This window comes from Xyrauchen texanus, chromosome 10 (assembly GCF_025860055.1).
Source record: "Xyrauchen texanus isolate HMW12.3.18 chromosome 10, RBS_HiC_50CHRs, whole genome shotgun sequence".
Lineage (NCBI taxonomy): Eukaryota > Metazoa > Chordata > Actinopteri > Cypriniformes > Catostomidae > Xyrauchen > Xyrauchen texanus.
In genome coordinates, this window is record NC_068285.1 from 45,803,465 (window position 1) to 45,930,613 (window position 127,149).

General features: G+C 38.2%; 1 protein-coding gene across 2 annotated transcripts; it reads right to left on the bottom strand.

Annotated features, from left to right (window-relative positions):
• Positions 1-3,953: 3,953 nt before the first annotated feature.
• LOC127650221 (tenascin) lies at positions 3,954-52,239 on the bottom strand. Of its 2 annotated transcripts, XM_052135520.1 has the most exons (18): positions 52,165-52,239; positions 48,830-49,360; positions 46,271-47,269; positions 44,157-44,272; positions 28,647-28,800; positions 27,960-28,238; positions 24,622-26,904; positions 20,945-21,067; positions 20,709-20,852; positions 19,699-19,818; positions 18,033-18,188; positions 17,643-17,785; positions 17,109-17,241; positions 14,858-15,009; positions 13,963-14,059; positions 13,511-13,672; positions 12,827-12,990; positions 3,954-5,268 (listed from the first exon to the last, which is right to left on the bottom strand). In XM_052135520.1, exons 2-18 carry the CDS (start codon positions 49,233-49,235, stop codon positions 5,182-5,184), a joined length of 5,718 nt encoding a protein of 1,905 aa, XP_051991480.1. In that variant the 5' UTR covers positions 49,236-49,360; positions 52,165-52,239; the 3' UTR covers positions 3,954-5,181. The 2 variants fall into 2 exon arrangements, with proteins under 2 accessions (XP_051991480.1, XP_051991482.1); XM_052135522.1 differs by lacking the exon at positions 24,622-26,904.
• Between the last annotated feature and the right edge of the window lie 74,910 nt (positions 52,240-127,149).

The window sequence follows — 127,149 nt, forward strand, 5'->3', positions numbered from 1 at the left end:
CTAGATAGCCTAAAATGTGCTATGTTTACTGTATCGTGTCTTAATAAAGAGTTTTCTAAATGTCCTGGCTCATGACTTTAAAGTCAGCAAATTCCTCAAATACATCTGTATATATTACTCCTTGTTTTCAGGGTGATTCCTCTAAATATTTGGTACTTAATGCATCTGGATGGACCAACTCAACACAGTTTCCAAGACACAGCCGCAATTGCGTGCCTCAGCTCTCTTCCTGCATGCGCACACAAAGGCTACATAAGAGCTGGAAAGCAGCTGCCGACAAGACAGCTTGTGGGTACTGTATTGTGTCTATATTTGGTGTTGTCAATACAATAGAAAGACAGGAATCATTCATTTATATACAGTATATACTTATGACGTCACAACAAAAAGATGATCAAAACATTTGTTGCTTAAGCCGTGTTAGCCCAGCCCTGGAGCCGCCCATGCTCTTCCGATGTTTGTCCTGTTACGTATTTTCTCTATTGGTTGCCAGTATTTGGCAGTGGTTCCCTTCTTATTGGTTTCTTTGCTCACCTCGACTCTTCACCTGAGGATTCCTCATCGGTTATCCCTCTACACTACCACAACGCACTCACGCCAACGAACACACTTTTCTCCAGAGGATTTCTTGCAAATTTGCACTCCACACTACCACGACAAACACAAGGCTATGAACACACTTGCCTCCAGAGGATCTGTGCTCTACATTACCACAATGCACTAAAGCCTACGGACACTCTCCATCTCCACGTTGCAGTCTGTCCGGAGTTCCCTCTGCTTCGCCAGCTCAGCTGAGTTATATTGTTGTTAATAAATTCTGCTAACTTTGCCTCCGCACTTGGATCTCTGGTCTAATCTTTGACAGAACAATCTAGCCAAGATGGATCCAGTAGAGGACATTAAGCTTTGGTCTGCACTTGCTCAGCAGGGAGTTTTGTTGGGTTGCCAGCAGGACCAGATCTCTGGTCCTCTGTAGGTGTGGCTTGGGAGGCACTTAAAGCACGAGGACTCGTGGAGTTGGAAGGGAATATTAAAAGTGCAGAGGCAGAGCTGAAGCATTTCATCTGATGACCTCAGAGAATTAACCCGATTGAAATACAGATATAATACTATTTTGTTGCGGAAGGTAGAGTTTTGACTATTTGGGGCAAGACAGTCATACTTTGAGTCAGGGGAAAAAGCAGGGAATCTTTTGGCTAGATACACAATACTGTACAAACGTTTTAGGCCAATGTTGCATAGTGAGGATGTCTTAAAAAATAATGAAATAAATAGTTTTCATTTATCACTTAATGTCATACGAAGTCCAGTAAACCTAAAAAAGCTAAATCAATATTTGGTGCGACCACTTTTGCCTTTGAAACAGCACCAATTGTCATAGGTACACCAGGACACAGTTTTTCTTGGTTGTTGGCAGATAGGATGTTCCAAGCTTTTGGAGAATTTGCCAAAGTTCTTCTATCTATTTAGGCTGTCTCAATTGCTTCTGTCTCTATATGTAATCTCTGACAGACACAATTTTCAGTGGGGGGCTTTGTGGGGGCCATGACATCTGTTGCAGGGTTCCCTGTTCTTCTGTTCTAATCTTTTCTATTTGAAAATAATATTTGGGAGTCTAACATTTATATTTCCTATTGACACAATAAAGTAAATGGTCTGCACGTATATAGTGCTTTTTTAACCTTAATGGTTTTCAAAGTGCTTTACACTGTGACTCATTCACCCATTCACACACAAGCTCACACAACAATGGCAGTAGAGCTGCAATGCAAGGCGCTAGTCTGTCAATGGGAGCAACTTGGGGTTCAGTGTCTTTCCCAAGGACACTTCGGCATGTGGTGTCGTGTGCCAGGAATCAAAAGTAAATTAAGTAAAGTTATGACATCTCTTATGCATATAGATCAGATGTGGTTAATTCTGGGCTGCAACTCTTCTGATAACATTAGGCGTTTCATTAATTTCACGTGGTCAGTAGCGAATGATCAGTCTCTGGTCGCTGCCATCTCACTTGATTTCGAAAAGGCATTTGATATGGTAGAATGGGATAATTTTTTTAAGATTTTGGAAATATACGGGTTCGGGAATAAATTTTTTGGATGGATTAACTTTATAGACACCCTGTAGCAGCGGTACAAACAAATGGATTACTTTCAGATTATTTTACTCTGGATAGGGGCACCCGGCAGGGTTGCCCTTTTTCCCTATTATTTGGTCTTAAAGACACACCTGCCTGCTGGCAATGGCAATCAGAAGACAGGGACACAACCCATGTTTTTTGGTGGTGTGTTAAGATCCAAGAATTTTGGTTGAGGTTTCAGAGCTTTATGTGTGATGTTTTGGACACTCAATTTTAATTTGGCCACAGACTCTGTATCTTGGGGCAGTCATTAATGGGGATAGACATATAAAAAGTTGGGTTCTCGCTGGAGTTATGATCGGCAGATGGATCATTCTCAGCGGATAGAAGTCGACTGGAGCACCCTCAATTCAAGAGTGTTGCAAAGAGATGAGTGGGGTGGCATCATTCGAGGAGGTAATATATAGAAGCCCGGGAAAATGGGATTTGTTTAACAGGAAGTGGGGCAGATATTTGGACTTTTGGAGGGTTCTCCGGGGAGAACCTTCCCTGAACCTTCCAAAAAGCCCAAATATCTGTCCCACTTCCTGTTAAACAAATCACATTTTTGAATGGGATTTGTAGTTTTAAATGTCTAGTGTCTGGTAAGACTTCTGGCCAGGCTCCTCTATCCGCTGTCAGTCCCTTCAAGACTCTGGTCCAACATTGCCATGGATTTTGTCACTGGTCCCATGGCAACATGGTTGTCATGAACATGGAGGACCGGTTCTCGAAGGCGGCTCATTTAATTCCCCTCCCCAAATTACCTTAAGTGAGGGAGACAGCAGTTGAAGTCATTAATCACATCTTCCGCATTCATGGCCTCCCAGTCGATGTGGTTTCTGACAGAGAACCCAGTTCGTGTCAAGGTTTTGGCAAAAATTCTACTGACACCTGGGGGCTACTGTGAATTTGTCTTCTGGGTTTCATCCCCAGACAAATGGGCAGGTGGAGCGAGCCAATCAAAAGCTTGAAAAGACCCTGTGATGTGTCGCCTCCCATAAGCCATCTTCTTAGAGCTCTCATTTAGTCTGAAAGAGTATGCCCACAATTCCTTATTCCTTCAATGGGGCTATCACCCTTCCAGTGTTACCTTGGTTACCAACCCCCTCTGTTCCCTGCCCAAGAATTTGATTTGGATTGGGCTTAAACGTACTGATCCAGATGAAAATGTCAGTATGCCCTAGGCACTTTAATAGGGCTCTAGAGCATGTCCTTAGGTGCTTTACTAGTGATAGGCTTCCAGCATTTTCCTTGATGCTTCACTAGGGCTAGCTTCCTAGTATTTCCCTAGGCATTTTTCAAAGGCTAGCATCCAAGTGTTTCCTTAGCAGTTCAGAGCATTTACCTAGGAGTTTGTAAGATAGTTGCAAAATGTAGATAGTTTCGCTAGGCACTTACTAGTTGATAATTATAAATGAAATATTCAATTATATATCAATTAAATAAATTACTGTAGTAAAATCGGCAGTTTTAATCTGTTCAGATCTGATTCAGAGCATTCACTAGTTTCAGGGCTAGCTTCTAAGCATTTTCCTAAATATTTGTGTGTTAATGTACCTTTGTTTGTGTGATAACATTTAATTAATCACAAATTATGATACATTTCATTCTAGACTAATGTATCACTATACTGTATAAACCATATAGATCCTTTAAAAAGGGATTACTTGTGATCATTTAAAGCAACTTAACATTAACACATTACTGTATGAAAACTGAGAATTATCGCAGATTAAAAAAAAACGGAAGAATTTTTAGATGATCAACATTAATATATTACACTGACAGTATTTTACAGCCTTGGCAAGTGAGAAACATAAAAAACATCTTGGCCAAAATTAACATGTTTACATTTTTATTATATCAAAATCCAATAAAAAGCATTGATTTCATTGAGCCATAAGAGGCCAACAGTAATATATATCCACTTTATTTTAAGAAATCATTCTAAACATCACTGAAATACAGTGCATACAACATAAAATCACAATATGAATACAAAAATCATAATCTTGATAGTTCAAGCTGATATATGTGACACCTGATCCATATAGCTTTATCCATAGTGAAGAAGGCAGTGCATAATATTTCACCTATGTACACCTGTGTGCCATTCAGAACCGAATTGAGAATGCCTTTTAAATTAACATTTAATTTCTGAATTTGAATTGAGGTAGCAACCAGGATGCAGAATTGCAAGTGCAGATTTTAATAATACATTTGTTTTTCTTTTCAGTATTAATTAAATGAATTCGGTATGAAAGATTTTTTAATAAACTAAGTTTGACTTTATGGATCATGGTGGAGAAACAGCTTACTTCCCAGAATGCTCTAATTTTCCCCAATTTCTTCAAAACAACACGAGGCACTTTAAACAGAACACCTAAGGAGAGATCTGTTCTTGCCCATTTTATTGTTGTGTTGGACCTTTTAAATTCCTCTGTCGTGTGTTCAGTTTCTTTGAACTGCAATTCTTCTTCCTGTCATTTCAGTTCCACATCCTGTGGGGTCTGGCCAATTAAATTCAAATTTCAACTCAACTTCAACGAATTGAAAGGGAGCCAATTCCATAATTTAGAATTTTGCTCAATCCTGGTGTCATAACGCACAGATAAAAGAGAATCTATAGAAACTGTAAACTATATTATATAAGCTACAGATGAATGGCCTTCGTGGCCTTTAGATATTTTAGATATGAGCAGGCCCACACTGAATCTGCGCATACAGAACTCTGCAGAAAGCTCCACAGATTTCCATAGAATTTGAATTTTCTTCAATTACAAATGTGTGGTACTCCCAGGTTAGTTTAACACATTTCAAATCCATTCCACAGGTTTCCCCCCAAAATCAAAAAGTCTGCAGATTGCGTCTGGGCCTGGATATTATATATGTAGATGTTACTATTTCACAAGGTTTCCATCGTATGGTTATATGTGCATTAATGATATTAGAGTGTGTGTGGCTTGTGTGTGTTTTTCTTATTGTATTGTGTGTGCTTGTGTCTATAAACAGATTGTGCTTCTTCTTCTGAGCTCTCCTTCACTCCGGCCATCTGTTGCAGTTCAGAGTTTGAATGAGGTTGGGCGGAATTTCATCTCAGTGAAGGGAATGGAGAAATCTTTGCCTTTCCACTCTGTCCAGATCACTCCCTGAGAGAGATCATATGCACATGATAGAGACGTTATAATCAGCATATGCTTACATTCATATCCATTTAAATACACTGTTCTTCTTGTTTAAAAGGTCATACTGTGTAATATAATATTGGACAAACCTGAATAGATAATGGCAACATTTCACTTCATTTTCATTCAAATATTTCATATGGTATATGGGTGTTTCTTAATCTTTGGGCACTTTCAGCACTGTGAACCTGCATTTCTTTTTATTATTATTAATTTGTCTACTGAAAACATCCACCAGTGTAAGTATGAATGACAGAAGATTTATGTCATTTTTTCTTAAAGTTATGAATTCCCACCACAGTGTCATTTCCAGCACATCTTGTATTCTGTATTGCTGTATAGAATTCAGCAGCACAAATGACGCCGATAAAAATTACATTAAAAGCGTTTTTTTAAATAAAATGTCTGACTCCTTTCATAGCTAACATCTTAATTACACACAATTAAATCATGTTTTCACAATTTTTACATTTTCTTCTGGCTGCTCCTGTTAGGGGTAGCCACAGCGGACCACCCGTGATCCACATATTTGACTTGGCACAGGTTTTATGCCACATGCCCTTCCTGATGCAACCTCCAGTGGCTGGGGGACTCTCACTCATTAACCTGCATGTTTTTGGACTTGTGGGGGAAACCAGAGCACCCAGAGGAAACCCACACAAACATAGGGAGAACATACAAACTCCACACAGAAAGGCCCAGTTGAGCTGGGAATTGAACCTAGGAATTTCTTGCTGTGAGGCAACAGTGCTAACCACAAAGCCACCGTGCCACCATTTCACATTTTCCCCCAAAATTACAGCTTGATTGGAAATGATGCCCAATAAAAAATATTCTGCTCACAAGTTCAATTTACCTTCAATTATTCAGTACAATTATTATGCTGAAACTTTTGTTGACTTGGTAAACAAGTACACAAACTTTTGAAAACTTTATTAGGGGCAAAATTGTTTGGTGTGTTAGAAATGACTGTGGGACAGTCGTCATTTTTGAAAGATTAATATAAATAATTTTCACACCATACATATTGAAATGGTTTATGTTTATTTCACTCTTTGTTTAGATTACCATATTTTTCAACATGTAGTCATTTGTATTTTTATAACGTATTTTTAATTTATTAAAAAGTATCAAAAAATAATGATGAAGGCCTGATAAAAAGTATCCATGTGAGCTTCATCTAATAAAAAGATAATTTAGTGCGATTAAATATATGCCCCCTATCCATACCTAAATTCAGTAATAAGGAAGGTTCCTACCATTAGAGCAATTCAAGCTTGATATACCACCTTGATATGGCAGTAGGGGCAGTAAGTGCTCGAGTTGTACAGGTACATGCCTCGTTAAATCAACAACCAGCCTTCTTCAGACACACTCACACGCTCAAAAACAGCTCAACGAGGCACAACAAAATGCAGGTATGTGGGAAGCATTTTTCTACATTTCAAGCTACATTAAACATGCCACATCATTCTAAAAGCACAGAGTTTACGAACAGAGTTGTTGAAAACTAGATAATGTGACACAATCAATGTGAAACACTCTAAATTACATTAACCAACATTTAAACATAGCTCAGACGAAAGTAGGCCAAACAATAGTTTGACTTTTAAGCCACGTTTTGTGTTGTATAAATGCTTAACTTGTCTGCTGCCACAACTAATGTAGATTATGGGACCAACTTTATATTAGGTGGCCTTAACTATTATGTATATAACCATTTGATACAATGTACTTATTATGTACATACATGTAGTTGCATTGTAATTACATTTAATGTACTTGCATTTAATTACATTTGTAGTTACACAGTTAACTTTACCCCCAACCCATCTATTACTCCAAAACCGAACTCTAACCCCTAATCCTAACCCTAACCCTAAACCAACCCGTACCTAAACCTCAGTAGCAGCAAATGTGGGATTTTGCAGAACAACATGTAGTTACACATGGCCATGTATGTATTTAATGCTAGTACATTGTAGTTAAGGCCACCTAATATAAAGTGTGACCGCATTATGTAATGCTGTGGATCTCAATGTGTGGGACACCCCCGAACACACTGTCTACACCGGATGCGAGCTTCACATCAAAAGGATGAATTTTCTAATATTATCTGTGACACTGTCTACACTGGAAGCATCCTTGCGCAGCGCGCCTACAGTTTAAGCTCAAAGTATAATTCGAGAGCACAGTTAGAAGGGGAAGAGTGTGCTAGCTAGTTAAGCAAGGGAAAGTGCAGAGAGTGTACCATGTGAGTAGAAAGAAGTGACTCTGATGAAGAAGATATCTTCACAAATCCCAGCTTGGAAAAAAATGTGATCCCTAAAGTAGCTCCATTGATGGTTAATGAGACAGACAGACAGACAGTTTGGAGTGGACACAGTTTGTGGTGTTACAGTAATGAATAGGATTAATTACTTCAAGTTATGGGAAAGGGAAAAAGTTCTTCAATTTAAGACACTTTCTTTGAAATTTAAAACCTTTCTTTCAAGTCAGTCACTTAACATTACGTCTGTTAACTGATGCTAGGGGTCACTCCCGATAGCTCAGATCTCTCTGAATGGTTTTTCATCACTCCAATTTCATTGGCAAATTTATTTCGAAGTCCCACCTTCCATACTCAACGAGCATATATAAGGCGGGTCGGAAGACAGCCTCCTCAGAACTTCTCCTTCAGAAGTGAGAATGGATATCTCTCTGTGGATCAAGCCCTTCGTTGAGCATTGTACATAGAGTTCAGGGGACAGAGACATCTTACCTCCTGCCTATTAGTGCAAGTTTTCTTTTTTGCCCTACAAGGTTCAGCAGAAGACCTTCTGTACCTGGGGTGCACAGCATAGCGTATATTAGTGTAGGCATTATATTTAAAAAGAAGATTGGAAACCCTCTTGATAAAATACTCTTTTGTGCGTTCTTTTCTTTAACATACAAAACAAACAAATGCAAATACTTGTGCCATATAAGTCCTTTTCAGGACAGAATAATCACATTATTTCCACAATGTATTTCCTAAAACAACCGCTGTCTTCCATGCGTGGGCAGTAGCCCGCGATGCAGTAATGTTCGATGATGCACAATGTATTCTCTGCAAATACATTAAGACACTACGCTCATGGTAGGCATTATTTTCGAAGAACACTGCTACATCTACAGTTTCCCGCAACACCTCCTCTGTGTAACACAGAGGGGTGTTGCGCGGGGCTTAGACATGGAGCACAGAGAATTCAAGGAGGCTCCCACCAGTGCAAGCTTTGCAGGCCTCTTGCTCTCCATTTATAGCATTTTTGCCTGTGGAATATGCTAACAAAATTTGAAATTGACGATCCAATTTCATTACGCATATCCCCAGCCAACTGTTCAGCGTCGAAAAGTGAGGCATCGAGGTCGAGTGGTCTTCTCCATCCGAGTCTGAACACTCTCGATTGTGCATATTATATGAACATGCGTCATCTAGCCACTCTTCAGCGTAAAAGTGCCATTCTTCCAAACCATCGGAGGATCACTGGTCAGTTTGTTGGTGCTCGACCGGCATCTCTGGGTCAGAGATGCATGAGGCAAACACTATGATGTCGCAGCTGAGATTGTTCAGAGATGCAAATATGTTTTCTCTGAAAAACTCTAAGCTGCAAATAAGCACTCGTAGGCTATGAACATTTTCTTGCCTCTTCTTACTGCTGTTGCTAAAATGGTGCTTCACTTATGATTTTTGTCAGGGCTACACCCTGTAGGTGTGCACAATAAACATTGAAAATATGTATTTGGAAGAGAGAACAAAAGCGTGGAGTTTCTTTGATAGCAGAAAGTAAGAAAATGACTCGTTTATGTTTATGTCCAAGCATTTTCTTGGTGAATTTAAATTACTGAGGTCTCTGATAGTCCTAAACGATAAGGTAATATTTAATTATTGTCTAATCATTAAATGATTAGACATTTAATGTCTTCAGAAATTGGGACAGATTTTAAATATTTCTTGTTGCTTAGTACTCTGAAAGACATTATTGGTGAAGCAAAAATGTGTGTGAAAATCACTTGTGTGACGTCACTTCATAGACTTCAATGTATTCTGCAGCGCTGACACGAGTCATGTGATGACCCTTTACGCCTATAAATACTACTCACTTCTGCACATTAATCACTGCTCTTCACAATCACAAAAGTGACTGATTATGCTTTCGATGACGAATTTCTCTGAAAGGTGAGGAGTTTGGATCCCTGAAATTATTATACATTTTTTTTTCATGCATTTATTTATTTTGTGGAATTTGATCATTTTCCACGACACACCTGACAATCTTTCACGCCACACTGGGAAACACTGCCTCAGAATCTACACATGGTATCACAGTATTTTTGAACTTGTTTTAAACAAGAGAATTTGCTTTTAGTAATCGTATGTAACAGTTTCTCATATTCTTTTAATGTTTCATGAGAGAAATGCGACAAGTAAGCCACATCTGTTTATAACATCTGTAACTCTATGCTGTGCACAAATAAACATAAACATCTTTGAGTAAAACAATACACCTGTTGTATTCTATTCATTCATTCGGTTCACTGACTGAATGTTTTTACTACAAGTGTGATGATGAAGCATCATTTTGTGTGTTTGTGAGGTGTGCGTTTGACTGCAGACTAGAGTTTGTTAGAACTATAATGTTATGATGGACAAAATATTTAAACTGGTTGCATAAAATACTTTGTAATGGAAAATATACTAAATTGGCAACTTTAAACTCTTCTACCCTCTATTCTTTTCTGGCAGGCAGGGCGATTTTTGCTTTCGTCATTGTATTTGCCATTCCAGCCTATTATCTGCGTCCCTGGGCTATAAAAGCCGCAACGTCTGTGCTGCTTGTTATGCGTCACTTTTTGAACTGCTGCGTCGTTAACACGCTTCCGTCACCACTTCCGGGAAACCGGATGAGAGCACCCGAGCCGGTAAGGAAAATACACTGCTAGTTTGGAGGCCATGAAGCGTATTTAGTTATGGAATGCGCGTCTTGACTAATGTGCATTTTTAGAGATGCTGATTTGTGTTGGAGAGCATGCTGCAGTCTCTCCCGCTGTACGAGCTTGTTGCTATGTGGTCGCTGTTTGCGTGAACTGGAGGAGGACACTGAAGACGGTAGGGAGAATTGGTTGTTAATCTCTCACTAATCGTTCGTAGTGGTATGAGGTGCGTGTTCCTGAAGCGCTGGTCTGTACTTAAAAATGTTGCCTAATCTATTCCCTTTCTCAGCTGTGAGAATTTGATGTCGTAAATGCTGTTTCTCTACTCTGTCTTATTTTGAGGAATTTGATCATTTTCCATGGCACACCTGACAATCTAGCATGGCACACTAGTGGTTGGGAAACACTGGTTTAGTTGGCCAAATTGTATTACAGAACATTTGGCTGAAATCTCTCAGACAGCCACAGTTTCTTCTCCTGTCTCCCTCATTCACTTTCTTGGTGTGTGTGTGAAGGGGGACGGGGAGGGGTGACAGCTATTAACAGTAACTCAAATTTCAAACTAGAAATGAGAAAAGTTATTGCTTGCATTTGAATCAGGAACTTTTACATCCAATCACAGTAATGATGTTAACAAATAAATCAGACAATGCACATGCAATGTAGTGATATCCCCACAGTTGTGGTTTTGACTAGTCTTGAAATAAAATTCCATGTCCTCTTTGTCTGAGACCAAGACAAGAGAGAGTAAAAATGTGGTTGATTCCAAGAAGAGACAGAGACCTTGAGTACTACAACACTGCCTCTTGGTGAACATCTCTTGTTAGAAGTTGATCCAAATTCAAGCTGGCTGTGGGGTTTGACTATATCCACTTGGTGAGTCCTTTCAGACTGGTGTTCACTGCAGAATGAAAACCCAGGATATTGCTCTGTAAAAGTGATGCTTAATTTCCTGCAACAGTGCTTGGATGCGGGTTTTCCCCCCATCAACGCTAAAAGTATATGTTACAGCCTGTTGGCGGCATTTCGATGAGCAAGCATGAGCTTGTGATGACATTTTTACATGGTGCAAGACATCTCAGACCCTCTCGCCTTGACACTATTCCAGTGCGGGACCTGTGTTTGGTGCTGAAAGCTTTAATTTCAGTCACTGTAAACAGAAGAATTGCACACTCTCTCGATAAAGATTGCATTACTACTAACGCTGAAACAAGTGCCTTGTGACCCAAAATTTGTATAGTCACCTTTTCAGGCTAGTAACAACATGAATGTCTCTGTTAGTCTTTGCTCTTAAACCACATAGAAGGTTTTTTTCCATTCTGGGTTGTTAAGCACAATAGCAGTTTAATACCACTCTAGTGGCATCAGTCTTTTTTACATAATTACACTAAGAACTCACTTCGGAAGGTAAACCCCTTCCGTACCTGCACAAAAGAAGTGTTCCCTTTTGGCAAACACCTCTTGTATGCATTGTGGCCAACTTTGAATTGGTGTGAGGTTTTGGCTATCTCTATTTGATGTAAGAAATCAACCCTATCTCAAGTTATACAGCACCATTATGTCTGCGGGACAGTGTGTCTTTATGGTAAGCCAGTTATCATGTTCTTTTATTGCTAAAAATTAGGAAATATTATCCATCAGTTAACAGCTTCCCCAAGAGGGAGACTTTTCAGTTATTGTTAGCATTCTAGCTTAGCATTATATTCCTGGACAACACGTAAGAAGTCTATCTATTATGAGAAAGCAGCTCCCCACGAGTGAGTCCTTTTTTACTATTACCTTAGCAATTTTGTTTATGGAAAAACTGTTATTTAATCATTCTATTCTAGTGATTTTTTCCTAGATTACACACAGGATACTTTCCCTTCCTGTCTCCAATTTTTAAAGATGCTCCCCTGCTGGCGGCCCCTTTTATAAACATGTTCAAAGGACTGAACATGTTCAGTCCTCCCTCCAAACAGCTCATCACCTCACCTGATGTGAGTTCTGTGGAGAAAATTGTCTACACTTGGACTATTATCTTTTCAGGTAAGATTTATTCAGTGTGACCATGTGTCATTCTATGTCCCAGGCTCTTCCCCACTTTGGTGTGGAAGTGGGTTTCCTGTAAACTTTATACCACATTTTTGGTAGCAAGTGCAACCAAATCATTATTGTGGCGTTGTGCTATAGGGTCCTCTACCGTAAGTTCACTGACTTATCGTTGAGTGACTGACTTGAAAGGGAACATCTAGGTTACTATGATTACCCCAGTTACCTGAAAGGAGGGAACAAGACGTTATGTAACCTTATCACAACACTGACTGCCTCCTTATATACAGTATGATAACTGAGCATGGAAGGCGGGACTTCGAAAGACATCTGCCAATGAAATTGGCATAATGGAAAACCATTCAGAAAGATTGATGCTCTCAGAAGTGACCCCTAGCATGAGTTCACTGACATAACATCTCATTCCTTCCTTTCAGGGACGTAAACATAGTAACCTAGATGGCTTCCGCTATGAATCGTGAAACAATTCCCTGTTCAAGAAAAAGTTGGGTACATTAAGTGATCTTTGCAGTTGTACCTGGTGGTTGGTGTTTGTGTTGTAAAGACCATTTAGGTTGGCTTCATGACAGTTCTTGTACCACCAGCCCCCTCTATAAGACATGGCACAGCGGGTGATGAACGGCTGAGAGTCTCTGTCCCGGGTGGAAAACGGCCGTCCATTATGATATGTCATAGAGTCACCTGTACATGAGGAAATGCTTTTTAGGTACATTTAAATTTGTACAGGTATTATAACTAGTATAATCAGCTCATTCATTATCTGTCCTGTGCCAGATGCATTTGGCTTAACTTGGCTTATTTATATTTTTAGCTTTAGTGTGTCAATAGGAAATATATATTTTAGACTCCCAAACATTTCTTTTGGAAATAGAATAGAGAAGGACAGGGAGCCCTGCAACAGATGTCATGACCCCCACAGAGCCCCCAACCCCACTGTCAGTCTGAGATTACATATAGAGACAGAAGCAATTTAGACCTAGAAAAACTTTGTCCAAGTGTACCTTGGAGAAATTGGGCTGTTTTGAAAGGTGGTCACACCAAATATTGATTAAGCTTGTTTTATGTTTACTGGACTTTGTATGACATTAATTGATACATTTATGGTATTATTTTTGAAGACATCCTCACTATGCAACACTTTTCAAGTGCCTAAAACGTTTGCACAGTACTGTACATTTACAAGAGTTTATGACACACTTACCGGCTGTGCCCGAGTATCCAGACACTCTGATGGTGTAATGTTTTTTCTGGCTATCCACAGAAAAGGAGGAATAACGAGCGTAGACAGACTGGTCTTCTGCTTTCAGGTCCACTCTCAGAGTCATTGGGCTCATCTGAGTGAAGTTATGAAGCTGCTCATTCCCTGCAGAGAAAGAAGACACATACTTTTGTCAATACAGTAGATGACATGACTTTGTCTACTAGAGGGCAGCAGAGATCAGAGCTGGCTGTGTTTTACACTGCCAAGCACCAATTAAACAAACATATTTTTTTTAACAAGGAAACAGCTAAATTCAACAATATCTGGCCAACTTGTTCTTTGCCTATTTGTGATCTGTGGTGTTTCAAGAGAAATGATGCATATGTCAGCACAACTGTGGACCTGTATGACTATAATTTGGCTTGGTAAATAGTAATGGCTGCTATCCTCACCGAGCCAGAATTCTCCATCCAGATCTCCAAACCCACGGCTGTATTCATGCCAGCCCCTGAAGAAATTAGTTTTCCCATCCTTTCTTCTCTGAAACACCTAGACACACACAAACAAACACACTGAAAAAAAGATCCTGTGCCACTTAATGGCATGCCGTGGAATCTTAGAAATCTTAGTGTTTGCAAAGGCAAGTTTCAAGCTTCAAGCTTATTACTGTTGCTTATACTAATGGTTGGAGTTTTGAACAAACTCTTAAACCTAATTACTAAATTGGCAAAATATTACATAGACTAACATTAAAGGAGGGGCCTGAGCCATATTCAGAGACCAGAAAATCATAGAGACTTGGGGGTCCTCCCCTCCTGAAAAGACCAGATTAACCTGCATGCAGTTCCCATGCTATGAACTCAAATATTTCACAAATACTTTCAGAAATTCTACCAATACCAAATGATCAGAGTTCATTTTATATGTATGCTAACCTCTGTCTGATTTGTGTCTTTTTATTTCTTATAAGGAATTTTAAAAGAAAAACCTAGGAGAAAGATATAAAAAATGGTTCAGATTTTTAAATTTTTTGGATTATAGTGATTTTTGTGTAATAACAGATCTTTTTAGTACAAACAAATAAATAAATAATGAATACTCTCATTGGACTATCTTTTGCATGATGTGGGCAGTTTATGCTGCAGTTATGGTGAATATGTGAGGCAACTCAAGTCATCTGCATTTCCTAAATTGCATGAAATGACGTCTTCCCTCTTTACTCAACTTTTTGCAACTAATCAGCAACTCTTGCTCATGAGTACTAAGCCTGTGACATCTGTGTTTCCAAGTCTCTATGAATGGAAAGCTAGTGCAGATGTGACTCATTCCTAACAACACCCCACATACCGTCCACCCTCCTCCATCAGTCTCCATGTCACAGTACACAAGCACTGGCTTTCCCTGCTTCCCCTGTGGAAACACCTCAACAATTCCAGAGTCCAGCTCTCCATTCTGTTTCTCCTGTGAACAATCAGTGGGAAACGGAAATCGAAGATTCCCTAAGGACAACAGAAAGAGAGAGAGAGAGAGAGAGTTGAGCAGTGAAAACAGTCCCCTCTCTACTAACACCATCACACTAAAGCTCTGTACCAGAACAATACTGACAAACCTATTACACCTGTTTCACATCACAAGTGCAAGCAAGGCATATGCATAGCTACTGCACAGCTGCATCGTAAATACCACTGCAAACTTGCTAGGGCTTTGTTTTTTTTTGTGTTTTTTTTTTACAGGTTTACAGCTGTGGATCTATACTGAAAATAAAATTATTTCTTTGTAACTATGTTGAGTATTTCCTTTATTGATGGCTAAAAGTGGTTATCAGTAGTGGGCAAATGATACTATAAGTATTACAAACTTGATCGTCACCATTGGTGTCACCTAATATGGTCTTGTAGAAGTCTTTCATGTAGTGACAGCCAACACAATAAGTTCCGCTCATTTCAAACATCATCAAACAGTGTTATTTTGTTTGTTTAAGCCTATAACTTGTAGTACACTGTAGTTTTAAATGATAAATTCATACTTCTGCGTTTTCATTTTGTTTTGTGTCATTTTACATCTGACAGTAGTTTTCTTTTTTCCACTTGCTCTAATTCATATAAATACAAACTAGACTACAAATATATGCTTATTGTGTGCAATTTCTACACTTTCGTGTGAAATAATACAAATCATGTACATCAACAAGTCAGTGTCACTTAAATTGAGCGTGAGCAGCGCTGCAAATATAGACTCAGACATGAAACCCCCGCAGTACTTCCGCTCACACGACGCTCAAGCTACACTCTAACGTGCTGCTGAAGCTTCTGATGTGAATGCTCTAAATTAACATGGGCACAGAAAAAAATACTTTCTGCTCACTTGCTGATCACATTTGCCAATTGAATCAGGCCTATTAAACAGGAAACTATAAGATTCAACCAAACACACCCTCACTTCAGAAACAAAACCCCAGTATAAAAACAACTTCAATACAGAAACAAATTCTTACTATAGAAACACAACTTCAATAAAGTGCTAAATCTGACTACAGAAACACACACTTGCTATAAAAACACAACTTTACTATAGATACACAATTTCACTATAAAAACCCACCCTCACTACAGAAACAAAACCTCACTATAGAAACACACCCTTGTTATAGAAACACAACTTCACTACAGAAACTAAACCTCACTATAGAAACACACCCTCACTACAGAAACAAAACCACACTACAGAAACACAACATCGCAATATAAACAAAACATCACTATAGAAACAACATCTCTACATATACAGAACCTCACTATAGAAACACAACCTCAATACAGAAACTAAACTTCACTACAGAAACTAAACCTCACTATAGAAACACAACCTCAATACAGAAACTAAACATCACTACAGAAACTAGAACCTCACTATAGAAACACAACCTCAATACAGAAACTAAACTTCACTACAGAAACTAAACCTCACTATAGAAACACAACCTCAATACAGAAACTAAACTTCACTACAGAAACTAAACCTCACTATAGAAACACAACCTCACTACAGGAACACACCCTCACTACAGAAACAAAACGACACTATAGAAACACAAATTCACTATAAAAACACAACCTCAATACAAAAGCAAAATATTACTACAGAAACACAACCTCACTACAGAAACACAACCTCAATACAAAAGCTAAATCTTGCTACAGATACACACCCTCGCTATAGAAACACAAATTCACTACAGAAACAAAACCTAACAATAGATACACACCCTTGCTTTAGAAACACAACTTCAAAATAGAAGCATAACATCTCTACAAACACAGAACCTCACTATAGAAATATAACTTCAATACAGAACCAAAACCTTAATACAGATACACACTCTTACTATAGAAAAACAACTTCAGTATAGAAACACAACATCACTACATAAACAGAACCTTACTATAGAAACATAACATTGAAAGGTAAACACAGCCTCACTACAGAAACACAATTTTACAATAGAAACACAACCTCACTACATACACACAACTTTACTGTAGAAATACAGCCTCGGTATCTAAATTAGGATATTAAGATATAAAACTCTGATCAGTACCAGTGGTGAACTCAGTAGATATGGCAACCATGTGTAGACCATCTCTCTCGGCCTGTAGATTAGCTGTGTATGTTGACATTGGATATAGTTGCTTTAACTTGAACTCCTTGATTGAGGGATCAAGAACTACTTCCTGTGTAGAAAAAACAGATTTATTTATATAAATTGCAACAATTAATAAGCAGATAATGTTTTCAAAATAAAGTATTAAAAAGGAACATATTAATACAATAGTTAATCCTGTTTTATCCAGGACCAGACAGAATCTTCAAACTTTCAGTGCATTTTCTGTACTGGATTTCATGGATAGGTTTTAAATATGGTTAAAAAACGAGTGAGAGTAATACACTGTTATTGATTGACTCACTGTAATTGATAGTCACACAAGGGGCGGGGATGTGTAGAATTTTGTGAATGACAGTTATTCAAATTGTGCAGAAGAGCATCCTGTGTGGGCCCAGTCATCAATCTAATTGTACTTCTGATACTATAGATATGCTGTCATCTTTTCTCTGCTGATGTGTGATGTTTCACCTTAATGTCCTGGCCGTCTGTGTAATATCTCAGCTTGTAACTACTGATGGCTGATGCAGGTGGTTCCCATGACAACACAGCAGTACGAGGAGTCACCTGACTGGCTTTGAGATCACGGGGACTGTCCCCTCGTTTATCAGAGCCTGCCACATTCAGAGTATTCATGAGAAATTTACAATCATATATATGTACTTTTAAAATGCTTAAAGGTCAACTGCTATTCAGGAGAAGTAGAAGATCATAGAATAAACTTTGACATCATATATTCAAGACACCATCAAGAAAAAGTACTGAATTTTTACACTTAAGTGACAATTAAATGGAATTTAAGAAATATTGAATTCATTAAACTTCAAAATGACTAAACAAGCAGAATGCATTCATGCTAACCACTGGAGGTTGTGAAAACTGTGCTGGCTGCTGCACTGCTCAGATCTCGCAGTTGGCTTTGAATGGTCACGCTATACTCGGTGGAAGCTTGCAAGGCCTGCAGCTGCTGTTCAGCTGCATTGCCAGATACTTTTATAGTTTTTCCAGATCCAGGTACTTAAAGAGAGAACAGAGAAAAACACATGAGTGTCATTTTTCAGGAAAATTGTAATGACTGTGAATTGTCACTAGTATACTTTTTAGACAAATGACTTTCAAACCCATCCTTTTTATGATTATGTATATATATATCTATATATATATATATATATATCTATATATATATATATATATATATATATATATATATATATATATAGATATATATATAGATATATATATTAATATAAACTACATTTGGGCATTTAAAGCCACCTATAGCTGCACTCCCAGCATCTAAGTACATTTGAGAGTGCTTTGTATTTAAGAGCAATTTAAAGGTAGTACAGGCTGTGAAAGTTGTCTTATCCATTTGAACCAGCGGTGTCATGCCCTGATTTTGATTGGATTATATGAACTCCAAAAATGTATTTGTACCTTCAATAATTAAATTAATAGATTGTCGCATGTAAAAAAATCTAAATAAATGTCTGAGGCAGAAATCTTTATTCACATGTCTAAATTTTAACAGTCCAATCAAGTCACATGTCTCACTATAGCCGTAGCCGGAAGGTTGAGCACCTAAGGAAAGCGGCGTTATGATTATAAAAACTGAATTGCAAATACTTCCGTGTAGTTAACATTTGTCAACTATGTCTATCTCTGTGGATCAGTCCATCCTTTTTATTATAGTCAAATATAGATTATCTTTCTATATTAGAAAGAAAGAAAAGAAAAAGAAAGAAAGAGAACCCTATATTTATCACCATTATGAATCTCATTTCCATTACAACTAAAAAATAGCATTCTCATTACTGTGGAAAAAAATAATAAATAATGTCTATGTTTTTGTTTGATCAGTCGCCGTTCATTTCCTTTGATGCCGAAATGCACTTCACAGGATCTGTTCTTCATATTTAAAGAAAGTAACTGATTACAGCACACACTGTGATAGATAAAACTATTTGATCTATTCGTGGCTGCTCTGTGTCATTGACAATCTCACAGATAACTTTAATCAACCAGCATTTAGCTTTTAATGATTTAGTTTCCTTGAGCATAGTCTAATCATCACATTTAGGCTAGTTATATATGTAGTTGAAATATTTTGTACAATAATAACACAATCATGGAAAAATAAAAACTATTTTATTTAATTTTCTTAGTTTTATTATCACTTACACTAAATACAGAATATATATTTACAATAATTGCCACATTGCTGCATCTACTGAGCTAAAGCAGTTTTGGGCTGATACTTTCTGCACCGCATCTTGGGTCATGTATGAAAAATGGCCGTGTGTGGTGGTTGCTGTGGCTAAACCTGGTGCCCCTCCAAAAAATTTAAATAAATAAAAAAATAAGTGCATGACGCTCCTGATGTGAACTTTCTGATAGATAAAGAGCCTGTTTTTCATGTGTGAAGATGTCTATTAAAGTGAGGAGTACTGTATAGGCAATTGCACTTTGATATATTGAAAATATCTTAAGCAAAGCAATAGTCGCACAATAACAGGTTATTGCTTACCTGTGTCAGAACTGTACTTAATGATGTAATGATCAATGGTTGCTAGGGCGGGTCTCCACAGCAACAGTGCTTTACTGTCTGTGATATTTATGGCCCTCAGGTCTGTTGGTGGGTCGGGCACTGAGGACATATGTTTGATAAAAATGAGCAACATAGATGAAGGTAATAATGCAAAAAAACAAAAAGGAGGCAAAAATAATCTTTTCTAGGTACTGCACTCATTCAAGTTATCCAAACAAAAGAGGTTTTATAAAATATGGCTATAATAGCAAATCCTAAAAATACAAGAGTAAAAGAGCAGTTCAACTATTGCTGTGTTCAGTCCTTCTGTAATAAATCAAGATTCAGTGTCAAGGGCACAATGATGGTTTATGAATCAACCCTCGAGCGTTCATTCAACCGTATACCATTTCAATTACCAGCCCAGATCTTAAACCACTATTGACTATATTGGGTGAGTCACACAAACCCATCAGGATCATCCAGTGTCATTTTTCACCCCAAAGTCAAAAGAAAGAAGGAAAGACAAAATTCAAGACCAAAAAAAGAAAGGGAACCCTATTTTTTTTCACGATTACAAATCTAATTTCCATTACTGTGAAAAAGTTGCATTCTCATTACTATGGAAAAAATTATGATAAATTATTTAAAATGTAAAAAAAGAAAGAAAAAGATTTATACATCATGGTAGTATTTGTTTATCGTATTTAGTATATAGCCTTTAATTCACGCTGATATAAATAGAAACAGTATTGTATACAGTGTTTTAACTGCTATTTTGAAATATTACAGTAAAAATTCAAGAGTAAAACATTTGAATGCATTTTGGAAATTTGAATTTGGAGGGATTGAAATGAAAAAAACCAAAAAAAAACCCTCAATGGTCCTAAAAATGTGCTTTATTTTCTTAAACATAATTTCTTGTTCTTAACAGATTGCACGAGGTATTATCACCCAAATTATTTTGCAGATAGTAATAATTGTATATTTACTAATAATAGTAAACGTACAAGTGGTGACGGTATCCTTGATGGAATCGCTCTCATCTTGTCCGAGCAGTGACATCACGCTGACCTCATAGGAGGATCCAGGTGGCATACTTGAGAGAGCCAGACGGGCAGTGTCTGAATCCACAGTAACAGAGATCGGCTCACCTGCCATTACAGCACACATTTCATGTTTTTTTGAGCTAACGTAATGAAAGTTTATTTATGTATTTATTTTTCTGAAATAGAGGTTACTGTACCTTCTTGTACGTGAGTGTAGGTGATCTTAAAGTCAGACACTTTGCTCTTGGGTTTGGTCCAGGACAGAGTGAAAGAGTTGTCGGTCACTTCACTGAACACAAGATTAGATGGCGGCTCGGGACCTGAATGTGTAAGTACAGATCATTAAATACAGCAGGAAAAGAAAAGAGAAAGACAGAGAGATAGACTTAGAAGAGAAGATGATGAGCACTGATTCTTGAGGACGGGACAAAACAGACAACAGAACTAAAGAATTGAAGTTTAGTGATCATGGAATCATTTTGGATTAATCTATCAAAGGTGTTGAGAAGTATACAATCTGCTTCTCTCATTTTCTCACAAAATAGGTTTTTCCTATCACTCAGTATGTGTCTCAAAAACAATATGGCAAAAATTCATAAAGATGTTGACATACCAAGCTTTCCACTACAATTATTGATTTCAGAATACGGGGTGGATCTATTGAATTGTCATCACTGTCAGTCACAAAATCTTACAGTAACGACAGCTTATGATGCCAAGTGAAATGTAGAAAGAAGCCCCTTTAGAATGAAGGAAGACTCTGATGTTGCCTGATTTGATCACTTTCAGAAATATCTGATTGTGTTATCTGAGAAACACATGAAATGAAGTATTTTTTTAAATGAATCCTTCTGTCAGGATATAGTAATGCTTCTTTAAAAGATGAAAATGTATAGGTCTGATGTGGTTTAGGCAGGACACTCATCAATGTATTATCCATTTCCATTTTGATAATATATAAAGAAAAAATACAAGTATAGAAATTTGATTGGTTGTTGGCAACCATTTTTGCTGTTGGCAACCATTTTGAATGAATTGTTATGGATATGTTAGCACTTGAACCAAAGATGCTTGAAGATGCATTGGTGGGAAAAAAAAAAAATAGACAGAAATTAAAAAATGGATTGTATAAACTATATGTAGAGTATTATCTTCTGTTTTTTACATCTGTTAGAAAAGGTGTATTGCAGATGAGCAAAAAACCTACAAAAATAATAAGTCTTTCAGATGTAAACACACACATCAAATCAATGTTTAGGTGATGTATGTGTGCTATCAGGGACTATTTTAGGGCATAAAAAGAATAAAATCAGTACAATACAACTGGTTCCAGCACCAACTTCAAACAAAATGGTACTGATTCATTTTAAAATTGATAAGTTACAGTATGTTTAAAGACATGTATTGTCCCCTGTCTCAACAATCAGAGAGAGGTGAAAGTACCTCTTTAAACTTACAAAAAGAAAGAAAGAAAGAAAGAACAGGATTAAAGAAAGAACAGGAATAAAACCATAAAGAAAACGACAAGGTGACAGAGGTAAACATCAAACAAACCTCAGAAAAAGACAGCATATTAATAGGAAGACATAGTGATAAAGATAAATACAAAGACTGAATAAAACATTAAGCAGTACATTTTTACTTGCACTCTCAATTCTCTCGACTGTGTGAAGAACCATTTTACATTCATGTCTCAAAAATAAAAGGCTGGCTATTGGCTGTAGCAGTGAAAACATCAGTATACAGTATAAGTGTATATATGTGCAGTCCAAACATATATACAATATATAGGCAACTGCCTATACAGACACCAACAGAAACATCACTGTTAATAACATGAAACCTGCACAGGAGCAAGAAAACAGAAGCATGATATTAAGATGCCGATGCTGCTCTTTGATCCCGGAGAAAGGACGAGGAATGCAAAGAGGAAATGAATGAGTACGTGAAGACACTGAGGAGGAAATGGTGTGAGGTAAGTGATTTAATTTTAAAACAAATGTACAAGAGCACACTTTGTGTTTTGTTGGCCAAAGGGGTAGAGGTGTATTCAGATTTAATAACTTATTCTACATGAGATTCAACCACTGGGAAATCAAATCAGCAAAAAGCTGTTTGTTTGAAATCAAATAGCTGGCGGTGCAAGGATTTGGGGGCCGACCATAGTCTTACCCTGGATTGGGGTGAGTGATGAGGGTAGACATGAAGGTGGCTGACTGTAATCTTACCCTGGATGAGAGAAGATCAAAGCAGCTATCAATGGTGAGAGCAGGACTGTCTACTGAAAATTTTAATATTTCTTCCAGCAATGTAAAATTTGTGTTGACCAGTAGTATCCTCTGTATAGCAATTAAATCAAGATTCTGTGTTAAATACAATTTAAGTTGTATCAACAACATTGGTTAGTTGTGAAAAGTTAGTTATTACCATATGAATGGAGACAGCATTAAGGTAAAACTATTAAATAAACTTTTTCTGTTGATCTTCATGAATGAAACACATTTGCATGGTGCAACAGTGAGTGGACTAAAATACTGGCGTTAAATGTTATAAATAGTTTACCAAAAGAAAAACTAAAATTGGCTAATGTTACACCATTGACAGGTGTATTAAGCATGTTAACATATAGATGGGGACTTACACTGCCAACACATGCTATCGTTATTATCTTATCTCCCACTCTTCACCTCTAAGGTCGTCATTTTTAGTAGGTCACGTTCAAGTGCTGTGTTGACAAAAACATGGGTATGTGGCAGTGGTACCTGCAGGTGTACGGCTATACATACATGAATGCTCAGACTGACCAGAGAAACATTTTCTTTCAGAATATTCCAGCTATAATGAGGTGAGTCCCATATTTGTGTGGGCTGTTTAAAATTCAGAACTAGAATTGCCCAATTCATGAATGAATCATTGTTCCTTTTCAATGAATTGGCTAAACGGGCTTGCAAAACAGATGAAATCCTGCAGGCACCCATGCTTTCCTGCATACTGTATTTTTTGGGAAACTTTTATTTTGACACTGTAAAACATGTTATTCAGGTGAAACCTTTTTTTTACAATATGCATCAAATGGTTACTGATATGCGTAAATGTATATGACAGTAAAGTGAAGCAACAACAAGGTAGCTGCATTTATAAAATTGAATAAAAGTCATTATTATCAATCTCTCTGCCCCTCAATATAATCATTCTCTACAGAAACGCAACATTGAAAGTTAATGTCTCCTCCCAACATGGAAATTCTCGGATCCAAATCATCAAAATTGCAAATGAAGTACAAAAGAAACAATGTATTGAGTACATAAATTTACATAAACACTATAACAAGGTCATGTATTGCCCCTGTTGCAATTACAACTTGTGGGGACCCATATGCATGATAATTCAGATATCTGATTTATGAAGGCAGCTTAAGTCAATAATGAAAACACATTTATTTCCATTAACGTTCTTTACTAATTGCCCATTTACTATTTCTTGATTATTAAGCATGCTAGTTTATTTGTGCTGTAATTTGGTGCTGCTCAGTATGTAGTCCACACATTGTCCACAAAAGACCAAATGCAGAAGGTTAACACTTAGAAGAAAAAGCGTTGTTATCACATTTTATTAACAATTACACATTGCACATTGCATGAATTTTAATCAAAGCTTCAAAGAAGTTGCCTTTGCTTTGATTAAAAACCCTTCCTAGTCAAGGGTATACAATGAACAGCATTGGAAAGTAACAGTTTTGACAAGCTGAGCACTAACACTGAAATTTCCAACAATACTTCCACAAAATGTCATTGTTAAGCTATCAATTAGGTAATGTACAGTATTATATAAGTAGATTAAATGATTATCAGTGATTACTTTTAATTTTGGGTACCTGTATGTATGATGAGGCTGTGAGTTTTGGAGCGAAATGCAGGTCCCATTCCAAAAATGGACACAGAGTACTTAGTCTGTGGGCTGAGATTCGCCATATGGTGTGAGCGGGCTGATCCAGGGAGAACTGAAGTAAATTTCTTAATGTTTTCTCCACTCTTATTTGTCGATGTACTCATTTCATCCTCAACTTCTTCCTTGTTCTGTTCCTCCTTGTCCATCTCATTCTTCTCTTCTTTGTTTTCTTTTCCAAGCTCAGCGTGGTTGATTATAAAATGTTTGAACTTTCCTATCGGTGCGCCCCATATTAAAACAAACCCTCTTGATGTTACATTATTGACCCCTAAATGCTCAATGGAGATATCCTCTTTATTCAACACATATTTCTCTTGGCTCTTATTATTATTTTTCGCTATATGGTCTGTGGAGAAAGAAATATCCTTTCCGTTTCCTTTTCCATACTGACTGATGTTCGTGACCACTTGAGTGGTGCCACTGTGATTTATTTGGGACTGTCTGTTGGCTGCAAGTCTATTGGCCAATCCATAGCCCCTGCTGAGTGTTACATTGGGTCTACTCTTGATACTAGTGCTATTTAGTCTTGAAGTGGTGATAAAAGGTTTTACTGGATGGATAGAACTGACTTGGCTGAGGGTGTTGTTGTCTCTGATTATGGGTTTTGAAGGAAAAGGTCGCCTTATGAGACCCCGGGAGGGATGATGAGGTGGTTCTAGAAATTGCCTTGTGCGGTTCCGAAAGGGACTGTTATTTGATCGAAGAGGAAGGGAACCTCTAAACATCATATGGCGGAAAGGCATCAGACTGGATGCTTCATTGCTTCCGTTTGTCTTTGTAGTGTCTTTTTTCAAGGGGTATTTAACGAATGATGGAGCTGTTGAGTTAAAAGCAGGTTCAGGAGTTGAATCTTGGGGTTCTGGTGTGATTTGAATTCTTGAATGTTCCTTCTTTAATAGAGCATCTTTTGCTAAATGAGAAGCAATGGAACTAGGCCAAGATGGATGCTTGTCTTTCTGTGTCTCTAAAGATGATGAAGAGGAAGCTGACTTAGAAAGTCTACTTTCAAATGCTGCAGAAGGTGAACCTGGGAATTTTGCTCTATTTGGCTGTCTAGGTATGAATGATGAATGGATAGTAGTTTTCATGGGGGGTCTTTCTGCGTTTGGCCGATTTCTTCTTGTAAGCTGGTTCACTCTCTCAGGTTGTGCCAAATAGAGTGGTGTAGGAAGGTGTGGATTGGGTTGATGGGGAAGAGAAGATGAGGTGGTAAAGGAGGGGGAAAGTGTTGTCTCAGGTTGTGCAGTCAAAGAGTGGGTGACATTCAAGACACTTGAATTCTGTTCCACTTCCTCTTCATCACTTTCTTCTTTCTCCTCGCCTTCTCCCTGTTTCACACTCCCAGAAGTTTCAACATTGGGTTGAGACTCATTTAGCCCTGTAACCTCCTTATCATTAACTATATACCTGGTAAGAAGTTTCTGTATAACATCATTTCCATTTATATGGCCAACTATGACTGTCAAGTTTTTAGACTTGTTTGTGTTTCCATGTATATTCCTGTACCCAACCAAAACCTTTCTGACACATTTTGTCCCATTTATGTGGACTGTAAGGTTTTGCACTGTTGTAATTGTTGGCTCTTCAGTTGATTCAGTGACATTTGTGAAAGGCAATGGGGTGGTGAATGGTGTAACTATGAGTTTCTTAGGGCTAGAGCTTGGGGTAGCATTTCTCAGGGGCTTGACAGGTTCCTTGCTGAAATGCTTTCCACCTTGACCTTCCTCAGATTTAGTCTCTTTCATTATCAGTGCCATTGGTCCACCAGAAACAGGATAAGCTGAGTCTACATTTGAAGTCTTTGGTCTCATTGGATACCATATTGCTGACTTATTTGAAGAAGGCACCCCAATTTGTTTACCTCCACCCCCTACCCTGGTAGAATTAAAATGTTTTTGTTCTGGACTATAAGGTCTTCGTATGATTCCTGGGCGTGTCCCAGGTTTAAGGAATGTCCTATCTTTTCCTAAGGGTTGTGGTCTTCTTTGCCCAGGTTTAACAAGAATACTTCTGTTGAGTTTGCTGATATTTCCTATCCTTTCTAAATCTTCAACCCTTCCTTTTGTTTCCTGATCCTCTTTGTTCAGTTTTTGCTTTCGCAGAAAGAGTGTTGTGTGTGTCAACTTTGGTGGATTTCCTTTATTGTTGCCAGCCTCCTGCATGGTCGAAGTTCCCATAGACATCCTGGTTGCAGGGTTTGAAGCAGTCCCTGAAGGCATGAATGAATTTTAAAATTTGGATTCAAAATGAACACCCACTTCTCTTTAAGTGGCTAATCTGGAGAAGGAAAATCCTGATAATGAAAGGGTTGTGTTACTCAAGAGGTTAAGTCATTTATTAATATAATTCCAGGTCTGGAATGGCCCCGATTCCTGTGCCCTTTATTTGCAAATTAAAAGTAATGTCAGTAAGTTTTGGTCCATTTTTAGTCCTGTAGAAAAAATTGTAAGTTTATATTATCTGCAATAAAGAAGAAAAGTCAGCTTCCTGAAGAAAATCATACATTGCTGGTGAGTTACAGCAATCGTGTTGTGCGAAGGAAAGACATGAATAATCACAAAACACAACAAGAAACCCCCCCCAAATAACAGAAAATGAATTTATAATTATTTCCAATGAGGCCCTTCTCTTTTCAATAAATCTCTCTGCTGTAGCACATATTGCAAGCTTAAGTTGATCATAGAGACCATTGGCACCAGTGGCTTCTACAATGTACTTAGGCTTACAATGCTTTTGGGAAATGCAACCCAGGACTGGCCTCACCTGGATTCACATTGTTTGGCAGCTGTAAAACGTATGTGTAATACTCTGATGACTTTACCTGCTGCTCTCATTACCCTAGCAGTTCATCAAAACTATCTCCTTAAGGAATTGAATGTTTCTTTTAACTTTAAATTATAAAGCCAGAATAAATAGTATCACATTGTCCATAGTGACTACTGTTATCTTTGTGACAATACTAATGGCTGCTGAAGTAAACAGTGTATACTGCCATTTTTTTTTACTTTTAAACTGTTTATTAGTTCTCATTTAATGGCAGTTTGGTTTCAGCTCTGTAACAAGTTTGAAGGTATGCTTACAGTAGTTTTATTCAGGTTCACAGATGATTTTGTTTATTGCACCCTGTCAAATAAACCATATTGATTAGTTTATTGATTAGATTGTTTAAAAGGAAGAGAAGCTTTTACAATGCTGTTGAAGAGCAGTAAATTAAGAACTTAAGTCATCAGTTGCCTACTATAATTTATCTTCCAAATAACTTACCAGGAGTTGCCTGTACAGTTGCTGGCAGGCTCTGTAAGCTATCTTTCTGCACCACTAAAGTGATGTCATACAAGCGGCCTGGCTCCAGGCCATCAATCTGGGCTGAATCCCTCTGCGAGGGGAGGTTCATCTCTGGAAGTCTGATCAATGATCCATCTGTCTGATTGGGTGCAACGGAGAGGATGTACCCGTCAATCTCTCCCAGTGCTTTCTCCCACTGGACAATGACTGATGTAGTGGTTGTCTTAACAACTTGCAAGTTTTTGGGGCCAGAGATCACTGTAAGAGAACAATGCAGAGTGTATGTTTCTAGAAGTGATGAATGCAATAAAACAAGATCCAATGACAAGTAGATGTGTGAGTTTGAACATAGATATAGGTATCCTGAGAAATCACACCTGTCTATGTGACAGACTCTATAAACCGCAGAAAGTGTAGAGTAGTGGCCTGTGTGTGTTTTTTTTGTTGTTTTTGTTTTGGCCAATTTCTTTGCAAATCAGAAGCACTCTCTGCCCCTCAATAATTTTGTGTTTGGGTTTACTGACATCAAGCTTGATGTCATATATTTGGAGGGCTGTTTTTTTTAAGAGAGGGCATGTGGTAGAAGTAAAAAGGTGTAAAGTGGCAAAATGGTGAACTTTTGCAAAACAGCTTAAATAATATAATGCACACAATATCTAGACTCACAGGTGGTAAATTCAGCTGTGCTCTCTGCTCCCATCACACCATCTTTTTCTCCAGTGAGGCTGACTGTGTATTCCTGTCCAGCAGCCAGTCTAATCTGAGTGTAAGTGCTCAGTCTGCCACTGACTTTGTAGGTTATTTTCTGATCACGTTCTTTCTGTAGAGAAAGTAATGTGAAAATCAGTAGACAACAGTGAAGAAGATTGCATTTAAACATTGAACAATCACAGTGAGTGTTTGTTATAAAAACTAAGCAAATGGCTACACACTTACAGTCAGGTCCATAAATATTGGGACATCAACACAATTCTAATCTTTTTGGCTCTGTACACCACCACAATGGATTTGAAATTAAACGAACAAGACGTGCTTTAACTGCAGACTTTCAGCTTTAATTTGAGGGTATTTACATCCAAATCAGGTGAACGGTGTAGAAACAACAGTTTGTATATGTGCCTCCCACTTTTTAAGGGACCAAATGTAATGGGACAATTGGCTGCTCAGCTGTTCCGTGGCCAGGTGTGTGTTATTCCCTCATTATCCCATTTACAAGGAGCAGATAAAAGGTCCAGAGTTCATTTCAAGTGTGCTATTTGCATTTGGAGTCTGTTGCTGTCAACTCTCAATATGAGATCCAAAGAGCAGTCACTATCAGTGAAGCAAGCCATCATTAGGCTGAAAAATCAAAACAAACCCATCAGAGCGATAGTAAAAACATTAGGTGTGGCCAAATCAACTGTTTGGAACATTCTTAAAAAGAAAGAACGCACCGGTGATCTCAGCAACACCAAAAGACCCGGAAGACCACGGAAAACAACTGTGGTGGATGACCAAAGAATTCTTTCCCTGGTGAAGAAAACACCCTTTACAACAGTTGGCCAGATCAAGAACACTCTCCAGGAGGTAGGTGTATGTGTGTCAAAGTCAACAATCAAGAGAAGACTTCACCAGAGTGAATACAGAGGGTTCACCACAAGATGCAAACCATTGGTGAGCCTCAAAAACAGGAAGGCCAGATTAGAGTTTGCCAAGCAACATCTAAAAAAGCCTTCACAGTTCTGGAACAACATCCTATGGACAGATGAGACAAAGATCAACTTGTACCAGAGTGATGGGAAGAGAAGAGTATGGAGAAGGTAAGGAACTGCTCATGATCCAAAGCATACCACCTCATCAGTGAAGCATGGTGGTGGTAGTGTCATGGCGTGGGCATGTATGGATGCCAATGGAACTGGTTCTCTTGTGTTTATTGATGATGTGACTGCTGACAAAAGCAGCAGGATGAATTCTGCAGTGTTTCGGGCAATATTATCTGCTCTTATTCAGCCAAATGCTTCAGAACTCATTGGACGGCGCTTCACAGTACAGATGGACAATGACCCGAAGCATACTGCGAAAGCAACCAAAGAGTTTTTTAAGGGAAAGAAGTGGAATGTTATGCAATGGCCAAGTCAATCACCTGACCTGAATCCGATTGAGCATTCATTTCACTTGCTGAAGACAATACTGAAGGGAAAATGCCCCAAGAACAAGCAGGAACTGAAGACAGTTGCAGTAGAGGCCTGGCAGAGCATCACCAGGGATGAAACCCAGCGTCTGGTGATGTCTATGCGTTCCAGACTTCAGGCTGTAATTGACTGCAAAGGATTTGCAACCAAGTATTAAAAAGTGAAAGTTTGATTTATGATTGTTAATCTGTCCCATTACTTTTGGTCCCTTAAAAAGTGGGAGGCACATATACAAACTGTTGTAATTCCTACACCGTTCACCTGATTTGGATGTAAATAACCTCAAATTAAAGCTGAAAGTCTGCAGTTAAAGCACATCTTGTTCGTTTCATTTCAAATCCATTGTGGTGGTGTACAGAGCCAAAAAGATTAGAATTGTGTTGATGTCCCAATATTTATGGACCTGACTGTATATTCAGTCTGTTGTTTATTTGCATGTTGTAACACCAAGGCAGTCTCATAAGTGAGGTGACAGCATAGGGACATTTTTCCTGCACTGTAAAAACATTCTCTTCTCAGGTCGGACGATTCCATCACAAGCTCAGCAATTTTCGGATTTATTTGCGTATTTAAACACAAAATGTTTGATTATACTTAGAAATGCATTATTTTAGTTACAGTACAATTATACTATGATATTGATATTTCAGATCCCTTAACCCAACTCCATTCTTAGAACTCAACCATTATAAACAATATGAAATTCATAACAAGCAACAATTGCAGACAAATTAACTGTTTTTAGTGGTAGACCAATGTATTGATTTGACCAATTAATCATTGCCAAATGTTTGTATTTTGGAACTATCGATTATCTGCAAATATCTATTTTTAACATATATTATTTACATTTTTCAATATTATTATTATATAGGGGGACAAAAAGGAAATAATAATATAAATCCAAAGATATAGTTTTAAGTTTATGATCATGATCATAGACAAATGTTCTTGAATAAAATATGTAAATAAAAGTAGACCCAGTTTCTATGTAATTCAGTATTGTACAATAATGATCCAAATCAGTTATCCAGACCAATTGGATTATTTTTCTGCTTTACAAAATTGAAGGTTGGCCGTAACATGGATGCCAAAGGGTCCTTTGATTTTGGGGTCCTTAGAAATCTAAGGCTATATTGCACAGAAATTGCAAAACACACCATGGCTGACAGAGCCACGGAGACAATCTTTAGACCAATGATGATTTAACTCAGACATTAGCAGCGGCATGTGATACACAGGAGAGATGTGGCCCATCGCATGGCATGTCCATTACCACAAGCTCGACTTTCCACCAAACTACTGAGGTGCAGTCACTATTCCACCGGGGCACCCCAACACGTCCTCTGGAACCTATAATCTCCATCACTTTATCACTGAACGCGATTAAGGAAGTTGTGTAATTCTACAAAATAATTAGAGAAGTCTGCCATTTTTAACTGTGCCTGTGATGAAGGACCCCTTGGGCTTCCAAGCCCTGGTCAACAAGAAATTGTTGAAGGAGAATACCCCACATCATATGTGGAAGGCTGATTATGACAATCATGGTGTAAAACAAATATTTATATTAAGCATGTAAACTGTTTTATTCAGATATGACAAATTAGAGGGTGTTATCAATAAGCCTGATCACAAAGAGATTTCATAAAAATATATTTACACTTACAAGTGTATGTTCAGGTTTATATTTATATATTCAGATGTTCAGATATACATTCAGAGTTTACAAATTTATAGTTATAAATTTAGACTAACTATAACTATATATTCAGGATTTTAAACAACAGTGCATTCATAAATTATTCAGACCCCTTCATTGTTTTCACATTTTGTTATGTTGCAGCCTTATGCTAAAATGCTTTAAATGTTTTATTTTTCACATCAATATTTACTCCATACCCCATAATGACAAAGCAAAAACCAGATTTTTGATAACTTTGCAAATTTTTTTTAAAAGAAAAAACTAAAATCACATTGACATAATTATTCAGAGGTTTTACTATAACACTTGAAATTTAGCTCAGGTGCATCCCATTTCTCTGGATCATCTTTGAGATGTATCTACACTTTGATTGGAGTCCACCTGTGGCAAAGTCAATTGATTGGACATGATTTGGAAAGGCACACACCTGTCAATATATTATCTCACAGCTGAAAATGCATAACAGAGCAAAAACCAAGCCATGAGGTCAAAGGAACTGCCTGCAGAGCTCAGAGACAGGATTGTGTCGAGAAGTTTGGAACAACCAAACGTAGAGCTGGCTAAACTGAGCAATTGGGGGAGAAGGGCCTTGGTGGGAGAGATGACCAAGAACCTGATGGTCACACTGGTTGAGCTCCAGAGATCATGTGTGGAGATGGAAGAAACTTGCAGAAGGACAACCATCACTGCAACACTACACCAATCTGGGCTTTATGGCAGAGTGGCCAGATGGAAGCCTATCCTCAGTGCAAGAAAGCAAAAAAGCACCAAAAGAACTCTCAGACTGTGAGAAACAAAATTCTCTGGTCCGATGAAATGAAGGTAGAACAATTTTTCCTCAATTCTAAGCATCATGTCTGAAGGAAACCAGGCACCACTCATCACCTGAGCAATATCATCCCAATGATGAAGCATGGTGTAGGTAGCATCATACTGTAGGGGTGTTTTTCAGTGACAGGGATTGGGGACTGGTCAGGGTTGAAGGAAAGCTGAATGCAGCAAAATACTGAGATATCCTTAATGAAAACCTGGTCCAGAGTGCTCAGGACCTCAGACTGGGCCAAAGGTTCACCTTCCAACAGGATAATGACCCTAAGCACATTGCCAAGACAATGCAAGGGTGGCTTTGGGACAACTCTGGGAGTGCCCTTGAGTGGCCCTGCCAGAGCCCAGACTTGAACCCAATCAAACATCTCTGGAGAGACCTGAAAATGACTGTCCGTTGATGGTCCCCATCAAACCTAACCGAGCTTAAGAGTATCTGCAGAGGTGAATGGCAGAAAAACCCAAATCCAGGTGTGCAAACTTGTTGCATCATACCCAAAAAGATTTGAGGCTGTAATCGCTGCCAAAGGTGCTTCAACTAAGTACTGAGGGTCTGAATACTTTTTAATAAATAAATAAATAATTTAAAGCATTTTAGCATAAGACTGCAGCATAACAAAATATGAAATAAATTAAGGGTTCTGAATACTTTATGAATGCATTTGGATGTATATTTATATATTCGGAATTAAAACTATATATTCAGTATATTCCTGTGTCATAGTAAGGAAAGAATAATCTTTTTTTTTTTATTCTATAAATCTAGTGACCTAAAAAAACTATTGGCCGATTAATCGGTTATCTGCCATTTCCACCACCTTATTTACTGGTATCTGCAAAATTCAATATCCGTCAGCCTCTAATTGATTCCAAAAAATATGACAAAAAGCACAATACAAAAGGTTGAAATTTATCAGTAGTTCCTCATGACACAACAACATCAGAATGTTGAAATCGGTCAGTAGACATGGGAGAGCCCTGAAATCCAGGGTTGGGAAGGTTACTTGAAATGTATTCCACTATAGATTATAGAATACATGCTGTAAAATGTAATTTGTAATGTATACCGTTGATTACTCAAGGTCAGTAATGTATTCTAAATACTTTGGAATAATTCTTCAGCACTGGTAGATTTTTTCACTTGTTATGACTATACAGTAGAACAAAATACACATGTTAAAAATAAATTCTCTGAAAAACCTAAATATATTATGCTGTGTTGTTTCTAAAACAAGATCAATCAAACTGATCTTGTTTTAAGGATTTTTAGAAATTTTTACAGGAAAACAATAAAAAAATTATTAATTAAATTATTATTAAGAATATGTTCCCCTTCTGTCACTCACTCGACGTTGTGTCAAATGTAGTGTCACAAGGGGTCTTTCTTGAGAGTCTCGTGTACCTCTAGATTTGAGAAAAGGCCAATGAGAAATTGGCAGACAGAATTTGCATGTCCCGCCCCAGGACATACGGGTATAAAGGGAAGCGGACGTGTGTTTGTCAGTCAGATTTTTTCTTCGGAACTGAGCGGTTGTGCAGCAGCAAGCTGAGTCTCACTACTGTTCCACTCACCTCTACAAGCAGAGCATTGCTGTTGGATCTACGGCGCATTACCAGCAGTTTTCTCCCTCTCTGCACAGCGCTTCTGTTAAAAGAGTGTATACCTCTAAAAGAGAAGTATTTTCCCCACTTAAAGAGTATATTTTCACTCACAAAATAGCAATACACAGCAGGCACTGAACGTCCTTTTCAGGACGCGAAAGATTCCCTTCCGCCCCTGAGTAATTCCTGGATGCGGTCGAAATCGCACCAAGTCTGATGGTCATAGACGCTGCCTTGTGTGCCTGGGTAGCGATCACACTGAGACAGCGTTTGTGGATGGTACATGTATTCACTGTGAGAATATGACCATGTCAACATTGTGATCGCGGCTTTCATTTCTCAAAGTGAAGATCCGGTTACATCCCCACGAACCACCCACCCCACGGCACACTCGCTTGCTTCCGTCCAGGCTCAATGTGTAGTGCGGCTCGCTTCACGGCCAGTCCACGTTCTCCCTCGAGCCCACTGAGTTGGATGATGACGTGGCTGCTGCATCGGAGAGCGTTCAGGCATATGACACAGAAGAATCGACTGGGCTGCCCATCCCCGGCAAGCCAGCACTGACGAGTTCTGAAGACGTTTCTACAGGACCTCCTCCTCAGTCTCTAACCCGCCCCCTGCCAGGTACGTGGAGCAAGGTAAGTGCTTTGAGTCTTTTCTCAGCATCCAAGCCTCGGGACGCGCTCTTGCCTCCCGACGCGTTATTACCTGCTCCACCCGCTGCAAAGCCCCACCCGGTATGTAAAAAACGATCGTCTATAAAGTGCCCCTCACACAGAGCTTGGATGCATGGCTTTCACTATCAAACCCGTCGCATCCTCGTGGGCACTGGCCAACGGCACATCCCTAGACATCTGCAGAGCAGCGGGCTGGGGAACACCCAATACCTTTGCGAGATTCTACAGGGTCTATTTCGTCCCGTGTTTTGTCAGGTCCGAGCCGGTAGAACTCGGCAATATGGAACAGCCAACCGGGTGTTCCACTTGCACCTAGCGCCCTTCACTAAAGTGATCCAGTGCACTCTCTCTCCCAGGTTAGCCACTAATCTCTCACTTCTTTGATGTTTTTCCTCCCTAGCCTTCTGGCCAGCGAATTCAGCAGAGGATTCTATGATTCTACTAGGAGCCTCAAGTGCTCTGTACTGGGGTAGGCCTAATTCCCTCTTCAGGCAACTCCCTGTGATTTATTTTCCGTGGTACAGTCCCCTTGTCGGCTGACTCGTGTCTCCTTTGGACCTACCACCGACAACCCATGACAACCCATGTGACGCATTGGCCACATGTTACCTCCCCCCAGTCTGGTCTCCGCAGGGTCTTTTGCCCCTGAAAGAATCCATTTACATTTATGCATTTGGCAGACGCTTTTATCCAAAGCGACTTACAGTGCACTTATTACAGGGACAAATCCCCCCGGAGCAACCTGGAGTTAAGTGCCTTGCTCAAGACACAATCGTGGTGGGGGATCGAACCAGCGACATTCTGATTAACAGTTATGTGCTTTAGCCCACTACGCCACCACCACTCTATAATAGGAACAGAAAAGATTTCCTTCCCTGATGCATTTCATAGCATTAAGATAGAGCTTTATGCTCTATGACGAGAAACATAGAGAGAGAAAAGGCCGTGGCTGGCCGGCTTGCTCCCATGATAGTCATATCGCCTGTTCCCCACTTAGGGGTTCTGGGAACCTAAGGTCTGTATATGAGACCTTTTTCTGGGGCATTGGGGAGGGTTATGTGCGGCCGATACAGCTGCCTCTAGCACGCAGTAGCTTGCTTGCACTTGTGTCAGCAGTTCACATAACACGGTCGGTCTAGTGCATGGCATTTTTAAATGGGACGCCTTGTGTCACTACATTCGACACAACATTGAGTGAGTGACAGAAGGGGAGCGTCATGGTTACTGTTGTAACCTCCGTTTCCTGATGGAGGAAATGTTACATGTATTCCGTTACTCCGAATGTTTTGAATGTTTAAAAGAGAGTCGGTCGGGATCTGACTGTTACGGCAAATATTCTGAAAGCTCCCTTTGTGTCCCCCCACAATCAAAATAAAAATTAATTTATAAAGCTATGAGTAAATGATGACTGAATTTTTTTCAAATTTTTAATTTGAGCCAATATTTACACTATTCATCTCATAAACTGGAACACTCACTCTCCAACATTTTAAGTCATACATTCAGTTTTAATTCAGTGTGCCAATGTGTTGGTGTTCTCCAGTCTTTTTTTGTGAACTTTTGAAATGGTTTTTATAATAAATGTAATTGGGTCCAGCTGAGAGTCAGGCGGACTACAGCCCCTCATCTGAAGAATGTAGCAGAACTGCATGTTTTACTGATGTCTTTCTGCCTGTATTTGTTATTTATCAGTAATTTAGAGAACTGATTGTACATCTCTCTGTTACTGCTGCTATTTTTATTAGTATTGTCTTTTTGCTTTCTCGTGTGCGTGTCACAGCAGCTGCTCTGTGATGTCATTGCTCTGGCCAGCGTGATGTTTTTGACCATGTTTACACCATCCCTAGCAACAAGCATCCCACATCTCTCTCCCTCTCTCTCTCTCTCGCTCTCTCTCGCTGCCTCTCCCTTTCCCTGTTTCTCTTTGTGTTCCCTCATTACTGTGTCCATTAATCTCTCTTAACGCTCTCGTTTATATTGTCATTTTTATCATCTTTTATTATTTGATAAACCTAGTTTATTTTATTTTATTTTGTTTGACTAGTTCCAACACACTACCTCGCTTTCATTATTGTTCTCTCCATTTTTATTGCACCCACCCATTCATGCTTTGTGTGGGAAAATGTGCCTTTTCTGCCCTTTTAATTTTTTCTGTGGCTCTCTGTGTCTTTTTCAATGTATCTGTTGTTGTTTGCATGTGAAACACCGATACTTGAAGCCTCTTTTCTGTCTGCAGCCTAAATAAATTGTAAATAGTCTGTATTTATATAGTGCCTTTATTAACCTTAGGGGTTACCAAAGCACTTTTCACAGTCACACACACCCTCACACACACAATTTGTAACCTAACAAATTGTCCTGGATAACCACATACACACACACACACACACACACCAGCAGAGTTGCCATGCAAGGCACTAGCCTGCCATTGGGAGCAACTTGGGGTTCAGTGTCTTGAACAAAGAACAGGAGTCATGTGGGCCGGGAATCGAACCACCAACTCTATGACTAGTGGCTGACCTGCTCTAGCACCTGAGCCAAATAAAGACAAACTGGACAAAATGGACAAACAGACAAATCTACTAAATCTACTTTTCCAGACTGTCTGTAAAAAACAATAAAAAAAAAGCAAGAAAAACAACACACTTTTCAGTCATATCAAAGAAAATACATAATTATTTAGATATACAGTATATATAGAATAGTCTGAAAAATCTCAGTGCTGAGTGACACCAGTCCGATTCTTAAGCAACCAATTGGTCCAGATGCTGGGGTAGAGTCACATTGGGTTAACCTCCTCGTGGTCCTTATAATGTGGTTCTCGCTCTCGGTGGGGCGCATGGTGAGTTGTGCGTGGATGCCGCAGAGAATAGCGTGAATTCTCCACATGCGCTAAGTCTCCACGGTAACACATTCAAGCCACGTGATTAGATACGCTGATTAACGGTCTCAGACGCGGAGGCAATAGAGATTCATCTGGTACCACCTGGATTTAGGCGAGTCACTTCGCCAAAGAATAGTCTGAAAAATACCAAGATGTAGCTACATTTTTGTAGGCGTATTGCCATATTACTGTTGTGACTTTAAGAAGTCACTGTTGTTGTATATTCTGATTCAAACTTCAACTGTATATATATATATATATATATATATTTCACAATATAGATGTGGGAGTGCAATCCACAGTTGACAAGACATAATCACCTTTATCTTGTTAGAAAAATAATCAAAATAATATTATTTAATATAATAATAAGAAGAGATTATAATTTTATGAATTATACAAGGCATATTTGATATATGGAAACTATAAATGAAAATTTAGTTTGGACTCATTTCTGGTGCAAACCCCGTCCATATCCGGGAATATCCTAATATAGAGACAGACACATCATATTGCCATTGCATCAAATCCAGACACAGATATACATAATAGCTTTGCTGCATACCACTAATAAGTATTATAAATGGATTAAAATGAAGATGCGTTTTATAAAGTGTTGTCTCCATTTCAGGTCTTAAATACATCAGAAGATGATGATGATATGAAGGAGTAATGTTCCATTGCATGCTATTAACTCTTGTTGAATTTCTGACGGTCAGATGAAGTCAGACTGAGCAATGAGAAAGACACAACGAATATTATTCAATAAACTATGCTCATTTTTTTACCATCACTTCATCTCCCACCTTCTGCTATTGCCCTGCCTCATTGGGCTGCTAGAAGAGTTACCATGACAAGGTGTTGATATTGACTGGTTTGGAAATAAGACAAGATCCTAAAATGTTGATATCTTCTGACGGAGAGAGAGATCTAGTAAGAGACTGGAAATAGCAAACCCTTGATTCATTCAATTTCTAAGCCTGGTTTCTTTCATCGATAAGTTATTAAGAAAGCGATTTAGTGAAAATATAATAAGCAGACAGTATTACGATTGGCTCAGAGACATTTATGCAGCGTTTATGCTTAAATTACCATATTGTATAATGTAAAATCACAAACACATGCTCAGAACTGGGTCTCTGTGATAATTACACATTTATTTTTTCTCTCTGTGATGGTCTTTTAATCTTTGTAAGAACAAGGCCTGAGAGCTGAGGATTAGACTGAAGCGCTTCAGATCATGTTGCATGTAAAAATAAGAGCTTCAGGATGTTTGGATATTTCGGAGATTACAGCAACATCACAGTTCATTCCCAAAGCATCTGCGGCAATCTCTCATGGATAGCTTTACGTCACCCACCCCACAGCAGATTAACAGCATATGTTTCTTAATGGGCAATTACTGCTAGAAACAGGCCATCAAATTGAGCTGAAATCACCCTTCAACCTTGAGACCAAAATAGATTAAGTGACCACGAAAGAACAGAAGAACTGAACCATCTAGGTTATGAATGTAACCTCCGTTCCCTGATGGAGGGAACGAGACGTTGTGTCGGAGGAGCGACACTAGGGTCTTGAGCCCTAGTGTCGCTTCTCCGACACAACGTCGAAGAGAGCGACAGACGGGGAACTGGGGTGGGGGGGTTGTCTTTCACGCTTTTGACAGAGTTTTCTGTCAAATTATCACCCTGACACAACACAACACAACTTTGTCCATTTGTCCAAGTTTGTATCCAAATAAGACGTTTTTCTGTTGGAAAGATTTCTAAGCACATTTGCAGGCAGAAACACTAATTTATGAAAATCCGCCTATGAAGCAGTCCAAAAGTATTGTTGTTGTTGTTTATGCTTGTGGACAAGCTCTTGAATAGCTGTTGTATTCGCAATATTAATGAGGTAGGTCTTTGCAAGATATAAAGGAATATTTGTTCCTTTGAGTTACACATGATCCTGCTAAGGACAATCTCTCCTACTGATTATACGTGCAACACTTACAGTACATTGTCATTACTGAAAAAAATGATGTTGTCTTAATTAAACATTAATTGCAATCAAGTTCTCACATCTTACCTTCTGTTGTCTCCTTATTAAAGAAAATAAATACATTTCCCTGAACTGATGATTTTTGTCATTTCTTTCATCAAGGAGAATGGGATCCATTTGCACCCCCTCATTTGGAGCCCTGACACCAAGTTAAGTGAACTTAATTACACATTTTGCAAATGCCATTACTCAAATTAACTGATGGAATGAGTTTACTCAATCAGTTGATTAAAATCAATTAGGGTATTAGGGTTTTCAGTGAATTTGTCAGAGGGCCGTTTCTAGGAGGGTGCTGGAAGGGCTTGAGCTCGCATAATTTTATTGCATGATTCTGAACCACAATTTTGAATAAATAGAAGCGCAGCGTAGTTCTAGCGGGAAGACTAGCAGCTGTACATCATCAGATCATTAGGTGGGTAATTCCTAGCCAATCGCATGTAAGCCATTGCTTTATAAGTCTGCTCACAATATATCACACTGCTGTTTTGGTGTGCTAACACGGCAACCTCCACCACCCCACCACCACAGGTTGAGCCCTGTCCCGAACAGGGGTAGGCTCCTCGCCCCTGCCTCCTATCTCCGGCAGAACATGACGGTTCCAGGTACAACTCCCACGGACCGCCGGACGGGGCCTATGCCAAAGAGAGAGACATTACTTTCTGTTTTACATTTATCAAATAAATGGCATCTGAAACTTCACTCAAGCCTGCGTGTCTTCCCGATAGAACTGTTATTCTACATAGACAATGCACAAGTGATACAGTAAATCAGAAAGTTTCCTCAAAGACTGTATGGTTTAGTGGTAGAATTGTTCTATGAATCAAAGACCTGGGTTCAATTCTTGACCCGACTTGTCAGCTAACAAAAATTACTTTTTGCAACAAAAAGTGGAAAGAGAAAGATGTCAACAAAAGCAGAAACAGCGATTGCAAATACATCTCACAACTTTCAGCATGTAGTATATGTACTGCAGACTCTGACAGCTGTTTAGAACCAGAATTGCGAATGTCTTCCACTACCTTGTACCCCTGGGCGACTATACCTAAATCCGCCACTGGTGACAGTTGTAGGATGCAGCTCTACTCCTGCCTCACAACATCTACCCATCACTTTAGCTCATTCAAATGAAAAGGATGCTCATGCTGGATAACATGATAACATGTTATCAGAAAAGAATGTCAGCCTCAACTACCAGTTCTCCACCTCTGGTCCCTCAACATAATAAGAAATTCGACTAATGTTAAACTATTATACTACATCAATGTTTTTACAATGATCTTAATAGTATGATCCCCACTGCCATTAATCACATTTCAACGTGCACCTCGCTCAGCCACCATGTCCCTCCATCTCTCTCATCAAAAGGTTGCTTCTCATCCCGCTCCTGAAATTCAATTTATTCTCCTTACTGGAACTTCCAAAAACTCTTACTGCCTTCCAGTCATGGTAACACGTGGTGTCCATCCTCTATGGCTGCACAATAAAACATTACTTTCTACAGTCATTCATAGCAATGGCGGATGCGTATGGCTTCATTACTTTTGAGGTTAAATGCATGCTTACTGAGCAAGAGATGGATACTCTCTACCTAACAGTTTGAAGGCTGTAAATCGGTTCAGGGCTTCAACCCAAAGCAAATAGTATTTTTTTCCATTGCCAGATTAGGCCAGTTGTATGCCTGTGTAAACATTTTTCTTATTTTTCCTTTGGACATTTTTAGAGTTTGGGTTACCATGGGAATTGTAAAATGCTTCACTGCAGTACCTGCTCTCATCAGATTGCAAAAAAAAAAAAAAAAAAAGGAAGAGCAGAGCAAATCTCATGAAAACATGTACAGGTCACATTTCACCCCAAAATCAAAAGAAAGAGATAAAAGTTATATTTGACATAAAGTAAATTATGTTTATTTATGACCATTGAGACTTTTTGAATTTTGTTTTGACATTGTTTTCATGAAAATTACTCATACTGCTACATTTTCTTTTAGAAGAAAGAGCTTGTTTTTTTTCTTTTGATTTTGGGCTGATATATGAGACTGGCATGTTCATCACATGTGAGAAATTACAGTATTCTGCCCTAAAATAAGAGTTCCACTTGATGTGATCTCAGAGTGACCGCATCACCTAAATGTCTTGATTTTTATGAAAACAAAGAAATGTTTACATTTTTTGGTGTTGTTACACCACTGGAAGATCCCACCCTGACCAAATGATCATAACAATTGTAGAATGGGAGCAGGAATGGGCCCCCAAGAATAATCTCAGATAATGGGGTGCCTGAGCTTCATTAACTTACAGACCATATATTTTAGGGTTCTTAATTTACATGGAGAGCAAAATATTTGGAGGCACAAACTGGTGAAAAATTTTTAGTGTACCGGTACAATGCTCTTTGTACAGTTCGTTGTTCTTACAAAAATCAGGATATGTCAATGCTTTTTGGCATCATGGCAGTGACCTCATGTTTTTCCAGTTAAAACCTACAGCTATTATGTATCCATTTGCTCTTTTACAGAGCTGTCAGTGAGATCACTACTCGTAATGTTTGCTTATAGATGAGTGTCATAAAATTGGTGCCATGACCCTGAATAACTCTAATGCTGTTTCAGCTACTCTGTAAAAATGACCACGTGCAGTAGTTAAAGAGGTCACATCATAAGGAATCAATTTTTCCTTGATCGTTTGAGATAAAAGAGTTCTGTGAAAGCCTACTGTAACATTCAAAACTCAAAAACTTCTTCCAAGACCAAGAACAAAAATAATGTTATGTGCAGTTTTAATAACTAAGAACTTTTAATATTCCTAAACACTATTCCTAAACTGTTGTGTGAAGTACCCAATCACCATACTCAAGTAAAAAGAAAGATATCTTTATGTAAACTGACTCAAGTAAAAGTGAAAGTATTAAAGTAACTGACATTAAAAGGGGTCATGATATGAGTAATCACATTTTCCTTGATCTTTTCACATATAAAAGATCATGGTACTATGAAAACATACTGTAAGTTTCAGTACTCAAAACTTTCTCCTTACTGCAAAACAATCATTTGTTAAAACCAAGACTCGTTGTCTACTTCCTCCGCATTGTGATGTCACACTGTGGTAGATGTTTGCATCTGACCGCCTCCACAACAACTCATCAACACCTACTTTACCTTATCACTTCTGTAGCTCCGCCCAGTAGCAGTGAGATGGCAAGTAGAGAGAGCAGTTCAGTCAAGAGCAGGAAGCCAATCAGAACTAGTACTGTCTAATCTTAAAGGAGAAGCAGCACCAAAACCAAGTGTTTCTGACAGAGGGTCAGAAGGAGGGTGGAAAATGATGTTTTACAAATATTTTTTATATGATTTTTGTGTGTGTGTGTGTGTGTGTGTGTGTGCAAAATGCTTTACTAATATCATAAGTGACAACATTTGTAAGAACACACGCACACCAAAAACAAACTTTGTAAGGTGCCGAGACAAGGTACTAAGATGTTTTGATAATATAATAAGTGAGCCTCAAGGAACATATTCAAATAATAAAAAAAATCCATGTCATGACCCCTTTAAATGCACTTAAGTTAAAAAACATAGAAAATAAGCGCTTATGTTCTGTCATTTTTTCCATTATAGCATTCGAGATTCCAAAATACCACACACCTATTCATGACATGGCATTACATTGTATATGTCAGTGCTCGTTCTGGAAGATTGAGAGAGATGGTGAGACAAACTGCAGCACTTTTAACACAAAAGTACAGTACATGTGTAGTTAAAACACTACATATGATTTTCTTACATTTCCCTTGTCATAAACACTATACTGCCAAAACTTTGACACAGTGATCTAAGGAGAAAGGGGTTGTCCTGTATTTGGCTAATAGAAAGATGCGTCTGACGCATGTGTGCATAGATGCGTCCTTTGAAAAGCCCTTATAAGAAGTCTACCTCAGATGGATTGATGAATTAAATTGCAAATTCATCAAAAGGTCAAAGTTATATACTATATTAATGCTTGTTAAAATATAAATGAATCTCGAATAAAAATAAATAAATAATAGTTTGATATGACGCCTTTTAAGAGCTACCTGATCTTAAATGTACTTTCCTTGGTGTAACATATCAGATAAATAATAAATGCGACTTGAATAAAACCAGTTCATTTTGATCTCCATATGGTGATTGTTAAAGAGTGATTGACCACACGTGAGTGGGGCGTCATTAAGAATCATGATCATCCTTTATGTTCTACACACAGTAATGGACTCATACAGGTGCATGTGTTGTTTTACCATGCTGGTGAAAGTGATGTGGTAGGTGTCATACTGCACTGCTGGTGGAGTCCAGAACAAAGTGACAGACGACTCAGTGATGTCCCGAGTGTTGAGACCAGAGACACCCGCCAGTACTGGAGAGAAAACCAGACACATCCATGAACAGCCTACATCTCTCCCATTCAAATGCATCTGGTTTTAATTGAGCAATAACGGCCATGCTGTAGTGTGATTTCTGCTGACTTGCTGCTGTATTCATTCTAATAAAGACAGCGTGAACACTTAGGGCAAAATGTAATATTGCTGTGTTACCAGGTTATTTGAACACCTCCATATGGAATATAAAGTCTCTTTTTAAAGTGAATGTCTCCTTAACGCTATTGCATTATCTGATGAATTTTATTACAGAAAAAAGATGGACAAAATCAGATGGCCTAAAACTCGATCGTGGATAGGGTACAAAATGGGGCTTGGCGCCCTTAAAACCGAATTTTATTTATTTTTTTGAAAGAACGACAAGTTCAAGAGGTCAGACTAATTTTATATGAGCTGTTTTACTTTATATGTTTAAAAATGTTCAATCCTGTTACAAACCTTTTGGACATTTAAAGCAGCTTTTTGTGGTTTTGTTATTTTCCAGAAATAAATTACCCTGATGCCATCCCAGATGTGTATGACTGTCTTTCTTCAGCAGAACACAAATGAAGATATTTAGAAGAAGATAGAGCTCTGTTAGGTTATATGCAAGAGATATGGGTGCCAGAACTTTGATGGTCCAAAAGTCACATTTAGGCAGCATAAAAGTAATCCATGTGACTCCAGTCGATCAATGCATATCGATAAAGTTCAGTCTTCTGAAGCATATCGATAAATTTATGTAAGAAACAAGTCGATAATTAAAATGTTTTTAACCTTTAAAAAGTGCTTTCTGCCAGCAGTTGATGCATCACATAGTTGTCACGTGACACAAGCGTGTCGGCACACAATTCGGAAGTGGCTCTTATTTACAACAGAAGAATGAACGTCATGCGAGAGTTCGACCATTTCAAACCATCAGAGCCCTGGATAGATGCACTGATTTAAAGTTAACAACATTTTAATTATCAACTTGTTTCTTATATAAACTTATTGATTCACTTCAGAAGACCTTCATTGATTGACTTGGATTACTTTTATGCTGCCTAAATATGACTTTTGGACAGTATTTTCATTTTTGAGTGAACTTTTCTTTTAAAACATTTAGTATTAAAATCAAATGAACATTTATGAAATCAAAATCATGGTGGCAGATTAGTTATTTTAGCTCAAATTAAGATGGCTAAAAGAGTCCAAATAATAATAATCCATGTTTTAAATGGTAAAAATGTCAATATAATGAGATTTGAGGCTGTTGATTGATGGTATACACATCTGTTGAAGCAATCAGAACACATTCGTTTAAAAAAAAAAAAAATCTTATTTCTCTGTATAATTCCTGGTGAAGAACTACACTACCCATGATTCTAAGGGAAAACGAGCCACTAATCAGAAAATTACAGCCAAGAAAGTGCCCATGATGCACTGTAAATGACACCGTCAAATAGCTTTCTCTACACTCTTAAGCTACTTGTAGCCTATATTTTAAGATATCAGAATATTTGGCAAGAAAATTTAAATATATGGTTTCTATACGTATAATCAAGTACAATAATGCTCCTTGTGGCAATGCTGAGAATCCAACGCATACTTGCATTGCGTTATGAATAGCAATGCCCAATAAAACATGGTAATGTGCAGTGCTGGGTAAATTACCCAAATAAGTAATCCACTACAAATTACTAACTACTTATCAAAAATTGTAATAAGATTACTTTACTGGTGGTTACTACACCAGTTGCTAAAATCACATTGCTAATTACTTTACTTTGAAGTTGCTTTCTAAAATGTTTTTTTTCACTCAATGAATTAAAAAATAATGCCTATATTTCCTGTGTTTGCTTAAGTTTATATTTGTCTATATATTTGTTAATTGTCACACAATGTCAAGGCCATTTGTAGTGGTGTTCATGTGCGTTTAACTTGAAAATACAACCATTCCAACATGACTTGAACGCACCATAACTGTAGATATATATACTGTGTGTAGCACTCACCAGAGTTGCAGTCGGCTCCTGTGAATCCAGACTCGCATTCACTGCAGTTGGGTCCAGTGAAACCATGGTTACACACGCAGCGGCCCTTCACACATCGCCCTTTGTTGCTGCAGTTATTGGGACAGGTTTTGATGGAGCAGTCCTGACTGGAGAATCCCATGTCACACACACACTTCCCATTCACACATCTGCCTCTGTTGCTACAGTTACTGGGACAAGCCTTAAATGTGCAGTCCGGTCCAGTAAAACCGACCTCACACACGCACTGGCCGTCCACGCATCGGCCCCGATTACTGCAATTCCCGGGACATGATCTGATCGAGCAGTCCGGCCCCATAAAGCTGCTCTCGCACACACACTGTCCATTTACACACCGTCCGCGTTTGTTGCAGTTCCCGGGACAAGACATCTCGGTGCAACTGAGACCTGTGAATCCAGTGTCGCACACACATTTCCCGTTCACACAGCGGCCACGGTTATGGCAGTTTTCAGGGCAGGTCTGTGTCCCACAGCTGGGCCCGGTAAATCCAGTGGCACATACACATTTTCCATTTACGCATTGGCCTCTGTTATTGCAGTTATCAGGACAGGTCAGTGTCCTGCAGTTGGGCCCGGTAAAACCGGCATCACACACACACTTGCCATTTACACAGCGTCCTCTGTTATTGCAGTTATCAGGACAGGTCAGTGTCCTACAGTTGGGCCCGGTAAAACCAGCATCACACACACACTTGCCATTTACACAGCGTCCTCTGTTATTACAGTTATCGGGACATGTGCTGGTGGAGCAGTCTGGACCGGTGAAGCCCCTGTCACACACACACTCTCCATTCACACACTTGCCCCTTTTGTTGCAGTCATCAGGACAGTCGGCTACGCTGCAGTCAGCACCACTGAATCCCGAGAAACACACACACTTCCCATCTACACAGCGGCCCTGGTCACTGCAGTCATCCAGACACTCGTCTGTCGCAGGACGAACTGTGGTACATACTGCACCTGCAGACAGGTACATTTTACGATGTATTTCAATATAAAAGTCAACTGCAACCTTTATTACACTAATGTTAACTGGCATTAAATTACTACATTGACTATTGCCGATATATTAGAAAGGCTGCATTGCCAACCTGGTCACATAGAATCACATTATATACTAACTAAGTGTTTGCAGGGAAGCCACTATCTGTGTCTATGTGGGCAGGGCTTGAACTAATAACTAGTAATATCTATATGAAAAGAAATTTTTTAAAGCAAATTATGTATTTTATTATTATTATTATCATCATTATAATTTCTAACCAGATGAAGCTGAATATGTATAGTAGACTTTGAAATGCTCTTTCTTATCATCCATATTTTATTGGGCTTATTGTACATATCACAGCTCGTTCCTGGTGAAATGAACACTAGAGGTGTTAAAACAACAATTACTTTTATTAACGTTCATACAAATCAGGAGTAAAAAGGCAGCTGTTTTGCTCACTAAGTAAGATTATAAGCACTACTTTTCTATCTGTTCCTCACACAATGCTATCTTATGACATCAAAACACTGTTACTATAGCGGATGACTTTTAAGGCTATACATGTGAATGTTTTCATTACTACACCAACTACAATTACAAGCTTGTTTAAATGTGATCCTATTGTGTGGTAGCTGAACTGATAGGAGACTAGGGTAGTCAACAAGTCCTGAAGAGGGAGCCAAATGTGCACCACAATATGGCGGGGTAATTCTGCATGTTTTTAATTTTTATTTCACATTTGCTTTTTATGACACCTTTTGTTAGGTTTAGGTTTAAGTTTTGGATAAGGGAGGTTGGTTTGGTTGATTTAAAACTTGAGAGAGTGTTAATCTTTAAAAGCACATTTGTTTGGGAGAACTTTTAACTCGCTTTCAGCGCCCCCAAGTGGACATTTTACCTCAAAACGGCAGCAAAACCTGTAATACACCACGCAACGTAATTTTGCATAACATTTCGCTGCAGTCACATACTTTCATGATATCAGGCTGGATAATGTCTTCATATATTTTGCAGTTGGGTATCTTGTGTACATTTATCTTGTTTTAAAGATGTTTAAATATTTGTACTGGAAAACAAGACAAAGAATCTTACAGTAGAAAACTGTTTTTTAGATTGTGGAGCGCATATTGTTTTTTCCCTTGGAGGGTAATTTGACAAAACAATGTTAAATTAGTTTTATTTTGAAAAACTACAGTTTTATTCAGTATAATTGAATGGCTATGTTTCTTGTTTTCTATCATTATTATTAATATTTTACAAAAATAATCAAATCAAATGTACCTCCTGTGTATGATCATGCATGTGGATAGGGACTGAATTAAATCTGACTTTCTGAAAGTCCTAAAAGATGTGTATAGAATTTCTGTGAATTTCTGTCATCTGGAACCAATCCTAAAGGTTTCTAATCTTTATAAAGTAACTCATACCTACTTAAAAAAAAAACAAAAAATGTATCCAGTTAGATTTCCTATTTCCTTAGCTCATGAGAGCTGGTCAGGTCTGGAACACGTAATCGTCAGGAAGATCTTTACCTTTGCTCTGCTGGGAAGTGCAGCATCCCTCTGGACCACCACATTTCTCTCTCAGGTCTGACACCTCCTTCTCCAGTCTCTCAATTCGATCACGCAGGGCTGCAAAATCCACCTCACACCCTCCACAACCCGCCCCTGACCCTGGCACCAGATGGATCCGATGGGTCAACACCAGAGGAGAACCAGGTTCCAGGTCTATCTCTTTGCCTCTGTTCTCGTCCTGCGCACATGTGTCCGAAATCACAACTTTAAAAGGTTGAGGTTTGATAGCTCTGGACACGCGTTGAGATGCTGTCAGCAGATCTTCACTCAACAGAGCAGGACTCGGCAAGACCAACAGCAGGAGAGCCAACACAAATGCCATGTTTGATGGCAGGAAGACCTCCAGAATCAATGAATGTTTCATTGCTTTGCAAATGAGAATGTATTTTACGATAGTCAGTTCAATACTCAAAGCACTGATTCAGATTTTCCACATGCACTGTTGGCTCCACATGCTCTGGTTGAAAACTCTGCTGTCTCCTAGTCAACCTGTTTCAAACAAATATGAATTTCAGTCAGTTTTATAAAACAGGATTCCAATCGAATACTTACCATACAATGAGTCCACGGTCAAAGTAATCATGATATGGGTTCAAAATAAAATGTAGGACAGGACTTGGTTTCTTCCATTGGGGATTGATTGGTGGGTGAAAAGTGGTCTCTATATGACTACATTTTGTCCAATGAAATGCTCTCTAATTAATATGATTTGCCACAGACTAGAATACGCTTCATGGCTGTGACGTAACTAAAGGTATTGGCTATTTTACAAATGGTCCAGCCCTTTGATAAATAACTGTTTCCATGGTAACAGCACTCATCTAGCCAGTTCATGGGGTCACAAGGTACTACACAGCAGCTTCCATGTCTTGTATTTATTTATTTTTAAAAGATGCCATAGCTATATCGAAGCATGAAAATCTATATTTGTATTTACAACTTATATATATATATATATATATATATAAATCCTGAATCTATAGTTGTAAATACAACTATAAATAAGCAATTTGTTGGTTGATTCCCCTTGAAGTTCTGTGGTGTTATAAAACATTGCTCTGTTTGTTCAATTGGCCTGACCAGCCCGGCACAGCAACTTTGATTCAACCAATGCATGAGTTTGGAGTGACTGCAGGAATACCTGTTTCTGACCAATGGTAGACAGGGGGAGTGTTCAGGAAAACCTATCTGAAAAATTATACTATTGGAGCAGAAGTTAAAAGGTTTTACATTCAAACAAACAGATTCTTATTAGATTGTTGTTTAATTGCTTTAATTGAGCTGCAGCAAACTTTCTTTTGAAATGTTCCGCTGTTTTATTCCTCATTCCTCTCCTGATGAATTTCCCTGCATGTCTCATTTTTCTCTCATAAATAAGCAGTCCAAACTCTGGCAATCTCTTATAAAAGTTAGATATTCAGTGAAAGTTACTCATTAACAATCCAGACAGACATATAGACTGTGTAATATGTTTAACATTCTCATAATAAACTATTAAAGTCAGAGGTCACATAACCAACTGACAAGATCAAAAACAGCAGCTTGTAATGTGATTGCATGCAGAACCTCTCCAGCTAGAATATCCACTATCAAGACTGTTTAGTCTTTGGCTATGTACCTCTCTGATGATGTCCACAACAGTGGAGAGATCTTTATTAAACATTTAGGTAACATTTGACAGTATTGTTCCTTATTTAAGGGATTATAAAAAGGTTTATTAATGACTAATACGTCATTTAAAAATGCATTATAAATCATATGATATGTGGTTATAACAACATGAAAAAAGGGTGAATTACATGCAAAACCTGCCAAATATTAAGCATCTTAACCTACATGTTACAAATGCTTAATTCATACACATATTCATACTTATTAATTTAAAACATAAAATGAATGATTTATGCCAAAGGAGGGATAATGTCATTTTGTGTTTATATTCATGACTGTAATGTCTTGACTCATTTGTGTTGTCTCTTTTCTTGTCACGCTGATGTCAAAAGAATGGTGTTACTCCAAGTGCTGTCCCAACTTAACTAGTCCTAGTTACCAAAAGTCCTCTTCAAAAACACTTTTCAGATCTTTGTGCTCATTCACAGCAGATATCATCTAAGAAAGCCTGATGACCGTTAAACCACACTGAACTTTATGTGCATGGGTTACTAATGATGGCAACTTCTTAAAAGATTATTCAGACATGCATGTGTCCACTTTACTTTAAGGTACTCTTTCATAGGTTCCTAATGTTGAAAATGAGTTAAGTATTTAGAACATGGGATGTAAAAAAAAAAACACTATGTGGCCAGTCATTGCATGAGAGTCACACTTTTTAATCATCTTGTTATAATTGCATATCAATTATTTATAATGCATTTTTAAATGAGTTATTGGTCCTTAATGAATTTATAAACTCCCCTTTATATGGAACATTCACGTAAAGTGTTATCTGCATTTTTAACCAGGGTGTGACCTTACATCCAAACCACCATAAGTGATGACCTCTGACCCTTCATAATTCTCTATAACTGTTCTTACAGCTCTGGATAACATGAAGAGACCACTGCAAATGTTCAGTTTCTCTGGATTTATTATTTATAGGAGTGTGTTCTTCTATAAAGTACTGGCAACATTTCTCCCAAATTCCAAATAAAAATATTGTCATTTAGAGCATTTATTTGCAGAAAATGACAACTGGTCAAAATAACAAAAAAGATGCAGTGTTTTAGACCTCAAATAATGCAAAGATAACAAGTTCATATTCATTTTTAAACAACACAATACACATTTTTAAAATTAGGAAGAGTTTAGAAATCAATATTTGGTGGAATCATGTGTCTTGGCATGCTCAAAATAAAAAATACATAAATATTAAAAGATTGGGAATGATTATATTGTTGTAATATTTATTGTTGTAAAAGAAAAAGAAATTCTCCTTTGCGCTGTAAAAAAAAATCAACCTACTCAAATTGGAGGTAAGTGTTATGTATACATTGCATTTTATCAACCACTTTGAATCGAATTATTGGTTTAGAAAATCAAGTTGAAAGTTGAAACAACTGATTTACTTTTATAAAAATAATTGAATAAAAAAATATTTATAAAAGTACATATGACAGATTATTGCAAGTTAAATTAAGAAAGAATTAAGAAATAAAGATGTTGTCATAACATACTGATTAATGATTCTTGCATTAGAAAATTAATATTAAGCTAATCCTTATTTGATCAGTGACACACCGTCTATATGGTGAATGCTCAAGTCTGATCACTAGAGATAGAGCGACAGATCTTACCTGGAGAGTCTGTGATGCCTGATGCTCCACCACTGTCAGATTGCTCTAACACTGCTCTCAAAACTCCTGATTGACTGAGGAAGAGAGGGAGGGAGAGGCAGAGGAGGGGAGGAAGGCAGTATAATTTCCTCAGACTTCAAGAATTTTCCTCCTCTTTCTTTCTCCATTCTCTCTCTCTCTCTCTCTCTCTCTCTCTCTCTCTCTCTCGCTGATGTAATTCTATGTGCTTTACAGGTCCCTGTTGGGCGGTGCATTTCGATGGAAAACATCTGATATTTTAGATATTTTGAATGACCAGATTGAATCTTTCATGTTTTGAAGTCATCTCGGGACTCTCTTTGTCCTGTTTTAAAACATATTTGTGCATAAAGCAGCCATCTTCACATGGACACAAGTTCTTGATTATCTGTCAGTACGCTTTAGGACAGACACATCTTTCTGTATTTAGATTTTACTTTTATAATGCAGCTGTGTTAAGATAGCGGCAAATGGCAAGAGGAATGTCCAGAGCAATACGCCGCAGCACAGAAAATAAATGACCTGACATGACATGACAAAACAGCTGCAGAACATGTAATTAAACAATAAATGCATTCAGTTGTTTGCTTGTTTGTTCAAACATATAAATAATTAGGGGCTTCCATCTAGATATATTATTCTGTAGTAAATTATAGAGCTGACACTGAACTAAAACTAAATGAAAACAAAAAATTCTAAAGAATGGTTTGTGCTCAAAAGGGGGGTGCGTATCAACAGGTTAAAAATACACATTTATAAAACACATTAGCAGAGATTGAAGAAAAAGCAACTAACAATTGTCCAGCACACATGTGAACTCCTCATCTCAGGATGAAGCACCTCGTGAAGCTGCTCGAGACAATGAACAAAGTGTGCAAAGCTGTAATCTTCAAAAAGAGTGGCAACTTTGAAGAAGTTAATTTCATAATTCATACTTCTAATTGTGTATTTCAAAGTTTCAATGACTTTACTATTTTTCTAAAATGTGGAATCTGGTAGTGTATATCTGTGTGAAGCCAAGTGGAGAAATGTCATGTCATTTAATTTAACATAAATTGGAATTGGCCCCTTTAAGAACCGAAGTTTAGCAACACCTGTTTTCCAGCACTCTCTCATGTTGGACATGTGTGCTGGTTAGAAACGTGAGAACGTGAATTGCGTCAGATAGCTCTCAGTTTAGTTCATCATTTGAGAATTATTTGGGAAAATATACAATTTTTACACAAAATGCTTTTATAAATTGCATTAACTGTGTGTTCATTAGAGTTACATGTTAAAATTTTGTGCTTGTTATGGATCATTTTTGAAGGATGCATATGGATTGCATGTGTGGAGTTTGACCACGTATAGCACACATGCACTGGGTATGTAAATTTAGTACTAACCATCACTTTTACTTACAGTAAATGATTCATGGACCAGTGTTTTCCACTTTCGTGAATAAGTTTAATACATGTTATATGATAAAATATGTGTGGTATTGTAGAAACTGCAATACATGTCCTTAAAGTCTGTTTAAAAATTATTTTAATTATTTAAGCAAGTACTTAAATGTATAAAATGTTCTGAATGATGTAAGCATGTATTAAGGTGATGTATGCTGAAGCATCTGAGTAAGCTAATGCCCTGTTTGTATTTTCTTTTGACATTAGCTCTGCCATATTTCATTACCGTATATTTCATTACCGTATTTAATTTCGTATTTTCTGGACTTCCTGTTGCAGATGTCACACTGCACGAGTGTTTGTAGCCTGCTTAGCATTGCTTATTCTCAAACTTTCATAATTTTATCCTTTGACATTTTACTGCGTGTTTTGGGTTATTCCTCTTTTCTACTGTTTCATCTGAGTCTGTGTTTGTCGCCTGCTAGATTTTTTAGCAACTCTTAACTGTTTTCAGCTTTTAATATTTACCATCTGCCATTTTTCAGGGCGCATCGGGATTTACCCAGCATTATTCTCTTATCGCAATTCAATTGCATGCATTTTCCACGTGCATCCGCTTTCTATTTTTATCGTGATTAAACTGCATGCATTTTACAGCGCACACCCGTTTCTCTCCTTTGTGTTACATGGATTATTTCATTGATCTCAAAGCACTGCTTATCAAGAACAACCATAATGATAAACAATTTTGTGAGGGATTCACATCTCAAACCCTCACCGTTGAGGAACAACCAACAACAACAATAACAACAACAATCAAATGCGGTAAGTAATAGCATCTGCTCATTTAATTTCTTCCTGCATTGCATGTCACATGTTTACAATAGCTTCTTCCGTCAGCAGTTAGGGATTCACATGTGATAAATGTAAAGAATTTGTCAGGCTGAGGAAGAAGGTTAATGAGTTAGAGACATGGACCTGAACGCTAGTGAAGGTCAGTGAGAAAGAGAAGCCGGTAGATATTGTTTCGGATGTGAGTAGTACAGTGAGCAAAGACACACACTTTGGTTCCGGATCTAAAGCCCCTGCAGCAGGGCATTTGGGTGACGTCTCGGTGGCATACTCACTCAGCAAAGCGACACCACTCTCCCATTCCTGTTAGGGTTTCCAATCGATTCTCCCCACTCAGTGATGCACCTACTGAGAATCATGTTGAACGAGCCCTTGTTATTGGCGATTCTGTTGTAAGGAACGTGGAAATAGAGACTCCAGCCACAATTGTTAAATGATTTCCGTGGCTAGAGCATCTGACATCAGATCAAATTTACAAGTGCTGGCTAGCACTAAATGTAGATTTACTAAAATTGTTATTCATTTAGGCAGTAATGATGTCCAGCTTCACCAGTCGGAGATCACTAGAGATAATGTTAAAGAGGTGTGTGAACTTGCAAAAACACTGCTCCCTGCTCTTCGTGGTGATGAGGTTTATAGTAGATTAGTGTCACTGAACGGCTGGATGTCTGAGTGGTGTCCAGAGAATAACATAGGATTTATAGACAATTGGAAGAGTTTTTGGGGTAGACCTGGACTCCATCTCTCCAAGGAAGGTGACGCTCTCCTCTTTAGTAATTTGGCTCAGTCTTAAAAATTATTTTGACTAACTGGGGCCAAGGTCAGGAAGCAGACAAACTGGTTAATCCTAACGTCTGCTAGCTGCCTTGTGACGTCACACAGGACACATAAACTACAACACATAGAGACTGTATCACCTAGATATCTTATAGAGACCCCAAAATACCAAACACTGAGGACAGGATGTAAGTTTAAGTCTTTTGAACTAAAAATGCTTAATGTGACTCCGTCAGATATAACTAGTAGCCCTAGGTAGTTACTAGTTAGATCTACTAGCACTAACTGTAAATTACATTATGACAGATCATTGTTTGGATGCACTCTGTTTGACTAAAACCTAGCTTAAAGTGGATTAATATATTAGTTTAAATGAATCTACTCCCCAGGTTATTGTTATAAATATGAGTCTCATCTGAAGGGTTGAGAAGGAGGTGTTGCTACAATTTAAAGTGAAGTTTTTGGTGTTACTCAGAGGACAGAAAATAAGTTTAAGTCTTTTGAACTAATAATGCTTTATGTGACACCATCAGATTTAAATAAAAAAAACTCTGTCATCTTTTGCCTTTGCTACAGTATATAGATCACCCAGGCCTTATTCTGATTTCCTTGGTTAATTTGCTAATTTTATATCAGATCTTGTAATTACTGTAGATAGAGCTTTAATTGTCATCGCCATAATCATATGCTAGATTTAATTCTGTCATATGGAGATGATGTTGATACTATAGAAATTCTGCAGCAGAGCGATGGCATCTCAGATCATTACCTTGTCTCTTGTATGCTGCGATCATCTAATATTACTCAATCTACACCACACTATCGTTCAGGTAAGACTATTCTTTGGACCACTAAAGATTGCTTCACTAATAATGTTCCAGATCTATCTCATACACTCAGTAAGCCCCAAAGCCTAGAAGAACTTGATGAAATAACAAAAAATATAAATACAGTCATCTCTAGCACTCTTGATAGTGTCGCCCCCCTTCAATTAAGTCATTAAGTGTTCTATTATTATATTAGTTAAATCATTAAACATGTCTGGGTTTGTTACGTATGCTCAAGTGTGTTATATGCATGCGGATTAGTTAATGAGAATCAGCTGTTTAGACCACTGTCTGATATGGGTTACATTTAAAATGTCATGTACAAAAAACTAACAAAAAAAAAATCTGATTTAAGCAGAAAATGAGATCTGGGTCGCATTCAGCAGCAGTGTGAACATAGTTTATGATGGGCAGGTGGGCTTAGCCTACCTTAGCTTAGCTAAGATGTGGCGCTGTTGTGCAAAATGCGTGGCATAATCATACATTTATTTTAAGAACAATATAATTTCTTCATATTAAACTTGTTTTATGTCCATTATACAAAACAGTAGTAGAGATTATTTTGAGAAATTCTGTAATTATAAAGGTATGTTGTGTTAAAGCCATTTAATTGTTCACATTTGGTGTACGTGATGCTAGCCTGTTGTCATTCATGTAAATCAAGCGAATTCTGGAGAACGGCATGTACATGTGTCACAAGTGTTAATAACCTGATAATAACCCGAGGGACAATATTGCCTTTACCCCTGATCAATCCATACCATTATCTTTGATGAGCTTTGATCATATGTCAAGTTTCCTTTCTTTTTTTTTTTTTTGGAAAGGCTGTTCCAGCTTTTTTCCCCCTATCCTGCGCTGTCTTACTCTCAGCCCATCCCAGGTTTGTTTGAACCTCTGATTTTCCTTCCTTTGTGACAGGCTCTTCCACTATCAGAACGTCATTACTAGGGATGATCGATACTTAATTTTTGGGACTCACTTTTATTTTTTTTATGAAACTTTTTTTTTTAAATAAATTAGTTAAAACTTGAATCTTAAATTAAGTGCTTATATAACAAACCTCACAGCACAATCCAAAATGCAACATTGGAGTTATTTTTGTCAAAAGCTGCAGAAAAGAGCATCACAGATGTTGGATACTGATTAAGTATAATACAATTACTACTGATTTATTATTATTATTATTAGGGCCCAAGCACAGATGGTGCGAGGACCCTATTGTTCTTCTAGGCATTTATAATTTTTTCCAAAATTAATTGCATTTTTGAGGACCTAAACATACTCGAAAACTCATGAACTTTGCACAACCATGTGGTGAAATTTTTATCTGATATGGGTTTCAGAATTAGGTGTGGCAAAATGGCTCAATAGCACCACCTACAAACTTTCAATGGTGTGAAACTACGCTACGTTTCATTTACACGTACGAAAATCGGTACACATGTGTAACATGCAAGTACCTACAAAAAGTATCTTGGACCCATGCCCTAAACACCAGGAAGTCAGCCATTCTGATTTTTCTCTTACATTTTTGCTCAGTTTTTTCCATTTCCTGGCCTTGTACATTAACAAACTCCTCCTAGAGATTTCATCAGATCTACTTAATATTTGGTTAGTTTAATCTAAAGGCCTTGGCGATGTTAAATTGCAAAGCTTTGAGCTTTCACTGCAAGGTGTGGCTGTGATGGTCTGACAATTTCGATGTTTTGCTTTGAAACAGGAAGTTGTTATAACTCATACATACAATGTTCAATCTGCCCCAAACGTCACATGTTTGATAATAGTCCCGGCCCGAATACGTACCAATATTCAGTTATAGTCATAGCTCCACCTACTCCAGGTCTTGTACTTTAACAAATTCCTACCAAAGATTTAATCAGATCAACATAAAATTTAGTCTGTCTTAATCTAAAGGCCTTGATGATGTTAAATTGTGAAGATTTAGAGTTTTCGTTGAAGGGCGTGTCCGTGGCAGTTTGACAAATTTTGATATGAAACGAGTCACATTTTTGAGGCCTAGACATGCTCGATAACTCATGAGACTTTGCACACATCTGTGTGGAAAAATTTTGGAAAATGTACATCTGATACCAGCTTTAGAATGAATTGTGTAAAAATGGCTCGATAGCGGCACCTATAAAATTTAAATGAAGCAGCCCTCAAGAAAATCAGTAGGCATATGTAACATATCAACACGTACAAAAAAGTCTCTAAGAACCATATCCTAAACCCAACAGGAATTCAGACAATTTTTTATCAGTTTTTGCCATTTCCAGGACTCGTACTTTAACAAACTGAGATTAAATCAGATCAACAACATATTCTCTCAGTCTAATCTAAAGGCCTTTGCGATGCTAAATTGTGAAGCTTTTGAGTTTTCTTTGAACAGCGTGTCTGTGGCGGCCTGGCATATTTAGATGTTTCACACTGAAACAGGAAGTTGTTGTAACAAACATACAATGTCCAATCTACCCCAAACTTCACATGTTTTATAAGAGTCCTGGTCTAAACACTTCTATATGCCAATATTCAGTTATAGTCATAGCGCCACCTACTGGCAACAGGAAATGTCATTTTTTCACTGTGATACACTCTTAACAACATTTAAGTGCTAAAAAATGTGTGATATTCCCCTGGCACAGCAGCCCCAACGTGCACCAGGGTGCAAGGGCCCGTTCAACGCTGCTTGCTGCTAAAGTTATTATTATTATTCATAGTGTAGATGGTGGGTTGAAAATAATCACCACAGGATAAAAAAAATATCTATTTGGGGTTTTATTCTGATGGCTGTTGGAAAAAAGTGAAAGAAATAAAAAAACTGCAGTCGATGGGGCCGTATTTGATATATATATATATATATATATATATATATATATATATATATATATATATATAAAGGAATAAAGAAAATACAAAGCTGTGCCTTTGTGCTTATATTGGAAAATTAACAATTGGATTACAATCCAGGAGTTTTCTGACAATTTGTAAATGTGACTCAAAAAGAACAATGTCCCAAATGAGAGCAAATTTTATTCAGTAAATGTCAGCACAATGAAAGAAATACGGTATAATGACATGGTAGAGGCTAATGTCAAAAGAAAACACAAACAGGGCATTAGCCTACCCCTATGTTTCAGCATACATCACCTTAATACATGCTTATATCATTCACAGAATTTTTTTTGCATTTAACACATGCCCAAATCATTCAAAGCATTTTATGCATTTTTAACTAGGCTTTAAGGACATGTACAACAGTTTCAAAGTAAAAGCAGAGCGCTATGTAACTGAAAGTGCTTCTAAGTATGTAATCTGTATGTGCCTCACACTGCAATGTAAATTTGCACTGTTTACTGTCATCTGCTACAAACAGAGTGTGCAATGCTCATTACGGTAGTTTCCCTGTATGAGCCAAGGAAGAGCTTTAAAGGTATGAACAGTCGATATCAGCACAACACTGTCTCCACATATTCACAAGAACTCACATTTGAATTACATGCAAACTATTTATTTATCTCATTAAATCTCAGCTTTTGTGGTTAAATAATCTCACTAGGACATAACGTGATTTTAATTTTCACACGTCTGATGTATCGGTTTTTGGAATCTGAGCATTTTTACAAGTACGAGTATGAGTACCCATACATGAGACTGGTATCTGACCCGATACCAGTATCAGTACCACAACATCCCTACTCATTACCGACTTCTTTGCACATCCTCAGATTTTTCCTGTTCCTCCTCAATACTTGTCCACTGTCCATCTTGAATTCATATGATCTTTGTGCCCACTGGTTTTACAACTGATATTGGCTACCATTGTGTCTACCCCATAATAGGCTGGACCCTCACTCACTGTGCAGTTAATTGAGATTTTTGGCTGTACCATTGTAATATTGGGCCTGTAGCAACTGTCTGGTTTTGCAATTCCCTGATTTGCTGAACGTCAGACCTGGACAATGTAAGCTCTCAATCATTGGCAGTAGTGTTTTATTAAGTTGTCCCATCAGAGCCATTGCTGGGCTGCTATGAACTCCCTGGGTTGGTGTATTCTGGCGATCCAACATTACTAAGTAAGGATCAGCCCCTGCCATTTTTGATTTGGCCATGAGTCTTATCACAATTTTTACAGCTGATTCCACTTTACTGTTACTTTTTGGATATCATGGTGAGGATGGTTTCTCTGTAAAGTCCCAAGCTTTGCTGAATTTTCTGAATGCCTCTGATGAATACTCTGGCCCATTAAAACCCTATGTCTGAAATGCCATATATTGCAAAGTTTGCTTATAGTTTGCATTTAACTCTTTTTGACAGTGTGTTTTTTCAGATGATCCACCTCCTAAAAATTCATATTTTTCTGTTGTTTAACCCTTCATGCTGAACAGGTGTTGCATTGCTCCATAAATGTTTTCAATTGTGCATTCATGCCTGGTCAGTGTACACATTCACTGCTCTCCTAAAGCATCATTCAATTCAAACACATGATGAGTGGATTATCTGCATTATTTCTGACCTCAATGCTGTTTGCACAATAACTTGTTCTCCTCTGAAGATTATTCCATTTTGCACACTCAGTTCATCTCTGCTGTGGAAGTACTTTGTCACATCCATGGGCAGGTGTTACTTTCTATCAGGCCAACCCTGTAGTATCACATGATCTCGTATTGCCCCCTCATCATTGACTCCTTTCCCCACAACCAGTATATTGTCTGCAATTATTTTTACACCATGGATTCCTTCCATCACTTGGTTCAGCTTCCTTTGAAAACTTTCTGGTGCTGGACTGATTCCCATTGGCTGGACTGATTCCCATTGGCATAACTTTTCATCACAGACTGAAAAGTTACATGCTCTGTTCAGATCTGGCAGTACATCCTCAATTGTGATCAATGGGTAATGGCTTCTCTTAAGCACTTTATTGAGGGGTTTTGGATCAATGCACACACGCAATTGTCCGGAGGGTTGCTGTACTATGGTCAAACTACAAATCCAGTCTGTGCTTCTTCCAACAGGTGCTATGATGCCTCACCTTTGCAGGTCTAATAGCTCATCCTTGAGGGCTTCATAGAGAGCTGCTGGAACCCTTCTTTTGGGGCAGATTCACTGGTTCTACAGTCTCATCTATTTCCTCAAATACTCCATCACCTTCAAAGACATATATAGTCATGTTTTATTTGTTCTTTAATCCACTGCTTTTTTTAATCATCTACATGCTTTTATCAACAGCCATGATGTTTTGATGAATTACATTAATCAGCTGTATTTCCTGGCATTCTTTACTAATCAGGATGCATCTGTATGCATCTTTTTCCACTACAATGAACTTCAGTTTGTATCTTTTTCCATTGCGTGGATTTGTCACTTGGAGTTTACACTTTCCCAGTGGTGCCATTGTGGTTTTATTGTATGTCAGTAAGACGTGGTTGCAGGGTTGTATCTGTATGCCTTTTGTAATATTTGCCACCACAATGCAACTGAAATCAGACTGACTTTTTGATGACCCACATGGTGGCATACACAGTTACGCTGTGTTCAGGGTCTCCCTGCATCATGTTTATACTCCGCATTACTGTGACTCTCAGAATCTGCATCAGCCTGCTCCATTGCCAAGACCGATTTTTTTCCCGCTGGGCCGCATACTTTTACATACAGCTGCAAAGTGGATATTTTTCCCACTTAATTTACACCTTTTCCCAAATGCTGCACATTACTCCTTCCTCTTTTCATGAAACTGCCTACAGTATTTACATTGTATAATGCCCCACTCCTCAGGGGGTCTGTTTCTCTTTTACAGACTTGGCATGTACTTCCATGTACTGTAGTCTGTGTTTCAATAAATTTGGCTCTCTGTCTAGACAGCTCTGCCACTCTTCCTATCTGCAAACACTTGTCCAAGCTTAGGTCAGACTCTCTGAGCAGGTGCTCTCTTTAGTGTGAGTCCCTTGTTCCACACACTATTCTGTCTCTTATGAGCGAGTCTGTGATCACCCCAAAATTGCACATCGCTGCCAATGTGCTTAATTCCTTCAAGTATCTGTCCAAACTTTCATCTTGATCCTGTTTGTGTGTGAAACCACAAACACATGTTTCTTTCAAACATTTTGTTTTTGTTAGGGTCACAAAATCCATCCAGTTTTTCTATCACCTCATCCTCTGTCACTTCATTAATAAACTTCTGTTCCAACTCCAAGTGTTTGACATACTTCTCGCTCTTCTTCTCCAATGAATTGATTGAATTCTTCCATCCATCTTTTCCAAGCAAGTGCCAAATTGCAATCATCAAAACATTTTGCATGGTGGTTTCAGTGCATCCTCCTTCCTACCAGTGAATCATTGCGGATAATCATTTACTCACATTGATTTTGTAAAGTCCAGTACCTCTGTCTGTGTGTCCCATCTGGAGTGAACACACAGACACCTTGCACCGCCTTGAGCAACGGTTATCCACCATTGCCTGTACTTAGGTTTCGTCAGTTCACAGATGAATCAACACCAGATTTCCCAGCTGTTTTCTTTTAGTTATTTTCATTATGTACTGCTGCTACCATGTTTCAATGACCAATGGTTTGTAAGATAAATAAAAAAGACCAACTCAAGGTTAACTTCAAGATCTTTTCTCTTTACATCTGCTCTCTGGTAACTATAACAATGTCCCCTCTTTCCTGCACATACACTGCCTGGTTAAAAAAAGTAGCATACTCTAATATTTCATTGGACCGCCTCATCATGGCATTGTTTCGCCAAATTTATGCAACGTCACATCATTTATTTCTATCCAGAGTTGCATTAAGTTTTGGCTGAGATCTTGTATTGACGATGGGAGAATTAAATCACTCCATAAAGTTTTCTACAGCACATCCCAAAGACTTTCAATAGGGTTTAGATCAGGACTCTGTGGTGGCCAATTCATGTGTGAAAAAGAATCCTCATACTCCCTGAACCACTCCTGAATCACAATTTGAGCCTGATGAATCTTGAAGAAAAAATCAATTGAATCCATTCATTCAGTACATTCAGGTAGTCAGCTGACTTAATTTTATTGCTGCATAATGTTACTGAGCCTAGACCTGAACCATTGAAGCAACCCCAGATCATAGCACTTCCTTCAGAGGCTTGTACAGTGGCCACTATACATGACAAGTGCATCACTTCATGCACTTCCCTTCTTACCCTGATGTGCCCATCTCTTTGGTATAGGGTAAATCTGGACTCACCCGACCATACCTTTTTTCCATTGCTCCACAGTCCAAACTTTATGCTCCCTAGCAAATTGAAATATATATTTTTTCCGATTAGCCTCACTTACAAGTGGATTTCTTGTGGCCACACAGCTGTTTAGTCCCAATCCTTTAAGTTATCGTCGCAGTGTGCATGTGGAAATGCTCTTACTTTCACTATTAAACATAGCCATGGGTTCTACTGTTGAATTTATATGATATGACTTCACCAAGCGTTTTAGTGATCTTTGATCACGATCATTCAAGATTTTTTCCGACCACATTTCTTCCATGAAGCTGATGGTTCACACTACCCTTCCAGGTTTTAATAATGCGTTGGACAGTTCTTAACCCAATTCCAGTGATTTAAATAATCTCCTTAGTTGTTTTCTTTTCTTGATGCAGGCCAATAATTTGCCCCTTCACAGAACCATGAAATATGTCTTGTGTACACAAATCCTCCACAATCACACTTAACACAACTGAAATCAGACAGAGAGAACACTGACTGCACTAAAGGTCGAGCAACAACACAAGGCCACATACAGTATAAGGGCAAGCATGAAGACAGACATGTTTTAAAGTAGATACAGCAGCTATTCTGGGGTCAGTGGTCTTGCTCTCCTCTGATTCACATTTCTGTGAGATTTATCTTATCTTGCCACTGAATGAGAGGGGGTGTGCAGCCATTTGTGCTTTTATTTTAGTTTCTACCTTGTCAAGTCATGTTTAATTGTATAGCAATTTTTATAATCCAGATTGTTTCAAAGCAGCTTTACAGAAAATCAGCTGTAATGTCTTAAGTGTCCAAAATTCCTCACTGAGTAGTTTCTTTGAAAAGTGTTATTGAAACGTTTTTCTTAGGTTCCCAGTGAACAAGTCTAAGTCGACTGTGGCAAGGAACCCAAATCTCCAAAAGATGTTATTTTATGGAGAAAAATAACCTTGGGAGAAACCAGACTAAGCTGTGAGAGCCAGTTGTAAGCTGCATGAATATAATGAAAAAATGTGTTATTTATGTGTAGTACAAGTCATGTACAGTGTACGGTACACCCCATCCTGATTATTTTCTGTTTTTGCGTACATCTCATACTACTTTTTCAAAATAAAATAAAATCTATTGTGTACCAATCTAATAGTTTTGAATCTCATTAAAAAGTTATGCAATACCAACTGGGGCTGTGCGAAAAAGTATTTTCCCCTTTAGTTGTGAAATCTATGAAACTGCATTCATAATGGGGTTCAGCTGGACTAGATAACATCCAGACCTGATTACTACCAGACCTGTTTAATCAAATCAACACCTAAAAAAACTTTTTCAGCAGCATGAAGTTAGCTAAAAGGTCTCACCCAGTAGCACACTATTCCAAGGTCGAAAGAAATTCCAGAAACTATGAGGAAAAATGTGACTGAATTACATCAGACTGGGAAGGGTCACAAAGCTATTTCAAAGGCTCTGGGACTCCAAAGAACCACAGTGAGAGCAATTATCTCCAAATGGAGAAAATTGGCACAGTAGTGAACCTTCCCAGAAGTGGCCAAACTTCCAAAATTCCTCCAAGAGCACAGTAATGACTCATCCAGGAAGTCACAAAAAAGTCAAGGACAATATCCAAAGAACTGCAGGCCTCTCTTGCATCAATAAATGTCACTGTTCATGATTCCACTATCAGAAAGACACTGGACATAAACGGCATCCATGGAAGAGTGGTGAGGCGAAAACCACTGCTAACCCAGAAGAATATTAAGGCTTGTATGAATTTTTCCAAAACACACCTTGATGATCCTCAAACATTTTGGGAGAATGTTCTATGTACTGAAGAGTTGAAAGTGGAACTGTTTGGAAGACATGGGTCCTGTTATATCTGGTATAAATCAAACACCAAATTACACAAAAAGAACATCATACCTACAGTCAAGCATGGTGGTGGTAGTGTAATGTGTGGGAATGCTTTCCTGTTCGGGGCAAATTGCAATAATTGAAGGAAACATGAATTCTGCTCTCTACCAGAAAATCCTAAAGGAGAGCGTCCGGTCATCAGTCCGTGAGTTGAAGCTCAAGCGCAACTGATTATGCAGCAAGACAATGATCCAAAGCACAGGAGTAAGTCCAACTCTGAATAGCTCAAAAGTTGCTAAATTGAAGTTTTGGAGTGGTCTAGTCAAAGTCCTGACTTGAACCCGATTGAGATGCTTTGGTAGGACCTTAAATGGGTAGTTCATGCTCAAACCCTCATATGAGGCTGAACTAAAGCTGTTCTGCAAAGAGTGGGTCAAAATTCCACCTCAGTGTTGTGAAAGACTGCCCTCCAGATATCGGATGCGTTTGGTTGCAGTTGTTGCTGATAAAGATGGCACAACCAGCTGTTAAGTTTAAGGGGGCAGTTCGTTTTTTCACATTGGTGATATAGATGTTGGATAACTATTTTGCATCAATAAAAAATATTAATATTTGAAAACTGTATTTTGTGTTACTCAGTTTGCCTTTGCTTTATGTTATATCTCGTTTGAAGATCTAAAATAATTTAGTCTGAAAAATACTCAAAAATAGAAGAAATCAGGAAGGGGGTGAAATACTTATTCACAGCAATGTAGTTATTGAGTAATCTGATTTATTTATAGAATTTAGAATTAATTTATTCTTTTATCTTTATTTATGCAAATGGTAGTATTACAATCACAATATTTGCAATTGATTTAAACATTCTCATGAAGGTAAACTGCACTGTAAAATAAAATCTTGTTAAATTTACATTTAAAACTGGATGTTGTGGTTATTAGAAATTCAACATAAACAATACAGTGACCATGTTTTAGGCATTATGGCTTGTAGTTTTGGTACCTGTAAATTTTACTGCATAGATCTAGTGTCCCACACAAAACACCATCAGGTAATACGTGTGACAGGAAAATAATGCAATAAAGATTCACAACACAACATTAAATATTACATAGCACCCAAATGTACATCAAAAGAAGAAACATAATATTTGAATAAAATATAATAAAATGTGATGGGACCACCAAATTATTGTGCCCCGTCTGTCCCTCTCTTCGACGTTGTGTCGGAGAAGCGACACTAGGGGTCTCTCTTGAGCACCGAATATACCTCTGACCTATGAAAAAAGGCCAATGAGAAGTTGGCAGCCAGTATTTGCATACACCGCCCCCAGACATACGGGTATAAAGGCGAGAAAATACTATCAGTTCATTCAGAAATTTTCTTTGGAGCCGATGGTTGTGCATGCTGTTTGTTCAAAGTCACACCAGTTCCAGTATTCCTGTGATGCTCTGCATGCTGTTGGATTGACGGCGCATTACAGCGGCTATTTCTCCTTTTTGCACAGCAGTGCAATTTGCCCCTGGGCGCTTCGACAGCACAGAAACCAAACTCAAAGAGAGATATTTAAAAGAGTGATTCCTCTAAAAGAGTATATTTTTCACTAAAAGAGCAATACACAGCGGCTTTAAACGTCCTTTTCAGGACGCGTCTTTCTAAAGATGCCTTTCTGCCCCTGTGTAGTTCCTGGATGCAGTAGCGTGTTCTCCGCTTCAGACTGCCACAGGCGTTGTCTCGTGTGTCTTTGCAGCGATCACACAGAGGCCGTGTTTGTGGATGGTTCATGCTCTCACTGCGAGGGCATGACCATGGCAACGTTGCGGTCGCGGCTCGCTTTCAACAGAAAGCAAGCCACTCCAGCTACCCCCCGCATTGCTCCTTCTTCCCACGGGATTGAGGATGGTGCGGGTGGCGCTGGAAGCGATCTGGGGATGGCAGTGGGTGCAGCTCCGTCGGGTACCCCCCTCGGGCCACTCGTCCCCTGGCACGCTCGTTGACTCCCGTCCGTGCTCGAGGCAACAGCGGCTCACCTCACAGCCAGCCTGCCTTCCTCTGGAGCTCGAAGTGGATGAGCTCGCCGCTGCATCGGAGAGCGCGGCGTCTGATGAGGATGACTCCCCTGGGCTGCCGCCTTTGGGCCAGCACTCCCAGGCTCAGGCTGACTCTCAGATGACTGATATGCTTTCCCGGGACGCCGCGTAGCGTAGGCTTGGACTGGAACCCTCCGTCCTCCACACAGTCATCGCGGTTGGATGACTGGTTCCTGGGGTCTGGGCGCCGCTCATGGCTGCGGTACCCAAATTCTCAATAAAAGAGCTATTTCTTTTGTCTCTGGGTCATCTGGCCCTCAAATGCCATTCTCACGGCACTCTGCCACCAGATCTCAACAGTCCTGGCATGCTGGACGTGGACCCCCCACCTTCAGCCCCACGACTGTTCCCTGGCTGGTCGGTTCTGAGGAGTCCAGAGGACGCCGCTACAGGACCTCCTCCTCAGTCACTAACCCGCCCCGCTGCTCTGCCGGGCACGTCAAAAATACTCGTCCCCTTGGTGCCCCTAGCTCGGAGATTGGATGCGTGGCTCTCACTTCCCAACCTGTCACGCTGGCTAGCCCGGACCATCCGACTCGGTTACGCAATTCAGTTTGCCAGGCCCCCGCCCCCCTTCGAGGGCGTCCGCTTTACTGCAGTACACGGCGAACATGCCAAATCCCTGCATGCGGTAATCTCTACTCTTACTCAAAGACGCGATAGAGCCTGTCCCTCCAACCGAAAGAAAGAAGGGTTTCTACAGCCCTTACTTCATTGTACCCAAGAAAGGCGGCGGCTTACGACCGATCTTGGACTTGCGAGTTTTCAACCGGGCTTTGCTCAAATTCCCATTCAAAATGCTCACGCAAAAGCACATCTTAACTTGTGTCCGGCATCTAGAGTGGTTTGCAGCGGTAGACCTGAAGGACGCGTACTTCCACGTCTCAATTCTGCCGCGACACCGACCCTTTCTACGGTTCGCGTTCGACGGCCAGGCATTCCAATACAAAGTCCTCCCCTTCCGCATGTCTCTGTCCCCTCGCGTCTTCATGAAAGTTGCAGAGGCAGCTCTTGCCCCGCTCCGAGAAGCCGGCATCCGCATACTCAATTACCTCGACGACTGGCTCATACTGGCCCACTCCCGAGAGTTACAATGCACTCACAGAGACCAGGTGCTCAGGCACCTCAGCCACTTGGGGCTTCAGGTCAACCGAGAAAAGAGCAAGCTCACCCCGGTTCAGAGCAAACTCAGTCTCAATGTCAGCACGCCTCACCAACGAGCGTGTGCAGTCGGTGCTGAAATGCCTCGCCAGGTTCAGGCCAGGTACAATGGTCCCTTTAAAACTCCTGGGCTTAAATGGCTCCTGGGGCATATAGCATTCTCCGCGGCGGCCGCGCCACTGGGGTTCATGCATATGAGACCGCTTCAGCACTGGCTTCAGACTCGAGTCCCGAGATGAGCATGATCACCCCCGTCTGCCACCAGACACTCAAACCCTGGACAGACCTCTGCTTTCTACGGGCAGGTGTGCCCCTGCAGCAGGTGTCCCGACGCATCCTTGTCATGACCGATGCCTCCAGACTGGATTGGGGCGCCGTGTGCAACGAGCAAGCAGCTGCGGGCCATTGGAGAGGGGCCCCACTGCACTGGCATATCAATTGCCTAGAGTTGCTGTTTTCTTTGCCCTGTAGAAGTTCCTCCCGTTAGTTTGGGACAAACATGTCCTAGTCAGGTCAGACAGCACCTCCGTGGTAGCGTACATAAATCGCCATGGCAGCGTACACTCCTGCCACATGTCACGATTCGACAATCGTCTCCTCCTTTGGAGCCAGCAGCGACTCAGGTCGTGCCACTCACATCCCAGGCAAACTCAATGTGATAGCGGACGCGCTTTCACGACAACGCTTGCCCAGTGGAGAGTGGAGGCTTCACCCCAGTCGGTCCAGCTGATTTGGGAATGATTCGGCGAGGCTCAGGTAGATCTGTTTCCCTCCCGATAGACCTCCCACTGCCCGCTCTGGTATGCCCGGACAGAGGAAAAAACACATTTTCCCCAGTGAGCCTTCTTACACAGGTGCTGGCCGGGTGAATCGCTTGCATATAGCGCCCCTTCCCTCGGTTGAGGTAAAATTGTGCTTTTTCTCCCAGGAGATCCCACTCCTCGGATCCCTGGACGATCCCTCACTATACCTTGTGGGTCCGCAGTTTAGCGGAGGAACTCGCCGACCCAATCCACTGCGGGTACTCAATCTACCCTGTACTGGAATAGGTACTCCCCCCTCCTGAGGCTGGATCTACCACCGCGCCACTTTCCACGTGTCGCCTAAAAACACATGTGATGCATTCACCACTCTTACCTCCCCTTCCGGGCAGGTGTGGTCTCCGCAGGGTCTTTTGGGTAAGACCCCCTTCCCTTGATGCATGTAAGGCCCCGGCCGTTTATTGCTCTATGCGAGAAACATAGAGAGAAAAGAGGCCCAGCCAGGCTTGGCCCATTCCCAGGTTGGCAAGCGGCACCTTGTTCCCCTGTCTAGGGTAACCAGAAGGACTCCGACTACTTTTTTGGGGCATTGGGGAAGGGTACATGCAGTCTGACACAGCTGGTCATCTTGGCACATAAAATACCTGCCCGTTCCTGTGTCAGTAGAACACGTACACGGCTCAGCACATGGCGTGATTTAAATTGTCCCCTAGTGTCGCTTCTCCAACACAACGTCAAAGAGAGCGACAGACGGGGAACGTCTAGGTTACGGATGTAACCTCTGTTCCCTGATGGAGGGAAAGAGACATTGTGTCGTCCCGGCCACATTGCTGAGCCGAGCCACTGTAGTGGCCGGACCATTTCCGGCTCCTCAGAAAAATCCTGAATGAACTCATAGTATTTCCACGCCTTTATACCCGTATGTCCGGGGGTGGGGTATGCATATACTAGCTGCCAACTTCTCATTGGCCTTTTTTCATAGATCAGAAATATATTCGGTGCTCAAAAGAGACCCCTAGTGTCGCTTCTCCAACACAACGTCTCGTTCCCTCCATCAGGGAACGGAGGTTACATCCGTAACCTAGACATTTTTCACTATAAATGTAACTATAGCATAAAAAAAAGGATTATCTTGTTTATCAACATATTTATATTTATATTGTTATACTGCACATTTTCCCCACAGGCTAGACTTGTAAGATTTTTGTGCCTCGTCCATCTCAAAGGGAGCAGAAGAAAAATGCATTCAAGGTTTCCACCTGAGCCCTAAAGGGAGTGGTAAAAACTTGGGGTACATAATCGTGTCTATGCTTAAGCATAGCCTTTGACAAGCCAGGCCCAAACTCCATACAAGAATCATGGACCAAAATGTCCTGATGGTCTCCCACACGGTTTACTGAAGCCAGCGCGAGAAACAGCACAATCTTCAAAGAGACTGTGTGCAAATTTGACACCTCAAACGGTTCAAAAGGGGGGACCAATAAGCATGCTCAAAAGAAGTGCTATGACCCAGACCGGGACAGTAGTGGGACAAGAGGGTCTAAAAAATCTAATGACCGAAGGGTGTTTGCTTACTGTCTGACTACCTAGAGTGGAGTGGTGCACTGCTATGGCTGCCACATATACTTTGAGCATGGATGGATTAAGTCCTGAATCCAACCGCTCCTGTAAGTAGTACAGAACTGTATGTACGGGACAATGCACTAGGTCCTCACGCCAAGAGAAGCATCAGTCAGTAATCTTGTTAGCCTGAATCTGTATCTCGATGCAGCACTTAAAAAAGCTTGGGATCTGGACCACCCTCATCCATCTCTTCTACCAGGTCAGCCTGATAAGCTTAATTATGAAGGACGCAGCATCAGAAACATGCGGGCCTGCTGAGTAGGGTGCACACCACGTTTTCACCAATGTATCATTGGAAGAGAATCTGATTCAACTCAATGTCAGAGATCTTAGTACGTTTTTCTGCCCCACAGGGGGAAATGCAAAGAGACTCATCAGCCTTTAGATGCCGTGAGTGAAAGGCCATCCCCTTCCTCATCATAATAGCGAAATGTAAGAGTACTGTGTATGCAGATTGTGGGGTGCAGGTCATCACAGGCATATTCCATGGGCAAAAATGCTGTAAATGGAGACGGGAAGGCACGCTGGCTATACATGGGCTCGGCCACTGCAAATACGCAAATAACTCGTGCCCATCAGTAAGAGGGATAAAACGCTCAGAGGGTGGAAAACGTTTGAAAAACCCCATCTTAAAAAAGTCACCGTTAAGCAAACAGCTCTTTTAGTGCTTGTGCACACAATACAACACACAACACAAACACAAACCAACAGCATATGAAATGTGGAAGTGATAAAAGATCCTCTTGTTCATTAGAGCACAACAGGGAAGCATAGATGTGGGCATCCAGAGCACAAGAGAAGAGAAAAATAAAGGAAAGAGAGAAAATTCTGAAAAAGATAAATAAAAAAAGTGTGCATCAGGGGCAGAGTGTCAAGTGCCATCTGCCAATAGATTGGCATGATTGAAAAGGGCTATTCAGAGATCGTCACTCCTGAGAGGAGCTCCCATAGCATCAGCAATTGGCGCAGCGTCGAAGTGACCTACTTAAAAGGGACTAATAATCATACACACTGGTAAGAAAATAACACTTTTGGGTCTGGCTCTTGAAATATCTGGGGCCTCATGTATAAAACTCTGCTTAGATTTCTTACTAAAAGTGTGCGTACGTGTGTGCTTAATAAATCCTAGCTAGTGGAAGATTGTGTGTATGTGATTCATTCCCCTCCCTGTCTCCTCCCCAAAATAACCATATATGGAGTGTACAACACCTGTTTTTACTATGCACATCCTCATCTGCATACAATTAATAAATACATTTCACCATCCAGACACGTGATATCTGTGTTTAACAGTACAAGAAACTGTATTATAAGAGATAAGACTGTAAATGTCACATGTGCCCAAAGGTTAGATGCTGCACCATGAAGAAACATTATTTATTAAGATATTAACTTGTTTTCAAAGAATATATCTTGAAAATGTTTTTATATTTGCAGACATAAAACTAACTAATCTAAGCAATTTTGCCTCTCAGAAAACCTTTTAAATAATTTAAAGGGTGTTTTAATTGAGAAGTTAAATATTTAGAACTGGAAGCAAATGAAAATTATTAAAATTCTTTGTGTAGCATTGTGATGTCATCGGATTACTAAGATTTTATATTTGACTGGTATTTTATACTCAAAAAACAGCTGAATATATTTTTCATAATGTTTTTATTATACTAGAATGGGGGTTTCATTGAGATAAGGGTCAGGATGAAGTGGAGCAGGCAAAACATTTGATGCATATTTTATACGCATTGCTGTACCTGTTTGCAGCTGTACAATACTGTTTCTGATGGGACATGTATCTCCAAAGGTCTATTGAATGTTGCCAGCAATGTCTGTCTTATAGCTACTGTCTGTTTTACTGAGCCATTTCACGTCAGTACTGAGTCAAGTCCGCATCGCATTTCAGATAATCTTTATTCAAATGTAAATGTAAAAACAGAAAATATCTCAAACTAAGGAGTCTTTGCTGTAATTTTTAGTTACTGTATGTTCCTTCTGTATGATGACATGGGAAATTTGGCAGCACATCCCAAACCAATATTTCCCTTTTACAGTTGCCTTATCAAATAGTTACATATATTGTTGGTAAAGGTGCTTAACTGCATACTTTTTTTATTCTAAATGGGCACCACCACCTCTGCTGGATCTATCGGTGTTAAAGTCTTCTGTAATGAGAGAGACTTATCATGCTCATCATTAAGATCCTTGTGCAGTATTTATTATGCAGCAAGCAGATCAGGGTCATAAACAGGCAGAAGGTCCAGTACACCGTAATCAGTCCAACCAGGCAAACAAATCTAAAGCGTGAGACACAGAGAATAAACATGAAATGGGCAGCAAGGTAATACACAGGATATACAGATCAGGCATTTAAATAACGCTCAGTAATGTTCGGTGGCGCAGAGGGGGAATGGCGGAAGCCGATGTGACATGCCTGTTATCTCATAGGTCTCAAAATGTATTTATTATGGAAACATTCAGATAGGGCTAAATAAATAGTCTGTTACAGCAAATTTCCAAAATAAAACATTTCCATAATTACGCATAATCTATAACACCACATTCTGAGTAATTTCTGATTTTTCTTGTACATCAACTGTGCTTATTCATTTATTAATAAATTCATCAGTCACTGATTCAGACTTGCATCACTAAAAATAACTAAATAAAGTCAGCACACACTGGCACATTTTGAGCATTAGCAAAATAAATTTGTACGTACGTACATTTTATAAATGAAGCCCCATTTCATGTTTAAAACTTTTGAGATACATTTTTTTGTTGTCTCTAAAACAAACAAATTTTTTAGATTCTACTCCTTTGCATATATAAGGCATTCATAGTAGGCCATTGTGATCCATCGTCAGTGAAATGCCTCCTCTCGCAAAAACGCAGAGAACCGTCGTGATTTTGTGATGTTTGCTCATCATGTTTGCGTTTTAGGGGCGTAACACCTGGTATGTGTCGCCACATTCTGGGGTTATGAAGTCAAGTCAAGTCATTTTCATTTGTATAGCGCTTTTCATCATTTCAAAGCAGCTTGAAACTGTAATATCTAGTCTTAGAGTCATCATTGTGTAGTTTGATTAAATATGATTGTAATTGTGTATAAAAATAAATAACTGATAATTAAGTAATAATTGTATTTAGAACCCCAGTGAGCAAGCCAAAGGCAACTGTGGCAAGGAACACAAAAACTCCATAAGGTTAACCATTGGTTAATGGAGTAAAATATCCTTGGAGCCAGGCTCACTGTGGGGGTCCAGTTTCCCTTTGGCTAAACATCATATATATAATGCCAATATTACTTATTTTGTGCAGTGCAAGTCATGGTTTAAAATATGTAAATTAAGTAAGTCCAAAGTGTTTAAAATCCAGTGTTTAAACCAAGATTTGGTATTTATTCTAAGATTAATGACTAATGTCTTTAAAGTCCATCCTTGATTAACTGCAGAAGTTTACATGGATGCATTGTCTTTTGATAATTGGCTGATGAAGGGTTTTGTTTGGCAATTAATTAATAGTATATGTATTCAATTTCAAGAGTGTAGTCCATCATTAGACCAAGGTGATGCAGGCAGAAATCAGTGAGGTGCATCGTAGTTCAACATGCAGGTCATTTCGGTGAAGTCCAAGTTTCAGGCAGTGGCATATGAACTGTAAGAAACTGATTTCTTACAGTTGGAGTTGGCATCAGTTCATCCTCTGAAGTCCATCGTAAATTACTGTGATGTCTGGCTAGCACCGGCTGTAGTTGGTCATCATCACTCAGAAACACGTAGCAGTGGAGTCTGACACCAAGCAGGAACGGAGCTGGATCTGGCCAGCTCTGGTAACCACGGGACATGAATCCCGGAGCTAAGACAGGGAAACAAATAAAATAATATTAGCATAGATGCCATTCAATTTATTGCAGAGATATAGATTATGAGAAATGTTTCTGAGAAATGTTTCTGGTTCTGGCCGACCTAACTAAAGCAGCCTAATTGCGAATTGATGGATAAACTAGGTGTATGTCTGGCTAAATAGATGAGTCTTTAGGCTAGACTTAAACTGAGTGAGTGTGTCTGCATCCCAAACAGTGTTAGAGAGACTATTACATAGTTTAGGAGCCAAATATTTTGATATTCTAGGAACTATTAACAGGCCAGAATTTTGCGATCTTAATGAACGTGATGGAATATAGTAAAAAAGGTAACTTAAGTACTGCGGAGCTAGACCTTTCAAAGCTTTGTATGTAGCTAACAGAATTTTTAATTAATACTAAGTTTAACAGATAGCCAGTGTAATGATGATAAAATGGGGCTAATATGATCATATTTCTTGGTTCTAGTCAGCACTCTTTATGGCGGCAATTTTAGGTTCAAGGTGAATATGTCTTGTATTAGTTTATGATTTAATCACTTTTGTCTTTGTTTCTTTAATACAAAGATACCTGTATATATTAATGAACCTGTAGAGTTGTGTTCACAATGTGTAAGAGCGAACTGCTCCCTAGAAATAAAGCGAAACTCATGAGATGATCGGAGATCATTTGAAACATTCTCATATATTACATTATCTTCCAAACAGTTTTCGAATGAAACAGAGATTGATAACTATTTACATGTGCTTGCTTCAAGAGACAGGGTCCTGCTGCACGCCTCTGAACAAACAGCGAATCAAACACAAGCACTGGCGGCTTTTCTTTTGTCTGTTCTTAAAATATAATGAAGTGTGTTTCTTCAAGTGTGTCTTTTTGACTAACAGCATTTCAAGCCAAGTCAAGTCAAGTGGTTTTTATTGTCGTTTCAACCATATACAGTTAGTACAGTACACAGCAAAACGAGACAACGTTCCTCCAGGACCATGGTGCTACATAAAAACAACATGGACCAACACAGGACCACATGAGACAACACAACGAAATAAAATACCTATATAAAATACCTATATATACCTATATAAAGTGCACGTGCAAACATGTGCAAAGTACAGGACAGTACAACAAATTACTGACAATGAACAGGACAATAGACACAGTGAAGCGCCGACCAGTACACAGTAGTGCAAAAAGATGACAGTTTCTAAAAACGTAAACATAACATACTATGAGATAGTATTCTATGCACATAGCAGTCTCTGAGTATTGAGGAGTCTGATGGCTTGGGGGAAGAAGCTGTTACACAGTCTGGCCGTGAGGGCCCGAATGCTTCGGTACCTCTTGCCAGACGGCAGGAGGGTAAAGAGTTTGTGTGAGGGTGTGCGGGGTCATCCACAATGCTGGTTGCTTTGCGGATACAGTGTTTTTTGTAAATGTCTTTGATGGAGGGAAGAGAGACCCCAATGATCTTCTCAGCTGTCCTCACTATCCTCTGCAGGGCTTTGCGGTCCGAAACGGTGCAAGTCCCAAACCAGGCAGTGATGCAGCTGCTCAGGATGCTCTCAATAGTCCCTCTATAGAATGTAGTGAGGATGGGGGTGGGAGATGTGCTTTCCTCAGCCTTCGAAGAAAGTAGAGACGCTGCTGGGCTTTCTTGGCTATAGAGCTGGTGTTGAGGGACCAGGAGAGGTTCTCTGCCAGGTGAACACCAAGGAATTTGGTGCTCTTGACGATCTCCACAGAGGAGCCATCGATGTTCAGCGGAGTGTGTTCACCTTGTGCTCTCCTAAAGTCAACAACCATCTCTTTTGTTTTGTCGACATTCAGGGACAGGTTGTTGGCTCTACACCAGTTTGTCAGCCGCTGCACCTCCTCTCTGTATGCTGACTCGTCGTTCTTGCTGATGAGACCCACCATGGTCGTGTCATCGGCGAACTTGACAATGTGGTTCGAGCTGTGCATTGCTGCATAGTCGTGAGTCAGCAGAGTGAACAGCAGTGGACTGAGCACAGCAGTTCGCTCATAGCCCCATACAGTGAGCGAGTCTTACCACAGAGAGCTGTATTTCTGTTGGCACGAAACGAGGTGAGCCCGTCTAGCTGAATGGCGGCATCCGGAACTCTGTCGCTGAGCCACGTCTCTGTGAAAACAAAGATGCAGCAATCTCTAAACTCACGCTGCGTAGCCTGCTGGAGTTGGATATAGTCCAGTTTATTGTCCAGGGAGCAAACATTTGAGAGCAGGATAGACGGGAGAGCCGGCCGGCTAGGGTTTGTTTTTAGCCTAGCATGAACCCCCACCCTCTTGCCGCGCTTCCGCTTTCTCGCACACCGCTTACAGTCCTCGGCATCAGGCGACGCCGAGGACTGGAGGCCTGGTCTCCGCAGCAAGCTGAGTACGCGTAGCGCCTCCTGCAGGTCATCATGCAGCTTGGTTTTTGCATGAGTCTTATATTTTAGTAGTGTCTGGCGATGGTAGACACGAACACCGGTTGCTCCGATGTCCATGTGCTGCAAAAGTCGGGCTTTTTAAACAAAAATAGCACCATTGTGGATCCGGAGTGGCCGCTGCATGCTACCGCGCCGCCATCTTGGATCTAGTCTTTGTATCTTTCTAGTCATGTATCACTCTGAGACGTTTACAGGTCACTCACCTGTTGTGGGTAGATGAGCAAAATTACTCATGTATAAAATACCTGCATTTGAACAAGGAGCTTGCGAACTGGATTGAGCCTCGTCACATTTTGTGGTTGACGGGTGCTATATCACATCCTGGGTGCACGTAAAAATAATAAAAAACTTCATAACATTTGTAGAAAATACTCTAAACAGCTAAGGTCAATAGTTATTGGCAAACAAGGCCCAGAACTCTACGCATGTGCATGTCTAGGAGAAGCGCTCTCATTGCACTTGTGAACAGCAGAGCTCACTGCACACATATATAAAATCAGACATTTTTCTAGACATAAAATCGGTGGCTTTTCTTTCATCTGTTCTTGAAAATATAACCACGTTTCAGCAAACATGCATCTTAGTGTCTAATTTCTTGTGATATATCACTCTGAGAAGTTTTACAGGTCGCCTTCCACCGTGGCTGGTACATCAGCAAAATACTCCACATAAAGATTTTCATTTGGCGGGTGTTCATTTCAATCCTTGTTCACCAGAAGTTGGCTGTATGACAAATTTGGAAGAAAGGAAATCAAAACGGTGTCAATGCCTTCAAGCTTTGCAATCGCACCCACACTTTTTTTTGGAAAATTCTCTCTAGAAAGTTTTAAACGATCATATTTTGGTGAATAGTGAGACACTTGGCGAGCAACTTAATTTTGAACAAAGAGCCACTTGTGGTTTGCAAGCCATAGGTTCCTGATCCCTGATCTACAGTAACTACAAGATCTGATAAAAAATATTTGCTAATTCACCAAGTAGATCTGAGTACGGCCCAGGTGATCTACTGTAGCAAGGGAAAAAGACAACAGATATTTTTTAGTTATATCTGACGGTGTCACATTAAGCATTTTTAGTTCAAAAACTTAAACTTACATCCTGTCCTCAGTGTTTGTTATTTTGGGGTCTCTATAAGATATCTAGGTGATACAGTTTCTATATGTTGTAGTTTATGCGACCTGTGTGACGTTTCAAGGCAGCTAGCAGATGTTTGAATTAACCAGTTTGTCTGTTTCCTGACCTGGGACACAGTTAGTCAAATACTGTCACTATTAAGACTATGAGCCATGGTCTCCCAATTGAAATCTATAAAAAATGTAAAAATAAATTGTTAACTCCAATTTTTGAAATGTTTACAGAGTCCTTCCGAAATCATACCTTGCCGTCATCGTTAAGAGGAGCATTAATTACTCTGCTCCCGAAGGCAGGTAAACCAACTAACAAATGTGAAAACTGGAGACCTATTAGCCTGCTAAATGCAGATTTGAAAATACTTTGTAAGATTTTAGCAAAAAGAATCGAAGACATAATAACTACAATAATTGGGAGGGACCAGAACGGGTTTATTCGTGGCAGACAAGGCTTCCATAATGTCAGAAGGATCTTAAATATTCTTTACCATCAGAAGGAGGCCCCAGATACTGCTTTGCTGTCACTCGATGCTGAAAAAGCATTTGACAGAGTGGAATGGTCTTATTTGTTCGAGGTTTTGGCTCGCTTTGGTTTAGGGGAGACGTTTTGTAATTGGATAAGATTACTTTATAAGGAACCATATGCACACATTTTAACTAACAGTAATATTTCAAAAATTATAAAAATAAAGAGAGGGTGTAGACAAGGGGACCCTTTGTCTCCATTGCTGTTTATTATGGCAATTGAACCCCTTGCAATTGCAGTGAGGTCACATGATAGCATTTCTGGAATAACTATAGGACGGACGGAGCATCGTTTAGTTTTATATGCAGACGACATAATTGTTTTTCTCAAAAATACTAACAAATCCATCCCGGCTTTGCTAGATTGGATTGGGAAGTTCGGCAAGATCTCAGGTTATAAGAATAATAAGTCTAAAACATCCATTATGTTATTAAACCAAGTAGACAGGGAAAATCCAACTAATGTAGTATCACAATTTAAGGTCGTCAATTGCTTCTCTTATTTAGGCATTCAAATTGTCCCATTGCTTAACAATATCATAGAAAGTAATTATAGACCAGTTATGCAAGGGATCTCAACTTCTTTAGATAGATGGGCTGCTTTACCAATGTCGTTAATGGGGAAGATAAATACTCTCAAAATGAATGTACTTCCTAAGCTGTTGTATTTGTTTCAAAGTTTGCCTTTGCCTCCACCAAGCAACTTATTTTCTCAGCTGAAGATACTTTTCATTAAGTTTCTATGGAACAATAGACGCTCCAGACAGCCTTTCATTGTTGTACTTGCCTTATGACAGAGGTGGGCTTAAATGCCCAAATCCACTATGGTACTACTGGTGCAGCAACTAAGAACAATGATGTTCTACTATTCTGAGGAGAATGTGCCACTTTGGAGAGAAATGGAAGGCGATACATTGAAGTTGCCTTTGCCCATTTACTTGTACTCAGCTAAATTTAAGAAACTTAAAAATACCACCAAGAACCCTATGGTTAAAAATATGATTAGCGTGTGGCAACAGGTCAAGAAATTTCTCCAAGTAGCTGACTCGCTCTCAGTATTTAGTCCGATATGGGGAAATGATCTCTTCCCCCCAGGAGGGAAAATTTGGGCTGATCAGGGGTTACAAAAAATAGGAGATCTTTATAGCCCTGACGGTACACATCTGATGTCTTTTGACGAAATTGTTGTCAAGCATGACATAGCGCGCAGCCAGTTTTTCAGATATTTACAACTGAGAGATTTTATTAGAACTCAACAAAATCAGTCCTTGTCCATTCCTAGCTTATCAAAGTTAGAAGAAATGATGGTGAGGGACTGCCAGGGAGGGGGCGTGATTTCCAAAATATATAATGAACTGGTTGGTGAATCCTCAGAATCATCAGTACATAAACTTGAGTCCTGGAGAGAGGACCTACAGGAGAATATCTCCATTGAGGAGTGGGAAAGGGCGTGTATCAAGGCACAAAGACAAACTGTGAACTCACGTTTAAAACTTTTGCAGTACAACTGGTTAATGCGTTCTTATATGACCCCAGTTAAACTTAACAAATTTAATAACGACATACCGGATGTTTGCATAAAATGTGACAAGGTGAAGGGCACGATCTTCCATTGTTTGTGGCAATGTTTTCAAATAAAAGAATTTTGGGGAGAAGTGAAACAGTGTATTGAGGAAATTTTAGAGATAAAATTACATTTAGATCCCAAAATGTTTCTATTGGGTATCTATCCAGCTAACTGTAGCATAAGAAAGAAGCATAGAATATTTTTAGATATAGGTTTGTTGCTGGCCAAAAGAGTTATTGCTACTTCCTGGAAAGAGGTGGCTAGACCAAGGATAGGTAGATGGCTTTCAGAATTAATAGCAACGCTGCCCTTAGAAAAGATCACGTATGCAATCAGAGGAAAGTTACCGATTTTTGATAGCATCTGGGGCCCCTTTAGTAACTTTCTTGCTAATAAAGACCTATCTCGTGTGGTGGAGATGTCTGGGGACGATCCATAAGTAACCTGCAGTTCACCTGGAAAATGTTTACTAATTCATGTGTATTGCACACTGGTGAGAACTGTGTGCATGGTAGGTTTTGTACTTATTCTCTCCATTAAATTATTATTATTATTTTTTATGTAGCATTTGTTTTTATTTTTGTTTCCTTTGTTTTTAGTTATTCATTTGTATTAGTTATTGGTGTTATGAGGTCATGTTTTGGATAGTCTGATGGACAAAGTTCTGTGGGTTGTGGGGCAAGAGTTTTTGAGTTTATGTAATGTTATTATGTTTGAAAATAAAGATATTGTTGGAAAAAAAAAAAAGACTATGAGCCAAAATACTAAAGAGGAGAGTGGCACCTTCCCTGGAGGGATGGAGCCTGTCTCTCTTTAGCAGGTCAGGTCTAGCCCAAAAACTCTTCCAATTGTCTATTAATCATATGCTATTCTCCGTACACCACTCAGAAATCCAGGCTTTCAGTGACACTAATCTACTATAAACCCTGTCACCACAATGAGCAGGGAGGGGGCCAGAGCATATTACAGTGTCTGGCATAATTTTTGCAAGTTCACACAACCTCTTTAACATTACCTTTAGTGATCTCTGATGAAGCCAGACATTGTTAGTGTCAAAATTAATAACAATTTTAGAAAATATACATTTAGCATTAGCCAACACTTGTACATTTGATCTGATATCAGATGCTCGAGCCCCGGAAATGCCTTTAACAATGGTGGATGGAGTCCCTATTTCCACATTCCTTACAATAGAATTACCTATGACCAAGGCTATTTCAAAATTATTCTCAGAATCGATTGGAAACCCTAACAGGAACGGGAGAGTGGTGTTGCTTTGCTGAGCAAGTATGCCACCAAGACGTCACCCAAACACCCTGCTGTGGGAGCTCTACAGCTGGCCAAAGTATGTGAGTTGCTCGCTGTTCTACCCATATCTGTAACAGTATCTACTGGCTTCTCTTAATCACTGACCTCCACTAGTGTTCGGATGCGTATCTCTAACTCATTAACCTTCTCTGTCAGCCTGACTAATTCCTTACATTTATCAAATGTACATCCCTCACTGCTGATGGAAGAAGCTGTAGTAAACATGTGGCATGCAATGCTGGAAGATATAACATGAGCGGATGTCATGACTTACCACAATTGTTTGATGTTGTTATAGTTGTTCTTGAGTGGCGAGGGATTGAGATCGATATGGTTCGATGGGGTTCCTGCTCAGAGATAGAGGTTTGAGACTGATGCAATAATCTGTGTAAAACACAGTGGAGAATACTAATCCATGCAGTCGAGACACGAGATGTAGACAAGTGGAGAAAAAAAAAGAAAGAAAAGAGAGAAAAATGGGTGCATGTGGTAAAAAACACGCAGTTGAAACATTAGAAAAGTGGAAAAAAACAGAAGCAGGTGGTAAAACTGAACAACAAAGAAGGAAAAACTTTTGACTTCCAAGAAAAACGTATTCTTCCGAAGCAAAGCAATCTTCTCAGGTAAAAGTTATAAGAACCGTGATACAGAACATCTAACCAGTCACTGCTCTGACTGCTTGTATCTGATTCGCTCACGTCGCTTACGACAGAACAGCTAACCAATCACTGATCTCTTCTTCAGAACACAACTTGTATACTATAATTTGATTCACTTATGTCAGATAAATAGAAACAGTGAATGTCTGACTATCTCTCTTTGAAAATGTACTATCCTTTTCACAACCATGCATTGTTACAATTCATAAAAAAGTTACCAGCCAACTGGCGGTTAACACCATTTCATATACTCCTCAATGACCATTTTTACTTGCATTTGGAGCTTGGCGAGTGTTAATTGTGTACCCTGACTCCAACTCTGTATTCAGATAAAAGTCTCAACTATCAAAAATCAGAGTTTTTGAAATTATTTAGTCTTTCAGAGGTTTTCCTATACAGCCAGACATGGGCACATCTAACAGAACATTAATGAATGTGTCTACATGGAAAGCAAATTTGGCAACCCGTTCTCACTTCCGAGATGCCAAATACTGCCACTTGTGCAAGAGCCTTGATGGACAAAAATGTAAGTGTGGCATCCAATTTGAGTGGGTTGATTTTATTTACAGTGCAAAGGATAATTTTTTTTTTCCATTTACAACAATAAATATAACAACAATACAATTTTCCAATTCACAATATTTAGATTTTTATGTATTTTTTGTTTTTATTTTGAGAGAGTTACATGTCTGTCCACTGGAATTGAAGATAATGGTACATTTTCCAGAGGAAGTTGGTGCATGACCACTCATCATAAATAAAAACACAAAGACATAACATACATCTCTGGAAAAAACTAAGAGACCACTCCAAAGGTTTCTTAAATCAGAATCTCTACGTGTATGGCAGCCATTCCAGTGTCTGTTAAATTCCTGTTGGAATTTTTACACCAGGAGTGGCATAAAGTCACCCAACAGCAATGAGAAAGACTGGTAGAGATCATACCAAGACGCATGAAAGCTGTGATTGAAAATCAGGGTTATTCCACCAAATATTGATTTATGAACTCCAAGTTAAAACATTAGTATTGTGTTGTTTAAAAATGAATATGAACTTGTTTTCTTTTCATTATTCGAGGTCTAAAAACACAACATCTTTTTTGTTATTTTGACCAGTTGACATTATCTGCAAAAACAATTATCTAAATGACAATATGTTTGTGCTGTTCTAAACTAAAGTGTAAGAACAGTGCATTAATATTAATTAATATAACAGTGTGTTAATATTTGGAATTTGTGAGAAAAGTTGTCAGAACTTTATAGAATAAAACCAAAATGTTCATTTTACTCAAACACATACCTATACATAGTAAATCCAGAGAAACTGAACATTTGGAGTGGTCTCTTAAATTTTATCCAGAGCTGCATATACATGTGTGTGTATATATATATATATATATATATATATATATATATATATATATATATATATATATATATATATATATATATTGGAATAATGTACCGATTTAGCTGTTTCAGAACAAAATTGGCATTCAACTGATCAACTGAAAGTATAGTCAGGACATTACTGATGTAAAAAACAGGACCATCACTATTTGAAAAAAGTCATTTTTTAGCAAATCTAGACAGCAGCATCACGTTATCCTTGAGTAAGGATATATATCTTGAAAAATAAATTGATCATTTGGTACTAGAAAATCACTTGCCATTATATCAAACACAGCTGAAAGTTATTTGGTTCATTAAAAGAAGCTGAACATTGTCTTTGTGTTTGTTTTTGAGTTGCCACAGTATGCTATAGACTGGCATGTCTTAAGGTCAATATTAGGTCAAAAATGGCAAAAAAGAAACAGCTTTCTCTAGAAACTTGTCATTGTGATGGTCTGTACGTTATTTCCAAACTTTTGCCCGCCAGTGAGTATGTATATATATATATATATATATATATATATATATATATATATATATATATATATAATATCATATATACACAACAGTTAGTTCCGGTCCTCAAATCTGATTGGAAGAGAGACGTTCCATGAGCACAGATGGTCTGACATCATTCAGCACTTGGAAGCTTCACTGTGTGTGTATCACTCCACTTGTGTTCGTGCTGTTCTAAACTAAAGTGTAAGAGCAGTGCATATGTTTTAAGAGCTATAGTTTGTCTTGTCTGTTGGTGGCAAAAGATAATTTTTGTTTGTAATATTTAGTTAGGTGATGTGAAGTGAATCCCTCAGCCACTATTTACATACAACAGCTCTTCGTGTTCACTTGTATTACTACTAGAACTACTAAAGCTAGGAAATAGTTTAAACTGTTTTAAACGAACAACTTCAGCATTACGACTCATCACAGCTGAGAGACACAACAAACTGATTAATTACACAATGGGTGCTGTTTTAAATGGCGGAGAACATTAGAGTTTCTATAGTGATCGACTCTTGTGCACCGACAAACTACCGTGCAATATGGAGAAATGCCTCCGCTTGGATTCTATTTTTCCACTGAGAAAGCTGATCTTCAGAAAGCTGACAGCATATCTGCTTGGGAGTGGCAACAGGTGATCGCACACACTCCATCTCTGTCTCTCTCTCAATCACACACACACACACACACACACACACACACACACACACACACACACACACACACATCCATCCTTGTTTATCCAATAACTTAAAATTTTTGAATTACTCAATGAAGGCTTGGACGCATCATTTGTTTTGAACCAGCAACGGCAAATTCTGATCTGTCGCGTAAGAAAGGAGTTCCATGCACAAATGCGTTTTTATGACCGTACAAATTTTTTAAAATGTACTTGTTCATTGAACCACAGCATCATGGCAGTGCTGATGTACGGCCATATTGCACTCTTGTGCTATTGTGATATTGCTTAAATATATATATATATATATATATATATATATATATATATATATATACGTGTACACAACAGTTAGTTCCGGTCCTCGAATCTGATTGGACGAGAGACGTTCCATGAGTGCTGATTGTCTGACACCATCAGAACTTGGATGCTTCTCTGTGTGTATCACTCTGCTTGTGTTTGTGCTGTTCTAAACTAAAGTGTAATAGCAGTGCAGATGTGTTTAGAGGTATGTCATTTTTGTGTGACATTAAATATTTTAGCCAGCAGGTTGAGGCAAAAGACCATTTTGGTTTGTAATATGAGCCAGTTGGTGACATGGAGTGAGTCAGCATCACTATTGTTTAAATTCAACAGCACTTCCATATTGCACTCTTGCTCATGTGCTATTGCTTAAATACAGTATATGCATACATTCTATACATTATTGTTGCAGAGGAGTTAAGCATTGATAAGACAATACAAAAAGCGGCTTTACAATCCATTGTATTATTTATTTCCATATTATTGAATATAAGCCAATCATTGGCATACAGTTCACAGCAATCCATTTTGCAAGCGATTTTGTCAGTGAGTTAGTCTTTTATTTATTATGAGGGCTTGTCTAAGGACCCATCAATGTACACCTGCATCAGATGAATGCTTTTGGAGCGGCTCACTTTCGTTGCTTTGTGTCATACCATTTTTAGGTCGCCATGTCAAGTTAAACGTAGTCTAATAATTACAAGAACATGTCTTGAGATCCCTTAGTTTGGATTTGCACTCCATCAAACTGTGTTTTGAACACAAGTATGTATCTTCATTTTGTGTTGTCTGCTGAAGGGTTTTTTTGTTTTCTGTATAAGCTGCATTGCCTATATAGCTGAGGTTTTGCTTACTGCCCCCTGGAGAAAACAGGTGGTTCTTCAAACTTGAATTTCTCATGAATCTTCCTTATTATGGTCCGGGGACATGATTTTTTATTTGGAATGCCCAATTCCCACTACTTAGTAGGTTCTCGTGGTGGCTCGGTTACTCACCTCAATCCGGGTGGCAGAGGACAAGTCTCAGTTGCCACAGCTTCTAAGACAGTTAATCTGCACATTTTATCAAGTGGTACATTGTGTTTGACACCGCGGAGATGCCACATGTGGAGGCTCATGCTATTCTCCCAGATGTGGTCAGCTTCAATACTCGCTGAGCTACCCAGGCCCCCATAATGCATAATTTTTTATAAAATGAATCCCACTGAAATAACACATTAAATCGATAGTACTACTTTTTATGGTTATAGTAATTTGCAAGTATGTTTGAATCATGTAGTGCAACACACAGCACCTCCCAGGTGCTTAAAACCATTTTCGGGGGTCTTGAGTATTTGTGGTATTTGAACTTCAAATGAGTCCAGATGTTATGGGACCATGCAACTCTAACACAGACTATATGCATTTACTCTTGAGATATGCTGGAATTTTTCAAGTGAAACACTCTAGACCATCATGGAATAGCGGGGCATGGAAATACAGCTAAAGTGTTGCTGATGTTTTCCAGTGCCAGTTCTACAAAATCTGCAGAAGAAGACATTTCATCAACTTGCCTCATTAGCTCAGATTTAATTACCACAGAACAGTGCCCTGCATTTCCACATATACACATATATTTTGTGCAGTTGATGCTGAGGACTGCAAACATATCTTGCGTGTTTTGTCACAGAGTAAGTGATAGGATCTTTCGTGGTAATCTTGGTTCCCATAGACAAACAAGCATTGTTTCAAATCAAATTTTGCTTAGCCTCCTACACAATGCTTTATTTTAAGAAAAAAAAAAAAAAAACATCTGTGAAGAAATCTGGTAACTTATTCCATACTTATTGTTTCATTACAATTGAATGATGAATGTCAATAACCTGTAACACGCTTCCCTTGTCTCATTCCAAGCGCTAATATTTTCTTTCTTCCTTGGTTCACAAAAGTTATTTTCCTATTTAAATCATGGTTAGATTTAGGGTTTGAGTAAGAGGTTTCACTTTATAGTTAGGTTTAAGTTTGGGCTAGGGGTTCAACTTAGGAAAAATGGTTATAACACTGTTCGTTGGTTCCTTTATTTTTCTTTATGGGAATAAAAGTTGTCCATTTTTGTTTATGCCAAGTTGTATGATTTGGCCATTTCGTTGTATTATTACGACTTGTTATTAAAGGAGCAGATGAGAAGGTGGGGATATTTCCTATTGAGAGCTGTTTGTCTGATGACTGTACCTGATGTGTGATTTTTCAGGGAGGATGTAAATCCATTAAGTGAATTTTGTAAACTGTAAACATGTTTATACACACACACACACACACACACACACACACACACACACACACACACACACGTTGGTCTACCTATCATTATGAGGACTTTCCATAGACATAATGACTTTTATACTGTACAAACTATAGATTCTATCCTCTAAACCTAACACAACCCCTAAACCTAATCATCACAGAAAACTTTCTGCATTTTTACATTTTCAATAAAACATTGTTTAGTATGATTTTTAAGCGATTTGAATTATGGGGACACTAGAAATGTCCTCATAAATCACATTTATAGCATAATACCCTTGTAATTACTAATTTGTAACTTACAAAATTGTCCTCGTAAATCACAAAAACACGCACACACACACACACACACACACACACACACACACACACACACTCTCTCTCTCTCTCTCTCTCTCTCTCTCACACACACACACACACCCTCTCTCTCTCTCTCTCTCTTTTTCTCTCTCTCACACACACACACCCTCTCTCTCTCTCTCTCTCTCTCTCTCTTTCTCTCTCTCACACACACACACCCTCTCTCTCTCTCTCTCTCTCTCTCTCTCTCTCACACACACACACACACACACACACTCTCTCTCTTTTCTCTCTCCCTCTCTCTCACACACACACACACACACACTCTCTCTCTCTCTCTTTTTTTCTCTGTCTCACACACAGACACACACATACTGACCAATGGAGAACATGAGCAAACATGTCAATCATCCTCCACTTTTTGAAGTGGAGGCTTTCAAATTGATCAATATTTGCTATTTATTATTCCTTTATAATATTTCAAACATGTATTATGTTCATATATGCATTTGTTTGCATTTCTTATAACATGAAAGTCACTACGGAGTCATTGTAAGGGAGAAATGTGTGATGTCAACTGTACGACTTGTGAGTGACAATGAACGAGGAGGAAATATTGACATTTTAATTTGCAGAGTGAAGATTTCTTTTAATAAGAATTTATTCTACATAATAACTAAATAGTAATTAGTAATGTGATTACTTTTCCATAAGGTAATATGATTACATATTGGTAGTGGATTGCTTTTTTGAGGAACTGAAACAAAGCTAACAAGAATGTGGCTGTCATGTGTGTGTGACAATCTGCATTCATCAAGAGTAATTAACAACATTTGTTGTGGTCATGCTGAATCATCCCTACATTTTTTGTTTTGCAGAAACAAAAAATGTTTTCTGTTGGTTTTCTACGAACAGAAATATACAGTCAAACCATCTGAACCACAAAGAGTCAGTGAAAAAGCAAATCTGAGAGCAATCACCGGAAACATGATGAGATTATCATTGTAATGTGTGCAGTGTGTCAGTGGGTGTGGATATTGAGATACATAAGTGTCATGGAGATATTTATTTGCCAGCAGTGATTTCATTCTGCTGATTTTCATTTAGCTCTGGAGTCCTGTGCTTGCCTGAATGATGGAGCGGTGAAAGTGTAGATAAAGAAAGTGATAGAGCCACAGTGTGTGTCCATACAATTATGAGTGTGGCATCACAGCGGCATATGGTGAACCATTGACGATCTGCACCTCCTACTTGACTCTACTGCAGACTATGTAGGTCACACAATAAGAATAAAAATGTGTATACATACACTCACCTAAAGGATTATTAGGAACACCATACTAATACTGTGTTTGACCCCCTTTCACCTTCAGAACTGCCTTAATTCTACGTGGCATTGATTCAACAAGGTGCTGAAAGCATTCTTTAGAAATGTTGGCCCATATTGATAGGATAGCATCTTGCAGTTGATGGAGATTTGTGGGATGCACATCCAGGGCACGAAGCTCCCGTTCCACTACATCCCAAAGATGCTCTATTGGGTTGAGATCTGGTGACTGTGGGGGCCATTTTATTACAGTGAACTCATTGTCATGTTCAAGAAACCAATTTGAAATGATTCGAGCTTTGTGACATGGTGCATTATCCTGCTGGAAGTAGCCATCAGAGGATGTGTACATGGTGGCCATAAAGGGATGAACATGGTCAGAAACAATGCTCAGGTAGGCCGTGGCATTTAAACGATGCCCAATTGGCACTAAGGGGCCTAAAGTGTGCCAAGAAAACATCCCCCACACCATTACACCACCACCACCAGCCTGCACAGTGGTAACAAGGCATGATGGATCCATGTTCTCATTCTGTTTACGCCAAATTCTGACTCTACCATCTGAATGTCTCAACAGAAATCGAGACGCATCAGACCAGGCAACATTTTTCCAGTCTTCAACTGTCCAATTTTGGTGAGCTCTTGCAAATTGTAGCCTCTTTTTCCTATTTGTAGTGGAGATGAGTGGTACCCGGTGGGGTCTTCTGCTGTTGTAGCCCATCCGCCTCAAGGTTGTGCATGTTGTGGCTTCACAAATGCTTTGCTGCATACCTCGGTTGTAGCAGTGGTTATTTCAGGCAAAGTTGCTCTTCTATCAGCTTGAATCAGTCGGCCCATTCTCCTCTGACCTCTAGCATCAACAAGGCATTTTTTCCCACAGGACTGCCGCATACTGGATGTTTTTCCCTTTTCACACCATTCTTTGTAATCCCTAGAAATGGTTGTGCGTGAAAATCCCAGTAACTGAGCAGATTGTGAAATACTCAGACCGGCCCGTCTGGCACCAACAACCATGCCACGCTCAAAATTGCTTAAATCACCTTTCTTTCCCATTCTGACATTCAGTTTGGAGTTCAGGAGATTGTCTTGACCAGGACCACACCCTAAATGCATTGAAGCAACTGCCATGTGATTGGTTGATTAGATAATTGCATTAATGAGAAATTGAACAGGTGTTCCTAATAATCCTTTAGGTGAGTGTATATATATATATATATATATATATATATATATATATATATATATATATATATATATATATATATATATATTTAAGCAATATCACATGAGCAAGTGTGCGATATGGCCCTATTTCAGCATTGCTGCAGGCAGAGTGTCGTAGGTAATCACAGCATTACTGATTTAGGGCCATATAACATGATTGTGAGTGTGATATTGCTTATATACAACAGTGGCTGCACTATGCATATATTGTTTATTTTGCACAGATGCCTTGAAGGCACACGCCGAAACGCGTCTGTGCAAAATAAACAATATATGCATAGTGCGGCCTCTTTTTCCATTCTATATGTTATCTTTTAGGCTAGCAGTCTTAAAAATCATCATATACACCGAGTGAAGCCTGCTCTCATCCTCACTTACTTGTATACAACAGTTCAATGAACAAGTAAATAAAAAAAAAAAATAGGAAAAACTGAGTAGAAAAACTTTGTGCATGGAACTACTTTCTTATGCGACAGATCAGAATCTGCCGTTGCTGGTTCAAAACAAATGATGCGTTCAAGCCTCCATCCACTCCCAAGCAGAGATATTGTCAGCTTTCTGAAGATCAGCTTTCTCAGTGGAAAAATAGCCTCCAAGCGAGGTATTTCTCCATATTTCACGGTAGCTTGTAGCACAAGAGTCGATCACTATAGAAACTGCAAAACTGTATAAAAAAACACATATTCCTTCTGATAGATTCATATTCGAAGTACAATTCTGCTTGTTTGCTACCTCGTTTAAAATTCAATTCAAATTCAGGAATTAAATCGGAATATTAAAGGCATTCTCGATTCAGTTCAGAATGGTGCACCACTTTGCACATTTGTTTTTTAAGGGACATTGCAAATGTATTTTCTAGTCAGATTGGAGTGGGCAAAGATGCAATCTGTTCTCATCATCCAAATAAACAATGGCTGCAGTAACTGGAGGATTGCAGGGAAAATTCTGCTTTGTCCATTTTCAGAAGTCAAAATACAGACTGGAAGAACATCAAGAAACAACTGAGACTGCTGGATATCACTCCTCAGAGAGACAGAAAGAGATCGACAGACAGACATAGAGAGAGAGAGAGAATACAGGCATGAGGTGTACAAAGACAGACTGTCTAACTTTACAAGGCAAGGGGCAATTTTTCTTTAGTGTTTTTTACACACCATATGTTGGTGCTCAGCTAATAAATGAGTGGACAACAGGGGCTGGAGAGAAAAGAAAAACATGACCTCTGATCAGAGAGGAGAGAGGATGTTCTCCTGTCAATGAATGACACGTGTCAGTGTCTCAATACTGACAACACTCATTACAAAGAACTTAATTTGGATACACGAAGTCAATCTATCACTGAGCTTTCACATCAACATTTCAGAGTCTTCAAACACATGCTATTCTTCATCAAGATTTAAATAGTTTCATTTGAAAAGATTACAGCTGAAACTTCAAGAAATCAGATTGCGCGCATGAGTGTTTCTCCATCTGGGCAACAGTACCTACATCACAGAAGAACTGCTGTCATGCAAGAGTTGCTGCCGGTGCTGTAACTTTAAAAATGTATTTTTTTTGTTGTTGCTGGTAGAATTGTATTAAATTCATGATATGCATACTGTAGGTAATGATTCTGGTAGTGTCACTCAGTTTCACACATTAGAATTGATTTTGTTTTCTATATTTCCCATAATATTAATCTTTCAACATTTGGTTTGTGTCAACCCTGTTACATTAACCTGTTCTCACTTCCAAGGCATCAAATACTGACACTTGTTCTGAGGTTGCATTTTCCCTCTAAGAGTGTTAGGTTTAGAGTGTGTGAACTTGCAAAAATAAAGTCAGACACTGTAATATGCTCTGGCCCCCTCACTATGAGTGGTGTCTGAAGAATAAAATAGGATTTATAGACAATTGGAAGAGTTTTTGGGGTAGACCTGATCTGCTAAAGAGAGAAAGACTCCATCCCTCCAGGGAAGGTGCCGCTCTCCTCTCTAGTAATTTGGCTTATAGTCTTAACACTCTGGGGTCTGAGGGTGTTTTGGGCCCTGGAGAAGTTTTGACATGCCTTGATATTTGTTCTTTTTTCAGTTGCTTAAAAACATATTAATGGCGAAAGTCTGATTACACTGTATTCAGCACAAACTGGGCTACAATAATATGTGAGCAACATGCATGTACAGGTTTGTATTTTTGAGAAAATAATGTTTATGCGTGGTTTTTGAAAAAACTAACATTTTAAGTCACTGAAATAAGGCCATATAACACATACTAAGCATTTGTCCACAAGACTTTGGATCTTGTAGCCTAGAGTTTTTGCTACAAAAGGATGTGAAAACCATCCTGATCACTCAATCATACAAAACAATATAGTAATTTAACTTTTGTAAGACAACTTTAGTGTTGAAAGGTAATATGCGAGGAGGCGTGAATGATCATGAATATGGATTGTAATTCACACCTGAGGAGACAAAGACCCTCCCCTGGGCCCATCAATGAGGGATAGAGAATGAATGTGAGGAGACTTAATGATCAAAATCAAGTTTTAAGTTAAAGAAGTAATCTGACTATATATTTTCTTTACATAAAGACCTTACTTAATTTTAGACCTACACTACCGTTAAAAGAAGTCTCTTCTGCTCACCAAGACTGCATTTATTTGATCCAAAATATAGTAAAAACATTGTTTGAACTCATTTTACAATTTAAAAGAACCGTTTTCTATTTAAATATATTGTAAAATGTCATTTGTGATCAAAGCTGAATTTTCAGCATCATTACTGCAGTCTTCAGTGTCACATTATCCTTCAGAAATCATTATAATATGCTGATTTTCTAATATGGGCATATTTAAAGTGCATTTTACTAATGTAACCCTAACACATATTTGCAAGCACAAGCTTTGTTGATGATAACGAGGCATTATAAACACTAGATAAAATATAATCTAAACATTCATATTATTTTTATATCATATTACATATCATATTTATATTATATAGCATACAATGTAAATACCTGCTTTAGCCGAAACAGCATTTAAATGTAACTAAAACTTGCCTATTAGGACAATTTCAAATGTCAATACTTTGAATCCTGTCTGGAAACAGTCACACTAGTAAAATGTGTACATGTTTATATAAAATAGCATGTCAGCTAATGAAAACTAAATGACTTACTTGTCCGAAATTGTATCCTCGGCTGGATCAAGTCTCTCTTCAAAATACAAATGTTCATCTGAGTCCCGCTCTTCTTCTGAGGAAAATATTAACTCATCCTTACATAAAGGAGATTACAAACACACAGAAAAGTTAAGCTGTGTTGTGTTTACATCAAATCTCGCAGTCGGGGAAGTTCACCATTTGCCTTGATTGTCTCAGCACATTAGCTGAAAGCTGCCAGGTCAGCTGCCATAATCAGCTAAAATGGGTTTTATTCATGTTTTGATTTAATGTCTTTTGTTTTGAAAGTTTAGTTGCCATGTTCCTGTTCCTGTCATGTGATATCCTGTTTCCCTCCATGTTCATGTGTCTTGTTCTCATTGGTTTATTGTCTTGTTAACTCGTTATCAGACTTGTTGTATCATTTGTTCATGTTTTAGTATCTTGTAATCATGTTCATTAGTTTAGTCTCATCATTGGTTGTCTGTCATGTGGTTACCCATGTCAATGTTTTATGTTGATGTAAGGTTGTTAAGGCAAGTCAAGTCGTTGTTTTGGATTCACGTTTTTTGATTTATTGCACTTTCTAAAATATAACTGCACTTGGGTTCTCAATTCATCATCGTCTCGTCCTTGTCCATACCTGTTTTAAATCTGTCCTGCCTTGTCCGAACATTACAGGCAGATTTAGTTGGATTTGGTTGAATATATTTACTTTTCTCTTCGATTGAGTGGCTCAGCCTTCACTGTGTGAGTGGCTGATGAGGAACACGGCACTCCTACAGTAACCGTCACATCCGAGCCCTCAGTTGCCCTGATTTCGCCATCGTACGAGTCAACCAAGGTTATTCCCCGTCCCCTCCTGTACTCACAGCCACAAAGGCTGTTTCCCCATCAAGGCCAGTGCCTATGATCATGGTCTCATCATTGTCTGTGATCACGACCATGGAGACTGTTACCATGCCACTGCCTGTGCTCACAGCCACTTATAATGTTCCCCTGTTACGGCTAGTGCCCGAGACTTCCGTTGCTTTGCTCATCGAGTCTTCCACAGCACCTCCCTCTAAGTTGCTCCCTCCTGACCCTGTCCGGACCCTGCTTCCTTCCTGGAGGCGCCACCCAAACTGCCAGACCCCGCTCTTCTTGGAGCCACTTCTCTGGCCACTGGCTCTGCCCTGGTCTCCTGCTCCATGCCCTATCTCCCCAGGCCATGCTCCATGTCCCCCACCATCCCAACCCCAGTTCCCTAATGAACTCTAATATTTGTTTATGTTTAGGTGTCGGGAGCCGCCCCTTGTCGGGCGCATATGTCATGTTTAACTGTGTTGTTGTTCATGTTTTGATTTCATTACTTTTATTTTGAAAGTTTTGTTGCCATGTTCCTGTTCCTGTCATGTGATATCCTGTTTCCCTCCATGTTCATGTGTCTTGTTCTCATTGGTTTATCAGTCTTGTAATGCCATTTGTTCATGTTTTAGTATCTTGTAATTAATTACATGTTCATTAGTTTAGTCTCATCATTGGTTGTCTGTCATGTGGTTACCCATGTTCATGTATTTAAGCCCTCATGTTTGCCATTGTCTTTTGCCAAGTATAGTGTTGATGTAATGTTGTCAAGTCGTGATTTGTATTCACATTTTTGGATTTATTGCACTTTCTAAAAATAAAACTGCACTTCATCATCGTCTCGTCCTCATCCGTTCCTGTCTTCAGCCTGTCCTGCCTTGCAGATGTTACAGACTTGACTTGAATAAGGTCTATAGTTTACATTAATTTTAAGAATAATAAAACAAATGTTTTATTTGAGAAAATTATTATTATTATTATTGACTATTGAACTTGACAAGGCCAATATACAGTAAGTGTAACTGATGTATAATGAAATACTGAAAAAGACTTGAATACAAATGTACCTATATCTGAACAATTTGCTCTTTTGTTCTGATGTCATAACAAGGTTGAAAAGAAAGTGCAGGTACAAAGACAAATTCTGCATTTTCTCAGAATAGAGAAATAATATTTATAGACAGTGAAAACAAAATTTTTAATTAAAGCAAAATATTCGTAGAATTGAAGTATTTTGCATTACATAATAACAGTTGAGTCAGTGGTTGTGGGCTGTACTGTCTGATCTGAGGACTGTGGAACTGTCAGATGCTGAGAGACCATCATTGTTTGTGAGGGAATGCATCAAAGCTGATCATTCAGAAAAAGGACAGAGAGAGAGAGAGAATGAGAGAAGAATCCCAGCAATGCTAAGAGTGGGAGTGAGAGAACAGAACTCCACAGACACATCGACGTCAGAGAAATAAAAGTGAAAAAAGAGGATGTTTGGGAAAAAATATAAATTATGTGTGTAAAAGAGAGAGAGAGATGAGTGTGAATGCATCAGCCAGAAGAAAAAAAAATAACAGGGTGATCAGGGCGCTCGTGTCTATTTAATATAGAAATAAAATAAATGAGCATGAATTATTGATTTAAGTTTTAATTATTTAATTATGTGAGAAGAAAGATCACACAATTAGTGCTGTCCAATTCTAATTTCCAGGTTTTCGGAATAGATGGAACTGATTCCAGTTAATTTTCTAATAGTTTGAAATGATTCCAGTTGGGAATCTCCTCTCTATTCTCAAGACATCAGAATCAAAGTATTGACTCCCAGCATTAAGTGCAGTGTGATATGAGAGACATGAGACTAGCACAGCAATGTAAGAAATCAATTGCCTGGGACAAATAGTCAATTGTACAGTTTAATGATCATTATACACAAATATTTAACCGCAGAAAACCACAAACTTCATTGACTTCATTGCAGAAATGTTCATGGTTTCCTTTGGGAACTATACAAAGTCAGAAAGTTTCTTGTCCTGTAATAAAATGTCCTGCAGCTGACCCCCTTCCTCTCTGTCTCTGCTCATTTCCTTTTATACGTGATCTTGTGCTTTCTGGTAAGTCTACATTACAGTGAACTTTCTCACCCGCAGTCATTCACTCTGAGAGAGAACTGACCTTCTTTTGAGACAGCAACTCTTTTTCTCAGAGAGGGTTTGCTGTATTTGTTTGTGTTTGTCCATATATGCCTCTAGGTCAGTGAGTGCATGTTCCTTCATGCAGCTTAACTGTATGGTACTGACAATACTAAGATCATGGTTTTATTTACAGTGGTAGATTGTATATTTAAACCTCTGCCTTCCATGGGATTCATGATTTGAAGAAAACACTGATTTGCAATAGGACACTGTAATGGCGGTAAATCTCATTTAATGAGCATAGACTGTCATCATAAGTATACTCCAAGTTCAATACAAGTTGAGCTCAGTCGACAGCATTTGTGTCATAATGTTGATAAATCTGAGTTACAGTGAGACACTTACAATGGAAGTGAATGGGGCAAGTCCGTAAACTTCAAAATACTCACTGTTTATATATAGTATAGCCACCAGATATAAACAATATGCATGTTAACATGATTTTAGTGTGATAAAATCACTTACTGACCTTGTCTATCAAAGTTATATCCAATTTTACAACTTTGTTGCCGTGATGATGTATCTATCGTCTTAAACCCTGTAAGTTTAAACTGAAAATTAATGTTAGTGCTGTTATGAAATTCTTAAAATATTTGCCTTTAAACCCCATTCACTTCTATTGAAAGTGCCTCACTGGAACCTCGATTATTGCTTTATTTAAAGAAAAGAAGGTTTAAGTCAAAATAATTTTTATGGTAATGAACATGCCACAAATGCTTTCGATTAAGTTTAACCCACAACATTTCAATAAAAATCCATAAGTATTAATGACCAAATTCAGGCATGAAACACTGAATGGCACATGCTGACAGGTTCTATCAAAAAGACTCGCAATAACTGAGAATTCATCAAGAATATGGAGATATAATTTTTCCTTTGGCATAAGCCCTGTACTAGAGTTCAGCGCTCATATTCTCACTCGAATGGTCAGATCCTGCCAGAAGAGGATGATGGCAGAGGAGAGGAACTTACCCCAGGAGTAAACTAGACCTAACTAAAACGAATAACCCCAAAAGTAGAAAAAAAAAACAACACTTTCTATGAAGCCCATATTTGTAAATCATCATAAAGGCATTATAATGCATTAGTAATATCTCATAATACACAATGCGTATAATATAATATCTTCTCATAAATAATTGTAACCACAATTATAACACATTATAATAATGACTTATTCACAGTTATGACTTAGAGTATAATGTATTATAACACCTGCAACATCCAATATTGTCAGCAGAAGTTATGATGTTTTATATATATTTGCAATATATATAATAGGTATACTTTAAGTGACGAAAGCAGATTCTTGTTATAAACATCCATAAGATATTTTTAAGTGGTTATAAGACATTATAAATCATGCTGGAAATGATATACATTACACATACACAACCTTTAAAATAACACATTCAATGTCCATTTTGAGATATTATGAAAAACACTTGTAAAGCCTCAAGGTTAAAATATATCAGAAAGTATCTCTTGAGAAACAAATATGTATGTTGATCACACATGTAGCCAATCTTCTTGGGTGTAAACAAACCCAATATTAATAATAAAAAAAATCAGTAACACTTCACTTTACAGTACTGTTCTGCTTTACGTTCTATATACATCAACTACAGTATTTACTAGGTACTAAACCTAACCCTAACCAATAATAAGTACATGTAGATAACTAATATTACTCAGTACTTTCTTGGGTAAGTACACTGAAAGTGCGTGTACTGTAAAATTAAGTGCAACCAAAAATAAATAAAACTAATTCTATACTGGAATCTATTCAATAAACTTTAATGTTAGTGCATCTTATTTGGAGCCTTATTTTTATAAATAACTTCCATTGTATATGTTTGAATTGTAATGCATTTTATGCTACAAGTTTATGTTATGTTTGTTTATAAGAATATATTGCTTTTGTAACTTTAATTAAAGCAGGCAATGACCACTTATAATATGATCTTGCCATAAAGCCTATTGACTGCTTACACTGCTGCATTTAATCTTAAACAATGTATTGTTTGTATATGTATGCAATGTATGCATGTATAATGCCTGTATAATGCCTGTATAATGTCTGTATAATGTCTGTATAATGCATGTATAATGTCTTTATAATGCCTATATAATGCCTGTATAATGCATGTATAATGTCTGTATAATGCATGTATAATGTCTTTATAATGCCTATATAATGTCTGTATAATGCATGTATAATGCCGGTATAATGCATAATGCATGTATAATGCCTATATAATGTCTGTATAATGCATGTATAATGTCTGTATAGTGCCTGTATAATGCCTGTATAATGTCTGTATAATGCATGTATAATGCCTGTATAATGTCTGTATAATGCATGTATAATGTCTGTATAATGCATGTATAATGCCTGTATAATGTCTGTATAATGCATGTATAATGTCTGTATAATGCATGTATAATGCCTATATAATGCCTGTATAATGCCTGTATAATGCGTGTATAATGCCTGTATAATGCCTGTATAATGCATGTATAATGTCTGTATAATGTCTGTATAATGCATGTATAATGTCTGTATAATGTCTGTATAATGTCTGTATAATGCATGTATAATGCATATATAATGTCTGTATAATGCCTGTATAATGCATGTATAATGTCTGTATAATGTCTGTATAATGCATGTATAATGTCTGTATAATGCCTGTATAATGCATGTATAATGTCTGTATAATGTCTGTATAATGCATGTATAATGCCTGTATAATGCATGTATAATGCCTGTATAATGTCTGTATAATGCATGTATAATGCCTGTATAATGCATGTATAATGCCTGTATAATGTTTGTATAATGTCTGTATAATGCCAGTATAATGCCTGTATAATGTCTGTATAATGTCTGTATAATGCATGTATAATGTCTGTATAATGCCTGTATAATGCATGTATAATGCCTGTATAATGCCTGTATAATGTTTGTATAATGTCTGTATAATGCCAGTATAATGTCTGTATAATGTCTGTATAATGCATGTATAATGTCTGTATAATGCCTGTATAATGTTTGTATAATGTCTGTATAATGCATGTATAATGTCTGTATAATGCCTGTATAATGTCTGTATAATGTCTGTATAATGCCTGTATAATGTTTGTATAATGTCTGTATAATGCCAGTATAATGCCTGTATAATGCATGTATAATGTCTGTATAATGCCTGTATAATGTTTGTATAATGTCTGTATAATGCCTGTATAATGCCTGTATAATGTCTGTATAATGCCAGTATAATGTCTGTATAATGTCTGTATAATGCATGTATAATGTCTGTATAATGCCTGTATAATGTTTGTATAATGTCTGTATAATGCATGTATAATGTCTGTATAATGCCTGTATAATGTTTGTATAATGTCTGTATAATGCCTGTATAATGTTTGTATAATGTCTGTATAATGCCAGTATAATGCCTGTATAATGCATGTATAATGTCTGTATAATGCCTGTATAATGTTTGTATAATGTCTGTATAATGCCTGTATAATGTTTGTATAATGCCTGTATAATGCCAGTATAATGTCTGTATAATGCCCGTATAATGTCTGTATAATGCCTGTATAATGCATGTATAATGCCTGTATAATGCCTGTATAATGTTTGTATAATGTCTGTATAATGCCAGTATAATGCCTGTATAATGCCTGTATAATGCATGTATAATGTCTGTATAATGCATGTATAATGTCTGTATAATATCTGTATAATGCCTGTATAATGTTTGTATAATGTCTGTATAATGCATGTATAATGTCTGTATAATGCCTGTATAATGTTTGTATAATGTCTGTATAATGCATGTATAATGCCTGTATAATGTCTGTATAATGCATGTATAATGTCTGTATAATGCCTGTATAATGTTTGTATAATGTCTGTATAATGCATGTATAATGCCTGTATAATGTCTGTATAATGCATGTATAATGTCTGTATAATGTCTGTATAATGCATGTATAATGTCTGTATAATGCCTGTATAATGTTTGTATAATGTCTGTATAATGCATGTATAATGCCTGTATAATGTCTGTATAATGCATGTATAATGTCTGTATAATGCCTGTATAATGCCTGTATAATGTCTGTATAATGCATGTATAATACCTGTATAATGCCTGTATAATGTCTGTATAATGTCTGTATAATGCATGTATAATGTCTTTATAATGCCTATATAATGCCTGTATAATGCATGTATAATGCATGTATAATGTCTGTATAATGCATGTATAATGTCTTTATAATGTCTATATAATGTCTGTATAATGCATGTATAATGCCGGTATAATGCATAATGCATGTATAATGCCTATATAATGCCTGTATAATGCATGTATAATGCCTGTATAATGCATGTATAATGCCTGTATAATGCATGTATAATGCCTGTATAATGTCTGTATAATGTCTGTATAATGCATGTATAATGTCTGTATAATGCATGTATAATGCCTGCATAATGTCTGTATAATGCATGTATAAGTATTATACAAATACACTTGTGTGAGTTCCATACGAGTTAGTGCTAACTACAAACAAAGTAGTAATTTGAGTATCTAAATAATAAAGCAGACTTTATCCACGTGAATAACGGTGATAAGGAGGAGCTGCACGACTGCACATCCAGGTAGCGCCCTGAATCGCCGAGGGGTTCAGGGTTCCCCTGGCAACGAGGGATCGTAAAGAGTCCAGGACGCGCATATCAGGGACGAAGTGAGTGATCGGAGTTTCCTAACACGGGAGGACTCATTACTTACGGATTGAAGGTATCCCATTTAATGTTTATTTGGCTCTTCGGAGTGAAGCGGCCAATTATCTCTTTATTCTGTATAATGCCTGTATAATGTCTGTATAATGCATGTATAATGTCTGTATAATGTCTGTATAATGCCTGTATAATGTTTGTATAATGTCTGTATAATGCATGTATAATGTCTGTATAATGCCTGTATAATGTTTGTATAATGTCTGTATAATGCATGTATAATGTCTGTATAATGCCTGTATAATGTTTGTATAATGTCTGTATAATGCCTGTATAATGTTTGTATAATGTCTGTATAATGCCAGTATAATGCCTGTATAATGCCTGTATAATGCATGTATAATGTCTGTCTAATGCCTGTATAATGTTTGTATAATGTCTGTATAATGTTTGTATAATGCCTGTATAATGCATGTATAATGTCTGTATAATGCCTGTATAATGTTTGTATAATGTCTGTATAATGCCTGTATAATGTCTGTATAATGCCTGTATAATTTCTGTATAATGCCTGTATAATGTCTGTATAATGCATGTATAATGTCTGTATAATGCATGTATAATGCCTGTATAATGTCTGTATAATGCATGTATAATGTCTGTATAATGCCTGTATAATGTCTGTATAATGCCTGTATAATGCATGTATAATGCCTGTATAATGCCTGTATAATGCATGTATAATGTCTGTATAATGCATGTATAATGCCTGTATAATTTCTGTATAATGCATGTATAATGTCTGTATAATGTCTGTATAATGCATGTATAATGTCTGCATAATGCATGTATAATGCCTGTATAATGCATGTATAATGTCTGTATAATGCGTGTATAATGCATGTATAATGTCTGTATAATGCATGTATAATGCCTGTATAATGCCTGTATAATGCATGTATAATGTCTGTATAATGCATGTATAATGCCTGTATAATGCCTGTATAATGCATGTATAATGTCTTTATAATGCCTATATAATGCATGTATAATGCATGTATAATGTCTGTATAATGCATGTTTTATGTCTTTATAATGCCTATATAATGTCTGTATAATGCATGTATAATGCCGGTATAATGCATAATGCATGTATAATGCCTATATAATGCCTGTATAATGCATGTATAATGCCTATATAATGCCTGTATAATGCATGTATAATGCATGTATAATGCCTTTATAATGTCTGTATAATGCATGTATAATGTCTGTATAATGCATGTATAATGCATGTATAATGTCTGTATAATGCATGTATAATGCCTGTATAATGTCTGTATAATGCATGTATAATGTCTGTATAATGCCTGTATAATATCTTTATAATGTCTGTATAATGCATGTATAATGTCTGTATAATGCATGTATAATCCCTTTATAATGTCTGTATAATGCATGTATAATGTCTGTATAATGCATGTATAATGCATGTATAATGTCTGTATAATGCCTATATAATGTCTGTATAATGCATGTATAATGTCTGTATAATGCCTGTATAATATCTTTATAATGTCTGTATAATGCATGTATAATGTCTGTATAATGCATGTATAATGCCTTTATAATGTCTGTATAATGCATGTATAATGCATGTATAATGTCTGTATAATGCCTGTATAATGTCTGTATAATGCATCTATAATGTCTGTATAATGCATGTATAATGCATGTATAATGCCTGTATAACGCATGTATAATCTCTGTATAATGCATCTATAATATCTGTATAATGCATGTATAATGTTGTTTTATTTGATTATTTGATGTATAGAGCAAAATAAAGTGGGTCACTTCCTGACATACAAATTGAATAATATTAAGATCAGTATCATCCATAAAAGCTGAGGGTAAACTTGTTGAATAAAAGTGACGACACCAATCAATTCTCTCACAAGAAATTCACCAGATGTAGTCGAAAGCATCACAATGTACATCACAAAACAGTTAAAAGGAAAAATCATAAAAGATAATAATTCTAATCCAAAAAGTGTCAAACAATAGAGTAAAACCATTTATTATCAATACACAGTTAGGCCATAGAAAGACCCTAAATGGTGTTTATTGACTGCTAGAAATTCAAGTAAAGGACACGTTGCCATAATTATGACACAGCCAAACTGAGATTTTATTGAATTTCTGTATTATTGGTGCAAAATAGCCTACCATTAGGTGTCAGAAGGACACAGCAACAAATTATACTTCCCCTTTAAGAAAACAAACAGTTTTCTGAACGAAAAAAGATGATCAGACAACATACACTGAAAGTACTTAAGCACGATGAATGTGCGTGATTTGTAAATATTGAAACAAAACTAGTTTATACTAGGGCATGCAACACTAATGTAAATATAGAAGCGATGTGAATCTGACTGGCTCACCCATGTAACACAGCTGACATGCTGGTGGAACACACAATCGTTCTCGCGCCAACCATGATAAAAGTACTTCTTGTAGATTGAAAAGTGATTGCTGAAGCAGTTTAATGAATATGATGAACAGTGTGTTGAAAACATTGACAGCATGAAAGCATAAAACCCCAACAGCCACCAGCTAGATGTATGACAATTTCTCCCCCAAAAGAAGACTAAACAGCAACCTTATCCTATGTGTCTTGCTAACTGATACCAGCTGTGCTGAGGAGCGTGAACATCAAGGTAAGTAAATCACAATGTATATTCCACTGTGAAGAGACTGTTTGCTTGAAAAGCGAAGGCATAGTGTGTAGATGACTGTGAGTGAGTGAAAATAAACAGTGGCTCAACGAGAGATGATCAACAGCTGTGGAGCTTATAAAGCAGAGGCTGGATTATGATTGATGAGATACCTGAATTGAATGAAAGGCACAGTGCTGCTACGATTCTTCCTGACAGAACTACTGCTAATGCTTCCATTTCTTTTACATTTTTATCTGTTTGCCACTCAGCTCGCTCACAAATGATACAGTATATCAAGCCAATAGGCTTACATAGTGTAAGCTAATTTTTGCTGTGCAATCGGGCAGCCAATCAACTTGCTTACTTTCTATTTGCATAACATTTATATTTGTTCAGTTTGCAGTTTCACTGCAGCACGCTACAAGATTTTTCTCTGAAAATACTATTTGCTCAGGTTGTTGATGGGTCTTTTTCTTCTACCAGCTTCCAGGGTAAGGTCTGCTTTTGGCCATAACACATAGATGTGTGTCTTTATCAAGGTAAGCCATAGCCAAATCAGGCACAGGCACACATAGCTATCTTAGGTCATTAGTTTCAATCAGGGGTTCTCAACGGGCTGTTTAAAGGATGCCAGGGGGCACTGAGAGCAAATTAGTAGAGAGGGGGGGCATTAGGTTACAAATGGGGGAGCATTTATCAGTCATAATAATAAAATCTGTCGCCAATTTCCTCTTTGTATTAAAACGTTTATCTAGACTTGGAGTATATCAGTTGGTTCTCAGTTATACAGGTTGGTAAGCATTTGTACCGCGGGTTCATCTGATTTTGCCATTTAGCAGCGCATCTGAAGTATCTGGTTTAGCAATATCAATCACGTGGAGGCACAACCTTGGCTAATGCACCTGTATGGCTCTGTAGATGGATACAGATGGGGTAAGGGAAGGAAGTAGGGGTTTATCAAAAAAAGTTGAGAATAAATCCACACATAACTAGTCTAAATCACTAGTTAATTAAGCTCTGGGTCCAGATACACATTTTGAGTCAGATCACAAGCAGGCGTCGAGACACACAGAGATTTAGTTCATTAGCCTTATTTCACTCTTCCAAGCAGGCCAACGCACACCTACAGTAGCTAGCATAAACTCAGTGCACATGGCTCTTCTAGCAGATCTAGTCTGCCAAGACCAAAATCCTATCAATGTTTTATACCCACATTAACATGCTAAATCTTAAGAGAGTTGTCATGACTGAAATTATATTCTTAACAAAAAAGGACTCATGAACATGGACTTTTATGGGAAAGGTTTATTGATATTACCATTAGGCCACTTATATCATTAAATGTTGATTGATTCTGATGTCTCTGAATGACTCTGATGTGGAGAAAATGTATGTTGAAATATAATCTCAAATTAGAACATAACCAAGTTTAAAACCAGCCCAGTTTAAACTTCACTAAACCAAGTGCAAGCAATAATCAAATTAGAAACTTATATGCCGTTTAATAAATCTGATAGAAATATACAGCCCCTGACTTCAAATTAACCCCATTCGAGGGCATCAAGGGGGAGAAAAAAAATAAGTGGAAGAATATGAATACAGTTAAAGCCAGGATGGTCCTCCAAATCAAGGATTATCCTACAAGAAGATTGTTTCACAAGGAATATTTTAAACATTCATCAGAGTCATCAAATATTTCGTGTAATCTCTGCTGGCCAAAAGGAAGTCCATTACACAGAGATGCTTTGAAGACAACGATTCAATATCAGAGTTGTTGTTTGAGTGTGTGTTGGGTGTCTGTGTTATATTAGTGATGCATATTTGATGGCAGCTGTTAAATCCATCATGGAGGAAAGCCCCTTTACAGGGGACACATGACTGCACACAGACCCAGGCCCCTCCATCTGAAAAACAGCTGTAAGGTTAATGGATTGCAGGTGAGTGTGAGGTCAAGCTTCTGCATGAGGCTCATGTATCTCTGTTTAAAAACCTGCTCTTGTGCTTCTGTCCTCTTGTTGCAGTGTCTCTGAAACATAAACCATCATAAACATTACTATTCAGTTAACACCATATTGGATCAAATTAAAAGAATGTTGGTTTTCTATGAGTTTCTATCCGAGATGACAATGAGTCAGAAGGGATTTGCTTGTCGAATTTCAATGCCAAATCAAAGATGACACCAAGGTTTTTAATCTGGTCAGATACATTTAAGGAGATAGAGGTTAGTCTGTTAGTGATCACATTGGTGGCCAGAGAAGAACCAAAAACAATGCGTTCCATTTTATCAAGTTACTTGCAACCAATACTTAACCTCATCAAGGCAGCGTGTTAGAGAACAAATGACTGAGAATGAGCTGTTTTGAAAGTAATATACAATTGGGTGTCATCAGCAAACAAATGATACTCAATATTATATTTACAAAACATTTAACCTTACAGGTCCAATAAAGACTGAGAAGGATCTATTGCTTAAATATGATTTAAACCACTTTAAGGCTGTACCCTTGATACCCAGCTCTGCTTCCAGGCACCGTAATGGAATCTCATGATCAATAGTATCCAAGCGACTGTTAGATCGAGCAGGATAAGAACAGTATTACAGATAACATTATGTCATTAGATACCTTGATCAGAGCGGTCTCTCTGCTGTGATAGGTCCTAAACCAATTGAAATGTATCTATAATATCATTCTCTTAAAAAATGGAAGAAGTTGAAATAAAACTACCTTTTCTAAAATGTTCTATCAAAATGGTCATTTGGAAATAGGCCGATCATTTTTTAAAACAGAAGGATCTAAATGAGATTTTGTGATGAGAGTCTGTGCTACTGCGTGTTTCAAACTAGTTGGAACAAAACCATTGATGAAGTTATTATTTATAAGAGTCTGAATACTAGGACCTAATCGGTCTACAAGGTTTAACAGCAGTTGAGGAGGAATAGAATCAAAGGGACTGGAGACTTTGAGGTATCTCTAGAGTCATACAAAGTTGAAATGAGAATAGTCCAGAGGTTCTTCATTTTGTTCAAGAAAAAAATACTTTTTGCATTATCCTCAAGGCAGTTTGTGACTTAAAGGAGATAACATTTTAATAATTGTATCAAACAGAATATTAGGCTTATTGAAATGCTTAAAATTATATCTGAAAAATAACTAGCTCTTGCTGCTTTCACTATATGCTGAAAATTAGACGTAGATTCCTTTAATATTTCAAAAGAAACTTGCAATTTATCCTTTTTCCATTTCCGTTCCGCTTTACGTCAGACTTGTCTAAGGGCATGAACTTCATTATTCAACCACGGCTGAGAATTATTATTTTGTTTTCTATGCTTAAAAGGAACAATAACATCCAGGATGTTTGTACAAACAGAGTGAAATAGATTCAAATGCTCTTTTATTCATAAATCAGGAGGCGGCGACTCTAATGTTTGAAATAGTGATGAGGCTAAAAAAAGCTTCAGATAAATTATTTGCTATGGAATTTTTCATTGAAGGAGTATAATTGCCCGGTCTAATACAACATAAGTTTGGCAGAGGAAATGTAGCATCACAGAAGACAAACATACAGTATATCTCTATATAAAATATCTAAACAACATTATTGCTTTTGCACTGGAAGCTTCTGTCACCATGACAAATTCTTGTGTGTAATTATAATTAATTTGATTAATTAATTGGCAGATCATATAATTAATTAGATTAATTATTTTTGATTGATTGACAGCCTTAACTAGGAATAATCTTTTGGTTTTCATTCATCAAGTTCCAAAATATGCATAAATGCTGTTGAGTTCGATTTTATAGATTGTACACCTCGCACTAGCTGAATAAAATTAACCTTCAGGTTCAAAGCTGTCTAGGTTTGGGTACACTATTGCTAGAACCACAGCTAGTTATAATCATCGATTAAACAAGAGTACGATACAAAGTCATCATAAATACAGAAATATTCTCAGCTATAGGGCTTATCATTATTATAATGAATTTAATTAATAGCATACGTGTAATAAAATGTTCACTGCATAGATGTGAGTTTAAAACTTTGAGTGTATTATATTCATTTCTAAAGTTCTAAAGTCACTAGATTATTAAAAAAAAAGTTATTACTTAATGGTTATGTGATATAGAAAATATTTTGTGGTAGAATTACCAGCAAAAATAAATATATTGGGATAAATAACCATGCTGTTGGGTTTTTTGTTTCTTGTCTTAAGATTCAGCTCATAATTAAATGGCAAGGCCATATTGGGTTGTGAAGCAACTTGCATTATTCATTCCCAAACTAGAATTCTTTTAAGGGTCATTTGGCCTCTATCACCTATTACCCTTTGACTTTAGCTTTTGACTTTCTCTAAAAAAAAGATGTTCTTATGGACAAGGTGGTCTTGTACCGATTGCAAATTAACCATGGATTGGTTCACTTGTGTTGAGAATGCAATCCGACCCATCGGACCACACAATATCCTTATAAAAACAATGAACATCCATGATGGATCTTGGGAGAAGACATTTGAAAATCACCAGATCACTGTAATTCATCATCAAAACCTGGATACAGCCTTTTGGTGTATATTGTGTGTGTGTGTGTGTGTGTGTGTGTGTGTGTGTGTGTGTGTGTGTGTGTGTGTGTGTGTGTGTGTGTGTGAGCGTGTATTTATCACTTTGTGGGGACCAAATGTCCCCATAAGGATAGTAAAACCCGAAATTTTTGACCTTGTGGGGACATTTTGTCGGTCCCCATGAGGAAAACAGCTTATAAATCATACTAAATTTTGTTTTTTGAAAATGTAAAAATGCAGAATGTTTTCTGTGAGGGTTAGGTTTAGGGGTAGGGTTAGGTTTAGGGGATAGAATATAAAGTTTGTACAGTATAAAAACCATTATGTCTATGGAAAGTCCCCATAAAACATGGAAACACAACGTGTGTGTGTGTGTGTGTGTGTGTGTGTGTGTGTGTGTGTGTGTGTGTGTGTGTGTGTGTGTGTGTGTGTGTGAGCGTGTATTTATCACTTTGTGGGGACCAAATGTCCCCATAAGGATAGTAAAACCCGAAATTGTTGACCTTGTGGGGACATTTTGTCGGTCCCCATGAGGAAAACAGCTTATAAATCATACTAAATTATGTTTTTTGAAAATGTAAAAATGCAGAAAGTTTTCTGTGAGGTTTAGGTTTAGGGGTAGGGTTAGGTTTAGGGGATAGAATATAAAGTTTGTACAGTATAAAAACCATTATGTCTATGGAAAGTCCCCATAAAACATGGAAACACAACATGTGTGTGTGTGTGTGTGTGTGTGTGTGTGTGTGTGTGTGTGTGTGTGTGTGTGTGTGTGTGAGAAAAGGCACAAAATGGAAAAGCAACTAATAACGCTTAACCATGCCATTCATTTCACAACTCGTATCCATCGAAGTGAAAGATAATGTTTATTTACCACACAACCTCTGATTGGAATGTGCATTCTGTACTGTGCGGTGATACTTTGCATGGATGAGCTAAATCCCGGAACAGCACACAAACATTGTGAACAGTGAGGGGACCGGATGCTCACATGTCACTTTTATTAACACAGTTTTGGCCCATTTTGAAATATTGCCATGTGAAAGTGAACCAAACCAAGAAGAAAATTCAACATTGTAACAATTTTAACCCCTGTTTAGGAACAATCCGAACAAGCTTCTGAAAACACCCTTGAACACTTTGGGGGTGAATAATCTAACAGTTATGCCACGTTTCCAAAAGGTATTTACAATATATATATATATATATATTTTTTTTTTTTTTTGGTAATAAATAAATATTTTTCGCTTCTTCAGAAGCGACATAATAGATATTGACATACGTATATCCCACAATACAAATTATAAACAGTTTAAACAAATAATCCTGTTCAAACATTTATATTCCCTTGATATAGTGTGTTACCTTCAATTAAAGCAACAATGAATGTATCAATGAATGCAGCATTTATTACAGTTGTCTGTGAGTCCCGCAATTTTCCTAAGTACTCGATGTCAACATCAAATAGCAACTGCAGGAAAGAAATGGAGTGTGCAGAAGATGCTGGGAAGCCCAAGACCGTGCAGTGGCTGTAGGATTTTTCTTAAGAACATTGACAGCTGCTCAAGACAAAGCAGGGAGTCATGCGCAACTATCACAAAATAAGTCATTAATTATCGAGGAATTCACTTATCATATTTGTTTTGTGAAATATACAATATGTCAAATAGCTTTATTTGGAGGTACTGAATAAAAATACCAAATGCAGTTTTGGTTTCTTATTTTTACAAAATGATAAACAACATACAGATTCATAATGCATACAATAATTTGTGCAAGTGAACCAGTAGGCAAATCGAAAGGTACAGTAACGTAGAAGGGGGCTCATTTGAAAACAAAATGTATACTGCTATTGAGACAAATCATTGTCTCATTAGCAGTATACATACCATTCATCCAACCAGCCAAAACACTTTGATTTGATCATATGGATTATGATGACTTCTTTTAAAGTAATTTTTTTACCTTTGGAACATGACAGCCCCAGTTCCTATTCAATCATATTGTATATATTTTGACAATATTAGGGCTTTTTACACTTAAAATTGTTTACCTAGGGTAATCTTTAACCATGGGTATACAAAATCCTTGTTCTTATCTTGTTTCATTTTTCACACTGTTCATTCTTTACCCTCAGTTAATCATTAAACCTGAGTATTCATGTTCTGAGGATTCACACTGTACATTCCTAAACTCTTAAAAAACTGCTTAATTTTTGCATATTTGCGGTGACAAAAACAATGATTGGGCGAATTCATGATGGACATGAAACCTGTCAATGAAGCTGTTAAGCAAATCAGCTCTGTTTGTCTTTCGTCTTCTGAAGCCTTCTGAAAAGCTTGAGAGAAAGCCTGGGTAAGGGTAAACGTATGTTACATGCTTTCTGCAAAGGAGGGTCTCAAGGATGAGGTTCGAATCAAGCTAATCTTTACCCACGTAAGGGACTACTTAATACATTGAGGAAGCTATAGTGCAGAAACTCTTAAAAGATTGAGGATGGAGATGGGGTGGGGGGATGCTGGAAAGCCTGTCGCTAGAGTGAGGTAAGCAGTGGCTTATACAGTTGAAGTCAGAAGTTTGCATACACTTAGTTTGAAGTCATTAAATCTTGTTTTTTAACCACTCCACAAATTTAATATTAGCAAACTATAGTTTTGGCAAGTCATTTAGGACATCTACTTTGTGCATGACACAAGTAATGTTTCCAACAATTCCAGTGGGTCAGAAGTTTACATACACTAAGTTAACAGTGCTTTTAAGCAACTTGAAGAATTCCAGAAAATGATGTCTTGCCAATAGACAAGTAGCCAATTAGCTTCTGATAGGAGGTGTACTGAACTGGTGGTGTACCTGTGGATGCGTTTTAAGGCCTACCTTCAAACTCAGTACTTCTTTACTTGACATCATGGGAAAATCCTTCGGAGCAATTTCCAAATGCCTGAAGGTACAATGTTCATCTGTACAAACAATACTATGCAAGTAAAAGTGGAGTGGTGGTGGTGTAGTGGTCTAAAGCACATAACTGGTAAACTGGTAATCAGAAGGTCGCTGGTTCGATCTCCACAGCCACCACCATTGTGTCCTTGAGCAAGGCACTTAACTCCAGGTTGCTCCAGCGGATTGTCCCTGTAATAAAGGCTCTGTAAGTCGCTTTGGATAAAAGCGTCTGCCAAATGCATAAATGTAAATGTAAATGTAAGTATAAACACCATGGGACCATGCAGCCATCATACCACTCAGGAAGCAGATGCATTCTGTCTCCTAGAAATGAACGTAATTTGGTGCAAAAAGTGCAAATCAATCCCAGAACAACAGCAAAGAACCCTGTGAAGATGCTGTTGGAAATAGGTAGACAAGTATCTATATCCACAGTAAAAATGAATTGTATATTGATATAACCTGAAACCACCATAAAAAAAACATACTACAGTTTGCAAGTGCACATGGGGACTAAGATCTTACTTTTTGGAGAAATGTCCTCTGGTCTGATGAAACAAAATGTAACAGTTTGACCATAATGACCATTGTTATGTTTGGAGGAAAAAGGGTGGGGCTTGCAAGCCGAAGAACACCAACCGTGAAGCATGGGGTTGAAAGCATCATGTTGTGGGGTGCTTTGCTGCAGGAGGGACTGGTTCACTTCACAAAATAGATGACATCATGAAGAAAGAAAATGATGTGGATATATTGAAGCAACTTCTCAAGACAGCAGCCAGGAAGTTAAAGCTCGGTCGCAAATGGGTCTTCCAAATGGACAATGACCCCAAGCATACCTCCAAATCTGTGGCAAAATGGCTTAAGGACAACAAAGTCAAGGTATTTGAGTGGCCATCACAAAGCCCTGACCTCAATCTGATTTGATTTGTGGGCAGAACTGAAAAATTGTGTGCGAGCAAGAGGCCTACAAACCTGACTCAGTTACACCAGTTCTGTCTGAATGAATGGGCCAACAGACTTATTGTGAGAAGCTTGTTGAAGGCTACCCAAAATGTTTGACCCAAGTTAATTCATTTAAAGGCAGTGCTACCAAATACTAACAAAGTGTATGTAAACATCTGACCCACTGGGAATGTGATGAAATAAATAAATGTTGAAATAAATAATTCTCTACAATTATTCTGACATTTTACATTCTTAAAATAAAGTAGTGATCCAAACTGACCTGAGACAGGGGATGTTTAAATGTATTTGGCTAAGGTGTATGTAAACTTCTGACATCAACTGTACACTCTAAAGCTTGCAGGTTGATTCACAGATTACATGAGCAAGCTCCTATCGAACATTCGTTTAAGAACTGAACTTTAAAAGTGGTGTTTTTTCCATGTCTGCTACCTTTGATGTAATAGCTCAGGATAGTTGCTAGTGAACGGTGCTTTCTTTTTGGTGCCATCAGCAAATCATTTTTGTTATGACCTCATACAGATTTTTTTATTGGCTCAAAAAATTTTCACAGAACTGATTGCCTATGAGCAAAGATGGCAGATTTCAAATTGCGTCAGCATAGGAATTGTCAACGAGATGAACAGAAATGCTAATGGATAGACAAATCCAGGTATCATTGAAAGGTATCATGGCAAAAGTATGAGGATAGAGAATGAGTGAAAAAAGGCAAAAACTCAAATCAAATTCAAAATGGTAATAATAACAACAAGATCTAATAGTGCAGTGATGGGAATTCACTTCAAGAAGCTCTTTGGAATACATAGCTGTGTTTTGAATGAAAGAAGTAGTGAGCACCAAATCAGTGATGCAGTGGGACAGTTGTGTAGGAAAAACCCATTACAAGCAGCCAAACACTGTGTTCTCATATTCTGATGGTCATTAACATGGACTGCAGAAGACATTATGGTTAGACACTAAGTTGACTTGAAATACTGATCCAGGAGCAGCATCTTTTTACCCAAATCTTGATCTCCATGATATTGAGAACATGGAAAACTGATCTAAGACCTGTCTAACATGCTGGACAGAAGAACAGGGGACCTCAGTGGTTTGGCCAGATCAGCTCTGGTCAATACATCTGATGTGCTTTAAGTCCCGGTTAGAGAGATGGTATTTGCTCCTCTCCTCAGAACAGAGTGGACTTAGAGATGGGCTTCAGATGAATGCATATCCAGCACTGCTGCAACAAATTAACAGCGCCTCACAACCATGGCTTCATGTCGGTCAACCCTTGACCCCTGAGTCAGAGGACAGGAGAAGTGCTCAACCTCTTTAAAACTGTAAAATAATTCATCAGAGTCCCTGCACATGGTGCCCACTGTGTGCAGATGGTACAAGAAACCTCTGACCCAGTTACATGTCTCTCTTGGCAAAAGAGTAAGATTTCATTTGTATGATATATAAGACTTTTATTCCAATTGAGACAAATCAATTTACCAACCACCACAATTTCTTTTGAAAAACATTCCAACAATATATTTTTTCCTAAGGCTGGACCCTAACCCCAAATCTAATCCCATACCTAATCTCAAACCTATCTCATCTGTTTCCCACCTACACCTATTTATCACTTCTGAAGACATTTATTTAACCTCTGGAGTCATATGGATTACTTTTATGCTGACTTATTCATATTCACTTGCAATGTATGGACCTACAGAGCTGAGATATTCTTCTAAAAATCTGCATTTGTGTTCTGCAGCACAAAGTCATACACACCTAGGATATCATAAGTAAATGATGACAGTATTTTCATTTTTGGGTCAACTATTCCTTTAAATGTTAGAGAAAGAGAGTGTATGCAAGTTGATTGGCTAGCAGATTACATGCCAAAAGACCTATCAACTTGTGCCATGTAGAACTTAAAATAATTTATTCTTACTAATATTTATAGCTAGCTACCTGAATAAAAGCACATCTGGTTGAAAGGCACAGACTTTTGAAAGCAACTCTGTCAGCCCCCTTATTACTGGGGTTTTATTACCACCACAGCAATGCATTAAATGGTACTGTGCATTTGTAATTTATTAGCCAAGCATTCCTCATCTGAATTTGTGTAAGCATAACATAAAGTGTTTTTCTGGCCTTAAACTTCAGCATGTAACTCATCTCACACCGTTTGTGCTAGGGACATGAATGATACCTCAATTGCATTTGAACTTGTTGAAGAGAGAGAGTGCTATTACTTTTATCTGATCGAAGTATCCAGGTTTATATACCCCAAAAGACCCTACCACATAGCAAAACCACTCAAAACACCTTAGGAACTGCATTGGACCAGCTGGGATTTCACTGTGGATCGTGGTTGAGAGTTTTGCAAACACCCCTTAGATTTTCTTGCTTGTACAAATTAACAAATCTAAAATAGAATTTTGCTGATTTATGGGTGTATTCTAAAAAATACTTGTGGACCTATGCTGAAAAATAAGTCTTTTGTTTTGCACTGTTGTCTTTAAGACTACACCGTCTCCATGGTTACACACCCTGGCATTACCAGTAGAGGGATGTAAACTCTGTGTCAGGTCATCTGATAGACACAGACTACTGAGTGAGTTTTTGAGCAAATCATTTAGAGAGAGACGTGTATCCCTGAAGACAGACAGATGGAGTTCCAGGGAGACAGGATCTCTTAAAATGGTCAGACTTTACAGCCTGACATGTGACTAATTCATCAGAGAGCACAGAATGGTATGCACACACACAACCTCATCGACGTATGTACAAAGATAACTATATTTGCATATCCTAAAGGAAATAGCAATGTTTGCAAAGTAGCAAAAGAATGTTGTAAAAGTGTCCTTTGGTTGTTTTCATATCACCATTTCATCGCTTGTGGTCAGTTCCACCGTTCGATTTCGTCGTACGTTGAGTGCCCATTTCACCCCGGGCCCTAGTGCGGCTGCATTGTCTGTAGTGAAGTGTCACTGCATAATCAATTGTGAAACATATGTAGAAATAACTTTTTTTTGTTTGTATCAGTGTTGGTATACTGAATTGACATCATAATCAGACAAAAACAAGCTGCAGTGCAATCTCGCATTCAACTTCACTTTCACACAGTCTGACTGCAGCTGTTTTCCTAAGAGAATACAACCAGACGCCAGAAACAATGACATACCACATGAAATCACTGTTACAACCCTGCACATACTGAAGCATTAAACCAACACATTTTCAGCTGTATTAAAGGGGCACTTTTGATTATGTTGCACTTGTAAATATGGCAGACGTCTTGCACTTATAAGGACACCTCGTGGCGTGGATGCTTTGTAAATGCAATAGTTGTGAGTTATTGATGCCATTCTAGAAATGTGCTCATCACAGTCAGCTATGATTAATCAGACTGATCTCACAGTGAAATCAGAAACATTAGGTTGACTTTTCTGTAGCTAAAATCTGCCTCTACTTACCGAAATTACTGAAACACTGCCCCTAGCGGCCAAAGCGGTAACTGTTGTTGGGCGTTTGGGCACGTGTGAGCTCCATTTTTCGGGTGCTTTTAAAAAAAGCAAAAATTGAGGTTACAGTGAGGCACTTACAATGGAAGTGAACAGGGACCATTTTTGGATAGTCCCTTCACAAGGCAGAAATGTGAAGCTTATCATTTTCTAAAAACACTTCCAATAAAACTCGTGTATTATTTGAGCTAAGTTGTTCAACCTCGTGCAACCCTGCATCCACATGCTGGACGTTGTATTTTGGCTTTGCTATACGCATCGCATACGCAACGCAATTTAGACTGACTGAACACTCTATCTACACTGTAATTTAAGGGTTAAACTTCTGCCGCACGTGTCATGTGACACAACAGCATGTCGATTTCCAAGAAGTGCTCATACGGGTGCAGTGCCAACAAAAGTCCCTCTAGTAAAAAAACCTCTTTAAGTTTTCTGATTTAAACCTGTTTGGTTGTAAAGAATAGCATCTCTAGATTTGTTTCATTTGCCATTTAAAAAATCCATTCATTATATAAACATTAAACATTAAGTCTGCATATGTGGAAAATGGGACATTATTGTCTAATTGATGAAATAAATCAGACTTTCTATAGCTTGGTATTATATAAAATTTCACAACTTAGTCCCGCCGTACACTTATGTGGACATACAATTTTAGGAAAACGATTTGCTCTGTAAAAACAATGCTTGTTTATTAGGTCTACTAATGTCTACTAGTTATAAAGGGAAATGGAAAATGCACATAGCAGTCGCTCGGGTCTCGGGAGGTTAAATCATTGTTTCAGGGTTAACAGCATTAGGTAGTTATAGCAACGTAGTTGTAAAATTGGATATAACTTTACACAGAAAGGGTAAATAAGCAATTTGTCACACTGAAATTATTTGAACATGTATATTCTTTACTTCTTGTGGCTATATTTGTTTGAGTATTTTAACATGTACAGAGTGACCCCATTCACTTCCATTGTAAGTACCTCAATGTAACCCAGATTGTTTGTTTTTTAAAGAAAATTATTTTTGCAATCAGCATTATTGTTTTATGTTGTCATTTGACCTTACCTTTCAGTGAACTCGGAATATTCCTTTAAATCGCATCCTTATGTTTAATTTAGACTTAAAGTTCAAATGTAATGTTTCATGTTGGTAAGGCTGTCAAGTATAATACATCAAAGCTGTAAACAGGCTTTGGGCATTCAGGAACAAAGTATGCATCTTTCTAACTGCAACTGCACATACTGTATATGTAATGATTTTATTGACAGTGTACTGAAACAATCACAGACAATACACAGTCACTGTACATTTTGCACACACCCCAAAACAGCATTTCACCTGGAAAATGGAGCTCACAGGTGCCCATACGCCCAACCACACTTAGTGCTTTGGCCAGTGGGGGCAGTGTTTCAAATATCAGTTAGCACAGACTGATTTCAGTCTACTGCTTCCGATTTAACTGAGAGACCAGTCTGAAGCGGCAGATCTCTAGCGTTGTGAGCAGCATTGAGCATGTTTCTTCCGCACCAATGGACACATATTATAGCGTTAGATCTGATGGTGATCCTGGGAGCTCTTTGCTTCACACACAAATACATATAGACGCACACTTTTTCCAGAAATTGTGCTTATAAAGTCCTTATTGAGAGCAGCATAAACTAAAAACTCCAAATAATTTACTTTACCACCATAATGGCAATGATGACTTAAATTTTGTCTATTAATTTCCATTAGCATGTGCTTCCCACACACGCAGAGATGCTCGTGAACACATTGTTAGAGCTTTAACAGCGTCATTACGGCTTATTTGTGGTATCTAATTGTGACATTCAGTTCTCTCAGTTATGACACACAAACAACTTTACACACTTCAATGTGTGTTTATTAGAAAAGAATTGGCTGGAATGTTCATATTAAACAAAGAAAGCAGAAACAGGGAAGTGTACAGTGTTTCCACAGTCTGAGCACACATGTGGAGATATTTAGTGTCGTTTTAATGAGCTTCTGTCTTAAAACTGCTATAATTGAAGAGGAAGAGCGTTCAGGAGGTACAGTCATTAACAAGTATTAGTGCTCAGCAGAGACCAGCGCTGACTGTTATTTATATTTCGATGCATATATAATGACTTTATTCCTCTACGACATGGACACACACAGACACGTGCAGTCTCAGCTGCATACCCTAACATAGCTGCTCTTTCACACACTTAGACATGTTGCATGTGATAGTTTGGTCATATTTCCTTCAGCTTTAAAGACTACCAACATATGGACTTCATACACAACATATGCATGTGACCTGAGCCATACAAACTCCATGCATGGATTCACTAAAGTAAATAACACACATAATTAAACACACATGTACAGACATGTAACTTGTATACTTATGTAAATCATATGTACACCCATGACATCACTGACATACTTCAATACATACACCGATCAGCCACAACATTAAAACCACTTGCCTAATGTTCTGTAGGTCCCATTCGTCAATCATGCCACGGTCCAAATCATTGAGATCAAATTTTTGTTAATAAAAATCACTTTGTTAATAAAAATCGACTCATGTGTACAGTGAAAACTGATTCCCGCTTCCTCATTTGATCCAAATACGAACTTTTGTTACAACATGAAATTGTGGTATGAATGAATATAATGCCAATATTAGTAATGTTTAGAACTATTACTGGTTAAAAGTAGTAAACTACGTTAGTGTTGTGGGTCAGTGGTTAAACAAAATGATTTGTAAGAACTATACGTTTTAGTGTTAAAGTCCTTGAAGTCATCCCAAATTAAATTAGGAAATACATGTAGATGCATTGTCCTTTGATTTTGGCCTATGAAGGCTTTTGTTAGTGGTTAATTCATTTTCTATGTAGTTAATTTGTATTAAAACTATTTAAGATTGTGTTGTCCCTCCTTTGACCAAGTTGATATAGGCATCATTCAGTGAGGAGCAGCACAGTCTGGCTGGAAGCTTATGGCAGGTAATTTAGGTGACCTCCATCCTGAGTCCAAGCTTCAAACAGAGGCTCATGCAGAATCCCATGTCTTTGAGATTGCATCAGTTCATCCTCTGTGAAGTTTGTCTTAGTAGACTGAAGTAGCTGTAGTTGGTCATCATCACTCAGCAACATAGTGGATGTCGGCAATCAGGCAGGAGCTGAGATGGATCTGGCAGGCTCTGGTAGATATATTCCAGAGGTTTAGAGAGGGAATAAAATGGAATAAAAATTGGTGTAGATGCCATTCACTTTAAGTGGGTTAGTGAATAAGAGAAGTGTTTTAGGTTCTGACAGACCTGACTAAAGCAACATAACTGAATTAAGGGATAAATTAGGTGTATGTCTAGAATTAGACTGAGAGAGTGTGTCTGAGGTCCGAACACTGCTAGGAAGACTATTCCATAGTTTAGGAGACAAATATGAAAATGATCTCCCTCCTTTTGTGGATTTTGCTATTCTCTGTATTGTTAACATGGCGTAGTTTTGTGATCGTAATGATCATGATGGATCATAGCATTATAGAAGGTCACTTAACTACTTTAGAGCTAAACAATTCAAAGCTTTGTAAGTAATTAACAGAATTTTTTAATTAATATGAAACTTAACAGGTAGCCAATGTAATGCCGATAAAATGGTGCTGATATGATCATATTTCTTGGTTCTAGTTTGCACTCTAGCTGCTGCATTTTGAACCAACTAAAGCTTAATTATTAAACCTATAGGACATCCACCTAGTAATACATTACAAAAATCTTGACTTGAGGTCATGAACGTATGAATTCATTTATCGGCATTAGAAAAAGATAGCATCTGTTGTAACAGCAATAAAAATATTGGAAAGTTGTTTTTCAAAGGTTAGATTGCTATAAAATATAACACCTACATTTTACTGTAGAAGATATCATTACAAGACATCAAGAGTCAGATTATATTTAAGAGTTTTACTTAGTACTTCTGTTTTATCGGATTTGAGTGGAAGGAAATTTCTAGCTATCCACTTTTTATATAACTTATGCACTCTGTTAATTTGGAAATTTCATCAGGTTTTGGAGAAATATAAAGTTGGGTATAAGCTGCATAACAGTGAAAACTAACTCCATGGTTCCTGAATATATCTCCCATCTGTATTTAGGGAGAAAGACAGAGGCCCTAAAACTTATCCCTGTGGCACTCCATACTTAACTTTAATTTGATATGACATTTCCTTATTTACACAGATAAAGTGGTAGAGATCAATCAATCAAATCAAATCACTTTACTGTCACATGACCATATGCACAAGTGCAGAAGTGGGTGAAAGTCTTGTGTGCAGTTCCGAGCAACATAGCAGTCATGACAGTGACTGAGACATATACCAATTTACAATAAACATCAGATTTACACAACACAATTTACATATCAAATGCACACATAATTACACAACACAATAATAATATACAATGAACAGTAAACAATAAAAGTATATAAAGTGTTTTAAAAAAATATGCAGTAGGTTGTATTGTAAAGAGAATATAATTTTTGACGGTCCAGTGTAAGATTAATAAAGTGCAGTGCTGATTATTGATCGTTAGAGATCAAGTGTTCAAAAGTATGATTGCTTGGGGGAAGAAGCTGTCATGTAGTTGGCTGATACTGCAATACCGCCTGCCCGATGGTAGCAGTGAGAGCAGCCCATGACTCAGGTGGCTGGAGTCTCTGATGATCCTCCAAGCTTTTTTCACACACTGCCTGTTATATATGTCATGGAGGGAGGGAAGTTCACCTCCGATAATGTGTCTGGCAGTTTGCACCAGCCTTTGCAGGGCTTTGAGGTTGAGGGCGGTGCTATTGCCATACAAGGAAGTGATGCAGCCAGTCAGGATGCTCTTTACAGTGCTGGGGTAGAACAGTGTGAGGATGTGCTGGTTCATTCCAAATTCCTCAGCCGTCTCAGGAAGAAGAGGTGCTGGTGAGCCTTCTTCACAATGGCCCCAGTGTGGCCGGACCATGTGAGTTCTTCAGTGATGTGGACACCGAGGAACTTGAAGCTGCTGACTCTCTCCACTGGTGCTCCATTGACGGTGATGGGGCTGTGTTCTCTGTCTTTCCTCCTGAAGTCCACTACAAGCTCCTTTGGCTTACTGATGTTTAGGGAGAGGTTGTGCTCTTGACACCAGAACATCAAACACCTGAACATAATATATCATATTGAAGATATAAATATATGTATGATTATTTAAGGCTAATCATCCTTTATCATTAAGATTTCACACAGCACTTTTTACAAAAATCTTCTCCAGCCACCGTACATCATCAGACAACTACAATTTCAACCATTTTAATTACAAGCTAGAGGAAAACTTAGAGTGTATGAAATATACGTAATTTTGTGGGCAATGTAGAATAGACAGATTAGAAATATAATCTATTGTTTAAAAGTTATGACCATTCTAGTGATTAGTGGGAAAATGGAATAAAACAAATATTTCGAATGTTAAGATACATTTCACATGACCACTGCTCAAATCACTCCTTTTGAGCAACTGTAATAATAAATTGAGATTGCATCTTAAATTGAAGGACACAAACACTGAAATATAAATTTTATGTGTTCAATAAAACACACACTTTATTTAATTTGAAAATTAGAATTACACACAAATTACACAGCAAAACATACAAAATCAAACTTTCTACAGTAAATACATTTATAATAAAGAGTCCAGAACCAGAATATATAAAAATTAATAAATACTCAACAACTGCAATACCTGTGGAGAGAAGAGAGGGAGAAAAGAGGGGAGGACGACAACACCAGTAAACACAGCCCAACCTAGGCATCTTCACGAAACTGGCCACACTCAGCTGAGTGCCAAGACTGAAAACAGTTCCTTTCGCAAACCAAGCAAAGTCTTTTGCCATTACATTCTGGCACACAACAAGCTACTTTAGTTTTATTTTCAGTCCTACTTTTCCCATAGCATAGCCAACATCTCTTAGAGGACTCTTCAAATTTAGGGACATGGGCTGTGTGGAGTGATGACCAAGGAGGGACTATAGGCTTTAGTGTAAGCAAAGGGAAACTTGATTGAATATCGATATCTCCCAGCTGACGAGCCAGGTTTTCTCTGAAATCTATCTGGGTTAAGTTCAACGGTCTACGCTCATCCCCTGGTGCCGCATGAATGTGTTGCCATTCCTTAAACAATATGAAACTATTGACGATTGCAATGTCTATGAAGTGGAAAAAAAGAGTCTTCCACCACTTCTGAGTTTTTTGTAGGATGTCCTAAGATTTTATCATTTGGTCTGACCTATCAATACCGCCCATGTTTTTGTAATAATCACTGATGACAGTGGGCTGGAGGGCTACTTCTTTTGTCCAGTCGCTATAATTTTTTACAAACCTAGTAATTTCGGTTGAGCCATTCGCATTGTGGAAATTTGAGAGGCTTGTACAGTAACTGTACGTGTGTACTTCCACTGAATTTTAAGTATATTCCCCTCAATCCTACACCTCCTCATATCCCCATGAGCTGTCTTGTGTTCCCAGCTTTTGATGTCTTTAAATTCTGCAGGAAACAGTTTACGATTCACCCTGCATGTCCCACAGGGATTAGTTCCCATTTCTAACAACTTAACCATAAGAGCTGGGGATGTGTAAAAGTTCTCAAAACAAACATTGTGGCCTTGGTCACATGGCAGCAGTAACGATTCAACTACTTTGGTGGCCAAGTCAGTGACATGCCCATCATGACTACCTGTGTAAACATTAAAGTCGAGAGTATACCCTGAGTCTGATGTTGCAATTACCCATAATTTTAAACCCCAAGAGTAGGCTTGCCCTTCGTGTATTGTTTAAATCCTGACCGAGCTTTAGACTTGACCATACGTTCATCTATTGCGAGATTTTGGTTAGGTTCAAAGAGCTGCTTGCATTTTTGTTTAAAGTGGTCCATAAGATAACGCAACTTCCTAAGGTGATCCTGATTATCCTCTGTGGGAGGGTCTACAACATGTAGAGCTGCTAAAAGTGCTTTGTAGCGGTCATGCGACATAAATCCCCTTGCCCACAAACCCTGAAGTGACTTGGTTGATGATGGGAATCAGGAAGAATTGAAAACCCCATGTAAATGAGCAACCCAAGAAATTTGTCAAATTCGTTGGGGGTCACCTCCATCCAAGCTCTTTGGTAGCTGGAATATGACAGTTTAGGACGAGCTCCAACCCCTGACGGTTTGTAAAGCTGCATATCTCATTAACTACATTAAAAACAGCATGAAAAAGTCAATTTCTCACAACATCATATTGGAGGTTGACCGCACAGCCTGACGCATGCTACCTAGGTCAATACCGAATGGATGGCTAGGCTTAAATGGGAAAGGTTTTGGTGCATGTGGATTGATGTCAGAGTACGAGGGAATAAGAAACAGTGTTAGGGAAGCGTTTACGCTTTTTAGATGACTTGGGACATGTGCGAGAACGGCTAGCCATATCCAAAATAATAAGATTAACAGTTTTAGCGTTACTGTGAGTATAAGTCTTATGAGAAATAGAAACAAACAATGCAGACACATTCATATATATACACACGCTGTTGGTTTTGGCTGGGGATCAGGTTCCATCTCATCCTCCATCTCCTTGTGGTCTGGGTGTTCATGCAGTAGTTCCTGGTCCAGCAGATCTTCCTCCTGTGTGCTCATGCCCTCAAAAGTAGGGAGCCATATTCTCTATCCATCTCTACAACAGAAAAAAGTACACAATTGGTAGCCAGCAGTGTCCTTCACAAGTCCGTACACTGAATATTCTAACCAGAATGTCCAACTGCAAACAGCCCCTCACACTTTCCTTGTGAACAGGAAGCTACACACAATCTAAAATCATATCATCATATCATGTCTTTGTGATGGATGGGTAAGGCTATCTGCTAAATTATAGAAATATATCTAAAAATAAAATAATTACATGGTAAAATCAACAAGCTAGATAACTTCTCACTAGCAGACCAGTTTCCAGGTAGGTCTTAACAGCTTTAAAAAAAAAAAAAAATGTTTTTTAAAAAAAGATCTGCTCTCTGCCTCATTACTTTAGGCAGATTTTTAAGCAACTAAATTGGCAAAAGTTATTGATATTTAGTTAAAAATGTACATAGTATTGCTAGCTAATGGTTATTTAGCTAGTTTCACAGAAACTGCCAAAAACAAAGTTTATATAAAAAGAAGAGGCTCGCCGATGACGGTCACGCTTTTTTCCAGGAAAAACATTGTTAGCAGCGCTACTACAAATAAATTCTTCGTAACTAAGAAGGTTTGGCTATCTTCCACAAGCAACAAAATTGGCCAAAAAAGTTACTGATATTTAGCTAATAATATACATAGTATTGCTAGCCTTTTTTTTTAAATCAAGTTTATCAGAAATGTGCTTAAAAATAGAGGCTTGCTGTCTGTCTGCTTGCTATTTTTTTTTTAAATAACTAGCATTACTCCTACAAATAAATGCTTCGTAACTAAAACGTTTTGACTTTCAATAGACAATATTGACAACACATATTAAGTAACTTGTCTTACCTCGAAAGATTGCCTCAGTTTTCAATTTGAAGCAGTAAGTCCAACACTGGAGTAAATCTCCCGGGATATCCCCTTTGGCTCCGCCCAGGCAAATGGAGGATGAAGCAGATGATGATAAATGTATTATTCACGCCCAGTAGCCCAGCAAAATACAGAGATATCCTTAATGCAAACCTGGTCCAGATCGCTCAGGGTCTCAGACTTTGCTGAAGGTTCACATTACAACAGGACAATAACCCTAAGCACATTGCCAAGACAATGCAAGAGTGGCTTAGGGACAACTCTGTGAATGTCCTTGAGTGACCCAGCCAGAGCCCGGACTTGATCCCAATCAAACATCTCTGGAGAGACCTGAAAATGACTGTCCACTGATGGTCCCCATCAACCTGAAAGAGCTTGATCCCCAAATCCTGCTGTGTAAAGCTTGTCACATCATACACAAAAAGATCTGAGGCTGTATTCGCTGCCAAAGGTGCTTCAACTAAGTACTGAGTTAAGGGTCTGAATACTTATGTCAGTGTGATATTTCAGTTTTTATTTTTAATACATGTGCAAAGTTATCAAACATTTTGCTTTGTCATTATGGGGTATAGAGTGTAGATTTATGTGAAAAAATAACTAAATCATTTAAAGAATTTTAGCATAAGACATCACAAAATGTCTGAATATTTAATGTATGTCCAAACTTTTGTCAGTGCCCTCAAAACAATTCATACAGTCAACGAAACAGACTCTTAATTTAGCAGAACAACTCATTTTCACTGCATAATGAAGCAATGTACTGATTTAAGATGCATTTAATGCATTTATTAAAACGAAATATTAACAATCATAGATGTTTTCTCTTTTGAATTCAAAACATATTCAGCAATAGACACAACTCTACTTTTGAAATAATACATTTATCATAAAAATCCACTATAAAGACCCTTGTCCATGTGTTTTTGTAAAATTTCTCTAAATGTCTACTTGTTCCTGCTCTTCCTCTGGAAAAAGGATGAGGAAGTTTACTGTAAAAGAAATCTGTCTTGCTATATTGTATAGACTTACTTAAGACAGCACTGTAAGCACATGTGGTACAGTAACTGTGGGCATTGATTGTGGCATGCAGACCAATGCCATTCCTCCCTCTTCTTTTGTCTGTGTTAACTGTTTGGAGAACAGTGACATGAGTTTTGAGAAATGTGTAATATCGATCGAGAAAAACTGTAAGCTTGTCTTTAAAGCGGTTTATAAAACATACACACACTTTGCTGTCATTCTAAAACACATCTGCATGTACGAATACATCTTTCTGCCGATAGTGCTCATCAAACATTATTATACAGACACGATCTGCATGTATTTGACCATCACTTTATTGCGAAGCCTGACACTTGGACACTTGTTAGCTGAAAAATGTTTAATTTCCATATGCAGAGCAGCTGGATATCAGATGGAGTAATATTACACACTCAATGCAAATCAGCTGACAACGAGTGCCAATAAAAGTCATGACATCAACGCTCCTTACCACACTAAAAGGAAATAACATGAAATGATGTCAAGGGGCTTTTTAATCTGTCAGAATCTATCAGATTATGAATCCACAGACACAATGAATTATGCAGTTCTGTCAGTATTAATTTACAATAAAAGTTTTGTGAATGTGTTTTATTATCTCATGGAAAAGTTATTATTTTTGTTCAAAATATGTGTCACATGTTTGCATTTACTTTTGCTAAAGGCCATTCATCTAAATTGACCCTAATGACATATGTCTTTCATACCATTATTCTCTAGATTTTGCCTTTTGCCACATTTACCGTGACGACATTTAACGCATGGTAACAAAAATGTTGCAGGTATCACCAATTTCTTGTGCATGGCTCTTAACCAAGGTTTCTCCAGAGAAATAGTCTCTATAATAAAAGAAGTGTACTAATAGCTAAATGACTGCTTTCAATAGTTAGTATTAGTATTGGGGGGGGTCAATTTGGAATGCCCAATTTGGAAGTCCTCGTTGTGGTGTAGTGACACCTCAATCCGGGTGGCGGAGGACGAATCTCAGTTGCCTCCACATCTGAGATCATCAATCCACGCATCTTATCACGTGGCATGTTGAGCGTGTTACTGCGGAGACCTAGCGTGTGTGGAGGCTTCACGCTATTCTCTGCAGCATCCACGCATGACTCACCACGCGCCCCACCGAGAGCGAGAACCACATTATAGCGACCACGATGAGGTTACCCCAAGTGACTCTGTTTGGCCAATTTGGTTGCTTACGAGACCTGCCTAGAGGCCTTCCGCACACCGTCAGCGTCAATACTCGCTGAGCTACCCAAGCCCCCCAATATAAAGCGTTCTTAATGTGACATTATAAAAGAAAAGATCTTGACATTTCAAGCTTTGAAGTCAACTCGATTCTCAAAGCCTCGGAATCGAAGAAGTCTTAATGAAGATCTTAAAGGTATAGCTCACTTTCTCTCACCATTTACTCACCCTCATGCCATCCCAGATGTGTATGACTTTTTTTCTTATGCAAAACACAAATTTTTAGAGGAATATTTCAGCTCTGTTGGTCCATATAATGAATGTTAATGGGTGCCAAGCTCAAACAAAGCATGTAAAGGTAGCATAAAAGTAATCCATAAGACTCCAGTGGTTTAATCACTTTCGTCAGAAGTGATATGATAGATGTGGGTGAGAAACAGATCAATATTTAAGCCATTTTTTACTATAAATTCCCCCTGCACAGTAAGGTGTCATTATGCATGAATGAATGCAAATTGACAAAAACAA

Bases quoted from the DNA above. Each gene is read 5' to 3' on its own strand.
- LOC127650221 (XM_052135520.1), bottom strand. From the start codon at position 49,235: ATGAAACATTCATTGATTCTGGAGGTCTTCCTGCCATCAAACATGGCA. The intron at 21,068-24,621 runs GTACCCAAAATT...TTACACATTCAG, and splicing joins CAGCCTCATCATACATACAG to GTCCCGAGCCGCCATCTAAT. The intron at 5,269-12,826 runs GTACAACTGCAA...GATCTCTCTCAG, and splicing joins ACACAAACACCAACCACCAG to GGAGTGATCTGGACAGAGTG.